At 44.9% G+C, this 108,822-nt stretch overlaps 1 protein-coding gene across 1 annotated transcript; it reads right to left on the minus strand.

Annotated features, from left to right (window-relative positions):
* Positions 1-19,549: 19,549 nt before the first annotated feature.
* MED26 (mediator complex subunit 26) lies at positions 19,550-98,546 on the minus strand. Its single transcript, XM_082269131.1, has 3 exons — positions 98,273-98,546; positions 22,821-22,895; positions 19,550-22,387 (listed from the first exon to the last, which is right to left on the minus strand). The coding sequence occupies exons 1-3, from the start codon at positions 98,342-98,344 to the stop codon at positions 20,711-20,713; spliced, it is 1,824 nt and encodes a 607-aa protein (XP_082125257.1). The 5' UTR covers positions 98,345-98,546; the 3' UTR covers positions 19,550-20,710.
* Between the last annotated feature and the right edge of the window lie 10,276 nt (positions 98,547-108,822).

A 108,822-nucleotide genomic window follows, 5' to 3' on the forward strand; every position in this document is an offset into this window, starting at 1 on the left:
GGACTGCCGACCCCAGACAGAGGCCCCACATAGAATGTACTTACCTGTACCGATGGCGTGGGGTGCCTCATATCAAGCGGGAAACCGCCCGCCCTCAGATGGCAGGGGAGAGCAGTCAGCCAAAAACGCAGGACACTAGGAATGCACGGACAAACCTATGCTGTGTCCAGTGAGGTAGCCACCTCACCTGGCTGCATTCCTGATGGACAGGGATGGGTCGTTTATGAGGCCAGGGCGAACGCATAGCCCGCGAAACGCTCAATGGCGGGCTGGGGTTCCATCTGACCCTCTGTCCTGGAGAACCAGGACGGTCAGTCCGATTCCCAGCTCCGCAACGCCGTCTTCATCCGAAGATCTAACTAGAGCTGACAAAATAAACAGCTAGCAATGTAAAGAAAAATGACATTTCCAGAAAATAAATTATAAAGAAAAAGAGGAAGGCTGAGACTGTAGCCTCAACACAGGGAAGCCTATCCACTCCTAAGCTAGGCAGAAGACAAACTGAGTTGGGATGGCTATTGGACTAGTAGGACAGCCCCCATGGGTGTGACTATGTAGATTTATTGCTCTTTTACAAGTCTTTTGCCTAGAAACTCCTGTGGAGATTAAGTCAATACCCATAAGACTGTGTGAATGGGCGGCAACTGTCGGAGGACGTAAGAGAAATTATATATATATATATATATATATATATATATATATATACACACACACATACACATACACACACACACACACACACACACCAGGAGCCAGGCAGAAAATTCTGACAAACTGATTGCAGCAAATCCGATTCAGTCACTGTTCAGGTATTCTGACAGATGCCAAAGCCATACTTGGTTAACTGCAAAGCAGGGCCATGTGGCACCACAGAAACTTGAGCTTATACACAGCTGTGTGAAATTCATTAATTACTGCAAAAACAGGAGATATACAAAATGGGATTTTTGTCTTACCCGAAAATCCATTTCTCGGATGTTCATTGACGGACACAGCTCCTGATCATCCTAATTATTAGGTTACCATACAGGAGTAGGACACTAGGCAGGAAAAAAAACGAATTTTTGGAAAATCTTACCTGTAAAATTCCTCTCTCTGAGTCCTCCGACAGTCGCCGCCTCCTCTAAGTCATCACTGTTGGGTATCGACTTCCGTTCCGCAGGAACAGCTAGGCATAAAGACTTAGTCAAAAGAACAAAGGCATTTGCATATACACACCCATGGGGGCTGTCCCTCTGGTCAATACCCCCCTGCAGTGACCACTCCCAACTCAGTTTGGTAGCATAGCAGTAGGTAAGAAAACACAACCCCAAAAGAGGGGCGGGGCGGCGACTGTTGGAGGACTCAGAGAAAGGAATTTTACAGGTAAGATTTTACAAAAATTCAGTTTTCTCTTACGTCCCCGACAGTCGTCGCCTCCTCTAAGTCATCACTGTTGGGATGTCCCAAAGCAGTATAGACATGAAGGGTGGGAGACGCAACCGTAGAAAAGGCAACGCAGTACCCACATCAGAGAAAGGAATCTTACATACATCGTAAGAGAACCCACTGGGCAACAGAAAACAATGCTCAACAGGAGCAACAGCCCAGGAATGCAAATACCAACAGCCAGGGACCCCGAAAAATTCAAGGGTCCTTCATGGCACTGCCGCACTGAGAACTCTGCGGCAAAAGCAGCATCAGCTGATGCCAGAACATCTACTTCGTAGAATTTGTAAAAGGTGTGCATAGACAACCATTTCGCAGCCTTGCACACCTGGGCCACCGAGGCCCGAAGCCAATAGGCCCAGGACGCACTCAAAGATCTGGTAGAGTGCGCCTTAACAGGGAAGGGTGGAACCCGTTCCTTCAAAGCATAAGCCCGCTCAAAGGTCTGTCTGATCCGTTTGGCAATAGTTGCTGCAGACGCAGCCATGCCCTTCCGAGATCCCTCAGGAAGGACAAATAGGGAATCAGTCTACCGAAAGGATTCCGTAGACGACAGGGAAACCCTGATCGCCCTGACAACATCCAAGAAATGCAAAGCAATCTCCTCTGGATGCTTAGGCTTCGTACAAAGCGAAGGCAGGACAAAGTCCTCATTAAGGTGGAACTCAGTGATCACCTTGGGAAGAAAGGACGGGGGTGGTCTCAAAACCACCTTATCCTCGCGAATCATCAAGGAAGGGGAGGGGCAAGACAACGCCGCCAGCTCCGACACTCTGCGAGCCGAAGTGATCGCCACTAAAAAGCAACCTTTTTGACAGCAGAGGCAACGATATATCCCTGATGTTTTCAAAGGGAGTTAGCTGTAACACGGACAGAACCAAGTTCAAGTCCCATGGAGGTAAAGGCTCCTTCCTGGGAGGAGCGAAATTTCGCACACCTTGAATGAAGGTGCGAATCAAGGAATGGGACGCCACAGGGCGTTGGAAAAGGATAGCCAGTGTAGACACCTTGCCCTTTATCGTGGCGGTTTTCCTAGACTTGATTGAGTAGGGATAACCTCAGGGAAGAGACCCTTGTCCCTCAAGACCTGGGTCTCAACAGCCAGGCCGTTAAAGCCAGCGACTGTAAAGCAGGATGGAAGATCGGTCTCTGAGACAGTAAACCTTCCCGCATTGGCAGGCACCACTGCCAGGTGAACAACGTCGGCGTACCAGGACCGGCGAGGCCAGTGCGGTGTCACCAGAATCACTAGGTGCGGTTCGGATGTTAACCTGCGGAGGAACCTGGACAGCAACTGAATCAGAGGAAAGGCATACATCAGACGATACTGATGCCAAGGGGCCGCCAGCGGATCGCGCGTTCTAGCCACGAACCTTTCCAGCTTTCGGTTTAGCCGAGATGCGAAAAAATCCACGACCGGGGATCCCCACTTCGCACACAGCATTTGGAAGACCTCCGGGTGTAGGGACCATTCCCCCTGGTCCAGGGTCTGGCGACTCAGATAAGACGGCCTGCCAATTCTCCACACCCGGAATGTGAACTGCTGAGATCGCCGGGACATGAGTCTCGGCCCAAGACAGAATGTCGGTCACCACTCGGGCCGCCCGAGCACTCCTGGTGCCCCCTTGGTGGTTGATGTAAACCACCGCGGTAGCATCGTCAGTCTGTACCCGGACAGGACGACCCCGAAGACGGTCCGACCATTGGAAGAGAGTTTTATTGCTCGCAATTCCAGCACATTCATCGGGAGGGAGGATTCCTCCTCCGACCAAGTGCCCTGGGCAGACAGGTTGCCCAGGACCCCACCCCAGCCCGACGGGCTGGCATCCGTGGTAATCACCGTCCACACCAACGGACGGAAGGACTTGCCCTCCGCCACCGACGGGGGCTGGAGCCATCCCAGAAGAGCCAATCTGGTCTGACGGTTCAATGAGACAGAGGCAGTCTGTCCCACCTGGCCAGGATCTCCGCCTGGAGAGCCCGCGTGTTAAACTGAGCAAAGGGTATCGCCTCGAAAGCCGACACCAATCACCCGCATACAGGTCCTGAGTGACGAGGACGGATTGTCCCTGAGGGACTTGAGCTCGTCCTGCAAGGCCCGGAGCTTTTCCTCCGGCAAAAACACCTGTGCCTGAGCAGAGTCCAGAATCATTCCCAGATAGGGAAGACGAACCGATGGAGACAACTTAGATTGTTGAACATTGATGGTCCATCCGAACTCCTGGAGCGTCTGTACCGTGGTGGACAGATCGCGCACTAGGTCCTGGCTGACACACGATCTTAAAAGAAGATCGTCCAGGTAACCCAAGACCGCAATGCCCTGAGCCCTCAGCAGGCCCAGAACCGGCGCCAACACTTACTGGTGGTGGTCCTCTGCGATAAACCGAAGGTACCGCTGATGACCCTCAAAAATGGGGATGTGCAGGTACGCATCCTTGAGATCTATCGAGGCCAGGGAGTCCCCTGGGTTCAGAGAAGCCACCACCGAGTGGAGAGACTCCATACGGAATTTCCGAACGCGCACAAAGCGGTTCAGCGCTTTCAGGTCCAGAATAGGACGCACTTTGCCCTCCTTTCTGGCACAGTGAACAGATTTGAACAAAACCCCCGAAACCTGTCCCGATGAGACACTGGGACAAGCACCCTCTTAGCAAGACTGTCCTGAACCGCGTGGTGCAGGTCCTGCAGACGCCCCAGAGGCAAATGAAGATCTGAGGGAAAAAATCTGTGCGCCGGCCGGGAAAGGAATTCGATCTTGCATCTTGATCGAATGATTTCCTGAACCCACCTGTCCGAAATTTGGAGCAGCCAAAGTTGGAGGAAACCGTGCAAACGGCCCCCCACTCCAGAAATGGGTGAGGATGCCCCTTCAGGCAGAGGCGGACTGACCCGCCGAGCCGGCATAGCCTGACTTCTGCTTACCCACCCAGAGCTTCTTCTGACTGCCCTGGGCCTTGAAGGGCTTGCCCTAGGATTGGTTCCGAAAGGCACGAAAGGACCTCTGAGTGGATCTAGGCGCAGAACCCCGCTTGCCTCGAAAGGACTTGTTCGTCGGGTTCTGGGGCAGCAAGTGCTCTTGCCCCCTGTGACGCCTGACACCAGGGTATCCAACGCCTCGCCATGAAGGCGAGAGCCAGCATAGGGAAGATCAGCAACTGTTTTTGCGAGGACTGGTCAGCCGACCAGCTTTTCCGCCACATCAGTTCCCGGTGACGCACCGAGACACTAGAAAGGCGAGCCACTAAAGGGGCCTCATTTAAGGCTGCATCCCCTCCTAGGCACCTTAGTCCATTCAGCCACCTGAACCCCAAAACGGACGCGAAAATGGGTCTGAGCAAAGAAACCGCCACCGGATAGGAATGGCGGGCAAGAGCCTCCAACCGCCGGTCCGTGGGATCCCGGAAAACCGGGGTATCCTCAGCAGGAACCAGTGTAGCCTTGTTTAACATGGCCACAGCGTGATCAACCTGTGGAGGCACACACCATCGTGATTCCATAGCCGGAGCAAAGAGATAAAGCAATTTGAACCGACTAGGTACCAGGAATGGACGTTTTAACGTGCGCCACATTTCATTAACCGTGTAATGAAACTCAGCGGGCCAGGAAAAAACCTGTGCCGACTCGCGGGTCCTGTGCGTCCCAAATGAGGACACAACGCCCGGAGGACTGGGCTCATCCTCCAAATGCAGTGTTTCCGTAACAAACAATTAAATCATCCATGGTCGCCCGCTCTGCTGGCGACCTCGGGGAAGAGGTATTAACCCCCTCCACCTCTGCCTCCCCCTCAGACCCCAGCGGGTCCAAGGATGAGCGAGACCCTGAAAAGGGCACGCTCGCAGCAGCAGCCATATCACCATCTGAATCAGAGGAGAGAGACAATCCCAGCCTCTTTTGTAGCAGCACGTTCAGCCATCAGCATTTCCATGATTGACACCAAGGATGCCACTACAGCGTCCAAATCAGGTCTCAGAGGGGCCACAGGAGAATTGGGGACTCCCACCAGATTTGGGGGGGAATATTCTGTCCCGATAATCCATTGCTCAAACGACAAAAAAAGTGCAAAAGAAAAAAATTGTACTGCCCCTTTAAGAGCGCTGCGGAGTGCGCAGCCCACCGCTACAGCGACAAAAGACCCCCAAACAGGAGAAGACAAAAAAAACTGAGCTACAATGACAATACAGAAAAAATTGAGAGCAATAACTTGCAGAGCCCCGCAGAGTGTTGCCACCGATGTCCTAGGCTGAACGTATAGGCTGCACGACTCAGGGAAAATGGCTGCCCCATTGGATTGCATTGAAGGCTCTGCCAAAATGGCCGCCGAACATGCGGTCGGAACGATAGTTCGGCATACCGCAAAATGGCAGCGGATGGCGCCAAAAACAGCATGTAGATAGCCCACAAAGAAGCCCAACATGCCTGCCCATTCTTAAAATGGCGGACCACGCGGTTTTCTCCCGCTGCGGTCGCCGCACACGCAGTCTGTACCCCCCAAACACAGAAGTGACACAGGGACAGGGACCCCCAAAAACACATAGCACCGCAGTGCATGTACAAGCCATCCCCGCAGGGATCGCACCAGGGATTCACACAGGCACAGACATGGGGAACACACAGCAACACAGACTGCCACCCCAGACAGAGGCCCCACACAAGTACTTACCTGTACCAGATGGCGTGGGGAAGCCTCTCAGAACAGAAAGCCGCTGTCCTCATCTGACAGGGAATGCCGTTAGCCAGGGACATTGCACTGCATGCAGGGCAGATGCGTCCATGTGAGGTAGCCACCTCACGGCTGCATCCCTGCTGCGAGCAGGGATGGGTCGTTCATAATGCCAGGGCAAACCATAGCTGAACGCTTGATGGCGGGCTGGGGGTCCATCTGACCCTCTGCCCTGGAGAACCAGGGCGGTCAGTCCGAATCCCAGCTCTGCAGGAATCCATCTTCATCCGAAGAATCGACTAAAAACTAAAGCTGACAAATAAACAGCTAGTAAAGCAAGAGAAAACTGACATTTTAAAAAAAAATCAAATAAAAGAGATCAGATAGGCTGAGACTGTAGCCCCAGCACAGGGAAGCCTAACTGTTCCTGACGCTAGGCAGAAAGAAACTTGAGTTGGGAGTGGTCACTGCAGGGGGGTATTGACCAGAGGGACAGCCCCCATGGGTGTGTATATGCAAATGCCTTTGTTCTTTTGACTAAGTCTTTATGCCTAGCTGTTCCTGCAGAACGGAAGTCAATACCCAACAGTGATGACTTAGAGGAGGCGGCGACTTTCGGAGGACGTAAGAGAAAAGGCTTGACTACGCCTTTGGGCAGTCCCAGGGGGTATAATCCCACTTCCAGCTATAGGCACTCAGCTTTGTTACAAGAAGTGTCAGAAGAAATCAAACTCCACAGAGGGGTGGGCGTTGTGTCCATCAATGAACATCAGATAAATGGATTTTATGGTAAGGCAAAAATCCCATTTTCTCTATCGTTCATTGATGAACACAGCTCCTGATCTTCTTAACCATTGGGACGTCCCAAAGAAGTGTTAAACATGAGGGGTGAGAACAGCAGAAAAAATTCCCAAGGCTAAATCATAGCCAACCAGGAAACATGGAGCTCAACCAAGAACAGTTGGATCTCACCTGAAAAAAAAAAAAAAAACACCCTCAAACAGGACCAGATCCTCTAAACAGCTGCCTGCAAAACCTTGTGGCCAAAGGAAGCATCCGCAGATGCAACACATCTACTTCATAACATTTTGTAAAGGTGTGCACAGAGGACCAGGTAGCCGCCTTGCAAACCTGTATCACCGACACCTGATGGAAGGGCCCAGGAGGCACCAATCGCCCTAGTAGAGTGCACCATACCAGGTAAAGGAGGAACCTGACCCTTAATTGAATAGGCTTGAAACACCGCCTGTGTGATCCATCTGGAAATGGTCACAGCAGAAGCCAACAACCCCTTCTGAGGTCCATCTGTGAGCACAAATAGGGAGTCTGACTTCCTAAAAGACTAGGTAGCTGCCAGGTACACCCTAATTGCCCGAACCACATCCAGGGAATGCAAGGCAATTTCCTTAGGATGTTTGGCCTGGGACACAGGGAAGGCAACACAAGGTCTTCATTCAAATGAAAATCGGAGACAACCTTTGGAAGGAATGACAGACGGGCGAAGAATCACCTTATCTCTGTAAACCATCAAGTAAGGTGAACGACAAGACAACACCCCCAGCTCAGACACCCCGCATGCAGAAGCGGTTGCCACCAAAAAGGCCACCTTCTGGGATAACATAAGCAGGGGAACCTCCTTATGATTTTCAAAAAGAGGTTTCTGGAGGACTGAAAGCACTAAAAATTTGAGGTCCCAAGGCAGCAATGGAGACCACACACCGGAGAAGCCAAGTGTCGAACTCTCCAAATAAAAGTACATACCAAGGAAAGTGTGGCCAATGGTCATTGAAAGAAGACCGTTGATAGTACTTAAGACCAGGCGCTGCTCAAACCCCAGTTGGAGGAAGGTCAAGATCCTAGCCACCAAAAAGGAGCGAAGATAACCTCCAAGAGACTCGCATAACGCAACATACGACTTCCATGTACAATGGTAGATCTGCCTAAAGGTAGATTTTCTAGCTTTTAACAGTGAAGGAATCACTGAATCAGACAAACCTATTTTTCAGCACCTGGCTTTCAACAGCCAAGCCGTTAAAGCCAGCGACTGTAAAGCAGGATGGAAGATTCGCCCTTGGGATAGAAGATCTTCCTTGAGAAAGGTCTCCAAGGAGCATCAACGACCAGCCCTACCAAGACCGGCGAGGCCAGTCTGAAGCCACTAAGATGACCAGAATCCCCTCTGCCTCGATCTTGTGCATTAGTCTTTGCAGAAGTTTGAGAGGGGGAAAGGCGTAAATCAGACGATACTGACCCCACGGGGCCACCAGCACGTCTGTGGCATCCACCAGAGGGTCCCGGGACCGTGCTACAAACCTCTGCATCTTCCTGTTGGGACGATAGGCCAACAGGTCCAGCTCTGGAGTACTCCACCAGAGGCACAACTGATGAAACACCTCCGGATGAAGTGACCAATTCCCCCTGGTCCAACGCATGTCGACTGAGGTAATCTACCTGCCAATTTTCCACCAATGGAATGTGTACAGCAGAGATGGCTGGAACGAAAGGTTCTACCTACTTTAGAATGCCGGCTTTTTCCAGAGCCACCAGGACATTTCCTGTGCCCCCTTGGTGATTGACACAGGCCACAGCATTGTTCGATCGAATTTGCAGCGGACAACCCTGAAGACGATCCAATGATCTAAATTCTGATTGCTCAGTGCCCCAAGTACATTGATCAGCAGTCTGGACTCTTCCAGTGTCCAGACCCCCTGAGCAGAAGGACCCCCCACCAGGTACAGCCCCCTCCAAAAAGCCGGTCAATCAGTTGCCGGCTTTACCTCGCAGGCCAGCCCCCGTCCAGTGGGGCTATGTCGCGGCCAACCTAGCACGTAGCTGAGGCCTGCACGTGCTCGCTGGCCAGACTGGGGTGACCATTGGATTTAAAAAAAATATCCAGCCCGTCGCCCAGTCCAGCAGTTGATTGTAGATTCTTACAGGAAAAATCAATTAAAAAGGAAAAAAAATTGCCAGGATCGAAGATCCCAGCAGTGAACTGGGTCCTTACTCCTGACTAGGCAGAGTCAGGGTGAGTGTGGGTGTATATTCCTTGGGACTGCACATAGTCAAGCTTTTTTTCTGCCTAGTGTCCTACTCCTGTAGGGGGCAGTATTACCCAATGGGTTAGAAGATCAGGAGCTGTGTCCGTCAATTAAAGATAGAGAAATAAAGGTTTAATACTTAAAGTGGCTGTGCCTGAAATTGGGCTTTAAAGTCTAAGGTCAAAGCTATATTTCTACCTGTTAAGTATTCTAGCTCCTTAGGGTACTTTCACACCACTCCAGCAAAAATCTGTTTCAGATGAGTTTCTGGTGAGATTTTGGGTTGCCTGCGCCAGTGCATTTCTTTTTTTTAACAGCAATTTATATTCATTTTAATGGGAAACTAAAGTTTTGGTGCAGTTTTCAAAACCGCAACGATGCAGCATGCAGGACATTTCAAAACGCACTGCAATTGTAACCCAATGGGGTTTAAAGTTCCATAGGATTTAAAGTTAAACATTTTTTCTTGCAAGGAAAAAATGCAGGAAAAAGTGTGAAATGGTCCTAAATCTATAGTATGTATCTTGGCTAACAATTATAGGGACATATACAGGTAGAAAAACATTGCATTGCTGAACCTCCATATGAAAATGCTAGTTGCCTGGCAGTCATGCTAATTCTTTTATATACACAGTGGGGGAGAATTGTTATATTGGTGCATACAGAATCTGGTGCAGCTGCGCATAGTAATCCGCTTCTAACTTCAGCTTGTTCAGTTAAGCTTTGACAATAAAAAACATAGAAGGCGATTGGTCCCCAGATTCTGTACGCATCAGTTTTAGAAAAACCCGCCCCATGTGTCGCTAGCATGTCACAAAACTGCAGCAAGTGAAGGCAGAATGTCTACTGTACATATTGGTTTGAATCAGTGAATCAAGCCAGACAATTATTTTCAGTAAACAGGTCATCAGTAGCAGACATTTCTCATGTAATTAGACACCTAGCATCCAAAACTCAAAAGAATTTTACTTATTGCCTCTTTAAGGGCCCATTCACACTGGGTGAGATAGGACTGTGTTGGGAAGATTTTCAGCACAATCTAACCGCAAGATGAAGCAAAAGGTCTCCTATAAAGGTCACTTTACACCATGTTGCGGTTCAGTGCACTGGAAAGAAGAAAAAAAATAGATGGCATGAAGTACTTTTTTCAGCATGATCGATACAATCCACTGCCTTGCACAGCACCCCATTAAAACTTAGGCTGGCCATACACTATACAATTTTCTTATTCAATTTCCTTTAGATTTACCTTAAACTATGTAGTACAAGGGCCTGCCTGATTGCATACAAATTGAAAGTTTGTAGGCTTGACCCTATATTACATGGTTTTGGTAAATCTAAAGGAATGTTGAACAAGAAAATTGTATAGTGTATGGCCAGCCTTAATCAAATGTCACTTTTCAATAAAGTTTATATTTCAAAAATGAAAAGCAAACCGTGCAATGCACCACAATCGCCATCACTGTCATACAGCACACCAGCTGCTGTGTTCTGGTGCAGCTAATAATGTGAATAGGTCCTTATGTTGACATTATGTACATTGCTGATGGTAGGTTTAGATACTTTAATTTGTTGTGATCAATGACCGTTGAAAGCTGTTAATGTGCAAATTGTTCCAGGCAACTTTACAAATCAGCGTAACAGTTCATTTTACCTTCAAAAATGGATTATTGTACCTGTAAATACCATATTCATGGGTTTTAGGCCACTACCGTCAGGACACAGGCTAAAGCTTTGCTGGGAACTGCCCCTTAGTGTACCCATGTAACCCCGCCCAGTCAGATTCCAGTGTTTACCAAGTAGTAATCACGGATCACAGAGTAGGAGGAGGGACCAGTGTTATGTACTGAACTCAAAATTTCGAATATACAGGTATGCTAAAATTCTCCATAATCTTAAAACATACAGTACACAGTTTATTCTTAGACCATGGGATGTTCCAACAAAAACAACCGAATTGCAGCAACAGTCCCACAGCAGAACAAGAAGGCACAATGGAACTAAAAAGACCGAAGACAGCAGAAGCACTTTGCAGTCAAAGCAGGGATCAGCAGTTTTGAAAGCACAAACAGGCCATCCTTGAGAACGCCAGATGCTAGATGCTGTAAAGAACCCTAATCTAGGGGAATCGGTGGCACAGGTAGTTCAAGGGACTCGTTCCCTGAAGGCAGAATGCCTAAAACAAAAGGTAATATAACCCCCTAGAATTGATGGAAGATGTGGAATGAATTCCAAAGAGGGACCACCACCCTGTAAAAACAAAAGAAAACGTAGAGATGTGACTTGGTAAGGGAATTCATGGCTAGCAGCCATATATGACTGTCCTGCGCCCACCTATATAAGTCAAGCATTCAAAGTAGGTGAAATGGCATTCCCGCAGGTGGTGATAAAGAAATCCAAGGAAAGGAAGATTGGAGTTCCAGGATAACTTAGCCCCGTAAGAAAAATATCCCCCAACCATCAACCCCCCCCCCCCCCCCCCATACGTAGGTCAAAGCAGAACTACAGCTGTTAAGGTTACAAGGCTACAGAAGACCTACTCTTCCCACCCCTCATACCTTGCCTTTTTTTGTCCTGCCTCTGAGTTGCCTCAGTCCCTGTGTCACTATTTTTAAAATGTCCATATTACTGTGCATGTGTGAGATAAAGCGCATGACTTCATGTGTTGTATGACAATGCTGCAAAATTTTGCGAAAACTCACAGTATGGGTTCCCCTGAAGGCAATGACATTGCCTTCTTATGGGGCATCCATCCTCAGTGAAACAAAAAGTACTTAATTTTGACATGCCTGTAATTTCCATATTCTTTACAAAAAGTCCACACGCCCCCTTACGGAGCCGGCTGCTTTACATTGCTTGATGCTGCTTTGGACAATTGCGGGACGCCGCACTGTTCTATGTACCTGTTTTTTACCTTCTCATTGTGAGTAGTATTCTTTTAATAAATTGGATTTTATATGTTACGGAATTACGCTATGGGCTTTTATTCTTTTTATATACTCATGCATATATGATGGAGTGATTATGAAGCATTGGAGCTTGACAACCGCTGGTGACATTGGTATAACATCTTGCTGGGAGAGGCTGTCTCATTAAATTGAGTAGCCAAGGAGTTCTGGTAAGCTGCTTGTGATACTTGTGCACAGAGGTGTCCCCATCCTTCACTTTTCCCTGGGTGTCACTGAAAAGGATTGTTCTCCTCAACACCTTGCATGTGGATTCATTTTCATTTGCATTTCTGTTTTGGGACTTTATTCAGTATTTTGGACCCTATTTTGCTTATATTGTATGTTTTTTTGTGGTTTTCCACTTGCCACATTATTATTCACATTACTTTAGCGCTGCACTTTTTGTAAAGATTTTGGTTATTGATCACTGTTAGTTGATTTTGGTGCTAGCTGCTCACATAATTCATATTGAATACACGGTCATTTATTTAACTTAGCGCAGGAATTTTTCTCTCCCCTTTTATATTGTAATTTCCATATGTTGAAAGTTCAGTATAGGACACAAGTACTTCCACCAGTACATCAGGACTTCCTCAGATTCCCCCAAGTGCTAAAAATTGGGTTCAACGCTGGTGTGAAAAATAGGAAAAGGTTTGATTTCATGGAGAAAAGGTGGTTCCACTTGTAAAATTCCCCTTATAAGGGAGTTCTCCTTTGGAGCAGAATAGGAGAGCTCTGCATTGGCATTAGCACCTACAGGAAGACCCCAGGAGGCACAGAAAGTTGCAATGGTGATGAAGAGGAGATTCTTGCACAAGGCGTGGGAAGCCAAGGTGTTAAGAAAAGTATTTGCAAGGCCTAACCAAGACCTGCTGGTTTCCAAAGCAAGGTGTTTTGAGAGTCCAAACAGAAGAAGTTGCAGGATGGGGGCCCCCATCATGCATCATCACACTAGGTAGTGCCATAGCACATGTAGAGCATATGTCCCCGAAGAGAGGTACCCAACCTAGGAGGAAGAAAAAAAAACTTTCCGGAGGACAAGACCAAACTCGATCTCGTAGCCTGACTGAATAACTTGGTGGACCCACTTGACCTGTACTGGGGAGGTCCATGGATCTGTTAACCAGCGAAGATGTCTCCCCCCCCACCCCAGATACGGGTGAGGGCACCCCTTTATGCAAAGGCAGCCTTGTCTAGAGGTCTGGAAGAGCCTGCTCTTGGCTTGCCAGACCAGGTCCTCTTGGAACTTCTGATGGAGGCCCTGACTTTTGATCCCTTGCCTTGAGACCCAGAGACCCGAAGAGGCCGCTTAGGAGCCAAGGAGAACGGCCCATGTCTATGATGGGGCTCCTTGCCCTTAGTAGCCTGCAAAAGAAGAGTACTCTTCCCCCTTGTGAGACACTTAACGATGTCATTCAAGGAAGCTCCAAACCGGCGATCCCCTACAAGAGGGAGAACAGATAAAGCCTTCTTCAAAGTCTAGTCCGCAGACCAGCATTTCAGCCAGACAATACACCGAAGGACAACTGCTGATACAGACAGCCTAGAAATCAAATGGGCCACATCCACAGGCATCACAGACAAACTGCAGCCCCTGGACCAACTGGTCCGCCAGCGCCTCAAAGAAAGGGGGAAGCTCTTCTCCCTCCAGGTCCCAGTGTAAAAGCTTAGCCCGCTCGGTCAGAGTTTGAAATACCAGGGCAATAGTAATTACCGGCCTAATTGCCGAACCAGCCACAGTGCACATTTGGCAGCCCAGAGCATCAGCCCTCTTATTAGCTGGACCTGTAAAGGTCGGGGACTCAAATGGGATGAAGGTAACCCAACTTGACCTGGAAACTGGTGAGCCCACAAGAGGTGGGGCCGTCCACCTTGAATGCAGTAAATCCTCATAAGGATAGCACAAGCAAAAAAAAAAAACGCCTAGCAACCACTGAATTTTGGACAACCCCACTGTTTTGTGACAAGTTGTCAAGGTAAAGATGAACACCCTCGCCGGTTTGGAGGGCCTGTGGGTGCCAAAAGGAACCAGTGCCTCTGATGCAGCATCAGCTGCAACCTCCATTTTTAAAGTTTAACGCGCACTGACACAAACCGTGCATCCACCAGCACCTATTTAGGCGGCTAGAGCAGAAGAATTATCCTCACTATCTGAGCACTCAGGGTGCGTGGACGCAGACCCAGTAGGGTCGCAATATACTGAGCTCACCCTGAAAACATATCAGGGGAGGCCACGACTGCGATCCCACAAGGGTCCACAAATGGACAACCTATTGACCTGGCTAAAAAACAAGGGGGTCACCCTCTGAGCCCTCCATGCGTGCAGGAAGTGTACTCTTGCTAAAACAAGGCAGGTGCCCCACACAAAAAAATAGTTTTTGTAAGAACTTACCCAAAAACTTTTGAGTCCTCTGACAGTCGCAGCCCGTTCGGTATACCTTCACGAGTGGGGTAATGGCATCTCTGCAGGAGTAAGCTAAGCAGTGAAGGGATAATAAAACTTCACACCGAGACACACCTCTAGGGGGCCGTCCCTCAGCCATTATCCTGACACAGCACCCGCTTACCTGACTGGGTGGGTTCATCATCAAGATTTAAAGTCTCCTTGACGGAGCTAATGAGTGCATCCACTACAGAGTGTTCCGGCGCCGCAGTGGAGGAGGACACCACTTCCTCCACATCTGAGAGGACTGGGACCCCTCAGGGGGGACGTTGTCCGTGGCAAAAAATTCAGGCTCTGAGTCAGAAGACAGAGGGCATTGGCCATTTAAGAGTAGTGCGTTCAGACATCAGCAGATCCACCTTGGATGCCAAAGTCACCAGTGCAGCAGATAAGGAGGCCATGGAAAAGGATACAGGGGTTCCTGAAGCACCGACCAGGTCTGCAGGGAATTTGTTACCCTGGGACTCCAATTTGCAATAAATATTTTGGGACACTGGCCCTTTAAAATAGCCACAGAGAAAGTACAGTTTTGCAGGAAAATGCCCAGACCTCCAGACGCTGCTGCAGTGAAGAGAAATAAAAAAGGAAGTGACCTCAGGTCCTCTTACTCACACTAGAGGCAAATGCATCCTGAGCCACAGTAATATGGTGCCTAATAGAAACAAATGGGAGGAAGCACTCGCAAAATGGCTGCTGCGCAAACAGAGAAGCCAAAACAGCCTGCCCTCACCCAAAATGACGGCTGAGCGATCAGTGCCAAGTTAGTGTAAAACCCAGGGGCTGGCCACCACAGGGAACCTCAAAAATACCCCCAAGAATGCACTAAGCCCCCACACCCCCCTTCCATAGCAGCGTATACCACAGTGCTCCCCCAGCAGGGCAGGGAGGTAGGGGGCCGTAAAAAACAGCCAGAAGGGAGGATACCACAGAGACCACCTTTTTCTGCCATCTCCCAGGAGTGGGCCCACATAACACCCCACAGACAACTGTCCCAGGGACACGGGGGTAACATCACGCAGTATACCATGGACAGCGGGCTCCGCTCCGATACGGAACACCTCCCACCCTGAGCGGGGGTGCCGTCAGCCAGGAAGGGATGCTAGCAACACACAGGTGTTCCGAAGTTGAAACATCCCAGCGAAGATGGATCTTCGCAGGCTCGTCCCCGTCCCCAGGGCACTGTCATTGCGAGGCCAGGGCACACCAATGACCTGCGACGCTCGTTGGCAGGCTGGGACTCCATAAGGATCCAGATTATTCAGTGCGAGGCCCAGCTCTGCTGTCGCTTGTAGTCCTCCAGGGATCCCCCTGACTAACTAGCGATAGTGAGTGAAAGAGACAAAAGACTATTTCGAAAGAAAAAAAAATTGTTTCTAGAAGAAAGAACGGAGACATAGGTCCCAGCTGGGAAGACCTAGACCTACTCCTGACGCTAGGCAGCATGAAACTGGAGAACAGTGCTAACTGTGTCAGGATAATGGCTGAGGGACAGCCCACTAGGTGTGTCTCAGTGTGAGGGGTTTTTATTAACCCTTCACTGCCTAGCTTACTCCTGCAGAGAGCGCCATTACCCCTCTCGTGAAGGTATACCGAACTGGCTGCGACCGTCAGAGGACGCAAGCGAAATGGGGGCAAGATAGTCCTTAAAAGTGAAGCGCCAAAGCACGTCCTGGTTCAAGGGAAGTGCCAAGCTGACCATATAGCCCAGCAGACCGCAAGTTGCAGCCTTCATTTTTGTGGGCGCCCAGCTGCAATTAAACCGAGCCTCAGCCTGGCAGAAACCCAAAGAGTGGGGGGGGGGGGGGCTCCAGCTACACGCACTTGGGCCGCCCCCCAACAGCGGGGTGCCTGACTTGGCTGTATAACCTAGTAGGCCGCAAACTGCGTCCTACATTTGAGGGCACCCAGCTGCCAGGACGCAAACCCCAGCGGAGCCAAAAACCCAGGGGCAGCGGAGGGGAAGGCGGATGCCCAAACAGGAGACAGTGGCTTCAGCCACGCTCACAGGGGAAGCCTCACATAGTTTCCAAATAGTAGGCGGCAAAACCGTGTCCTAAATTTTCGGCTGGATCCAGCCCTGGGAGGCCCATGGATGCTAAACTATCCACTCCCCCCCCCCCCCTAAACAACCACCGCAGGGAGCCCAGAGGGCATCCCTGCCCTAATCACCAACCCCCTGGATGGCAGGGAACCCTGCTCAACCCCCTGTTGTGCAAAAGACCCAAAGTGACTGAAAAATTAAAGGAGGTGGGAAGGGAGGGGAACCCAGGGGTCCTACCATCCCAGGAAGGGGCCCACGTCCACCCCAAAACCCTCCAGGGATAGTGGGGACAGCTACTTACCATACCAGGAACAAGGTGGGCACCGCTCTGGCCAAGGACATTGCTTCACCCTAATGTTGGATGTCGGCCAGGAGGAAACGCTGCGACTCGTATGCAACCTTGTGGAGACATTTAACTCGCAGACCAGCCCCGTCCAGTGGAGCTATGTCGCGGCCGACCTATCGTGCAGCTGTGATCTGCATGCGCTCGCTGGCTGGACTGGGGGGGGGGGGGGGGGGGACTATAAGGATCTATATTATGCAGTTCGTCGCCCAGTCCAGCGTTTGATTGTAGTTCTCACAGGAACAAAATAAAAAGAGGGGAAAAAACGCATTTAAAAATTGCCAGGACCAAAGATCCCAAGAAGGAACTAGGTCCTTACTCCTGACTAGGCAGAAAAAAAACGGAGTGCCTATAGCTGAGAGTGGGTGTATACCCCCTGGGACTGCTCATAGGTGTAGTCAAGCTTTTTCCTGCCTAGTGTCCTACTACCATAGGGGACAGTATAACCCAATGGTTAAGAAGAATCAGGAGCTGTGTCAGTCAAGGAACAAAAGAAATTACAACTTTCAGTTCTAGGTTGAAAAAGTAGACTGATGCCAAGGCTAATTTTTTTGAGGTGGTGAGCAGAAGGAATGTTTAGTTCACGGAAGAGGTAACCAATTGATCCCTACCTTGCTATGGAGAAGGAGGATGTTTTTAAGCCATGGAGACCTGTGTAGCAACAGGGGTTCATGTAAAGAAGCTAGAATCTGCATAGTGAGGAGTATAGTTCTAGTGACCCCCGAAGTGGGGAAACTTGCCACAGACTGTGGTCAAAGATGTGACCATGAGCTTTTTAAAGAAAAAAAGATCTCCAAGGCACCCCAGTATGAGAATTGGGATCCGTTTAGGGGGATAAAAAAAAAAATGTATCACCACAAGGCCTGGGGAGTTCAGCAATGTAAAAAACTGCATTGACATATGGAAAGATGGGGAGTAAAACCCCATTACATTGTGGTCGCTATTAAAGGAGTATCTTACCTCCATAACTTCCACCACTGCCACTAAGTCTGAGAACTGAGTGATCACATGACCGTCGATTGCCAAGTTCGCAACCCATTTGGAGCAGACAGCAGTGACTGAGTGCTATAGGGGCAGAGCAGAGAGCAGTGACAGTCAGCTGGCTCCAGTTCTCATCAATGAAAACAAATTATTTAGGGCAAGAATGGCCAGGTTCACAGTGGGAACAGTATCCGTTCTTAAACTTCCCTTAAGCAAGAGGAGAGATTAACCTCTGAATTGGGCCAATCCTATAAAGCCCACCCAATTTGATTAAAAGTAGGGAAAGGCATTTAGAAATTACGTTGTTTTGTGCTCTGTAAAATACGTGGGGAATGAGCAGCACTGGGAGCATCTATTCAGAGACTAGAACACACTGCTTCAACATAGGAGTCCACAGGAATCAGCATGTGGCGAGAAACTGAACTTCAAAAAAAAACTCTGGCAGTGAAAAATTAACTGCAGCCTTCACGAATACCTATTTTACCATATTCAGGTCACTGGACCCATAAAGATGGGTATACAAACGAAGGGGGTCTTCAAGGTCTGGATGTCAGGAATGGATCACAGCCCTGACATCCTGTATAGTGCCCTGCGCTTAACTCACTTGTTGCACCACATACCAGTGATAGCAGTGAAAGCAGGATCCAGTTTCCCGGAACACAGAGTAGCCCTGCTGTTGCGGGGTCCAGTTCCGAACATGTACATCGAGAATAACCAACCCAGAAAATGCTAGAAATGATAGGACAATGAGCAGCCAGATCTTGATAGAAGTATCAGTTGAGGAAAAACACTGGCTATAAAAAAAAAAAAAAAAACTCAACAGAAGGTGTCTATTACCTAAGGATACTAGCGAAAAGAAACTTGAGCCTCTCCGAGTGGGTGGGGTGATATGGGTACACTTATTTCCCAGCAAAGTTTTTACCAATGTCCATCACCTGAAGTAGCATATAACCCAAGGTCTAAGAGTCAACTCCCGTGTCCAAAACAATTAAGATACACAATTTTCATTTTATCTTGTTTTACATTTTCATTTTGCTCATCTCCACCAGCCTCCTCGAATCTACATCCTGTCTTTATACATAATTGATAAAACATATTTGCCCTTGACCAGTTTCTTGATGGCGACATTGGCAGAATATGCCTGTGCAATGTGCACTAGCACAGCTTCTTGTAGACTCATTGACAAAGTGTGACCATAGCGATACACAATTGGGAGCCAGGGACAGAGTGCTGTCGTCCCATAACAAGAAGGGTCTCAAAAAGGGTAATCATTGTAGGATAACTAATTATTCTATGCTGTAAATAAAAGCTGCAGATATTAACACACTGAAAGGACTTCAAATGACATGGATATGTTAATGCTCTAATGACATTTTAAGGAATAGGTAAAAAATTAATAAATCCAATCAATTCCAAAGCATGTCCATTTTGCAGTTACATACATATGCAAGCCATAAAGTCCCTCTGAATAAACAAACAAAACTATAAAACAATTTGTATTTTTTTTTTTTTATTATGGTTTCCACATTTATATCACAATTTGTCCACCGATAGGACGAAAGTTAGCAAAGTTGCTCTCTTCTGCATATCAGAAATACAGAAGTCTTACTGTACATTCAACTAAGGCTTTGTTTTTTTTTTATGTATTTTTTTTTTTTTTGCAAAAAAAAAAAAAAAGAAAAAAAAAAAAAATCGCGTTTTGATGGAGATCCCATAAGGCAGATTACATCTAAAAGGAATGGTAGCAAGTAGTTTAAGTTTTTTCTTTTTTTCCCAGCATACCAACTGGCCTTATGTGTTCGGCCTCTGGACAAATTTAGAAGCTGGTAGCACCATCCGTCACCTTTAAGTTTTTAAAACTAGGGTAATTTAAAGAAATTTTCTCACTAGGGGTCAAATGAACACCGTTCATTTCTAATGTAGAGATGCTGAAATATTGTTAGAAATCACATGTATGTATGTGTTGGGGCTTGAACGGGTTTCAAACGGTGGAAAGGTAGATTTTATATTGGGCTTATAAAAGGGAAACTAGCAGCAGCTTACAGATCTGAACTGTGTGTGATGGTAGATAGGTACAAAAAAAACTTTAGAGAAAAAAAAAAAAAAATATGATGGGGAGGAAGGAATGATTTTTTTTAAGACACTCCCCTAGTCAACATAAAGGGATCAGCTGTGATGCTTGGAACTGAACACTTATATACTTTGCGCCTCTTTATAGACACTTTACTGTCAAATTTTAAATTGAAATAAAATCTGAAAAAGGAAAAACATTAATTCAAATAAATAATGCATACTCTGTTAAGGTAACTTACTCTCAACTTATTTAAATCCTCTTTCACATAAGATTTAGGTACCTGTCATATATATATTTTTTTTATTCCAGCCCTTTCTCAGGTACCGGAAAAATTCACCTTTTTGCAATCTTAGGGTAGGTTTGAACTTAACACTTATTTTTTTTTTCATATATTTTATAGCTCACTTGCTATAGGAGTTTCAAAACTCCAAGTGGAACCCCCCTTGCACACACCATTCCATTGCATTTCTTGACCCCCTTCTGTAATCCTTTGCCAAGTTATCTGGTAGCAGCATTTAGCACAAAAGAACAGGTGTGGCAGACAGAGGGGGGAGCTCCGACAGGGGAAGAGAATTCCCAGGATGTAGTGGACACAAAGCTTCTCTTCCAGGCTCTCTACAACCCTAACCCATCACATCCCCCAAAAAAAGGGAACTCTCTCAATCAAATCTTCCATTTTGAGCATTGGCCGCAGAGCGACCCATGGTTTACAGTGAAAACCACAGATATGAGAAAGCAGATTTGGGACTGGTGCTCAGTCTAGGCAGACATAAGGCAAGATGTTTAATCTACCATCATCACCATGAGGGTCCAAGGAGATGCACTGCGTCCAATCATACCAGTTGCCTTGTGTATCGTGACAGCCATTGACACCAGGCCAATGTTGATTATGAAGTCTGTCTAAGTCAGTGCTAGTCACTTCCCTGTTTTTTCCAGGCAGCTCACTCGGTAGGGCAAGTGGCACTAAAACATGAGTCTTTCTAGCTTCCCGCTTACTGCATTCCTCCTGTTTTAAATATTCAGACATATAATAATGTGCACTCTGCGTATGTACACCAGAGGAAGACAACAAGCTGCTCTGACGATGGAGATAGGACTGAATGATCTCTATTTGAGACAACTCCTTCCAGTCTGTCTGTTCAAAGGGATTTGGCTGGCCGAGTTTTGGGTCTTGTTTGTCCGTCTCAGTCCTGTGCTGTTCTGAAGGGGCTGAAATCTCTGCCTGGGATGGGTCTTTGTTTATTAAAGGTTTTATTTGCCCAGTCATAAAATCAAATTTCAATTTACGATCCTTTTTTACTCGTGTTTGTTTGCTATTCCCATCTGCTGAGTATCCTTCTTGATCTCCTCGACTACGAGATTTCTTTTTCTTGCGGCTATCTGAACCAGAGGCTGCGTCATCGCTGTCCATTTTTGAGGACTCTGGTGAGTAGCTACTGCGAGGTGTTTGAGGATCGGTGATAGGCTGTCCACTACGATGTCCATGTGGGGTGTGCTGTTGGGTTACCCTAGGTGACTGCTGAAGTTGGTAGTCAGTAGAGACTAACTGCTCTACAGACCTTTGAGGTGAAGAGACGGCATAATCCCTTCTAGGAGACTCTAGTCTTTTTGCTATGGCAGGGGGTGTAGAAGGGTCCACAGGGGATTGGTGAGAGGGAGTATGTGCAGTGTCTACACCAGGCAGCCTTTGAGAGGGGCTGGGCGCAGAACCCTTTGGTGCATATGTGGTGTGCTGCCGTGCCACTAGGTCTGCCCTAGTGCCACGAGGACTGTAGGAGGAACAGCGTGGACTTCGTGGCTGAAGAGAATGGGTTTCTTCTAACCCTACACTGTGCTGTTGTAGGATGGCCACTTTTAGTAAAGAGGAAGTGCTTGAGTGTTTTACAAGTCCAGGGGAGTTGGTGTGCGGCCGGACAGCATTTACTGGGATTTTACCATGTTTTTCATTTTCAGAAGTCTCCAACCGGTTAGTCTGTGAACTGCCATCAAGAGGACTAAGTAGTTTTTCCGGGGGACTACCTCCTATTCCATTGGAGGGGAGTGGTGAAGAATTTTGGATCAGCTCCGGATTCGGTTTACCTGCTTTGCAAGCAAGCCCTTGGGTACCATCTCTATATTCCCCTTTCCTCTTTCGACTAGCCACCTTTTCAGCCTTAGGTGAATGTGCCTTCTGGATATCATTCCTGCCCTTAAGGTCCTGAAGAGGCTTTCCGCTCAACAGTGCAGTTTGATTGGTCTCTCCCTTACAGTTGTGGGTACTACCACCATTGGCTGAACCTTGTGGGTTGGGAGTACCCCTGGCAGCTTGCTCAGCCTGTACTGGCTCTATCAACTTCTGCCAACTACGAAGCAGTTTCTTCGCACGTTTGGCAAGCTCCTCATTACTGGTCTTTTTCCGAACATCATTAATTAGCTTTCCAAGTCGGGTTTCCTATAAAAAACAAAATAAAAATTAGTGACATTTTTTTTCCTCTAAAAGAACATTTTGACTCAGATAGACTTCATATAAAAACACAACCTCCACCCACACTATGCACATTAAACTTGAAAACAAGCCCTTACTCTGCTATCTAGCTGCTTGTGCTGTAAACTATTTTGTTCTAGAAACAAAATACTCGGCTTAGGGTTTGATAGTTTAACAGTTTACAAAATACCTGCAGGTACATTAAAAGGCTGGCGGCCTGCTCTCATAGAAAAGAGCGGAGATTTCTGTAGCTCTGCTTTAAACTATAAAAATGAAATTTCTCCACAAAGTCTATAGCTGCAGAGGTGAATGAAGGCTGTTTAAAAAAAAGCGTTTAATATCTCAATACTTTAGTGGGTATATTCCTGGCAAAGGTACAATTTAAAGATGTCGTACACACCTCAAGTGCCTCTTTGGTAATTGGATACTTCTCCAAACTGGAGATCACTTCCAACACGGCCACCATGTTACGAATCTGGAGAGAAAAGCCAGTTGTAAAACATTTGGGTCAACAGCAATGGTCATTGAAAACACAAAGTAGTTGGACAAAAAAAAAGCAGGGTCAATAGTATGGTTGGTATATCATCATGTTCATCAATTTTAGCAGAGGATACTGGTCTTTAGCTAAATTTGTAAAAGGTTAAGCTTTTAAATAGAGAAAGCATCAATTTTAAAAGCGAAACTTCACCCAATAAAAACAACCTGACTCTGGGCTCCTCTCCCACAACTGGATAAAGAAAAAAAAAAGAAAAAATTCTGACCTGTGCTGCATAGCACTTTGTTATTTCTCACCTGCATGAGAAAGGTGAAGAACCAGTCCCCCCAAATCTCTTGGGATGACCACGGCTCATTGCAGGAGACAGTTTTACTGATGAGTGCATGCGTGTTTTGGGATTCGGGCGCTGGTGGAGATTTTTGGCACATCTGCACACCCACAAGATATTCAAAAATGGTAGCATGAGAGTGGAGGTACAGGGCAAAAACATAAGGGGGCTGAAATTCCTCCAAATTTTGTTATTACAGCCAAACGAAGGCCTCTAAAAAAACATGAGGCTACACTAAATTCACATGTAAGACATTTCAGGAAAGAAAATGGGATTTTTAACTTGCCATAAAACCAATTTATCTGATGTTCATTGACGGACACAGCTCCTGATCTTCGTGACCATTGGATTATACTGCCCCCGACAGGAGTAGGAGTAGGACACGAGGCAGAAAAAGATCTCGACAAGCCTATGGGCAGTCCCAGGCAGTAAACTCCCCCTCTCTGCTATAAGGAAATGTTATGTTACAAGCAGTGTCAGAAGTATTACACCTCCATAGAGGGGTAGGTGCTGTGTCCGTCAATGAACATTAGAGAAATGGATTTTACGGTAAGTCAAAAATCTAATTTTCTCGTTCATTCATTGATTAACACAGCTCCTGATCTTCTTGCCATTGGGACGTCCCAAAGCAGTGTCAAACATGAGGGGTGGGAACAGCAAGAAAAAAAAAATTCCCAAGGCTAAACCGTAGCCAACCAGGTAAAAAGGAGCTCAACCAAAACTGGAGCCCACCTGAAAAACATTACATCCCCAAAGAGGGGAAAAAAGGCCTCTAAACAGCAGCCTGCGGCCAAAAGAGGCATCCACTAATGCCACAACATCCACTTTATAAAATTCTGTGAAAGTGTGCCCCGACGACCAAATAGCCACCTTGCACACCTGCGTTACTGACGCATAATGACAGAGGGCCCAAGAAGCACTGAGCACACGCCTAAAGTGCGCCTTCACAGGGAAAAAAGGAACCTGACCCTTAATCGAACAGGCTTGAATCACAGTCTGCATGATCCATCTAGAAATGGTTGCAGATGAAGCAGATAGTCCTTTTCAAGGCCCATCTATAAGCAAATAGTCTGACTTCCTAAAAGACTCCGTAGCTGCCAGGTACACCCAGGAAGCCCGAACTTCATGCAGGGAATGCAACACAATTTCCTTAAAATGTTTTGACCTGGGACAAAAGGGAAGGCAACACAATGTCCTCATTCAGATGGAAATCAGACAAACTTTGGAAAAAAGGACAGACAGGGGCGAAGAAACCCCTCATCTTTGTGGACCACCAAATAAGGGGAAAGACAAGACCATGCCCCCAATTCAGACACCCTGAGCACAGAGGTGATCGCCACCAAAAAGGCCACCTTCTGGCGCAGTGTAAGTAGGGGAATCTCCTGAATATTCTCAAAGAGGCTTCTGTAGAGCTGAAAGCACCAAGTTGAGATCTCAAGGGAGGTACGTACCAGGGAGTGCGTGGCCGAGGGTCGTTTAAAGAAGACTGCCAAGGCCGACATCTGGCTCTTAATGGTACTCTAGGCCAATTTCTGCTCAACCCCCCATTGAAGGAAGGTCAAGACCCGAACCACCAAAAAAGAGCGAGAGTGAACAACAAGCGATATGTACGCTTTCTATGTACGATGGTTGATCTTCCTAGAAGTAGACTTCCTAGCTTTTAGTATTGTAGGAATCAAAGACCCAGACAAACCTGTATCCTTCAGCACCTGGCTTTCAAACAGCCAAGCTGTCAAAGCCAGCGACTGAAAAGCAGGATGGAAGATTAGCCCTTGGACAGCAGATCATCCCTGAAAGGTAGTCTCCAAGGGGCATCGGCGTACCAAGACCTGCAAGGCCAATTCAGAGCCACTGAAATGACTGGAAAACCTTCCTCCATCCTGTGCAGGAGTCTTGGCAAAAGCTTGAAAACCGGGAAGGGGGCCACCAGCGCGTCTGTGGTGTTCGGTAGCGGATCCCGTGACTGTGCCACAAACCTCCGTACCTTCCTGTTGAGCCAAGACGCCAACAGATGCACCTCAGGGGTGCCCCACTGGAGAGACAGCTGATGAAACCCCTCCGGATGAAGGGACAAGTACCCTTGGTCAAACGCCTGCCGACAAATTAACTGCCAATTTTCCACCCCTGGAATGTGTACGACGGAGAGGGGCTGAATGAAACCTTATGCCCACTGAAAAATGCCAGGTACCAACACACTTCTTGTTCCAGCCTGGTGATTGACATAAGCCACCGCCGTGGTATTGTCTGATTTGATTAGCAGTGGACACCCCTGAAGGCAATCCATCCAGTGATTCACGAACAGCCTGATCTCTCTGAGTTTCAGGTCATTGATCGGGAGTCTGTACTCTTCCAATGTCCAAACTCCCTAAGCAGGGTTCTGACCCAGGACACCTCCCCACCTGGACAGACTGGCATCTGTGGTAACCCCTGTCCAATACAGGGGGAGAAAATATTTGCCACCGTGAAGAGCTGGAGAGCAAAGCCACCAGATCAGAGACCTTCGTTTTTCGGCTCATCCGGATTTGATCGTCCAGAGATTTCTGACACTTGTCCCATTTGGGGAAGATCTCCTTTTGCAGGGACCTTGTATGAACTGTGCAAACATTATCGCCTTGAAGGTAGAAACCATCAGGCTCAGCGCCTTTATGCAAGTCTGGAGGGACGACCACTTGCTGGACAGCAAGAGATGAAATGCAGCATGCAATTTCTGGAGTCTAGAGGAAGAAGCACTCTGGCTAGAGCAGAGTCAGACCCAGATAGTCCAGTTTTGTTGAAGGAACCAGAGCAGACTTCTGAAAATCCAAAAGCCAGCGGCACTCCCTCCATATAGTGATGTCTGTGTTGTCCCTCAGAGCAGTAGGAGACACTGCTTGCAAGAGAAGGTCATCCAGGTAGCCCTGCACTGCGATCCTTCGCTGACTTAACAACGCCAGCAATGGGGCGAACACCTTTGTGAAGACCCGAGGAGCAGAGGCGAGACCATAGGGTAACCCCACAAACTGATAGTGCTCCTCTCCCACGGCAAAGCGCAGCAAGCATTGGTGACAGACACATATTGGAATGTGCAAGTAACCTTCCTTGATGCCGATAAAGGCAAGGAAATCCCCCTAATGCAAAGATGCCACCACCGTGCGAACAGACTCCAATCTGAACTTCTGCACCCGCACAAAGCAGTTTAGGGCCTCAAGATACAGAAATGGACGCACCTTGCCTTCTTTCTTCGGGACTGTGAAAACGTTTGAATAAAACCCCTGAAAACGTTCCGATCTTGGAACAATCAGACCTTGAAGCAACAGGTCTTGCACCGCCCCCAAAGAGGGCTTGCAATCGGTCCAGGGACAGAAGCACATTGGAAAGAACCTCGCCGGAGGGTAAGAACAAAACTCGATCTTGTAGCCGGACTGTATCACTTTGTGGACCCACTTGTCTTGCACCATGGAGGTCCACGGGTCCAGAAACTAGCGAAGACGTCCCCCCAACCCCAAGCATGAGCGAGGGCGCACCTTCATGCAGAAAGAGCCTTGTCCGCTTTGGACTTGCCAGACCAAGGTCGCTTGGATCCTCCAAAAGAGGCCTTTGAACCCTTGTCAGCCGACCCTGCGGAACAAAAAAAAAACAAACAAAAAAACAACTTCCTGTGCGCAGGGGATGGGCCACGTCTGACGAGGTTCATTACCCTTACTAGCTTGCGGAAGAAAGGTGCTCCCCCCCCCCCCCCGTGAGACTTGTAATGATGTCATCCAGGGTAGCTCCAAACAGGTGATCTCCTTGAAAAGGAAGATCAGTCAAGGTTTTTTTTTTTTTTTTTTTTTTTTTTTAGGGGCCTGGTCCGCAGACTAACATTTGAGCCACAAAACATGCCTAAGGACCACTGCTGAAACAGACAGTCTAGAAGTCAGGGGAACTGCATCCAAAGAGGCATCACGGATAGACTGGAGCCCCTGGACCATTTGGTCCGCCAGCTCAGCAAAGGCAGGGGGGAGCTGCTCACCCTCCAGGTCACGGCATACAAGCTTAGCCCACTTGGTCAGAGTTTGTGACACCAGGGCATTGGTGAAGACCAGTCTGAGTGCCGAACCAGCCACAGAGAACATACAGCGGGCCACAGCCTCCACTTTTCTGTCAGCCGGATCCTTAAAGCCAGCAAATCTTCTACCGGAATCATGGTTGCCTTATTCAACCTGGAGGATCCACTACTGGTGGAACAGTCCACTTCTTATGGAGGAACTCTTCAAATGGGTACCTCATTGTCAATCGCATAGGGACCACAAAGGAACGTTCCCACTCTTTTGCGGCAAATCTGTCAAAATAGGAAAGAAAATAAACACCTTCGCCGCTCTAGACAGCTTGTGAGGGCCAAACGGAACCGGTGCCTCTGCAGCAGCTAAATTTTAAGTTTTCAAGATGTAAAGCACATTGTATTAAGAAGTCCAATGAAGATGAATGAACGGTAACAAAAAATACGGTCCTTTTTTTTTTTTTTTTTTCTCTAGCAGGGCAGCAGTAATACACAACTAGTAATTTTGGTGTCCTCTTGAGAAAAATACAGGTTTGGGTTTCTGTTGCTGGCAGCCACAATGAGGTACATTACAGCAACATGCCAGATCAGACAGGTATAAAGAGAGCATTTAGTTCAAGTGATAATTTACATTTTTCTTTTCAGCTTTCCCTCTAACCTTGCAGGGCGATGTGGGTATGTGTGTGAGGTTGGAACTGACCGATGGGGTAGAAAGCCAGCCCCAGCTCTATACAGGCAAATCACATCCTGACAGCAGAATTGACCAGGGATGTGCAGGAATAAGGAGCCACTTTTCATCTCCGAATCAAAAAAGTTTTCACCAATAACCACAGCAGCTACTGATGTGCCAGCGGCATTTCTGCAATGTAGGAGTCCATTTACCAGTAAACAGTGTGTCCCCCCTCAGTAAACAAATTTCTCCAGCACAGGAAAATGGCTAGCATATCAGGAGCTGCTGCCAACTATTTACAGTTGGCTGTGCCAGCTCAGAAACGCGGCTGGTCATTGAGGGCCTTCCCTGGAACCTAGCAGATGGTGGGCCACACAGGGCTCCTGCTTAGAGGAACAGTGAATGTGCTTTATACTGCTCCTGTTATCAGAGGAAGTTCATTTCATGTAGGATTATACAATCCTTAGATGGCTTATCTTGGCAGTCATTCTGCATGAATTAGTACCCATTACACTTTCAGCGATAGCAACTAAAATTACAACATGCACAAAATAAAATACAGTAATCTCCAGCCTGAATGATTTTTGTTAAAAGCTACAGAAAAGATCTGTTGGATGTAAGCATATGCTAAGCTATGCTCCAAAAGAAGCCACAACACTATAATCCATAAAAAGTACCGACGCTAGACAAACAATGTTAAATCATTGGCGTATCTTCAACCTGCTGTCCTAGCTGGGCTCTTCAAGGCAAATTACCTACCCATAAGTGAAGGCTTCCACCAAGCTCATTTTTAAAAATATTCATTGCTATATACAATGTGGGTACTCTTACACATTAGCGCAATCGTGCAAAATCTGCCAGTGTGCTGCATGACATATTTGCAAAACACATGCAACCAATACCCCCAGAAACCAAACAGATTTTGTTTAAAAGGATACCTACAGATAGAAAAATACTGCACAATTCACTGATGTGGCACCACATCCATGAATATATGTAAGGAGCAAATAATAAAGACAAATCAAGACTTTCAGATGTCACCCAACTCCTGAAAAATGAATACTTGACTGATTAAAATCAAAAACCGCTTTTATTCACAACATGATTTATTAAAAAGCGTCTACAGCCATAAAATTGATAGCCCATTTAATAGAGGTCACATGGCACATAAGAAGCTCCCCAAGATGGTGCTCATTCTGCTAGGCCATAACTTATGAATATTCATGCATATTCATAGCGTAGTTCTCTATGTACAACAGATGTGTTAGGACAAACTGCAGAAGAAAAGTAGGCACCAGTGTCTCTGCTTTCCACTGTTTACTGGCTTCCTCAGCTGCCAGAAGGGGCTGTCGAGGCACACTGAGGGACCAGCACATATTTGTTTTGGAACTGTACTGTCTGCCCTCAGGTTGTGAAGCGCCATGCAAACTGTTGGGGCAATATAAATCCTGAATAATATTTTCTGAATTGTTCAAGCATACTTTGCTGCCCAGTATCTGGATTTTGCAGGAAGAGGGTGAACCTATTGAGAGCATTATTTTAAATCAATGTCATGTACCGCCTTTTAGGGGTTTGTCGCTGAAACTCCAATGTGTCTTTTCACATCGTAGAGGACTTAGGCCACTTTTCCATCTAGATGCAGCTCTATACGAGTAAGATCCAGGTTACATTTGTGATCTCCTGAGGAAGCCAGTAAATGGCAAAATGTGTAGAGACAGGATCATAATATTCTTCTGCAGTTTGGCCTAACATCTGCTGTACATTGAGAATTGAGAACTACACTGTGTGTACAAATAGGCAAGTTGTATTTTGAGGATTAATTTCATTATTGAACAACTATTAGTGCTCTCTCTAAGGCCCCGTTCACACTGGGGCGATCCGACTTCCTGGGGCGACCTCACAGGTCGTGGCACGCTGCTCGCACCGCGACCTCGGAGCGGCCGGCACGGACTTCATAACATTGAATGGAAAGAAGAGTGGGATATAACCACAACCCGCGGACTCTATGTATGCCCCAAAGAGACCGTCTGAAAGGAAGTGAAAGGCCTGATGTGGGATTTTAAAGGTGAGGCTTGCCAGGTATATGATAGATAAACAATGAAATCAACAAAGAAGTAAAAATATAAAGATTTATTTATTACAATATCATCATAAAAACAAATCACAATGAGTGATAATAGTAGATCAGTGCATGCCGTGTATCCAAAAGTGGGGTGTAAACCCTGGACAAAAGGTCCAGCCAGGTCTATCCTCCCTGCTTGATAGGAACCGGACCGAGCAATGTCGAATCACAGAGAGATAAAGTATCTATCAGCTGCAGTCGAGTTGGTAACAAAGACAGCGCCACTATTGTCGTGGCCTGAGGCTACACGTGGATACACGGCAGCGGTCCCTGGTATACAGATGCATGTGCCATTTTTTGGATACAATATTTGAACCTGTGTTGAGGTCACCAGCTTGTAATGTCCCAGAGGAAGCCTGCTGGCGAAACATGTCGGACATAAGTGGCCCCACTCACACAACTATGGTTCCTTATATACTGTGTATCTACACGCACTGATCTACTATTATCACTCATTGTGATTTGTTTTTATGATGATATTGTAATAAATAAATCTTTATATTTTTACTTCTTTGTTGATTTCCTTGTTTATCCATCATATACCTGGCAAGCCTCACCTTTAAAATCCCACATCGGGCCTATCACTTCCTTTCAGACGGTCTCTTTGGGGCATACATAGAGTCCGCGGGTTGTGGTTATATCCCACTCTTCTTTCCATTGTTATAATACAGGGATGTGGTGTAGGCTTGCTAGGTCTACTGGCATCCAGGCTTGGCGTTCTTATATATATATTAGTTCATAACATTGAAGTCAATGCAGGTCGCCCCAAAGAAGCTCCGGACCCTTTTTCTAAGTCGGAGCGACTTGTGTAGCTCCTATTAGAACGGGTCCACAGCTTCTCTATGCCAGGCGACCTACGGCGACCTGTCAGGCGACCAGGTCACCTGACAGGTCGCCCCAGTGTGAACGGGATCTCAATCCATAAGGGTAATAAATCTCAAACCTGCGTATTTAAGTAAAAAGTGAGGTTTTGGCTTTCATAGGAGAATATCCATGTGTGCACAAATATTGGGCATCAGTGTGCAGAATTATTATGCATGAAACTTTTTTTTCCCCCATCTCTCGTTTATTTTCATCTGTATATTGAGAATAATAAACAACTCAACATTAAAAAAAAAAAATTTGAGGTTTAACCACTTCTGGACCGGAAAGGTTTTTCCCGTTAATGACCAGGCCATTTTTTGCGATACGGCACTGCATTCCTTTAATTGAAAATTGCATGATAATGTGACGCTGTACCCAAATAAAATGGATATCCTTTTTCCCCCCACAAATAGAGCTCTAGAGCTAGCTTTTGGTATTTGATCACCTGTGCAATTTTTAGTTTTTGCTCTATAAACAAAAAAGCCACAATTCTGAAAAAAAATATATTTTTTACTGTCTGCTTTATAAAACATTCCCAAAAACAAATTTTAGGCCAATTTGTATTCTGCTACATATTTTTGGTAAAAAAAAATCCCAAGCAGCGTATATTGATTGTAGATGCGATAATTTTTGCACAAACCAAACTAGGGTAAAGATTAAATTTTTATTTCTTTATACTAGTAATGGCGGCGATCAGCAATTTTTAGCAGGACTGCGACATTGTGGCAGACAGATCGGACCCCTGACATTTATGGGGGGGGAGCAGTGACATTACTATAGTAATCAGTGCTAAAAATATGGACTGTCACTGTACTAATGACACTAGCAGGGAAGGGGTTAACACAAGGGGCGATCTAAGGGTTAAATGTGTCCCTAGGGGGTGCTTTCTAACTGTGGGGGGGGGGGAGATGGGCTTGCTGCATGAACACAGACTTGTGTTCCTAAATAAGAGGAACACAGGATCCCTGTGTTCATAACCAATGCAAACATGGCAGACCGCTATTCTGCATAGGAATTTCAAAAAACATGACCGCTCAATTCCCCGTATGCGGCCACTGGAAAATGGCTGTGCCGCATGCGATTCCCAGGACACACAGGGATCCCTGAGGTACTGTCGGCAGCAAGGGGACATACAGGGGACCCCCCCAGGACAAATACTACACAAAGTCAAGTGGAGCCACCATCTGCGCGCTCCCCCCCAGCCACACCTCACAAACACCACAGAGAGAAACAATTCAACAGTTTAACACAGTAACATTTCTCACTCATCTCAGAATGGGAGCGGGGGGGGGGATGCTAGTGCAGGGGGGGTTGCATCTGGGTAGGAAGGATCTATGGTGGGCCTACCGACCTGGGGAAGGGCCCGCGTCCTCCCCAAATTCTCCCAGGGGGGGGTACGACGACTACTCAGCCCACCTTTAGAACCGGGCGGGCATCACTCTGGACAGAGCACCTCCCCATCTTGCGGGCCAGAGGTAGGTTGTGACTCAGGCAACGACTAGGTCGAGTGCGTCCTCATGAGGTGTTTCACTTGCAGGCCAACCCCCATCCTGTGGGGCTATGTCGCGGCCGACCTAGCGTGGAGCTGTGGGCTGCACGTGCTCGCTGGCCAGACCGCGGAGATCGTAAGGATCTATAATATTCAGTGTGACACCCAGCCTGGCAGTTAATTGTAGTTCTCACAGGAACAGATTTGATTGAAGAAGAATTGTACAGTTCTTACAGGAACAGACTTGATTGTAGAAGAATTGTACAGTTCTTACAGGAACAGACTTGATTGTAGCAGAAAAAACAAGAAATTGAAAAAAATTCTGTTTAAAACAAAAAGATAAAAAATGCCAGGACCATAGATCCCAGCAAGGAGCTAGGTCCTTACTCCTGATTAGGCAGAAAAAAAAAAACTGAGATCCTATAGCAGGAAGTGAGAGTATACCCCCTGGGACTGCCCTATAGGCATAGTCAAGCTTTAACCCTTTTCTGCCTAGTGTCCTACTCCTAAGAAGAGCAGCATAACCTATCTGCCAATGAAAGAAAGCGAAAATGAGGATTTGGTCAAAACATTTACTTACCTAATAACTGTGCACAAAGTGTATGCATGAATATTCATAAGATATGGCGCTATTTTATGGAGCTTCTTGTATGCAATTTTACACTATATTAAATGGGCTATCAATGCATTTATGGATGTAGAATCAAGCATACATTATTCTGGAGTTGTGTGTGGCCCCTCAAAAGTCCTTTTTATTGTCTTTATTCCTTAAGCTATGTATAGATACATTACGGCTTTTTACCCCCAAACCATATGTACAGCAAGGACACACTCAATGTGCAAGATCATCTCATTCCCCCCCACAAAAATTCCCATTAGTGAAGACCTTCATAATGGCCTTATCAGGATAATGGGGAAACTCAAATAGCCATTTTTAGGGTACCTAGCAGCTGAATTGGAGAAAAAAACAAAAACAAATTTTGAGCTTTTCCAGATATTGCTCTGCAGAGGACATGCTGGCCAGAAAGAAGAAAATCCATAATCCTTAAACACACCATATGCTGCCCTACTGAAGTTTCCAAATGGCATGCAAGTATGCAGCAGTAAATGCAATTTCATTTTTATAACTACAGAGAGCCTGACTTCTGGCTAGCATACTTAGCACATAGTGCCTGCACACTGCACTGTAAAAGCAGAACTAGGTCACACCCACTTTTACTACTACTCTGACATCAACATCTTCCGTATGAGCAATGTGAAACTGAAATCCGACTAGTGTTGCTTAGCTTGAATTTCAGGAAAATAGCACCTGAACAAGTGAATGCTGCAGAGGGAGAAATGACTAACGAACATACTGTCCGTCATTAAAGCAACAACATGTCTTACCTGGCATATTCTCTACACATTCAATGAAGGTGAAAAAAAAAATTGAATCTAATTTTTTTATCATACTACAAATCTCATGCCCGTTACAGTAATGCTAGTATACACAGACCAGCCTCTTCTGTAACCAGGAAGCTGTAGAAGAGATGATTAATGAACACCATGAAAAGGGTTAGTTCGAGGAGTGCTAGCCTGTGTGTTCAGTACTGTCTACTACATTGTATTTTCTGGCTTACGATTTTTAAGACCTTAAAGCGGAGCTCCAGTCTTGTGGAAAAAAGTAAGCAACTATAAAAACTGTAGATGCGGACTTTAAAAAAAAAACAAAAAAACAGCCACTCACAATCCTGTGCTAACCCCAGTTGGTTTCACCCGCTGTCTTCTTTCCTTGGCACCAGCATCTTCACTATGGGCACACGGCATGGCTCACTATGACAGCTTGCGGCTTCTCAGCTGGGTACGTACTACGCATGCGCGAGCAACACTGCACATCGTGAATGGTGGATGCAGTCAGAGCGGTCACGTGTCCCAGAAGACTGTAGGGGGGAGAATTTCCACTCGCATAGGTGGTCGGAGCAAAAGTGTGAGCGAGGACCTGTCAAATCGGGTACCCGCTACCCCCTGCCCCTTAAAAGTGCCAATTGTTTAAGAAGAGTTGTAGATGTAATGGTATCGTGCGTTGGCACTCTAGTTTGTCAGGCCGCCATTTCGTTCAAATGCTGTCGCAAGCATCCATCTTGTGTTGCGAGCTTAGGTGTTGCGAGCTTAGTTGACAGTGTTGGAAATGGTCATTCTTACCAGCCTTTTGGCACTGTAATGACCCCCTGGGTCACTAAATGCCAGGTTCCTGCACAGCTGACATTTTTCACACCTTTACTATACACAGCAGATTGCCCAAGCAGGAGTTGTGTCTTCGAGGACAGCAGGGGGTCAGAGCAGATGTCCAGTGAAGCTGCCTTGTAAATTCCCAAGCCAAATTGTTAAGGTACATCTCACAATCCGTGCTCAAAATCCTATCTTTTTACCCGAACATAACATATTAACAAAAAGTAGATATTTGGGTGCCCCATAAAATACCAATCGAATTAAGACCCAACACGGACACCTTCATGCCTAGGAAAGACAAGTTAGCGATCCAATACCGTACAGGTCAGGGGTTATTCCGAGATAGCCCATGTTTAGTGTCTGTAGAAAGCCAATTCAAAAACGGACCATCAAATATCAGTTTCAAGCATGTAACCGTTACATATCTCCAGATATGAGTGCTTTTATGAATCTGTCAAAGCGGGAGGCCACTTAGCAGTTTATAGACTCAGAGCCATTGGCTGAGTACTTCTGGTGACACCCCCTGGAGGGTCAGAGAAAAACACAGGAATTAACAGCAGTCAGTTCTCATTCTAACATGGAAGCCATAACATCGCCCAAGGGGAACCAATAATACCTGTTCAGCTTCTGAAACTAAGGTAGTACCAGGACCGTTTAATGCAAGTATTTCAATTCTTTACTCTCCTATTTCTGAATTGCTGTATTGGGTCTCTATTTCTTTGTAACCCATTTTTCTGTAAATATTTTTGTTCGCACCAATTTTAACCTTTCTTATAATTAAACCTTATTTTGAAAAGTGTTAACTTTGTCTCTAAGCTCTTAAACGCAACTTGACCCAAACGAACCTGCCTCCTGAAGCACGCTACTGTGTGTTACAGACGGTTATTCTAAAGTCATAATTGATATTTGTACGGTTTAGGCTAACCTATCTGAAACATTCGGGTCTGAGGTGACTGTGTGTTACAGACGGTTATTCTAAAGTCATAATTGATATTTGTAAAGTCACGAGCGTACGCTAGGCTCAAACGTAGCGGTGGTGGCAGAGAAAGGGTTAATCGTTTAACCCGGTGACAATCGCTCTCAGTCTGCTGGCATCTAGAATGTGGTCCCGCAAGCTGGACAATCTGTGTGCTGGGTGCTGCGGAGAGTGGCATTGTTACGCAAGTGACGGCAGGGTGTGAGATTGCTTGGTCTTTGGTCACTAGGTGGATGAGAAGGCCAGGGGTCTGATACCCGCCACCGTCACAGTAGACAAGTCCTTAAAGCGGAACCTACCCTTTTGGGTGGAGCGCCACTTTCAGTGTAGAAACCATGTTCAAAAAAACGGTAAGCATTGCCTGGGGTCTTCCTGTAACTTGTCTTTTCCCCATTACTGACTTACAGTGCCTTTTGCTGTACTGTACCAGCCACTACCGTTCTCTCCTCCAAACGCTAGATCAGCATCTCTAAGAAAATCACAGCTTGAAATAGCAGACCCAAAAAAAAAAAAAAAAAAAAACAATATGCAATATATTCAGTCTTCACTTTTTTTGTGCTGGTTAAAGTAGAACTAAAAGGCACTTTTTTTTTTTAATTTTGGATAGAGTAATGGAGGGTTATAACCCCTGTAAGGTTGATTTTTCCCAAAGGGGAGATTTACTTTCACTTCCTGTCCCATAGCAAAAACAGAAAGTGAGAGGAAATCCCTGCTATTTAAAGAGGCATTAAAAGGCTTTAAACACAACCAAACATGTTATACTTGCCTGCTCTGTGTGATGATTTTTTAACAGAGAAGCCCTGAGAAGCCCTGATCCTCTTCTCAAGTTCCCCGCCGGCGCTCCCTCCCTCCTGCCAAGCATGCAGCTTGCTATGGGGCACCCGAGCAGGCTCACTCCCAAGGCACTGCTCTGCGTTTCCATTCAAGCACAGAGCCGCGGATGCCCCTCTTAACTCCCTGGCTTATTTGCTGTGACAATGGCTCCCGCTGCGGTTTTAGCCAATGAGAAGGGAGAGTCCCGGCAGAGCAACATCGCTGGATTGCGATGGGGCTCAGCTACGTATTGGGGTGGCTGGGGGGACTGCTGCACACAGAAGGTTCTTTATCTTCAGCATAGAATGCATGAAGGTAAAAATAACCTTGAGCCTTTAGAAGCACTTTAAGGGAAAATTCTTGGGAGCATGTTAAGTGCCCAGAAGATATTTAAAAGCTTCATGCAAGCAACACTAAGTATTTGCATACGATAAATACTTTTTTTCGTGTGGTGGAATTTGAGCCCATACAAAATGAATAGACTCAAATTGCACTGCAAAGAATCGCATGTGATTTGAACAGCAATGCGATCCAGTCCAAATCACAGGCAGTTTCCAGGACTGTTCCTGTGTGAACCCAGGCTTGACATACTTCTCAGTACTTAAGGAAAAGAATAGGTACGCTCTCTGGAAAAAAAAAAAATGGTATCGCTGCATCCCTAACACTAGGTTTCACATATACAGGATTTACGGTAATTTGGAATTGGATTCCCTAAGCAGAAGCTGTTCCCTTTCAGGCACACTGGGGATAATTTTAACTAAAGAAATATAGACTACTTGCAAAAGTGAAGGTTTATGGAGCTTAGTAAAGACAACCAATTCATGTGTTCAAAATTATGGAGGAAAAAACAAAAAACCTTTTCTTCACAGAAAAATGTAAAACTTTTAACCCAATAGGAACTAAACTGTTACTGTAACTGCTAGAAATTGGCTTTGTAAGTGTATATAGATTTGCTAGTGCATCGAAAAATTTCCTCCCCTCAGATTGACAATGCTGCTCTTCAAAGGTCTCTCTGTTGCTCCTTAAGAGCCGGTTCACATTTGTGCGGCTGCGGCGTTCGCATGTAATGTCGGAGCGCACTGCTCCTTCATTACATGCGATCGGCTGTGCAGTGCGAGTTTAGCCATACACTTTGTATCGCAGCGTATACAGCGTATCGCATATGGCAGTGTGAACTGCCGGGGGTGCGTTTGCGATGCGGGAACAGGCTGCGGATTCGCAGCCTTCCCGCATCGCATAAGTGTGAACCGGGGCTAAAGGAGGCGAGTTACAGGCCAGATCACCAGGTGTAAACAGAGGGAGGAAAAGCAACACACTGGAAGAGCATCTCTACAGGGTGGTGAAATTAGAGGCTCATCGAATATTGTATTACAGTAAAGGGGCACACCACATCCCAATATTAGGAAAAAGAGTGTGCAGAAAATAGGTTATGATCCACTTTTCCGCAATCTGTTTTGTAGGCTACCAGTTCTCTGGCAGGATGACAGTGGAACTCATGTAGTGTTTACTTCTGCAACTATTCAGGAGTCCATTATCGTTTTATGATTATAAGGGGAGTTCCATTTTATTATTGGGGGAATAAAAACCTGCACTTTGATAGCAATATTATTTCAACTCTTTTAGAATTCTGATTTTGTGAAGAAAAAAACATAATACATGTGTGTTCCTTGGGGTGCCAATAAAGTCCTAATTGTTTTTGGCACAGTATAAAAAAAAAAAAAAAAAAATTATATATATATATATATATATATATATATATATATATATATATATATATATATATATATATATATATATATATATATATATATATATATATATATATATATATTAAAAACACACACACACACACACACACACACACACACAAATGCAGTCAACACATCTAATGATTGGACAGCTGTATTATATTCCGTTTTTGGTTTTGTTTAAAGCGGAGTTCCACCCATTTTTAATAGGTTGGAATACATAGCTGTATGTAATCCCCTTTAAAACGGCTTTTACCAATGGAAACTTTTTTTTTTTTTTTTTGCTAGTAAGTACCTTAATTTCGGCATTATTGCTCCTCTCCTCACTTCCTGGTCCGATCGGCGATGACGTCATTCGGCGATCCGCAGTGTCTGCTGGGATGTATTCAATTCCAGAAATCTCGGAGTAGCTGTATCTGTACTGAGCCGTGCCTGCCCCGCCTCCGCCCCGCCTCCTCTCATTGAGTTGCATTGTATGAATGTATTAAGGCCGTTCTCTGCCCCGCCTCCGCCCCGCCTCCTCTTACAAATCAATGAGAGGAGGCGGGGCAGAGGCGGGGCAGAGAACAGCCTTAATACATTCATACAATGCAACTCAATGAGAGGAGGCGGGGCGGAGGCGGGGCAGAGAACAGCCTTAATACATTCATACAATGCAACTCAATTAGAGGAGGCGAGGCGGAGGCGGGGCAGGCACGGCTCAGTACAGATACAGCTACTGCGAGATTTCTGGAATAGAATACATCCCAGCAGACACTGCGGATCGCCGAATGACGTCATCGCCGATCGGACCAGGAAGTGAGGAGAGGAGCAATAATGCTGAAATTAAAGGTATTTACTAGCAAAAAAAAAAAAAAAAAAGTTTCCATTGGTAAAAGCCGTTTTAAAGGGGATTACATAGATCTAAAGTTCCAAAAATGGGTGGAACTCCACTTTAATAACACTTTGAGGACCCAATAAAGATGTGAAAAGGGGTCCAAACTATCTGCGGATTGGATAAAAGCACAAATATTAAAAAATAGTATAAATTCTCCCATGTCTCTTCTGTGGCTAGTACCCCGCTAATTGCAGTTGACCGGCACAGAAAAAAATAAAAAATAAAAAATATCACACTGTGACAAACACCATTAATAAATCGGACATAGAAGTTCTCATTGATATTATGTATTCATGTAACGAGACACTAGACTAGGGTATTATGGGTTTCCCAGACCACCAAGTTTTGACAGTAAAATAACAAAATATGGCAAAGTTCCCAAAGCGGAACTAAACTGTATCTGAGCATCAAACACTCAAAATGCCATTTCATTTATTTTTAATATTGAAAGCAAATTCATCCACCACCCAAGTCTGCACGACTTATTTTTATTGAGAACCTACTTTGAAAAACATCCCCCTAGCATTTCTAGCTGCTACCATCTTGACTAAGCGCAGATTCATGCAACATTTAAAGCGGAGTTCCACCCAAAAGTTATGCTTCCACTTTAAATACTCCTGTCATTTTGGGGGGGGAAGCAGGTACCTAGATTTGACAGGTACCCGCTCCCACTTCTGCTTGGGCTGCCTAGGCGGCTCGGGCGGAGTTCTCCTCTCCCCCTTCCTCCCTGCAATCTTCTGGGACATGTCAGAGGTCCCAGAAGATTGCCTGCCCATTCATGACGCGCAGCGCGACTCGCACCCAGCTGTGAAGCCGCAAGCTGTCACAGCTGGGTGCCCACACTATAGATGCCGGCGCCGCCAAGAGAAAGGTGAGGAGTGAGGCCTTGGGCGTCCGCATCGCTGGACCGTGGGACAGGTGAGTGTGTGTTTATTAAGTCAGCAGCTACACTTTTTGTAGCTGCTGACTTAACACAAAAACGAGTGGAACTTTGCTTTACACTATTGGAATTCATCTGCCCTTCGCTCAAGAATGCAGGCAGGAGGGTGTGCCAAGCTGAGAAAACCCCTCCTCCAGATAAAAAAAATGGCCACGAAAACTCCTAGGATGTATGAGCTAGGCCAGAAACCAGAAAGAAACAAGAATAAGTTTAAAACAAATATAATCTGCCTTCCTATTTATGAAGGCTAAAGACTTAAAAAAAAAAAAAAAAAAAAAGTTAGAAGTTATTGTAAAGTCTTTTTTTAAAAATAACAAACAGGTTATACTTACTGCCTATGTGCAGTGGATTGCCACAGAGCAGCCTGGTTCCTCCTCTTCTCAGGTCCTTGTTAGCTGCTCCTGGCTCCTCCCTTCTATAGCGTGCTCCTACAGCAAGCAGCTTCAGACACAGAGCTGCCGTTCAGCCCCACCCCCTCTCCCCCATTTGGCTAACTGACTTTGATTGACAGCCGTGGGAGCCAATCAGGAGAGAGAGTGTCCTGGACAGCTGAGGGACTCTTGGACATCGCTGGACAGAGATGTGGGCGCAGGTGAGTATTAGGGGGTGCTGGGGCAGCTGCTACACACAAGGCTTTATATCTTAATGCACAGAATGCATTAAGAAAAATAACTTCTGACTATACAACTCCTTTATTACTGAATGTGTGTGTAAGGTTAAAAAAAACCCTCTGCATTACATGAAAATTACTAACCGCAACAAAAAGTAAACATGCCAGGAAGAGCAATTCCTGATGCCATGGGATTGTAAATACAAAGAATTAGCAAAGCACAGGCTTGAAAATTGCAGAGCTACAGTGACGATATCCAGATGAAGATTCCAAAAACTCCTTCTGAGATAAATCAAACAGGTTTGAATACATCAGTCCTCAACTTACCAGCATCATAAGCTTAAGTGTTTTTCTAAAATCTCAGCATTATCCATGGCAACAAAGTATAGGAGCAATTATGCTAAAGACTGAGCCACGGTAGGGGTTAAACTTTACTGCTCTCAGGACTTTAGGCCGTTTACAGTGCAAGACTCCCATCCCATCATGCACTGGGTCAGTCCTATAAATAATGAGCTAAGCTATTCATAGGACTGCTTGTCAGGACAGTGATCAGGTTATAACTGATTAACACACACCAGTGACAAGGGACACAGCATAGCAGCGTGATGTGCAGCTGAGAAGGGATAAGACAAGAGTACACTGCAAACAGTTTACAATAGCAATATAAAATGGTAGTATTTAGAGCCATACTCTTCACAGTGAATCATTTTTACGCTGGTACTCAAATAAGCCACCGAGAATAAACTAATCAAAGTACAAAAGAGTTGAAGCAGAGAATACATGACATTACATAAACTTAAAATGGCCATATATTTCAGGCTGCCTCTAAATTTATTTTGCTTTTTAGCAACAACCGACAACTTTTCAAATGCACGCGATTTTGAAAAAAATATCTTGTACTAAATAAATGAAAGCTTGAAAGATTCCACTGTTCTCTGACAATAATAAAGATGAACAACTTGCAATTCAAGAGCAAGAACAAAGACATACAACTTGCTTACCCAAGCCTTCTGATGCCTCTACCTAGTTATAATCAATAGCAGTAATCTAGAGAATCAGGTTTACAATACTTGGGGATTGTGTTTTTTAACTGGTTGAAAGCAGTTACACATTTTACCCCTAAAAAGCAGCAAAATTAAAAAGTATAAAAAACAAAAACAAAAAAAAAAAAGCTAGTCTTTTACAAAAACGTAACCACTTGCCGACCACCCACCGTAATATTACTGTGGCAGGGCGGTTTGGCTGCATCCAGTTACGTAGTACTACGTGACTGGAATGCACACGGTTTAGACAGCGGGAGGTGGGCCACGGGAGGAGTGGCGGCGATTGCCGCTGCCCTCCCGCGATCGGAGAAACCGAGAGAAGACCCGCCTGCTTATGTAAACAAAGCAGGCAGATCTTCCATTATGGCACTTTTCCACTGCAAGTACCGGCTCGGCTCTACTCGGCCCTGCTTGGCCCGTTTGGTTTTCCACTGCTGGTACCGTATGGTATGGTGTTGGAACGGTTCTGTACGGTACGGTTTGCTTTTCCACTAAAGTAGTACTAAAGTTAAGTGGGTGGGATTCTCTGACCAATCAGTGGCTAGTAGTGACTGCATGCAAAGGATTGTGGGATATGGTACCTGTTGGAACCACAATCGAGGTGGTACTGTTTTTGAGAGCTGTACCATTCGGTTCCATGCAGTGGAAAAGCGCCGCCGTACCGTACCGAACCGTTCCGACACCATACCATGCGGTACCAGCAGTGGAAAAGCACAAAAGCGAGCCGAACCATTTGGTTCCATGCAGTGGAAAAGCGCCATGACAGGCAGGGAGAGATCAGCAGGTTCAGCTAAGCTGAAACTGCGATCTCTTTGCCTGTCACAGAACCATCCCCCCCACAGTCAGTAAGCACTTTAGGCATACATTTAACCCCTTTGCATACATGTAACCCCTTTGATCACCCCCAATATTGACCCCTTACCTGCCAGTCTCATTTATACAGTAACAGTGCATATTATTTAGCACTGATTACTGTATTAGTGTCACCGGTCCCCAAAAAGTTTCAAAAATGTCAGTTAGGGGTCCGATCTGTCCGCCGCAATGTCGCATGTCCCGCTAAAAATCGCTGATCGCCGCCATTACTAGTAAAAAAAAATAAAAAAGTTCAAAAATCTATCCCGCAGCTTGTAAACGCTAAAACTTTTGCGCAAACCAATAAAAATACGTTATGGGATTTTTTTTTACCAAAAAATATGTAGCAGAAAACAAAAATTGGCCTAAAATGACAAAAGAATTTAATTTTAAATTTTTTTTTTATTGGGAATGTTTTATAGCAGAAAGGAAAAAATATAGCGTTTTTCAAAATTGTCGCTCTTTTTGTTTATAGCGCAAAATATAAAAACCGCAGAGGTGATCAAATACCACCAAAAGAAAGCTATTTGTGGGAAAAAAGGACATCAATTTTATTTGGGTACAGCGTCGCACAACCGTGCGATTTTCCGTTAAAATAACGCAGTGCCAAATCACAAAAAATGGCCTGGTTAATAAGGGGGTAAAACCTTCCGGGGCTGAAGTGGCTAGAGCTCAGCTCCCAGATATTAGCAACCCCCCTCACACCTAACTTCAACTGCTGGTATGAATAAAAAACACAACACACACCCCCAAAACAAAACCCATACATGCCCATTTTATTTAACTGCAGCCATAGACACACGATGATCCTTCTTTGTGTATATTGCGCAGATATTATAGCATCTACAAACAATGGGATATTTTTTTTTACTAGTAATGGTGGCAATCAGCGACTTATAGCGGGACTGTGATATTGTGGCAGACAAATCGAACACCTGACGCTTTTTTGGGGACCAGTGACATTACAGTAATCAGTGCCTATAAAATTTTATGGAAAACAAAAAAAAAAAAAATCTATCAGGGGGGATCAAAATGGTAACTGTGTGCCTTGCAAGTGCTTTACTACTGTGGGGAAGGCACTTTTATCAATGGAAGACAGAAACACAGGATCTAGGTCTTCCGTACTGACAGAATGACAGTGTACCAAACAATCAGCGGGTGCCAGCAGACATTGGGTCTGTGTGACCCACCGATCGGCTCGGGCTCGAGCTGCCGGCAGTGTGCACTCACGTCTAAAACCCAAAGTGCATAATCACCAACAAGACGTTAAGGTCTGACATGTTGGGTATTTTCTTGATGCAACCTAGGGTCATTTATTGCGTTTTTGTACCCCCTAAAAATTTTCTATAAATGGTTTTCTTTTACTGAAGTTTTGTTTTGCAGGAATATCGTGACATAATAAATTGGAACTATCACCATTTTATTCTCTAGGGCAGTGGTCCTCAGGGCCCACTAACAGGCCAGATTTTAAGTATTACCTTGGAAAGATGCAGACTAGAATACTGCAATCACTGAGCAGCAAATATCACCTGGGATGTATTTCAGTTATCTTGCAAACCTGGCCTGTTAGTGGGCCCTGAGGACCAGGGTTGGGTGATCTAGGGTATATGCTTTCAGAAAATATATAATGTTTGGGGGTTTTATGCAATCTTCAGACCTAAAATTATTTTTAAACATCTGCAAAAAAAAAAAAACAAAAAAAAAAAAAACACAAACACGCCTCTGGCTGTAAAAGAGTAAAAAGGATAAGTTCACCTTTAGGAACAGGTTACATGTTCTAACCCTAAGCTTTCTTAAGTTTAAAAAAAAAAAAAACAAAAAAAAACAGTTCCTTACTTTAGCTGGCCCCTAGATTCAAAGCAAACTTGTCAAGCTCACTTGTACCAAACAGGTAAGCTTAATAATAAAGCTTGACTGCAAGTACAAGTAATATGTCCTAAATGTGCACCGTTTAGGAGGTATTTTCTATTTGTGCAGCCAGTAACCTCACCAGCGCATGCGCTATGAGCTCTGTGACACGTCTGACTCCTGCGCAGGAGTGAGGTCATTGCGGCTTTACCATTCAAAATTGCTGGAGCCCACGAACCTGGAAGCCCTGTCAGTGGGGACAGCGTATTTAATGGTGTGCTAGTATGTGATGCATACTAGCACATTATGATATTACTTTGGAAGAAATGTTTTGTTTTTTCCTCTTGTTGAAAATTTTATTTTAACTAGATAATTTAGACCAAGCTGGTCTTAAAGCGTAACCCCACTTTTTTTTTTTTTCTCTCAACAAAAGAACACCCCCCTCTGGGTGATCTCTGTACATTGCAGGGACTTTAACAGACTTTGTTGCAGATTCCTACCTTTTGTTATTCTGAAGAAATCATTGTTTGTTCCTGTGCTGAGTGGGTCTAATGGGAGTGGTTTCAAAATTATCAGCTGTGTCAGCTGCAGGGCTCTAATGAGGAAAGCTGCAGGGCCCACATCCCTTTAGACGTGTTCCTATTGGGATTATCTCACCAAAAATGACATTTTTGTTGCAGGGGATGCCAGAAATCTGACTTGTATCTTAGGCAGACTTCTTGGAAAATTGGTTAGCCAATCACACAAGCAGGAAATTATGTTTCTGGGGTGTGGTCAGTATACATTCTGCGTACAGAACACCTCCAGGTAGCCATATTGCATTGCATTTTCAGAAAATTAAAAGCTGCAGATTGAAAAGGAAAGGTAATTTTTAATATTCAATTACAATATTATTCGTGCCGCAATTGTATACGCTATATTGTTTTTTCTTTGCTATATTTTTCCCACGAAAGTGGAGTTACCCTTTATCTACTTCCTTCACTAAGTGCTGCACTGGCTCCAAGCACTGTATGCAGCTTCATACAGAACACAATGCTGGGTTCCGGCTGTGAGACAAATGCTGATAACGTACTACTCTCCTTAGCCAATCAGAGGCGGCTTTGTATTCATTTACAGAACACGATAAGTATGAATGGCCAAATACTGCTCTGGTCGACTCCTATTTTGTTCCACGTGTGAGATGGGAGGTGTGCGCCTCACAGCCAAAACCCTGGAACCGTGTACTGTAGCTAGTGTACCACTTAGTGAAGAAAATAGTTAATTGAGACGACTTAACCACTTCAATACAGGGCACTTTCACCCCCTTGCTGCCCAGGCCAATTTTCAGCTTTTAGCGCTGTTGCATTTTGAATGACAATTGCGCGGTCATGCAACACTGTACCTAAACCAAATGTTGGTCATTTTCCCCCCAAAAATAGAGCTTTCTTTTGGTGGTATTTGATCACCACAAAGGTTTTTTCTTTTTTGCTAAAAAAAAAAAAAAAAAAAAAAAAAAAGACCCGAAAAGTTTGAAAAAAAAAAAAAAAAAAAAAAGTTTTGTTTATGCTATACAATTTTGTAAATAAATACGTTTTCCTGCACTGATGAGGCTGCACTGACAGGCACTGATGAGGAGGCACTAATGGGGTGGCACTGATAGGCAGAACTGATGGCCACTGATAGGCGGCATTGATGGGCACTAATGGATGGCACTGATTGGCACTGGTGGGCAATAATGGGCACTGGTGGGCAGCACCGATAGATGGCAATAATGGGCACTGGTGGGCAGCACCGATAGATGGCAATGATAGGCACTGGTGGGCAGCACCGATAGATGGCAATGATAGGCACTGGCGGGCAGCACTGATGGGGAGGGCACTGGCGGGCAGCACTGATGGGGAGGGCACTGGCAGGCAGCACTGATGGGGAGGGCACTGGCAGGCAGCACTGATGGGGAGGGCACTGGCAGGCAGCACTGATGGGGAGGGCACTGGCAGGCAGCACTGATGGGGAGGGCACTGGCAGGCAGCACTGATGGGGAGGGCACTGGCAGGCAGCACTGATGGGGAGGGCACTGGCAGGCAGCACTGATGGGGAGGGCACTGGCAGGCAGCACTGATGGGGAGGGCACTGGCAGGCAGCACTGATGGGGAGGGCACTGGCAGGCAGCACTGATGGGGAGGGCACTGGCAGGCAGCACTGAGCCCTGATTGCCATAGTGGGCATCCCTGGGGGTTCTAGTGGCAGCCCCCCCCACCCCCGAACGAGGGTCTGCACTGGTAATCAAGGATCCGATTACCAGTGCAGACCCCCCCCCCCCCCCGTCACAGGAGCCGCAGACTGGCTCTCCTTTACTCTGACAGGCACGTACTGAGGAAAGCCGATCAAAGGCTCTTCCTGTGTACTATGTGACCAGCCGTGATTGGACACAGCTGGACACATGGTAAAGAGCCTACGTCAGTAGGCTCTTTACCGAGATCGGAGATGTGGGGAGTCAGACTGACACGCCGCATCACCGATCGCCGCTCTGCGCGCCCCCGGGGGCGAGCAGAGTGCATTATCCTGCCACAGTCATATGACATCCGGTCAGGATAATGCAACCACATTCCCGCCGTCAATCGCCTATAGGGCGGGCGGGATGTGGTTAAAGTGACAGAAACCACTGATCATCTTTAACCACTTCAACGCCAGAAAGCCCTTCATGTCTAGGCCATTTTTGCAATACGGCACTGCATTAAACTGACAATTGTGTGGTCGTGCAACACTATCCCGAATAGAGCTTTCTTTTTGTGGCATTTGTTAACCTCTGCGGTTTTATTTTTTGCGCTATAAAAAAAAAAAAACAATTTTGAAAAAAAAAACAAAAAACACATACATTTTATATATTATTGCCAGCGGTTGAGACATTAACGGCTATGTTGAGTCATTTTAAGGGGACAGCAAAATGACACCGTTATAAAAAAAAAAAAAAATTATATATACAAAAACACACACACACAAAGCGAACATATTGATTGGTTTGCGCAAATGTTATAGCATCTACAAACTATGGAATAGATTTATGGAATCTTAATTTTTTTATTACACTAGTAATGGCGGCGATCACTGTACTAATGACACTGTCAGGGAAGGGAATAACATAAGAGGGTTCCCTGGGAGTGCTTGCTGTGTGGGGGATGCTTTGACTGGGGCAAGACAGAGATTCATGTTCCTGCTTAGCAGAAACACAGGATCTCCATCTTCCCCTCTGACAGAAGAACGATTTGCCTTGTTTACATAGGCAGACCGCCGTTCTGCCTCTAGGAAATGAGTAGGCCTAAATTTTTGTGGATGCCGAGCCGCATGGGCATGAGCCTCAACTAAACCTAAATTTTGGGCCGGATCCCGCCACGTGAAACACGGACCCGCGGATGCTGAACCATCTGTTCCCCCAACCCAACAACTGCAGCAGGGAACCCAGAGGACATCCCTGCCCTAGTCGCCAAGCCCCAAGGTAGCAGGGGAACCCTGCTCAAACCCACGTTGTGCACCAGATAAAACCTGGTCAGCAGCAACTCCAACAAGCCCCCCCTTAAGAGCATGTGGCAAAAGCCAGCTCATAACCTCACCCAGGGAGGGAGGGGGGCCTTAAGACCCACAGTAACCAACCAAATTTTTAGAGGGCTGGGGAGGGAGGGGAACTTGGGGGTCCCACCGTCCCAGGGAGGGGCCCACGTCCACCCCAAAAACCCTCCAGGTGTAGGGGGGGTGGGGGAAGACAGCTACATAGCATTCCAGAAACAGGGTGGACACCGCTTCGTGCAGACCACTGCTACATCGAGATGTGGGTGGCTGTCGGCCAGGAAGAACGCTGCAACTCAGGCCGAAGCCAGGTCGTTCTCGTCCTCGCCAGATGTTTAACTCACAGGCCAGCCCCCATCTAATAGGGCTATGTCGCGGCCGACCTAGCGCGGAGCTGAGGCCAGCGCGCACTCGCTGGCCAGACTGGGGGGACCCTCTGGATCTAGGTTATCTAGTCCGCCGCCCAGTCCTGCAGCTGATTATTTTGTTCCTGTGAAAATCTACTAAGATGGGAAAAAAATTACCTGGACCAGAGATCCCAGCAAGGAACTAGGTCCTTACTCCTGACTAGGCAGAAAAAAACTGAGTGCCTATAGCTGAGTGAAGGTGTATGCCCCCTGGGACTGCCCAAAGACATAGTCAAGCTTTTTCCTGCCTAGTGTCCTACTCCTGTAGGGGGCAGTATAACCCAATGGTTAAGAAGAATCAGGAGCTGTGTCCGTCAAAGAATGAAATAGAAAATAGCTTTTTACCTGCTTAACTTTAAGGGTTTGTAAAAAAAAACATGTAATTGGCGAATTACGAATCTGAGGCTCTAAAATCTAAATTTGGACACTAAAATTCTCTTTCCTAAAATTACGTTATGGCTACAATTCTTCTCTTTAATCAAGACCTCTCCTCTCCCATCTATATCTCCCATTTGCCACAAGACGTCCTCAGTCTTCCAAGTTAAATAACATCCAGCATGACTCAGAAAACCGAGTACATACTGTGAGTGCAGGACATCATAGCCCTACCAAAAGGAGGTGACACTAGAGCACTCTTTATTCACAGTGTATTAGGGGCAGCGAATATGGCCGATAACCTCAAGTCAATGCTGCTCTTCGCATCAGCAAGGAACTCCAAGCGATGTGAGCCAAAGTTAAAAAGGACCCTGCCCCACCATATGACCAGTCTGAAGACCTCGGAAAATGGTAGTTATTGAAACAAAAAGCATCAAGGGGCTACACAAGTGGGAGGGGTGGATATTGATTTAAAGGGTGGGTAACAAGAGTCCAAAGTAGGGCTGAAAGACTTGGTTTACCTTTGGAACCATATTTAGGGTTTAACTTAAGTCAAACACCAACCACCCCCCCCCCCAAACCCTAATTTACCCAAATCGTGGGGTGCATCTCGCTGTAGCAGTATGCCCAGTTTAAATATGGAGTGGCTTTGCATAGGCAATTCGCTCACAGGATTCTGTGAACGTGAAGACAAGTCCCATTCGTCACTGTGGCAAAGAGAATGGAACACAAGTGTGATAACGTCACCACACTTGTAGTCCATTGTTTATTTCCCCTGCCGCCTAATTGTTGGTAGGTACATACCTCCATACAGAACTGCGTAAACCATGCTGGAGCCTGTGCATTATACCCGTGATGCACTGTTCACAGGTGCAATGCTCTGCAGGCCTGAACACAAAAAAATTAAAACTTAATTTTTTTTTTTTTCCCCCTTTATCATGGTGTGCATTTATTTTTTTTATTCAAAAAAGGTGGACTATACTTTTAATGCATATTTACTGTGAAAAAAACCTGCATAGCATTGCATTAAGAATCAGGATTTGACCTGCTAGAAATATACTGTATTTTAAAATGGGGGGTCGTCTTATAAGCCGAGCATAATATCTCCAAGGTAACCCAAGTATAAGTATTACCGGTAGATGAAAATTAGGGGGGTCGTCTTATACGCCCAGTGGTCTTATACGCCGGAAAATACGGTACATTTCTACAAGCATTACCAAGCTACTTGAAAGCAGCAGGCAGATATGCACCAACACCCAGCTCCATATCTGTAAACAGGTGAGCTATTGAACTGTAAGAACTTCCTCTCACCAATGGAGAATTTACCTACCGTTTCATTCACGTGACTTATTTAGATTGTGAAACCTCATGTGTTCCATACATAAGCAAACAGACTAAGCCTAATCTGTTAATCATCCACAAATTTTGCATGTGCAAATGTATTCCATCTGTATATCACCACACACACAAACCTAAAGGGTATTAAATCAAACCAATATTTGACCCCCTTTGGTCTTTTAAAAATACAATTCAAGGCATTTTGTTATATATGTTCCTAAGTGCAAAAAGATAACTGATGTTCTGCCAGAAATTGGGTCAGAGAATGCTTCTGTGGCACTCAATCACATTGTTCTCAGATATCTTTGACCACTCCCAGCCCAATTTTGGCATTTCTCTAACACATGTAAAAATCATCTTTTTGCTAGAAAATTGCTCAGAATCCCCCAAACATTACGTATGTTTAAGCAGAGGCTCTAGAGGGGGGGTCTCTAAAACTATGGTTCTCCAGTTGTTCAGGAACTACAATTTCTATCATGCCTAGTCACTTTTGTAAATGTCAGAGTTACAATGCCTCATGGGACGTGTAGTTCCGCAACAGCTAGAGGGCCATAGTTTGGAGATCCCTGCTCTAGGGAATAAAATGGTGGGTGTTTCAGTTTTTTTTTAGGCCACACGGAATATCACAAGTAATTTTTTTCAAGCGCATTTTTTTTGGGAAACACGTTTTTTATATATACAATTTTGTTATAGAATAAAAGATGTTACACCAAGTAAATAGATACCCAACACGTCACGCTTTAAAATTGCACACACTTGTGGAATGGCGCCAAACTAAAGTACTCCAAAACCTCCACTGGTAAGCTGTAAAAAATTTTTAGAGGAAATCTAGTGGTAGAATTTTTGCTTTAGCTATCATGTTTGCAGCGATTCTCACAAGTGTGGTGTGAAATATACAGTCGTATGCTTCTGCGTGCAAGTACAAGGGGGACAGGGGCGCTTAAATTCTATTTTTTTTTTTTTTTTACACTGTCACTAATTTTCTTTTGTCACTTTTGTTCCCTTGTGAGAAATAAGGCATGACAAGTCCACTTTATGGAGAGATCTTCAGTCTATAAGACCCCAAATCTCTTCTCTGGAAAGCAGGTTAAAAAAAAAAAAAAAAATTATATATATATATATATATATATATATATATATATATATATATATAAAATAGATCTATCTCTTTTACACACACAGTATCTCACAAGTGGGAATACACCCCTCACATTTTTGTAAATTTTTTACTATATCTTTTCATGTGACAACACTGAAGAAATTACACTTTGCTACAATGTAAAGTAATGAGTGCACAGCTTTTATAAGGCTCGGTTCACACTGGGGCAGCACGACTCTGTACTACTTCGGGGGCGACTTGTGCATTCCCATGCACCATGACTTCGGAGCGACTTGCATGGACTTCACTTAATGGAAGTCTATGCAAGTCGCTCCGAGGTCGCCCCGAAGTAGTACAGGACCCTTTTTCTAAGTCGGAGCGACTTGGGTCGCTCCTATTAGAACGGGTTCTGTAGCAGTCAATGGACCGCGACTTTTCGTTTGACAAGTCGCGCTAGTGTGAATCGAGTCTTACAGTGTAAATTTGCGGTCCCCTCAAAATAACTCAAAACAATCATTAATGTCTGAAACACTGGCAACAAAAGTGAGTACAACCCTAAGTGACATTGTCCAAATTGGGCCCAAAGTGTCAATATTTTGTGTGGCCACCATTATTTTCCAGCACTGCCTAACCATCTTGGGCATGGAGATCACCAGAGCTTCACAGGTTGCCACTGGAGTCCTCTTCCACTCCTCTAGGATGACATCCTTGTGCCCCTCCATCTTCGGTTTGAGGATGCCCCACAGATGCCCAATAGGGTTTAGGTCTGGAGACATGCTTTGCCAATCCCATCACCTTTACCCTCAAGTTTCTTTAGCAAGGCAGTGGTCGTCTGGGAGGTGTGTTTGGGGTCGTTATGTTGGAATACTGCGCTGCGGCCCAGTGTTCAAAGGGAGGGGATCATGCTCTGCTTCAGTATGTCACAGTACATGTTGGCATTCATGGTTCCCTCAATGAACTGTAGCTCCCCAGTGCCGGCAGCACTCATGCAGCCCCAGACTATGACACTCCCACCACCATGCTTCACTGTAGGCAAGACATACTTGTCATTCTACCCCTCATACTTCTCTGAGCATGTGCACTCAACTTCTTTGGTCGACCATGGTGAGGCCTGTTCGGAATGGATCCTGTCCTGTTAAACCGCTGTGTGGTTTTGGCCCCCCGTGCTACAGCTCAGGGTCTTGGCAATCCTTCTTATAGCCTAGGTCATCTTTATTTACAGCAACAATTCCTCAGAATTTTTTGCCATGAGATTCCATGTTGAACTTCCAGTGACCAGTAGGAGAGAGTGAGAGCGATAACACCAAATTTAACACACTTGCTCCCTATTTACACCTGAGACCTTGTAACGCCAACGAGTCACATAACACCGGGGAGGGAAATGGCTAATTGGGCCCAATTTGGGCATTGTCACTTAGGGGTGTACTCACTTTTGTTGCCAGCGGTTTAGACATTAAATGGTTGTGTGCTGAGTTATTTTGAGGGGACAGCAAATTTACACTGTTATACAAGCTGTACACTCACTACTTTACATTGTAGCAAAGTGTCATTTCTTCAGTGTTGTCACATGAAAAGATAAAATATTTACAAAAACATGAGGGGTGTACTCACTTTTGTGAGATACTGTATATACATACACACACAGGCATAATGCAAATAGCTGAAGGCATCATCGCGGTATAACCACCTCAATGCTGGTGAAGATCTGCTTGGATGTCATACAGTTGGGAAATGGTTAAAGGACTGCTGAAAACTTTTCATATCGACACTTCCAAATGTGTTAAGACCTTAAATGGGTTGTAAAGTCAGAAGATGTTTTATCCTAATGCATTCTATGCATTAAAAAAGCCTTCCGAGTGCAGTAGCCCCCTAATACTTACCTAAGCCCATCTCTATCCAGCGATGTTGCAGGAGTGTCTCGGCTGCCCAAGACTCTCCCTCCTGATTGGCTGAGATGGCAGAACGGCGTCATTGGCTCCTGCTGCTGTCAATCCAGTTCAGTAACCCAGCCACGAGAGATAGGGTGCGGTGGGGGCTGCGGCTCCGTGTTTGAATGGACACAGAGCTGCGACTCAGTTCCCCCCATAGCAATCTGCTTGCTGTGGGGGCACTCAACAGGAGGGAGGTGCCAGGAGCGCCAAAGAGGGACCCCAGAAGAGGAGGAGCCCGGCTGCCCTGTGCAAAACCACTGCACAAAGGAGGCAAGTATAACATTATATATATACACACACACATACATTCTAGTTTGTTTTTTTTTTTTAGCCCAGAAAAAAAAAAAAAAACTACTTTATAATTTTAGGTTCTTACAAACCCAGCCAGCTGGTGCTGATAAGAGTTGCAGGCAGTCAGAGCGGACTGAATGACTATATGCAGACAGTGAAATGTACTCGGGAGACTGAGGTTATACTTAATCATGCAGGAGCACCAGCAAGACGGCATTTCCTCTAGCGCACAATTCTTTAGCCTCAACCCTTACAACAGTTAGAACAGTGGGAAATTTAAAAAATGGCACCCAACCGTACTAACAGTGCCACAGAACTTCTGGGTCGCACAGAAAGGCTATTCTCGCCCGATGCTACAAAAAACAAAGCTCCCTCACGTCCATCGGTGGTCTGTTCCCGTCATCCCCACGTCCAGATCCGGTCTATTTCCATCGCACAAAACAGCTAGACTGTGGGGGGCAGGTTCAGGAGTGGCAGGGATTGGTCATGCGCTCGGAGGATTAACAGATTAGGTAAGTTTCTCCCCTCTCCTCCCCCCATGGGAAAACATTTTTTTTCCTGGAATTCTTCTTTAAGTTCCGCTGTAAGAAAGAGCATGCAGGCTTTTACTGCAAAAGAGAAATGCACCATTTCTTCTGCAAAAAAATGCCCCTACATAGTGGTGCACCGAAATGAAATGTTGCATTTTTGATGTGGTTTTTGAGTCACATGAGCTAAATCGCCATAATATCTCAGCAAAATCACTTGTGTTCGGTTGTCATTATTGGCACTTTTTTCTCTATTGGCAAAAACCCCAATAACCCTTTTTTAGGCAGCACATATTTCAGTGCATCTCTACCCCTACACACACCGTCTTCTCCAGTTCCATATGTGCAGCTCAGTTTACAGTGCCAGGCAGGACTGCTGGATGGGTAAGCATTTACCCCTTAAAGAGGAGCTCCAGTCATTGTGTTTATTAAAAGTCAGCAGCTACAAAAACTGTAGCTGCAGACTTTTAATAAACACACACTCATCTGTCCCAGGATCCAAGCCGTCTCTTCTCTCCCCAGCATCTCAACTGTGGGCACCTGGCTGTGACAGATTGCAGCTTCACAGCCGGGTGCCCCTTGCGCTGCTTCTCCGGCAGTCTACTGGGAACTGTGATGTGTCCCAGGGAGGGAGGGGGGAGAGGAGAACTTAGGTGATCAGAGTGGAAGTGGGAGCGGGTACCTGTAAAAACTAGGTAGGAAGGTGGAACTTGTAGTTCATTCATTTACAGATCTCTGTGCAGGAATGACTCGGCTGGGCAGTCCATAATATACAGGTGTAACATGCAATGTGGTGCAAAACGTTTAAGTAAGCCTCAAATGGCTTATTACATACAATGGTTTATTGCAGAAGAGAAATGCACCATCTCTTCTACCCTTTGAGACCATGTTTCATGTTACATCCATATTTAGGGTGCAACATGAAACCAAGTAAAATTCCCCAACCCTCACTACATTAAATCACTGTCACGCAACTCAGCGCCTCCTCTATTCATAAAAAGCAATGAATGCAAGGGGTTCTGTGATTGGAGTAGGGGGAAACTGCAACGTTCATCAGCAACTCCGCGAATCACGCAGCAGTAAAGCTGCACAATTCTGAATAAAATGAGAATCAACATTTTTTGCTTGCTCAGAATAAAGAGCATGATTCTCGGCTTAACATCGTTCACATTATACAAAAGAAATTGGGGACTTTACCATTTATTTATTTCTTTTAGATTAAAGTTTATTTTTTTCCAAAAACAAAAAATTGTGTTATGTGCAAATACGGTGTGACATAAAATATTGCAATGATCGCCATTTTATTCTCTAGGCTCTCTGCTTAAAAAATCTATTAGATATGTTTGGGGGTTCTAAGTAATTTTCGAGATCACGATTTTTATTTGAATGATTAATCCTGCAGATAATATATATATATATATATATATATATATATATATATATATATATATATATATATATATATATATATATCTATCTTAGTATAATTTATACCTCTTTAAAGCGGTTGTAAACCACTGTGCACTTTTTTTTTTTCTTACCAGCAAGGCAGAGGCATAATGTGCTAGTATGCATCGCATACTAGCAGCACATAATGTTAAACTTACCTGAAAACTAAGCATTCCAGCGATGCCATCGCTAAAGGCAGCATCCATCTCTACCCGGTCTTCCTTCCGGAATCGTGGCTCTGGTTCGGTGACTGGCTGGAGCCGCGATGACATCACTCCCACATATGTGCGTGGGAGGAGTCAGTCACGGCACACTGCTCTGAAGAAATGACACGGGTGGCCGTTCCTTCAGAGCGCATGCGCCAGTGACGTAACTGGCTGCTAGCTCAGTAAAGATCTCCTAAACGGGGCATGTTTAGGAGATATTTACACCAATATAAGTAAGCCTTAATATAGGCTTACCTATAGGTAAAACAAAAATGGAAGTTCACTTCCTCTTTAAAATTCAGGTGAGGTTTGTCCTTGCTTATTTTTTCCCCAAATTCCTTCTGAGCTTATACTCCTAATATCGAGAGAAATGGCAGGAATAATAGATTTAATACGGACTAGGAAGAACAAAGAGTTGTGTATATGGTCACTGGGAGGGACCTGTAATATGTTGAAAGAAGCGAGCTTTCCCAAAAGGAAAACCTGTGCTTTGCCCACAAAATGTAGAGGAAAAAAAAAAAAAAAATGTATAAAAACTAACTGCTGCTCTCCACCAATTCATACTCACCTTCCTTTTGCTTCTGCTGCTTTGTTTGGCCTGCGAAGCAAAGAGAAGAAGCAGTGTGAAAAGGTTCAAATAATGACATGGAGCTTACAAAAAAACTGAAGTGTCTTTCCAAGAAGGGGAGCTAAGCTGGCCATACACCTATGTAGTCTGAATGGGGACGGAGCGATCAAAACAGATTCCTCCATCCATATAAATCTTTCTTCCTGGGGGCCGAACAGAGGCAGGGAAGCAATGGAAAGGCACTCGCAAAAGTGCAAGAGAAAAAAAAAAAAAAAAAAAAACTATCCCAACTTGCTAAGCTGCTCTGTATACATGACCTGAAGAAAAAAAGACCAGTCGTCAATACTTTTCCCAGGTTACCGACACATTGTACTGAATGCGCTGAATCAGCACAACGGACAAGCAACTAACCCGTTCAGCAACTAGTTTCATTTGTAACTAGACAAAAGCTAGGGACCTTCAACTGACTGATTTGCCACTACAATGCTAGGATAAAGGAGGAGGGAAGCAATTTGAACTGGTTGCAGAGTTACAGAAAATCGTCCACAAGCTTTGCAAGTTATTGAAACTACCAAAACCACGTGAGGCATAGGTCACATTCATATGCATTAGTGTGACCTGCATGGGGAAAAAATAAAATAAAATTGTGGCACAACTCCCACCTAGTTCATCTTTTAGGATTAACAAGTTGTCACGCAGGCCAATTCTGTCATTTCTCCAATACATGTAAAAATCTGTATTTTTTTGCTACAAAATTACTAAGAACTCCCCAAAAAAAAAAAAAAAAAATTATATATATATATATATATGTATTTTTTTTTTAGCAGAGACCCTAGAGAATAAAAAGGTGGTTGTTGCTTTTTTTTTTTTTTATGTCACATATTATTGCCACAGTGATTTTTAAATGTAAATTTGAAAAAAAAAAAAAAATAGATCCGTTTATGTCACACTACTAATACCAATGGTATGCTCGCCTCAGCTCCCCCCCCCCCCCCCTGCCTCAGCGTCCTTACTGTCACTCTGCTCCTCCGGTGTCCTTCATTCAAAAGACGCGCCTCTGGCCGGCGGGCCCGCCTCCCGGTGATGTCACTACTACTACGATCTGTCCATGAATGAACGGACACACTGGGCGGGAGGGCGGGTGAACGGACACACTGGGCGGGAGGGCGGGTGAGCGGCCGCTAATAGCTATGTGAGCGCTTCACTTTACTGTCAGAGGAGATACCCGCATGACAGGGAAGTGAAGCGCTTACATAGTTATAGCTATTAGCGGCCACTCGCCCGCCCTCCCGCCCCGTGTGTCAGTTCATTCATACACATAGTCGTAGTAGTGACATCACAGGGAGGCGGGCGGCCGGCCAGATGCCCGTCTTTTCAAACCTGCGCTGCGCCCTCCTCCTTCCTCACTGCGGCCATTAATTTTGGCATTTTTAACCCATTTTCGGCCGAAATTTCAGTGCATCCCTATAAAATACGCTCAGGTGTGAACAGGGCTCTAAGGACCCGGCCTATTATCTGACACTTGTTGTTTACAAGTTAAAATCATATTTTTTTGCTAGAAAATTACTTCGAACCCCCAAACAATTTTTTTTTTTAAGCAGAGACCCTAGAGAATAAAATGGAGATCTTTGCAATATTTATCACATCGTATTTGCGCAGCGGTCTTACAAACGCAATTTTAGGAAAAAGCACACTTTTTGAATAAATAAACTAAGAAAACTGTAAAAAGTTAGTCCAATTTTTTACTATAATGTGAAAGATATTGTTACACCAAGTAAATAGATACCAAACAGGTCATGCTTCAAAATTGCGCACGCTCGTGGAATAGCGACAAACATTGGTACTTAGAAATCCCCATAGGCGACACTTAAACATTTCCACAGGTTACCAGTTTAGAGTTAGAGGAGGTTTAGGGCTTCAATTATTGCTCTCGCTCAAATGATCATGGCGATACCTCACATGCGTGGTTTGAACACCGCTTACATATGTGGGCGCAACTTGCGTAAGCGTTCACTTCTGTGCGCTTTAATTTTTTTTTCCTATTTATTTAATCTATTTTTACACTGTCCTTTTAACCACTTTACCACCGGAGGATTTTCCTGCTAAAAGACCAGGGGTTTTTTTGCGATTTTTTACTGCGTGACTTTAACGGACAATCGCGCGGTCGTGCGACGCTGTACCTAAACGAATTTCACGTCCTTTTTTTCCCACAAACAGAGCTTTCTTTTGGTGGTATTTGATCACGCGCTATAAACAAAAAAAGAGCGTAATTTTTGCAAAAACAACAATATTTTTCACTTTTTTTTTATATGAAATTCCCCCCAAAAAAAATGTAAAAATCAAAATTTTTTAAAATTTTCGGCCAATTTGTTTTACGCTACCTATGTTTGGTAAAAAAAAAAAAAAAAAAAAAAAAAAAAAAAAAAAAAAAAAAAAAAAAAAAAAAAATCGCAAAAAGCGTATTTTGATTGGTTTGCGCAAAAGTTATCGCGTTTAATAACAAAGGGAAAGATTTTTGTCATTTTTGGTGTTTTTTTTTTTTTAACGAGTAATGGCGGCGATCTGCGATTTTTTTTGCGGTACTGCGACATTGCGGCGGACAGATCGGACCCTTGACTGACATTTTTGACACTTTTGGGGGTACCAGTGACATTACTGCAGTAATCAGTGCTATATATATGCACTGTTACTGCCAAAATGACACTGGCAGGGAAGGGGTTAACAGTATTGGACAGGGAGGGGTTAAGTGTGTCCTAGGGGCGTGTTTCTAACTGTGCAGGGACAGGTCTACTAGTGTAAAAACAAAGATCAACAGTTCTACATAGTAGAACTGTCTGATCTTCACTTTTACACAGGGAGAACTGACAGGCGGCTTGTTTACATAAGCCGCTCTGTCTTTCTCCCGCTGTACCGGCGATCGTAGTGTGACCGGCGGACATCGGGTCCGTCAGTCACACTCCCGCACTCCTCCGTGAACGAGCCGAGGCGGGCGCCTCAGCGGGCGCGCGCCCGCCCGCTATTGGCTCTGGAAGGAGTGACAGGCGAGCGACGTAGACCTACGTCACTCTGCCTGGCCGGGGCCGACTGCCGCAGTAAATATACTGTGCGCAGTCGGCAAGCGGTTAAAAAAATAAATACATTTTGATTACTTGACATTTTTTTGATGATGAAAAAGAAATGGGCTCTATAAAACTGTTGCTAGGAAGCGACGTATGACATTGCTCTGGTCCTCCAAGGCCATAGAGTCGAGTGAGGGCCATCTTGCCCTTATTCCACTTCCTGCCTGAGAGGACAGCAGACTGGATCGTTTTCCACGCTACCGGTGGGTCCGGTAAGCAGGGAAAACTACCGGGAAGCCGATAAAGGTTATCCCGCGGAGAATCCGCTTCTGGGACCACGCTTAGGTTAAAGCAAACCGCCAGCCGTTTAAAAAAATACCGGGGTTATGACAGCTATCTGCTGTCATAACCCCGGTATTTAACGTCAAAGTACCGATGTAAATACATGGTGGGCGGTCCGTAAGTGGTTAAAGATGTTCACAGGTTACCAGTTTAGAGTTAGGAGGAGGTATAGCGCTAAAATTATTGCTCTCGCTATAATGTTCATGGCAATCTCACATGTGTGCTGCGAACACGGTTTACATATGCGGGCATGACCTATGTATGTGTTCACTTCTGCGTGCAAGCACGAGGGGACAGAGGGACTTTGTAAAAAAAAAAAAAAAAAAGAAAAATTATATATATATATTTTTTTTTTACTTTCCATTTCAATTTTTTCTTATCACTTTTATTCCTATCACAAGAAATGTAAACAACCCTTGTGATAGAAAGAAGGCATGACAGGTCCTTTTCATGGAGATATCTGGGACAGTGTCTATATCTGCCAGAGCCCAAAGTGAGATGGCAGCGGACCATCTTAGTGCTAGTAACCCGGAAGCGATGTCATGACATCACTTTTACTGGAGCCTTAAAGCGGAGTTCCACCCGAAATTTATACTTACCTCCATCTTCTCGCTCCCGGTCACCTGAAAAACAAATGGATAATCGCAATTTTTTTTTTTTTTTCACTTACCTTTTAGAGAAAATATACTCACCTTACTTCCTTCTTCCTCCCCTCGGCGGCCACGGCGATTCGTCACTTCCTGGCTTTTGCAATGATTCCTGGGAGCTGAACGTCATAGCTCCCAGGAATCATTGCGCCTGCACCGGCCCCGACGTCAGTTCCGGGGCGCGCGCGTCATCCCCTTCTAAACAGCTTCTGGGCATGCCCAGAAGCTGTGGAGGGATGACGCGCGCGACCCGGAAGTGACGTCGGGGCCGGTGCAGTGCATCGTGGGACCGAAGAAGGAGGAAGAGGACCGAAGAGGACGCGGAAGAGGATCGTGCTGGCTTCAAGCTGCCCACACCTGAGATGGCAGCGCTGGAGAAGACAATTTCAAGGTAAGTATATCTCCTGAAAGGTAAGTGCAACCCGGGACAGATCAGAGGCTAGCCATTGTGGAATGTGCTAGCCCTGACTGTCCCGGGGGTATTTTTGTAAAGAAATGTATAACCAGGGTGGAACTCCGCTTTAAAGGGGCCAGATTTTTTTAAAAAAATTACAGTATTCAAAAACACCCAAACCTGGGCATTTTAAATGCTCTTATAGACCCCAAAACCCTCTATAAAAAGAGTACCTGTTACTGCTTATTACTGTCACAAGGGATGTTTACATTCCTTGTGACAGCAATAAAAGGGATAAAAAAAAAAAAAAAAAAAGACACACCTTAACCACTTAAGCCCTAGGCCTGTTTTTCACACTCGGTGTTTACAAGTTAAAATCATTTTTTTTTTGCTAGAAAACTACTTAAAACCCCCAACCATTATATTTTTTTTTCAGAGACCCTAGAGAATAAAATGGAGATTATTGCAATATTTTTTATCACACTGCGGTCTTCCAAACGCAATTTTTTGGGGAAAAAAAATCACTTTTTTGAATTAAAAAATAAGAATCCAGTAAAGTTAGCCCAATTTTGTTCCATAATGTGAAAGATAATGTTACGCTGAGTAAATAGATACCCAACATGTCATGCTTCAAAATTGCGCACGCTCACGGAATGGCGACAAACTTTGGTACTTAAAAATCCCATAGGCGACACTTTGTTATTTTTCATTTTTACACCGTTTAAAAAAAAAAAAAAATGTGATAATTTTTACTCCTTTTACAAGGAATGTATTACAAGGAATCCGCTGCTGGGACCACCCTTATCGGAAAGCTGACCGCCTGCAGTTTAAAAAAATACCAGGGTTATGGCAGCTATCTGTGAAGTTTTAAACTGCCGACATAAATAGTCATTGGGCGGTCATTAAGTGGTTAAAATGTGCAGAATATTGGCACCCAATATCGGTTTAAAGGGTGGCCAGAAAATCGACAACGGCCCTATAAAAAAACGATATTGGTCGATTTCTAATCAGCAGATCGATGTAAATATGCATCTTGAGTTAAAAACTACTTTTTATAGTCCAAGGTTGTTTAATGATTTCTGGCCATTCACCAAATATCTTAAAATTTTGGAAAATTCAAAACAGGGTGGATTTAATTTAAATCACTAGTAAAAAGGCTTGATTTAAATCATAATTTTTAAAAGAGCAACTGTCATCTCTGTCCCACAGCGGCTCCTTTAACACCTGCATTGACTCACCAACAGTCCCATTCACTTTAATGGAACAGCTGGTGATGTGACAGTGACACAACAAAGTCAGGGACGTAGCGGCAGCAGTTGAGTTGATGACCACTACCAGGAGCTGCCATGATGGATCTGAAATGACAGATTCTCTTTAAATGTAAGGACTCATTCTTCCTGGTAGTTAGTGTGAATATGTGTGAATGCATCAATGCAGTGCATGTTATCTCAGCTTGGATTCAATGAAAGGTTTAACAAAAAAAATAAATATTGCAGAATTTACAGGCTCATGCTACATAACCAAGCTCCATTTCGTGCTGAATAAACTAAAATCATTAATGTCGCCTAAACATAAAACTATATTTGGATAGATTTTTACTCCAAAAGCTTTTTTTTTTTTTTTTTTTTTTTTTTTTAATAAATTTTATAACAAACTAAATCCAATAAATAAAAAAGAAATGATAAAAAAAATTATATATATTATACATACATACACACACACACATACATATACACACACATATATACATATACACCAGGGCTTGACAAATTTGCCTGAAATCTAGGAGCCAGCTAAAAAAGTTAGGAGCCAGTTTTTTTTTTTTTTTAAACTAACAACCAAGCTTTATTTAATAAAAAACTGATACTAAATTTACACATAAATACGACTAGAACCCCACTCTCCTATATAGCGCAATTGGATGGAAACAGACTGTCTGTCTCTTTCCATCCGATGCCATCTGATCGGATCCACGGGATGGATAGAAAATAGAACCACCATCCGTCTGTTTTTGGCGGGCAGGGTCAGATGGCGGCAGATTACCGCTCCATAGAGGAGACTGAACGGTCCGATCAGGTCTGCCTGAAAAACTGACAGGCGGACCTGATCAGACAGCCCGTGTGAAAGGGGCCTTCGGCTGTGGCACGGCGATGAGGAAAAAAAAAAAAAAAGATATATATATATTTATATATATATATTTTTTTTTTAAATAAGAATTGAAGAAAAAAAAAGAAAACATTTTTTTTTTTTTTTTAATAATTAAAAAAAAAAAAAAAAGAAAAAATTATTATTTTTTTTACATTTAAAAAATAAATTAATAATAATAACCACACTCCCTGTCCACTTACCTTTAAGCAAAGGTAACTGGACAGAGAGATGAAGCCTTAAAAAACTTCCCTCTCTTCTCCTCTTTGGAAGGAGAAGAAAAGGCATTGAGAACATGCATTACTCCCGGCCACCACAAGAGGGCGCCAGTTCCCCTAGCTTCTCATCTCACAGAAGAAGGCCGAAAAGCCGGGGACTAAATTTCTGGACGGCGTGGAAGTCCGTGAACTCGAAGAGGAGGTGGGGGGCGCAAAAGGGACAGGACAGCTCAAGCAGGGCACCCCAGGCGCCAGGTCGCTAATTCTAGTCGCAAATGCGACCTGGCGCCCGGGATTTGTCGAGGCCTGATATACACACACACACAGTACAGACCAAAAGTTTGGACATACCTTCTCATTCAAAGAGTTTTCTTTATTTTCATGACTATGAAAATTGTAGAGTCACACTTCAAGAGGTAGTCACCTGAAATGGTTTTCACTTCACAGGTGTGCCCTGTCAGGTTTAATAAGTGTGATTTCTTGCCTTATAAATGCGGTTGGAACCATCAGTTGTGCTGAAGTCAGGTGGATACACAGCTGATATTCCTTGCCAGAATACAAATTCTAAGTACAGGAAAACGAGTGGCCATCATTGCTTTAAGAAATGAAGGTCAGTCAGTGCGAAAAATTGGGAAAACTTTGAAAGTGTCCCCAAGTGCAGTCACAAAAACCATCAAGCGCTACAAAAGAAACTGTCTCACATGCGGACTGCCCCAGGAAAGGAAGACCAAGAGTCACCTCTGCTGCGGAGGATAAATTCATCCGAGTCACCAGCCTCAGAAATTGCAGGCTAACAGCAGTTCAGATTAGAGACCAGGTCAATGGCACACTGAGTTCTAGCAACAGACATCTCTAGAACAACTGTTAAGAGGAGACTGTGTGAATAAGGCCTTCATAGTAGAATATCTGCTAGGAAACCACTGCTAAAGAAAGGCAACAAGCAGAAGAGACTTGTTTGGGCTAAAGAACACAAGGAATGGACATTAGACCAGTGGAAATCTGTGCTTTGGTCTGAGGAGTCCAAATTTGAGATCTTTGGTTCCAACCACCGTGTCTTTGTGCGACGCAGAAAAGGTGAACGGATGGACTCTACATGCCTGGTTCCCACCGTGAAGCATGGAGGAGGTGTGATGGTGTGGGGGTGCTTTGCTGGTGACACTGTTGGGGATTTATTCAAAATTGAAGGCATACTGAACCAGCATGGCTACCACAGCATCTTGCAGCGGCATGCTATTCCGTCCGGTTTGCGTTTAGTTGGACCATCATTTATTTTTCAACAGGACAATGACCCCAAACACACCTCCAGGCTGTGTAAGGGCTATTTGACCAAGAAGGAGAGTGATGGGGTGCTGCGCCAGATGACCTGGCCTCCACAGTCACCGGACCTGAACCAAATCGAGATGGTTTGGGGTGAGCTGGACCGCAGAGTGAAGGCAAAAGGGCCAAACAAGTGCTAAGCATCTCTGGGAACTCCTTCAAGACTGTTTGAAGACCATTTCAGGTGACTACAATAGTCATGAAAAGAAAAAACTCTTTGAATGAGAAGGTGTGTCCAAACTTTTGGTCTGTACTGTATGTATGTATGTATGTATGTATGTATGTATGTATGTATGTATGTATGTATGTATATACACACACACTTTTTTTTTTTAAAATCGATCTTTATCCACCCGGATTCAAAAGCTTCAATGCAGAGATCTGAATTTACTCTTTTCTTTAGGCGAGAGAAAGACAAATGTTTTGCGCTTTACAGTACTGAGGAACACAAGTAACTACATTCTCTGTGTATTAACAATTGATCTTTAACAACCACCAGAGCACTGCATTCCAGGGCAAAGGTTTCCAGGGAGTCAAACAGCAAAACTAAAATCTTCTGTGGAATACTGGTTGTCTACCACTATACAAACGCATTTCTCTTCTACTGCAATTCAGAAAGCCAATGCAACACAGCAAACTGTGGGCACCTTGTTTGAGCAGCTCAGTTTATACAATTTAAATCCACTTTACACAGAAAAACAATCTGCCCTGACACTTAAAATCTTTATTGTAATAAAAACACCCATTATATCAGGCATGTAAAAAAACAAAACACTGTAGAAGGTTTGGAATACATTTTGGCTAGAATAAGAATTGGTAGCCCCGTCACAGAGAGTAGTAAGGGGAGAATTTATGAAAACAAGGGATATTCCATTTTAGACGATGTCATTGGAACAGGTTTACTCAAAAATAACCCCCCTCACCACCTGTTCTCAGGACACATCAAGAGTGTGAATTTCCCTTCACTTTCTGTACAGAAGACTATAGGCCCCAGGACCAAAAGGGCTGAATCACCCCACAGCAAAATTCCCTCAGAACAACAAAATGTTCCATTTAGAAGATTTTCCGTTACTTCCTGTTCTAATGACCACTCCATTTCAGATTTTCCTCCTTTTCTAGCCAGTTGACCGTCCCAAGGAAAAATAAAGAGAACCTTCTTAACATTTACACAGGCAGAGGGTCTAACCAAGACTAAAAAGGTTTTCGCCTTGAATACACTTTAAGCCCCTTTCACACTTATGCGACCTGAAAGTCACACAACTGATGCAATTTGAAGCAATGCTTGTGTAGTCTTGAGGTCTATGGACCTCAAGTCACATAGATGTCAGACCAAAGTAGTGCAGGGACTGACTTAAAAGTCGCACAGAAATAAAATGGTACTCATTGGAAATCACAGGGTGCAACTTGCCGTGCAACTTTTCAGTCCCAAGTCGCACAAGTGTGAAAGGGGCCTTAGATGTATTGATTATATTTAGATTAACCACTTGAAGACCAGGACTTTTCTGGCGCTTTTTGTTTGAGGTTATAAGTAATTTTCTAGCAAAAAATACTGATTTAAGCTTGTAAACATATTTTTTTTAGCAAAGACCCTAGGGAATAAAATGGCAATCATTCCAATTTTTTATGTCACATGTATTTGCGCTGCAGCTTTTCAAATTGCAATTTTTTTTGGAAAAGATACACTTTACTGAATTAAAAACACACATATATATATATATATATATATATATATATATATATATATATATATATATATATATATATATATATATATATATATATATATATATATACACACACACACACACACACACACACACACACACACACATACATACATACACACACACACCAGTATCTCACAAAAGTGAGTACACCCCTCACATTTTTGTAAATATTTTATCTTTTCATGTGACAACACTGAAGAAATGACACCTTGCTACAATGTAAAGTTGTGAGTGTACAACTTGTATAAGGCCTCTTTCACGTGGGCTTTCTGATCCAGTCCGCCTGTCAGTTTTTCAGGCGGAACGGATCGGATGCTCCATGCAGCCCTGTGGAGCGGCAGATGTCAGAGGAGACATCTCCGCTGACACCCGCTGCTATTCAATAAGATCGGATGAAAATGGACAGGAGGTCCGTTCTCATCCGATCTCCCATAGAGGAGAGCGGGGATCTGACAGCTCCGTCTTTGCACACAGAGCGGAGACGGAACTGTCATCCGCCTTCTGAGCGGCGATCGGTGCATCGATCCCCACTGAGCAAAAACAGACTGTCAGGCGCACTGCCCATGTGAAAGGAGCCTAACTGTGTAAATTTGCTGTCCCCTCAAAATAACAACACACAGCCATTAACGTGTAAAGCGCAGGCAAAAAAAGTGAGTACACCCCTAATTGAAAATGTCCAAATTGGGCCAATTAGCAATTTTCCCTCCCAGGTGTCAAGTGACTCAGTGTTACAAGGTCTCAGGTGTGAATGTGTTAAATTTGGTGTTCAATCGCTCTCACTCTCTCATAGTGGTCACTGGAAGTTCAACATGGCACCTCATGGCAAATATCTGGGGAACAAAAAAAAAAAAAATGATTTGATGCTCTACATAAAGATAACCTAGGCTGTAAGAAGACTGGCAAGGCCCTGAAACTGAGCTGCAGCATGGTGGCCAAGACCATACATTGGTTTACCGGGACAGGTTCCACTCAGAACAGGCCTCCCCATGGTTGACCAAAGAAGTTGAGTGCACCTGCTCAGCGCCATATCCAGAGGTTGTCTTTGGCAGCACTCATAAGTCTATACTTAGGAGTGCTGCCAGCATTCCTGCTGAGGTTGAAGGGGTGGGGGGGCAGTCTGTCAGTGCTCAGACCATACGCCGCACACTGCATCAAATTGGTCTGCATGGCTGTCGTCCCAGAAAGAAGCCTCTTCTAAAGATGATGCACAAGAGAACCCGCAAACAGATTGCTGAAGACAATCAGGCTAAGGACATGAATTACTGGAGCCATGTCCTGTGGTCTGATGAGACCAAGATAAACCTATTTTTTTCAGATGGTGTCAAGCATATGTGGCAGCAACCAGGTGAGGAGTACAAAGACAAGTGTGTCTTGCCTACAGTCAAGCATGGTGGTGGGAGTGTCATGGTCTGGGGCTGCATGAGTGCTGCCGACACTGGGGAGCTACAGTTCATTGAGGGAACCATGAATGCCAACATGTACTGTGACATACCGTAGCAGAGCATGATTCCCTCCCTTTGAAGACTGGGCCATAGCTCAGTATTCCAACATAACGACCCCAAACACACCTCCGAGACAACCACTGCTTTGCTAAAGAAGCTGAGGCTAAACGTAATGGACTGGCCAAGCATGTCTCAAGACCTAAACCCTAATGAGCATCTGTGGGGCATCCTCAAAAAGGTGGAGGAACGCATCCACCAGCTCCGTGATGTCGTCATGAAGGAGTGGAAGACTCCAGTCGCAACCTGTGAATCTCTGGTGAACTCCATGCCCAAGAGGGTTAAGGCGGTGCTGGAAAAAATGGTGGCCACACAAAATCTTGACACTTTGGGCCCAATTTAGACATCTTTACCTAGGGGTATACTTACTTTTGTTACATTTGGTTTTGTTTGTTTAGACATTAATGGCTGTGTGTTGAGTTATTTTGAGGGAACAGCAAATTTGCACTGTTATACAAGCTGTACACTCACTACTTTACATTGTAACAAAGTGTCATTTCTTCAGTGTTGTCACATGAAAAGATATAATAAATGAATTACAAAAATGTGAGGGGTGTACTCACTTTTGTCAGATACTATATTATATATATATTATACACACAATTTTTTTCTAAAATATGAAAGATTAGGACACACCAAGTAGATAGACATCAAACATGTCCCTCTATAAAATTGCACGCGCTCTTGCAATGACGACAAAGTATGGTACTTAATCTCCATAGGCAACATTAAAAAGTTAAAAAGGTATAAAAAAGGTTAACTTTTTACAGGTTATCCTGCTTAGAGTTAGAGGAGGTCCAACGGTAGAATTATTGCTCTCACTAACATTCGCAGCGATAGCTCACACGTGTGGTGCGAACAGCGTTTACATAGGAGTGCGCGAGTTATGCATGGGTTTGCTTCTGCATGAGAGCACGGAGGAATGGGGGCGCTTCAGCTGAACTCCCACGATTTTAAACCAGCATTTCAGTCCGACTTTGGGGGAGATTTGAAAGACATCTATGCGAGTTCATGCACAGATGGCTATTGAAAGCTCCCCAGAAGACGCCAAAAAGTAATGCAGGAACTTCAACTTCGCATCGCCGCACCGATTCAGACTGTCGTCGGCAATAGGGCTCCGATTTGACATGTCAAATCAGCGCAATCTGATGATGCATCCAACATTCCCCTCCCCCCAGATTAACAATGCTGCTGTCCAAAAGTTCCCTCTGTACTCCATCCAGAGTGGGGGCACTAATACTAGAGAGGTGGTACTGGTCAGATAAAAAAAAAAAAAAAAAAAAGCCTTAAAAACAAATAATGAATGCAGCCACCACGTCTAATGATTGGTAAGCTGCAATACATTACAGTGCCTTGCAAAAGTATTCGGCCCCCTTGAACTTTGCGACCTTTTGCCACATTTCAGGCTTCAAACATGAAGATATAAAAACTGTACTTTTTTGTGAAGAAATCAACAACAAGTGGGACACAATCATGAAGTGGAATAAAATTTATTGGGTATTTCAAACTTTAACAAATAAAAAAACTGAAAAATTGGGCGTGCAAAATTATTCAGCCCCTTTACTTTCAGTGCAGCAAACTCTCTCCAGAAGTTCAGTGAGGATCTCTGAATGATCCAATGTTGACCTAAATGACTAATGATGATAAATAGAATCCATCTGTGTGTAATCAAGTCTCCGTATAAATGCACCTGCACTGTGATAGTCTCAGAGGTCTGTTTAAAGCGCAGAGAGCATCATGAAGAACAAGGAACACACCAGGCAGGTCCGAGATACTTTTGTGGAGAAGTTTAAAGCCGGATTTGGATACAAAAAGATTTTCCAAGCTTTAAACATCCCAAGGAGCACTGTGCAAGCGATAATATTGAAATGGAAGGAGTATCAGACCACTGCAAATCTACGAAGAACTGGCCGTCCCTCTAAACTTTCAGCTCATACAAGGAGAAGACTGATCAGAGATGCAGCCAAGAGGCCCATGATCACTCTGGATGAACTGCAGAGATCTACAGCTGAGGTGGGAGACTCTGTCCATAGGACAACAATCAGTAGTATACTGCACAAATCTGGCCTTTATGGAAGAGTGGCAAGAAGAAAGCCATTTCTTAAAGATATCCATAAAAAGTGTTGTTTAAAGTTTGCCACAAGCCACCTGGGAGACACACCAAACATGTGGAAGAAGGTGCCCTGGTCAGATGAAACCAAAATCAAACTTTTTGGCAACAATGCAAAACGTTATGTTTGGCGTAAAAGCAACACAGCTCATCACCCTGAACACACCATCCCCACTGTCAAACATGGCGGTGGCAGCATCATGGTTTGGGCCTGCTTTTCTTCAGCAGGGACAGGGAAGATGGTTAAAATTGATGGGAAGATGGATGGAGCCAAATACAGGACCATTCTGGAAGAAAACCTGGAGTCTGCAAAAGACCTGAGACTGGGACGAGATTTGTCTTCCAACAAGACAATGATCCAAAACATAAAGCAAAATCTACAATGGAATGGTTCACAAACATATCCAGGTGTTAGAATGGTCAAGTCAAACTCCAGACCTCAATCCAATCGAGAATCTGTGGAAAGAACTGAAAACTGCTGTTCACAAACGCTCTCCATCCAACCTCACTGAGCTCGAGCTGTTTTGCACGGAGGAATGGGCAAAAATTTCAGTCTCTCGATGTGCAAAACTGATAGAGACATACTCCAAGCGACTTACAGGTGTAATCGCAGCAAAAGGTGGCGCTACAAAGTATTAACTTAAGGGGGCTGAATAATTTTGCACGCCCAATTTTTCAGTTTTTTATTTGTTAAAAAGTTTGAAATATCCAATAAATTTCGTTCCACTTCATGATTGTGTCCCACTTGTTGTTGATTCTTCACAAAAAAATTACAGTTTTATATCTTTATGTTTGAAGCCTGAAATGTGGCAAAAAGGTCAAAAAGTTCAAGGGGGCCGAATATTTTGCAAGGCACTGTATATTTTTGGTTTTGGGCTTATTACTGCTTTAAATTAATACTGTTTATGCAAACTAAACTTAAAGAAAAAAGAAGGGGGGGGGGGTATACAGTGCCTGTATAACCCCCTTTCAAGGTGATATTCACACCTGTGTGAATCTCATGAACTTTCAATACAGGTGAAAAAATGATCTGCTTCTCAAACTGACTTTAGATAGCCAACTCAAAAGCACTCAAAAGCACAATACTACATTGTACAGTAGATCAGCTTAAGAGAGGTTGTAAACCCATACAAACTTTTTTTTTTTGGTTTCGACCTGAAAGAGAAACACATAATGAGCTAGTATGCATCGCATACTAGCTCATTATGAAATACTTCGCTTAGAACGAGCCCCCGCCGTGCCGTCCGCTTACCTGTATGATGGGCGACATGTCCAGTCGCCTGTCTTCCGGGATCGCAGCATCCGGCCATCTGATTGGCCGGAGCCGCGGTGAAGTCACTCCCACGCACACGCACGGGAGCCGATGGTCACGGCACGGGGCTCTGAAGGAACGGCACCAGCGGCCGTTCCTTCAGAGCGCATGCGCCAGTGACATCACTGGCTGCCTGTAAGGTAAATATCTCCTAAACTGTACATATTTAGGAGATATTTACAGTACCTATAGGCAAAAGTTGCAGAGGAGGGTTTACTTCCTCTTTAAAATAATTCTGCAGAACCCCAAAAAAAAAAATAAAAAAAATATTAAATTTAAAATACAAGCAGTTTTCAAGTGCATGATCCAACAAAAGTTCTTTGCACCAACCAACTCCTTAGGGTCATAATCAAGTCACTGTAACCTCATCCCCTACAGTAAGGTCTAGTAAATACTAGTAGTTTTTTTTTTATTTTTTTCCAGCCCTGCTGGATTGAAAAAAAAAAAAAAAAAAAAAGACAGCTCGGGAGTCGCTGTACTAACTATGCCATGTTAGTACAGCGATCTCCCCTGCTGTTCTTGCGTTCTGACAGGGGGACAGGGATGCCCCGCTAGAACACTCCAGGCAGCGCTCTCAGCTATTGGCCCTTTCAAATGCCGGCTTCGGTCAGACTGACTGTAGTACACGCATGCCAAATGTCGCCTGGTTTCTATTGAACCGGCAGATGACGCCTAAAATTCAGCCCGTGTGTACTAGGCTTAAGTGAATAAGGAAACAATAGGCAGAGAAGCTACTATGAACTGAATCATTCTAAATAAGTATCACTCAATTTGTGTAGTTACTTTTTAAAAAAAAAAGCTAGTTAGGACGTCTTAGCATCTTGTAATTCAAAATTGCCATTTTTAATCCCCATATACGAAAATATATTTTACAGTCCTATTAAAAACTTCAAAATAAAACTAGTATTTAGGCCCTGTTCACACCTGAGCGAATTTCAGCTCACAAAAACGCTAATCTCTGAAGTCTCAAAAACGACCAACAAGCAAAATCCCATTAATTTCAATGGCCCCTGTTCACATCTGGGAGCGTTTTGTCCGCTGAAGCAAAAACGCCTGAAGCTCCAAAAAGTACATGAGCTTCTTTTTTGGCAGATTAGAGGTGTTTTTGTTAGAGGTCAATACCTGCCCCCAAACACCTGCAAAAAACACCTGAAAAAAAAAAAAAAAAACGCCTGAAAACGATACGCTCAGGTGTGAATGGAGCCTCAATCTTTATAAAATACTCCGCATGGCTAAATACCTCAACGAGCAACAGCTATATACGTTTATATCCAAACTGTATTGTAACAGCTGATTCACATTGGTGAGATGTGGGAACCCTGCGAATCCACTGCGGGTACCCGCATCGCACTCAACTTGCAGGCAGTTCACGCCATATGCGAACTGCTGGATTGTCAATACAAAGTTGCCGACACCCCCAGATTAGTTTGCATATCGCAGTGCGAACTGTCAGTTCGGACAGGAATCAAATCGCATGGGTGTGAATATGGTGCGGACCAAAAAGGTCCTGTGCGACTTTAGTTTGAATGCGAAGTGAATTCAGCCATGCAATCTGTATGGGTGAATTTGCATTGCACAGCAGTACGGTGTCTGACATCGCATATGTGTGAATCGGCACTAACTGTACTCTCATCCTTCAATTTTTAAACAGCTGAGCAAACTGTTGGCGCTTGTATATTAATACCAATGTTCCTGACCCACTGCAATTTATAGTGATTGTAAAGGTCTTTTTTTTTTTTCTAAAATAAACATCTAGTTTATAAAATGTTCTTCTGGCAGAGGTCTGAATCTCATGTTTGTGCTATAACATATCGCAGCCCCCATTTCCAACACAATCCCCCCTTCACAGCAGTCTAACAGTGTCCTCCGTTCCCCTTCACACTACAGTGCCCCTTACAGTCATAGCCCCCCTCTCATAATTCAGCCTCCCATGCACAGTCTTACCAGGGCAGAGGAACAGCAGCCTGGGTGTCATCTCGCACGCTCTGGTTTCTCGCCCAGCAGCCATTATGATCCTCAGCATGTGGGGGCAGATGTGCTGCATCTCGGGACAAGGGGAGGGAGCTGTCCAACTTGTTACATTAACAAGTGGGTGATTACTGAGTCCTGAGATGCTGCACATCCTGCCCCCACATGCTAAGTGGCATGGCTGTGGTCCAGACAGGACTGTCGCTTGGTCCAGGTTTGGACCACAGTCTCGTCATTTAGTAAACTCTATATATACACCATAGTTTGTAGGCTATCTTTCCTACAGACTAAATAATATACACTGATTTGGGCCATTTTCACAAAAGAAATGCAGCAGAATACATTTTGGCCTAAACGTATGAAGATGATTTATTTGCAAAATTTTAAAACACAAAAGAAAAAAAAAAAAAAAAAAAAAAATAGTCTGTTTTTGTTTGATGAAAAATAAAAACCTAAGTGGTGATTAAATACCAGCAAAGGAAAGCTTTGTCTAAAATAAAAACGTTAATTTGGGTACAGCATTGTATGGCTAATTAACTGTCACTCAAAAGTGAGACAGTGCTGAAATCTTAAAATTGGCCTGGACAGGAAGGAACAAGCGTCTCAGAGAGAGGGAAGAGGACCTGCAGACAGGCACAGCACAGGATCGATGCAAGACTCAGGGAAGTAGCTACTTACCTCAAATCCCTTCCTGAAGAGTACCTGTCACTGCCTATTACGGTCACAAGGGATGTTTACATTCCTTGTGACAGTAATAAAAGTGATCAGACTTAAAAAAAATGTTTTATTTTTAAGTACCCCCATTCCTGTGAGCTTGTGCCCGAAAATGTCAACGGTGTTTAACCACTTAAGCCCCGGAGGATTTGGCTGCTAAACGACCAGGGAGTATTTTGCGATTCGGCACTGCGTGACTTTAACGGACAATTGCGCGGTCGTGCGCCGCCGTACCTAAACGAATTTGACGTCCTTTTTTCCCCACTAACAGAGCTTTCTTTTGGTGGTATTTGATCACCTGTGCGCTTTTTACTTTTTGCGCTATAAACAAAAAAGAAAAGAAAAAAAAAAGCGTAAATTTTGCAAAAAATACAATATTTTTCACATTTTTTTTATATGAAATTCCCCCCAAAAAAAATGTAAAAATCAAAATTCGGTTAAAAAAAAAAAAAAACGCAAAAAGCGTATTTTTATTGGTTTGCGCAAAAGTTATCGCGTTTACTAACAAAGGGAAAGATTGTTATTTTTGTTGTTTTTTTTAACACGTAATGGCGGTGATCTGCGATTTTTTTTGCGGTACTGCGACATTGCGGCGGACAGATCGGACCCTTGACTGACATTTTTGACACTTTTGGAGTTACCAGTGCTATACATATGCACTGTTACTGTAAAAATACACTGGTAGTGAAGAGGTTAACTTTATTTGGGAGGGAGGGGCTGTGTGTGTCCCTAGGGGCGTGCTTTCTACTGTGATTGGCTGTGGCTTGAGCTGTAAGGACACTGATCAACGGTTCTACATAGTAGATCCGTCTGATCAGTGTTTTTACACCGAGGAGAATGACAGGTGGCTTGTTTACACAAGCCGCCTGACTTTCTCCCTCTCCCCCGACGATCGCCGAGTGACCGGCGGACATCGGGTCCGCCAGTCACACGGGGGGGGGGTCCGTGACCGCGCCTCCGCGGGCGTGCGCTCGCTCCCCAGACCCTCCCAGGCTAGTGACGTTAATTAACGTCACTCTGCCTGGCCAGGGCTGACCGCCGCAGTAAATCTACTTGCGGCGGTCGGCAAGCGGTTAAATCACACGTGAGGTATTGCAGCGATCACCAGAGCGAGATCAATAATTCTAGAAAGACCTCCTCTGTAATGCTGGCCATACACCTGTCAAAAATAGTTCAAAAATCTGTGCCAAGATGGCGTGTGGCCGGCCATCCAGCACGCGTGGTGACGTGCATCCTAGCTTCATATGACGCAATTCAACATGACGTCACCAGGGGTGAGGTGTACTTAACCTATCTGCACTAGGTTACGGCGGCAGAGCTGGGGGGCCACGGACAGAGGAGAATTACACCTAAAAGAGGCATCAGCATAAGGGACATATCATATTGACCCAACTTATGTCCCTTGTGAGGATTCAGTTTTATTTTGTCTGCTTTTAGGCTTTAAAGCACCGTGTGAGCACAGACAAGCGGGGGGGGGGGGGGGGGGAGTGGGGAAAAGTAGTACTCGAGCAATTCTGATCAACCATGCCCAGTATGAGTACACCCTAAAAGGTGGCTAGAGAAGTCAGGGATGACTTGTTTTAAAGCTCTTTAACTGCTTAAGAATTTGTAAACAGCTGGCCAAAGTCTGGGTACATGTGTCACTTTATCTAAAATTCACAGCTAGGGGGTGAGCTCCCACCATGACGTGCAATATGCACAGCACAAAATGGAACATTTACCACCTGGTGGGCCCTCTTCTATTGGAGACAGGTCCAGGCTGCAGTAGTTGCTTTGGCCATCATGATGCTAGCATAACTTATGCCACTAGATGGCCAGGATGTAAACACTACACACACACGTCCCCAGCACTGAACTGTTTGCTTAGGAGGCTAAAAGTAAGCTGGGATGTATACTGTTCGATGCATGTACTATACATGCAAGACGAAAAACTACTAGGAAAGTGGGGAATAGGTTTTTCACAAGAGACATTTTGCATGTCTTGACCAAAAAAAAAAAAACATAAGCTCCAGCAATTTTTCACAGAGGGATGTTTGCTCCACTATATTACAGATTTCTTGGGACTTCATAAGTTCATTCACTGAATTGCCATAACCACAGGAGATCCAGGAGAAATATGCCATGTTATTCACCTCTATGCTAAATGCATAACTGAACTCCCTAAGTCTAAGTTCACACTGAATGTGGCTTTGAAATCGTGAGACTTCGCTTGATATTGCACGATTTCAAAGATGTATGTCAGTGCGACATCAGATGCGACTTAGCTGACATCTGTGTGACTTTATGCACAGATGTCTATGCAAGACGCACCAAAAAAAAAAAAAAAAAAAAAATCGCCAAAAGTAGTGCAGGAACTATTTGAAATCGGTGCAGAACCGCAAAGTCTGCGTTGCACCGATTTGAACAGTTCCATTGTAAACAATAGCATGTGACTTGTCAAATCACATGACAAGTTGCACCAGTGTGAATGGGGGCTGACATTTTAGAGCACACAATACATATATATAGCTGGATGCCAAAACCACTGAAGCCAGCAGACATGCCTGCTTCAGAAAATATTCAATTGTGTGGTACATGATTGAAAGGTTTCTGAGTCATTTGCACTTCCATGTCAACTTGACACTAAAAAAGAGGGGTGCCACATACCAACACTGTACCTGTAAGAGTCACAAAGTCACAGGGCAAATAGAGGTTTCAGAAAAAGAGCTCTACTGTCAGAGTTGCTGGCTCCTAAAATGTATGCAGATTAGAAACAAAATATTACAACCAAAGGGGTGGCACAAGAGCCAAATACCTAACATTTTTAAATAGTAATGCAAATTAGGATTCTGTGTTTAGCTCAACTGAAAGCTTACCTAAAGCCAAAAATAACATTTTTTACAGCATACCAATTCTCATATGTGGCGGCTGCATTCATTTTCCTTATTTTTCCACATTTTCACCTGGCGATCCAACCAGTACATTTTTTTTCCTCCAACTTTAGCACACCAAGCTGTTCAGCAAAAGTGGCAGTTAGAGGGATGAGACACATTAATTAGCATTAATATGGGTGTGGTCAGCTTTTAGGGCTCTGCACTAGAAAAACACAGGTCTCTTCAAGACACATAGAAAACAACTGTTTTCCATGTGTCTTGTTCACATCAAAATGCAGGTGTAATGTCCCATGCGGAGTGATGTGGGATTATGCAGCATTTTTCCTCACAGCTCCACGCTGGACCGCAGGGAAAACTGACAACCCCACGATGCTCTGTGTCTATACTGTCTGCCTACCACTTTCCCCTCATGTCAGCTCCCAGATGGCCTCTCCTGTATGTCTGATGCAAGGAGGAATGTTGCCGGGATCTGATGGCAGAAGACAGAATTGTGGCACAGATGAGAAGGAAACATTGGCAGGGACATTGATAATGGGGAGGACAGAATGGCAACGGGCAGAGGTGGGGAAAAGGACAGAATGGTGGGCAGAAGATGTGATGTCAGTCTGTGCATTTAATAAAAAAATAAAAAGCTCATGGACAACTGATGTCAATGCAATTGAAACTTTTTCCACCAGTTTTTATGCACGTATGGTGTAAATGAGGCCTTTTGCTACAAAATTACTTTGAAATATTATATACACACACACGCCCCTTTATTAGGTACACCTGTTCAATTACTTGGTAACACAATTTGTTGATCAGCCAATCACATGGCAACAACTCAATGCATTAAGCCTGGGTTCACACTAGATGCAGTGTGAAATCACAGCGGAGATTCGGCACCACATCTAAATTGCAACCTGTCCATGGGAACCAGTTGTGGAGTGTATGTTAACCACTTAAGCCACGGTGGATTTTCCTGCTCAAAGACCAGGCCCTATTTTGCGATTCGGTACTGCGTGATTGTAACGGACAATTGCGCGGTCGTGCGACGCTGTACCCAAATGAAATTGACGTCCTTTTTTTCCCCACAAATAGAGCTTTCTTTTGGTGGTATTTGATCACCTGTGCGATTTTATTTTTTTCGCTATAAACAAAAAAAAAAAAAAAAAAAAGCGCATCAATTTTGAAAAAACAACAATATTTTTCAAATTTTTTTTATATGAAACTCCCCAAAAAAAAAAAAAAAGAATCGCAAAAGCGTATTTTGATTGGTTTGCGCAAAGGTTAAATCTAACTGTGGGGGGCGTGGCTTGTGATGTAACCACAGACATACGATCCTACAAAGCAGGATCGTGTAGTCTCTGCAGTTACACCAGGGAGAATGACAGATGGCTGTGTTTACATCAGCCGTCTGCCTTTCTCCCTCTGCATCGGGAGATGGCGAGTGGCCGGCGGCCATCGGAGCCACCGGTCACACACACAAGGGTGGCCGGGAACGAGCCTCCGGCGGCGCGCGGTCCCCCCCCCCTGCAGGCTCCTGGGCGAGCGACGTAGTACTACGTTGCTTTGCCCAGGAGGGGCTACTCTGCCGCAGTAAATATACTGTTGGCGGTCGGCAAGTGGTTAAGGAAATGACAACCCGCAATCTATTTATGAAACATAGCAGGATTTGAACAATTGGATCAAATGGGTGTGAGCACCCATGCGATCCAATTCTGGTGCGGACAAAAAGGGTCCTGCACCAGTTTTGAATCCATGGCTCAAGTCACACCCCAGAGACACCATATGTAATACGCACAATTACATGTGGTCTCGCACTGTGGCAGTGTGAGTCCAGGCTTAGGCATCTAAGCGTGGTGAAGATGACTTGCTGAAGTTCAAACGGGGCATCAGAATGGGGAAGAAAGGAGATTTAAGTGACTTTGAGCATGTCATGGATGTTGGTGCCAGACGGGCTGGTCTGAGTATTTCAAAAACTGCTGATCTACTGGGATTTTCACAGAAAACAATCTCTAGGTTTATAGAGAATAGTCCGAAAAACAAAAAATATCCAGTGGGCGGCAGTTGCGTGGAGGAAAATGCCTTGTTGGTGTCAGGGGAGAATGGGCAGACTGGTTTGAGATGATAGAAAGGCAACATTAATTATAATTAAAAAAAACAAAAACAACCAACAACGCTCATTACAACCAAGGAATGCTGAATACCGTTTCTGAACGCACAACACATCGAACCTTGAAGCAGATGGGCTAAAGCAGCAGAAGAGCACACCGGGTGGCATTTCTGTCAGTCAAGAACAGGAAACTGAGGCTACACTTCACACAGGATCCCCAAAATTGGACAATAGAAAATTGGAAAAACATTGCCTGGTCCGAGGAGTCTCAATTTCAGCTGCGACATTCAGATGGTAGGGTCAGAATTTGGCATGAACAAGATGAAAGCATGGATCCATCCTGCCTTGTATCAACGGTTCAGGCTGGTGGTGGTGTAATGATGTGGGGGTATTTTCTTGGCACACTTTGGGCCCCTTAGTACCAACTGGGCATTGTTTAAATGCTATGGCCTACCTGAGTATTGTTGCTGACCATGTCTATCCCTTTCTGACTACAGTGTACCAATCTTCTGATGGCTACTTCCAGAAGGATAATGCACCATGTCACAAAGCTCAAATCATCTCAAACTGGTTTCTTGAACATGACAATGAGTCCATTGTACTCCAATGACCTCTACAGTCACCAGATCTCAATCCAACAGAGCACCTTTGGGATGTGATGTGAACGGGAGATTCAGATCATGGATGTGCAGCCTACAAATCTTCAACAACTGTGTAATGCGATCATGTAAATATGGCCCAAAATCTCTGAAGAAGGTTTCCAAAACTTTGTTAAACCTATGCTACAAAGAATTAAAGTTTTACTAAACCCATGACCCTGCATTCACTATATCTGGTCTACCAAAGTACACAGAACATGGAAATGTAATTCTTTTAGTAAATATAAACTGCTAAATACCTTCTAATCACCAGCATACAGCAGTCTTGTGAAAGCATGTAAGAGTTTTCATTCTACACTGACTGTCCTATGAGGCAGCATGACCACTGACCCCTGTCTGGAAAACGCTGATTGGCCCTGTGCTAATCACACCTCCTAAGGGGGGGGGGGGGGGGAATGGGGATTTTCACTTGCGGTAAAATCCATTTCTCTGATGTTCATTGACAGACACAGCTCCTGATTTTTATCACCCGTTGGGTTATACTGCCCCCCCTACAGGAGCAAAAAAGCTTGACTACACCTATGGGCAGTCCCAGGGGGTATACACCCACACTCAGTTTTGTTACAAGCAGTGTCAGAAGAAAGCCAACTCACAGAGGAGTGGGTGCTGGGTCCGTCAATGAACATCAGAGAAATGGTAAATCAAAAATCCTATTTTCGCTTTCGTTCATTTGACGCACACAGCTCCTGATTCTTCTTAACCACTGGAACGTCCCAAAGCAGTGTCAAACCTGAAGTATGAGAAAACCGCAGAAAAAAAATTCCCAAGGCTAACCACAGCCAACATGGAGCTCAAACATAACTGGAGCTTACCTGAAAACAATACACCCTCAAAGAGGACCAGGTCCTCTCAAACAGCGGCATGCAAAACCTTGTGGCAAAAAACAGCATCCGCAGATGCCAGTACATGCACATTATAAAATTTTGTGAAAGTGTGCAGACGCCCAGATGGCCGCCTGCAAACCTGCATCACTGATACCCGATGACGGAAGGCCCAGGAGGCACTAAGTGCCAGAGTAGATAGAGTGTGCCCTAACAGGGAAAGGAGGAACCTGACCCCAAATTGAATAGGCCTGAATCCCTGCGTCTGATCCAACTGGAAATGGTCGCAGCAGAAATGGCCAACCCTTTTCGATGTCCAACCATGAGTACAAATAGGGAGTCTGATTTCCTAAAAGACTCCGTAGCTGCCAGGTACACCCTGATTGCCCGAACCATATCCAGGGAATGCAGAGCAATTTCCTTAGGATGGTTAGGACTGGGACATAGGGAAAGCAACACAACGTCTTCATTCAAAAATGGAAATCAGAGACGACCTTTGTAAGAACGGACAGGGACAAAGAACCTCCTTAGCTCTGTAAGCCAACAGGTAAGGTGAGCAACAAGACAACACCGCCAGCTCAGACACCCTGCACGTAGACGTAATAGCCACCAAAAAGGCCACCTTCAGGGGAAAACGTAAGCAGGGGAATCGTGAGATATTGTCGAAGGGAGATTCCTGGATAACTGACAAACACCAATTTGAGAACCCACGGTGGTAATGGAGACCACACTGGTAGAACCAAGTGTCGAGCTCCCTATATAAAGATACACACCAAGAAAAGAAAACTGCCAAGGCCAAAACCTGGCCCTTGACGGTACTCAAAGGTCAGGCACTGCTTAACAGCATATTTTCCCTGAGAGGAAGTCTCCAAGGAGCATCGGCGACCAGCCGTACCAGATCGGCAAACCAAGACTGGCGAGGCCAGTCTGGAGCCACTAGAAAGACCGGAATCCCATGATGCCTCAATCCTGCACAGGAGCCTTGACAGAAGTTTGAGAGGGGGAAAGGTATAAATAAGACGATACTGACAAGAATCACTAATAGGTCTGCGGCGTTGGCCAGAGAATTCCGAGACCATGCCACAAACCTCTGTACCTTCCATGGAATGTGCAGAGAGGGCTGGAACAATTGTTCTGCCCACCTTAGAATGCTGGCTACTTCCCGATCCGTCAGGACACTTTTTGTGCCCCCATGGTGATTGACATAGGCCACGGCCGTGGCATTATCCGATTTAATTTGTACCGGACACTCCTGAAGGCGAATTGTCCAATGATCCAAACAAAGACTAAATTCCAGTACAAGCTGTGCAGAAGACACCTCCCCACCCGAACAGGCTGGCATCCGTGGTGACAACCGCCCAGTACAGGGGGAGAAGGATTTCCCCGTCAAAGTGCCGGAGAACTAAGCCACCTCTAGAGAATGTGAATTCTTGTCCAGTTTTACCAGAATCTCTTTTTGCAGAGATGTTGTGTGGAACTGTGCAAACAGTGACAACAAAAATAAAATATACTGGCGCAAGGCGGATCTGTGCTGACTCCTATAAGTGATGGGACAGGGTGGGTGGCCAAGAGCAATAACAAAATGTCATACATTAAAGTACAATGCTAGGCCTAAAGGAGCGCATGCTCCGCAAACATGTTGCCTTGGCAACCCCCCTGCACCCGGAAGTCGAGCACAGGAGAAGCCGCCGGACTGTCAACAGAGCCGCGGAGAGGCTGACAACTACCAGCCGCATCCTAGGATCGGGCAGCTGCCGAGGCCATCCTGAGGCCTCCCTCCTCCCAGGGGACCCTTATGTTAGGACATGACTTTTTGAGCCAGAAGCACACTCCTTACCCAAGTGTAGAGTACCTACGTTTCTTCTGCCACTAACAAACAAGTTATGCTGCACTCAGATGGCGCTTATGTTTTTCTCTAGAACTGTGCAAACAGAACCGCCTTGAGGCGCCCAGCACATGCATGCCAGCCCAGAGGGATGACCATCTGTTGGACAACAGAAGCTGAATTGCCTCTTGCAACATCTGGAGTTTTTCCATAGGAAGAAACATTCTGGCTGAGGCTGAATCCACCCAGATAGTGCAGTTTTGTGGACGGAACCAGAGCAGACTTCTGAAGGTTCAAAATCCAACTGAACTCCCTCAGAGATCGCAGAGTAATCTCCAAAGCGTCCATCAGAGCAGTCAGACTCTGCTCGCAAAAGATCATCCAGGTACCCCAGTACTGCGATCCCCCACTGACATAACAATGCTAGCACCGGGGCCAACAGTTTGTGAAGACCCGAAGAGCGGAGGCGAGACCAAAAAGGTAAATGCCACAAACTGAAAATGCTCCTCGCCCATGGAAAACAGAGGAAGCACTGGTGACTGACACATATTGGAATGTGAAGGTAGGCATCCTTGATGTCAATAGAAGCAAGAAAATCCCCCAGAAGTAGGGACGCCACTACCGTGCAGATGGATTCCATTTGGAACTTCTGTACCCGCACAAGGCAGCCAAGTGCCTTAAGGTCCCAGATTGGACGTACCTTGCCTTTCTTCCAGGGAACTGTAAACAGGTTTGAGTAAAACCCCTGAAAACATTCCGAATCCGGAACCTTCACCCCATGAAGTAACAAGTCTTGCACTGCCCCAAAATGAGCTCGTAAGCGATCTGGGGACAAGTGCAGGAAGGGAAGAACCATTCCAAAGGAAAAGACCGAAAGTCGATCTTGTAGCCAGACCGAATGACTTTGTGAACCCATCCGACTTGTACCAGAGGTCCACGGATCCGTAAATCAGAGAAGACGTCGCCCCCGCCCCAGATAAGGGTGAGGGCGCCCCTTCATACAGAGGAAGCCTTGTCTGCAGGTCTGGAAGAGCCCCTCGTGATTTGTCAGACCAGGTCCTCTTGGAACCTCCAGGGGAGGCCCTGAAGGACTTTTATCCCTTGAGGGATGAAAAAAAGCCTCTTATGAGAAGAATGGCCCATGTCTACTAATGATGTCAACCAAGGAAGCTCCAAACAGGCGATCCCCCACAAAAGGGGAGATCAGATAAGGCCTTCTTAGAAGTCTGGTCCGCAGACCAGCATTGTCAGCAAGATAAGATGCCAAAGGCCTACTGCTCATACAGACAGCCTAAAATCAAATGAGCTGCATCCAAAGAGGCATCACAGATAAACTGAAGCCCCTGGATCAACTGAGGCTGAGGGGGGTGGGGGGGGGGGGGGGTCAGCGGTTTCCCCTTCAGGTCCCAGGGAAAAAGTTTAGCCCACTCGGTCAGAGTTTGCGACACCAGGGCAATAGTATATTATACTGGCCTAAGCCAAACGAGCCATAGTGAAACATATGGTGGGCCAAAGCCTCGGTTTGCCTATCAACCAGGTCTTTAAATGCCAGGGACTTTTTAAGCGAGGAATCCTTAGGAGGATACCGCATAGCAAAAGGCTTAGAGTGCGTTTTGGACAGCCCCACTGTTAAGTGACAAAATGTTGTCAAAGTAAGCGGGAAAAGGGAACACCCCCGCCACTGTGGAGGAGCTGTGGTGCCAAAAGGGACCAATACCTCCGACACAGCATTTCCGCCATGTTTAAGATTTTTCACTCCGACACAATCAGTACATCCACCAGCTCCATTTAATGCATGGCTAAAGGAGCAGAGGAAACATCCTCACTGTCTGAGCACTAAGGATGCGTGGACGCAGACCCAGTAGGGTGACTCACGTCCGCGGCGGCAGAAACAGATTCAGGATCTGATGGACAGATGAGGTCACCCATAAAAACAATCAGGAAAGGGCCGTCGACTAGGATCCCGCAAGGGGAATGCCAACAAAGGGTCCACGAATGGACCACCTACTGGTCGCCCTCCGAGCCCTTCCATAGGAGGACCACACAATAGGAAATAGCCCCCTTAAAAGGGGGCAGCTCTCCGTGACGCGGACACAGAGTATCCTGATGGTCCCGCAGCCCTAAAAGGGTAGGCTGCGGCCTAAATGTGTTTTGAGGCCAAGCCGCAAGTGCACTTATCCCAGCAAGGCTCACTAGGGCTGCCCCCCTAACGGAGGCTGACTCAGCCGCATCGACTAGTAGGCCACAAGCCACAGCCTAAATCTTTGCAGATGTCCAGCCGCCTGGACGCGAGCCTGAGCAGAGCCGACCACCCAGGGGCAGCGGAGAGGAGGACGGATGCCCAAACGGAGGGTAGTGACTTCAGCGATGCACACTAGGGCTGCCCCACATAGCTCCCGACCAGTAGGCCGCAAAGCAGCAGCCTAAATTTGGGGCCGGGTGCGGCCGCCTGAGGCGCAGACCTGCGGATGCCAAACCATCCGCTCCCCTAGCCAAACAACTGCAGCAGGGAGCCCAAAGGACATCCCTGCCCTAGTCCATAACCCCCAGGGTAGCATGGGAACCATACTCAACCCACCCTTTGTGCACCTGGAAAAACCCAGTCAGCAGTAACGCCAAAAAAGCCCCCCTTAGGAGCATGGAGCAAAAGCCAGCTCATAAACTCATCCAGGGAGGGGCCTGAAGACCCACAGTGACCACTGAATTTTTAGAGGACTGGGGGGGGGGGGGGGGGGAACTCGGGGGTCCCACGTCCACCTAAAAACCCTCCAGGAGGTAGAGGGGGGAGCGCTGCTTACCATACCAGGAACAGGGTGGGCACCGCTCCTGACAGACCACCACTCCATCAGGACGTGGGTGGCTGTCGGCCAGGAGGAACGCTGCAACTCAGGCCAAGGCCAGATCCTATGCGCAATTGCAAGACATTTAACTTGCAGGCCAGCCGCGTTCAATGGGGCTATGTCGCAGCTGACCTATCGCAGGAGCTGAGGCCTGTACGCTCGCTGGCCAGATTGGGGGGACCCTCTGGATGTAGATTATCCAGTCTGATGCAGTCCGGCAGTGAATAGTAGATTCTCACAGAAACAAAATAAAATATAGGAAAAAAAAATCAATTTAAAAAAGGAAAAAAATGGCCAGGACAAGAGATCCCAGCAAGGAACTAGGTACTTACTCCTGACTAGGCAGAAAAAAAAAACGGAATGCCTATAACTGAGTGTGGTTGTATACCCACCGGAACTGCCCATAGGCATAGTCTAGCTCAGGGCTTGACAAATTAATCTAGGAGCCAGCTAAAAAAGTTGGGAGCAAGTTTTTTTTTTTTTTTTTTTTTTTTTTTAAACAAACCACCAAGCTTTATTTCCAAAAAAATAACATACTAAATTTACACATAAAGACTAGAACCCCACTCTCCTCTATAGCGCAATCGGATGGAAACAGACTGTCTGTTTCCATCCGATGCCATCTGATCCGATCCACGGGATGGATAGAAAATAGAACCACCATCTGTCTGTTTTTGGCGGACAGGATCAGATGGCGGCAGATTACCGCTCCATAAAGGAGACTGAAGGGTCCGATCAGGTTTGCCTGAAAAACTGAAAGGCGGACCTGATCAGACAGCCCGTGTGAAAGGGGCCTTCTGTTGTGTGGCTGTGGCATGGCGCTGAGGAAAAAAGAACGATGGCACACAAGAGGGCGCCAGTTCCCCATTATCTCACTGAAGAAGGCCGAAAAGCCGCAGCCTCAATTATCGGATGGCCCGGTAGTGCGAGCACTCGGGGAATAAGTGTGTGTGGGGGGGCACAAAAGGGACAGGACACCTCCTGCAGTGCACCCCAGGCGCTAGGTCGCTAATTCTAGTCGCCAATGCGACCTGGCGCCCGGGGTTTGTCGAGCCCTGGTCTAGCTTTTTCATGCCTAGTGTCCTACTCCTCCAGGGGGCAGTATAACCCAAAGGTAAAGAAGAATCAGGAGCTGTGTCCGTCAATGAATGAAAGAAAAAAAAAAAAAAAAAGAAGAAGCGGCCACGAAGGGCACTTTCCCACTACAGTTTGATTAGCAGCGCACTGCACCCAGTTTTAATGTATGTTACCCACACTCTCATACTTGTATAAGATAGGGAGGTTATAAACTTCTGACCTAATGCAAGTCTATGGCAAAGCATGGGTACCTCACATGAAAACCGTGGGTACACTGTTCTGTACCTGCGATGTGGTCAAATCACAGTGCAGCGGTATGAAAGCACCCTTAAACTGAACTAAAGTTAAAGCGAGAACTAAACCCTGCTATTCTTTACTGCCAAAGAAGCTGCCATCTTGGACTTTGATCTGCAGTTGCCACTGTGCTGCACATGATCAGTTATGACACCAGCCATTTGATGGGTTGACAGTTGCCAGTTAATGGCTAGGGAGTTTAGCTGACAATAGAAGCAACTATGACAGTTATCGATTACGACATGCCCCGAACGTAACTGTTTTAGGAAACATTTAAAATCTGTGATTTTAAGTCCACTTAAGGCCATTTTAATCTGCTAGGGCAGACTCCCCAACACTCCCCTCTTCCCAGACTGACAATCCTGCTCTCCAGGTGTGTTACTAGACAAATCACCAGCTAAAAAGAAAGAAAAAGATTTAACTAGTTTGAACTATTTTTAATGAAAGCAAAAATAAAAAAAATAATGTATTTGGGTAAAATATAAAAGATGAGGTTGTGTTGAATAAAAACATAACAAAACATGTCAAATCTTAACCGGTGTGCGCCCGCGATATCGCAAAAACCTATTGTGCCCAAAAATCTTCATAGACGACACTTGAAAAGCTCATCAGTTTAGAGTTTACCAAGGGTTCCTGTGCTAGAATTATTGCTCTCACTGACATTCGATGCAATACATCGCACATTTTGCGATCACGGTTTAAATGTGTGCTTTCTAGATACCCAACTTTCAGTCTCAGAGTCAGTCATTTGGACAAACCTGACAAAAGGTTCTACCCCCTATTTATTATTTCCAGGCCAATCTATAATTGGGAAAAAAGTTCTGGCCGGTGAAAAACTTTAAAGGGGTTGTAAAAGGTCCATCTTTTTTAAAATAAAAACAACAAACATGTTACACAAGATTTTGCACAGAGCAGCCTGATCCTCCTCTTCTGGGGTGCCCCAGCGGCAATCCTGGCTCCTCCTCTTCATCGGGTGCCCCCACAGAAAGCCTGTGCGGGTGCATTTCCTCCAAGTCCTGCGGCTGGGCCCATTGACAGACAGCGGGACTCTGCCCCGCACCTGTGTCACTGGATTTGAATGACAGCAGCTATCAATCTGTCCAATGAGATTAGATCCAGCAGCTGCTACTAGTGGGCTCAGGTAAGAAGAAGAAAAAAAAAAAAAAAAAAAAAAAAAAGAGAAGAAGAAGGGGGGGTGGAATACAACAACATTTTTCACCCCAACGCATTCTTTAAAACGATGAGACCTTACAATCCCTTTAAGGCTCAGTTCAGATATATGAGGGAAGCTGTGGATATCACTTGGATTGCCAGCACGTTTGCAGAATTCACAGGGAAACTGCATTAATTTCCCTACAGGCCTTGTTTTGAAAAAAAGGTGCATGCCCTTCTTTTTGCGGGAAACGCAGGCACAGCAGGCCATTCAAACGCATACGTGTGAACTGAGCCTTAGGCCCCATGCATACTGGATGTAAGTGGGAAAATTCCGCTTTTAAGGGCATTTGACTTTCTCTCCGCCTCTATACTCCCCTTCATGTTAGCTTACGTATCTATGCACACACAGGCTCATTAGAAGAGGAGCATTTAGAGGCACATAAAAAATAAATCCATCACTTAAATGTTCAAGAGGAGTGTTTTAGCAGAAGATACCTGGCATGCCTAAATTTGAGGAGCGTTTAGAGCTTTAGCATTCACATTCATTTCAATGGCCAGAATAAATTAATATTCTGGCCAATGAAATGAAAATGCCTAAGCCACATTTTCAAAACGTGGCTTTAGACGCATTTATGCTGCTTTTCTCCTGCCAGAACAAAAAGGCGTTCACAAGAGCTGTAAAAAAAAAAGCCCAGTGTGCATGAGGCGTAAAGTACAGATGTACCAGGAAAAACATGTTTTCTGCCATTACAGAACTTTATGAAAATGCTAGTTATCCACATATATCTGATTTCAGTAACAAGCATGTAATGTGTGAAGCTCGGTTTTTGGGACGCAAAGAACTGGGTCATATTTTAAAGCAGCAAGTAGTGTTTTTTTTTTTTAGAAAGAAGTCAAGAATGGCAACCTACGTGTCCCTCCATTACAGCTTTACTTCAGAGTAACTAGACAAAGGGTGAACAGAAATCATTTGTCAATGTACTTTGGCGTTTAAGAGGGGAAAGAGCCATCCACTGCAGTAAACAAAAATATCCAATGAATGGTGTTACCTGCCACAGGGTTTTAAATTAATCCAAGCCACTTGATTCATACACGTGTCAAAACGGCACAGCCAGGAGCGCACCACCAAAAAAACAAAAACACAGACGCACACACAACTACCTTTACCTTTCTTGAGTGATCCAATTTGCCTTTTGTGCATCACATGCTCCACCTCCCAGACACTGCAGCTCAAAAAGAGGGGGGGGGGATTCAGCAACAGACCCAGTGCTGCCAATCCAATTCAGAAAGCAGTGGGCAGGACTGGGTGTAACAAGGTGCTGAGTGACAAGCTGACAGATATTGAAACAGCAGTGACACTGCTGATAGCTACACCCTCTGCAACATTTTTCATCTCACTGTAGCACAACTGCTGGATTTAGGAACAGTACAGCATCATTACCACCCCCTTACAGCAGGCTATTTATTTTTGTTTATTTATACTGAATGAAGAAACAATAGAGACACCTTACAACAGCAGCATTGTCAGTCTAGGGGGAGGGTAGTATTAGATGAACTAGCAGATTTAGATCAATATACAAACTGAAATCAACCTTCATCTATGCTTTTACAGCAACAGCTTCTTTTGGGATAAAAGTTTTATATCAATGAATAAAAGAGGACAATTGTAAACCCCCAGATGTAGCAGTTAGGTTTGTCTCCACCCCCTAACTTCTACATCTGCAGAACAGCTTGTTCTTGTAAAACACAACAGACTTACTAGCAGGATCTCCAAAAAAAAAAAAGCTTTAAAAGAAAATAAAACTTAGCCTCCTGTAATGGGGTGGCAATGATGCTGTACTGTTCCTAAATCCAGCAGTTGTGCTACAGTGAGATGAGATGTTGCAGAGGGTGTAGCTATCAGCATTGTAATACAGCCATCACATTTACAGCCCATTCAGACTAGCGCGATTTGTCAGGCGACTTGTCAGCCTGACAAGTCGCTGTCGGTCGCGGTCCATTGAGTAGTACAGGACCCGTTATAATAGGAGCGACACAAGGTGCTCCGACTTAGAAAAAGGCTCCTGTACTACTTTGGGGCGACCTGGGAGCGACTTGTATTGACTTCCATTATGTGAAGTCTCTGCAAGTCGTGCTGAAGTCGCGGTGCACACGACTTCACAGGTCACCCCCCAAAGGCGGATCGCCACAGTGTGAACCGGCTCTTAAGAACTGGCAAGCTGCAATAAAATAAATATTTGCTTTTAGGTTTAAAGTGGTATTTAACCCAAAAAGGTTATATATTGCAGCTTACCCAACCATTTGATGTGGTGGCTGCATTCATTTTTTTTTTTTTTTTTATTTATTTATTTTTTAGGCTCCCCCTTAGGTTTTTAACTGGTACTCTGACCAGTAAAACACATGTTGTATTGGGGTGCCAACACACACCCACATTATTCATTCACAGATTCTGTGAATGAATGAACTACACCATTAGCCTCCGCAGCCACACTGAGGGCGCTGATGAGCATTCCTAAAGTTATTGGATTCTTCCTGCCATCCAGTAACTGTGCGCCTGTATGAGTTCTGTACTGAGTCAGGAGCCTGGCATTGCACCCACAATGCCTTATAGTTCCATTTACTTCACTAAACAGAAGCAGCAGCTGTATATAGCCTCAACCACATACAGTACGGAGTTCTGGAAGCGAGATAAGAACTTCCTGTCCTGCTTCTGGAACAATCCCATTGGGCTGAGTGCTGCCCAGAAATTCACAGGGAGCTAAATGACTACAAAGCTTCCTCTGATTGGCTGAGGCAGAGAGGTGGGCAAGGGATGCCACAAACTCCACCTCAGCCAGAGGAAGCCTTGTATTAATTCATAAAATAACAAAGCTTCCTCTGAATGGCTGAGTGGCGCTTAGCCCCTCAATTTTGTTCCTGGAAGTTCTTGACCCATTGCTAAAGCAAATGTTGGACTTGCTTATTAGACTGATCTGAGGGGAAATTGATGCTGCTGTGCTGAATCACGCCACCACCCCTGCAAACCACTGGAAAACCCCTTTAATCAATAGCTCCATGATCGCAATATAGAAGAAACACCCTTTACTACCAACACACGTTCTATCAGCTAATACTTGCAATTCATAGGCGACTCTGTATTTCTGGGACAAACACTGGTTAAAGGGTATATATGGCCAAAACTTCTTAAAACACCTGTCAGGTTATTTTGCCATCTGTGTCACACTAAAAAAAATTCCATTCACTTAAATATGTGACAAGAAATGAAGGGAAATCTCCCCACAGTGACAATGGGGGAATTCCAATCTTCGGAAAATATAACCAGAACATCAGTACCTATTGAAGAATTCTCCCTTACCCCTTGCTCTAATGTCAACTTCTAAAACATTGTTTTTTTGATGAACTTTGTTGCTATCAAAAGGGATGAACATCTCTTGTGATAGCATGGGCTGTGACAGGTCCTCTTTATGGAGATATCTGGGGGGTCTATTGGAACCAAAAACTCTCCTCGGACCGCCAAAGAATCTTACCAAAGCAGATTGTTTAATCAGATACTGGTACAAAACATTTATGGCTTGTCTACAAACAAACCAAAACCGGAAGTGAGGAAATCTTTGTCACTTCCAGTTTCTGATGTCACAGAAGAGGGGAGGGAACTTCTTTTTCTGCCATTCTTCTTAGTGAAAATGACCAAGGTGGCTGCATCAGTACCAGGCTCAGCAATCAGACAGAAGAGCCTGGTAAAAGCAGTGGCAGGGGGTTTTGGGTTGGAGACACCCCCCTTCCATAGCCTGTAAAAATGATCCAGTTGCTGTAAAACCACTGGGATAACGTTTTTCTGATAGGGAATTGGTAGCTGAAAAAAATACTGGGATCACGGTTGTAACCGTAGCTGCGGTGGTGTGCCTTGAAAAAGTATGACATTCACAACTTTTTTCATTGCAGTGTGGCAGGACGTGATGCATGGTACTGCAGCCAACAGACCTGAATGAAATGTCACTTTGAGTCATTTCAAGGTTTAAAAAAGCGACAGTGAAATGCTGCATAAGTGCATGAGCACCGCTGCTTTCACATTGCATACCAGTGGCCATGCGTTAGTGCCCGAACTTGGTACGAACAAAGCCGCTAGTCCCCTTTCACACGGGGCTGAATACATCCAAGCAGATTCGCCTGATCAGCGGGGGAATCTCTCCGCTGAGCAAGCAGATGACAGGTCATTGTCCACTCCACAGAGCAGAGCAGACACAGCCCACTGTTCTCTATGGGACGATCGGATGGAAACAGACTGCATGTCTGTTTCCATCTGATCTGCCGGACGGATAGCGAGCATATCCCTATTCGTCTGTATTTAGCGGATCGAATGCCGCTGGGTGGCAGTGGACACATGTCCACTGACATCCGCACCCGATCAGTTCACTGGTGTAAAAAGGGGCCTTAAAGTTTCTAGAGATGTCTGGCTGGGAGGAAAAACGAATGCTTAATGCATATAACCGTACAATGTGCAGGACCTACATAATAATTTTCCCGGGACACAGTTACTGTATACAGCTACCCATTGTGATGAATTAGAAGATATGGCTGGGGATTGCGTAAAGCACCTGCACCAATGTACTCTCCAAGTGCACACTGTCTGCATTTATTCCATGCAACTCCTGGTACATACCTGTGTACAGCCAAATTTTCTAATTCATCTGAATGTGTGTCTGTATGTGGCAGCTGCGGGTCCCAGGTGAGCGATTGTGAATTACTGTGCGTGAAAGCAGAACTAAGGGCAAAACTTTTTTTCTTGATTCTAGATAGAACAAGGGAGAGTTTTAACCCCTTTTAGCAGTAACCCTCCCTTACTGCTAAAAGGGCTTATAACCCCGGTTATTAATAAAAACCTGTGTCCTGTTGGGAGAGATTTACCTTAACTTCCTGCCCCATAGCCAAAACAGGTAGTGAGTGGAAATACCACCAAAGTGGGGGAATTCCGGGTAGAGTCATGAGAACTAATATCCTCATTGAGGATTTCCCCTCTATTTTTGTTCTGGGGACAACCCAAATTTTGTTTTTTTACTTAAAAAATAAAAACCTGCCAAAGTGTTATTATCCAAGAAAAAAAAAAATGTTAAACTTGAACCTATAAAATCTTTAGATTTACCATCAACTATATAGTACAAGGGCCTTTGACAAGATACAAACATAATGGATCATTGTTTGGGACTGTCACCATACCACAAAGGAGACTGCACAGTGTATAATAAGGGCCATACACTAATCTACAAAGTAGTGCAAGGTCCTGACTAGATACTAATTGAATAGATTGTTTAGGTTTGCCCTCATATTACATAGTTTAATAAATCTAAGAGAGTGTACAATCAAATTGTATGGTTGGTGTACAATTGACCTTAAACTGTACAATCTCTTTGAGGTCTACCATCAATTATGTACAAGTAGCCTGTCTGACTAGATATGAAAATTGATGGATTGTGTAGGTGTCCCCTCATATTACATTTATGATAGTAGATCTAAAGGAGGCTGTCTAAATCAAATGGTATAGTACAGCCTCTCTCAACCACGGTTCCTCGCACTGTAGCCAACTGACCTTAAATCTGATGGTGCCTGCATTGTTCCAGGTCCATCAGCACTTAGCAGAGAAAGTAGAAAGACACCAATGATCTTTAAAATGGAACTAAACCCTCCAATAGTTTTCAGCCAAGAAAGCTGCCATCTTAGCCTCTCTTTGAACTGCAACTGCCATAGCGCTGCACATGTGATCGGTTATGACAGCAGCCATTTAAAGTTTGACAGTTTGGTTGAGGACACAAGCAAATGTGAGTTAGCAATCCCAGCATTCTAGAAATTTAACTTCTTTTAACTTATATTGATTAAAGCTAAAATAAAACACTTTACCCATAATAACTTATAAGGTGGAACTAAACATTAATTTAACGATTTCCAAAAACCGTTACATTGCTGGAATGCCGGGATTGCTAATTGTCACATTTGCTTGTGTCCTTAAAGCGGAGTTCCACCCAAAAGTGGAACTTCCGCTTTAGGGAGTCCTGACCCCCTGACATGCCACATTTGGCATGTCATTTTTTTTGGGGGGGAGCGGGTACCGAGTTTTGAGAGGTACCTGCTCCCACTTCCGCTCGGAGCGCCGCGGCGCCCTGAACGGAAGTTCTCCTCTCCCCCTCCCTCCCTGCAATCTTCTGGGACACGTCAGAGGTCCCAGAAGATTGCCGGCCAATCACGGCGCGCAGCGCGACTCGTGAATGCGCAGTGGGTACCCGGCTGTGAAGCCACAAACTGTGACAGCCGGGTGCCCACAGCAGTGATGCCGGCGCCGAGGGAGAGGATCGAGGCTTCGGGCGGCCGCATCGCTGGACCGTTGGACAGGTGAGTAAATGGCTGGAACTCCGCTTTAACCAAACTGTCAAACCATCAAATGGCTGGTGTCACATGTGTAGCACAATGGCAGTTGCAATTTAAACAGAAGCAGCTTCCTTGGCTGTAAAGGGTATAGGAAGGTTTAATTCCGCTTTAAAGAGTGTGTAAACCCTCCTCTACAACTTGTACCTATAGGTAAACCTATGATAAGGCTTACCTATAGGTACTGTAAATATCTCCTAAACATGTACAGTTTAGGAGATATTTACCTTAGATGCATCCAGTGACGTCACTGGCGCAGGCGCTCTGAAGGAACGGCCGCTCGTGCCGTTCCTTCAGAGACCCGTGACTGTCGGCTCCCACGCGCGTGCGCGGGAGTGACGTCACCACGGCTCCGGCCAATCAGATGGCCGGATGCCACGATCCCGGAAGACGGGCGACTGGACGTGTCGCCCGTCATAGAGGTGAGGAAGCAGCACGGCGGGGGCTCGTTCTGAGGTAAGTATTGCATAATGAGCTAGTATGCGATGCATACAAGCTCATTGTGTCTTTCTCTTACAGGTTGCAAAAAAAAAAAAATGGTACGGGTTTACAACCTCTTTAAGGCTGTCAGTAGATCAGCCTCTACAAACTCAGCAGTGCCTTAAAGCGGAGTTCCACCCAAAAGTGGTACCTAGTTTTGACAGGTACACGCTCCCACTTCCGCTCGGAGCGCCGCGGCGCCCTGAGCGGAAGTTCTCCTCTCCCCCTCCCTCCCTGCAATCTTCTGGGACACGTCAGAGGTCCCAGAAGATTGCCAGCCAATCACGGCGCGCAGCGTGACTCGCGCATGCGCAGTGGGTACCCGGCTGTGAAGCCGCAAACTGTAACAGCCGGGTGCCCACAGCAGTGATGCCGGCGCCGAGGGAGAGGATCGAGGCTTCCGGCGGCCGCATCGCTGGACAGGTGAGTAAATGGCTGGAACTCCGCTTTAAAGCGGAGTTCCAGCCATTTACTCACCTGTCCAACGGTCCAGCGATGCGGCCGCCGGAAGCCTCGATCCTCTCCCTCGGCGCCGGCATCACTGCTGTGGGCACCCGGCTGTTACAGTTTGCGGCTTCACAGCCGGGTACCCACTGCGCATGCGCGAGTCGCGCCGTGATTGGCCGGCAATCTTCTGGGACCTCTGACGTGTCCCAGAAGATTGCAGGGAGGGAGGGGGAGAGGAGAACTTCCGCTCAGGGCGCCGCGGCGCTCCGAGCGGAAGTGGGAGCGGGTACCTGTCATAACTAGGTACCCGCTCCCCCCCCAAAAAAATGACATGCCAAATGTGGCATGTCGGGGGGTCAGGACTCCCTAAAGCGGAAGTTCCACTTTTGGGTGGAACTCCGCTTTAAATGGCAAAGTAACTGAGCATGTGCAGAGCAGGGTGAAACTAAGTTACTGGATTTTAAACGGAATAGACACTTATTTTAAAATGTTTTACATAGCTATACCTGCAAAACAGACAAGCCTGAAGTGATCTAGCAGGACTTCATTTTCTTGACTCAGGGTCCATTCACACTAGCGCGACTTGTCAGCCTGACAAGTCGCGGTCGGTCGTTCGCCATTGAATAGTACAGGAGCCGTTCTAATAGGAGCGACACAAGTCGCTCCGACTTAGAAAAAGGGTCCTGTACTACTTTGGGGCGACCTGGAGGCAACTTGCATTGACTTCAATTATATGAAGTCCGTGCAAGTCGCGCCGAGGTCGCGGTGCGTGCTGTGCACCGCGACTTCACAGGTCGCCCCACAAAATCCTGTCGCGGCAGTGTGAATGGGCTGTAAAGTTCCACTTTAAAGCAAAAAGGTAAACTCAATGATTTCAGTGTTTCAAAAAACAAGTTATATTCCTGGCCAAAATTGCAGCTGCCTTGGCTGAAAACGATAGGAGAGTTTAGTTCCACTTTAAGGCTGAGTCCACATATATGCAATGCAAGTGCAGGACATCACTTGCGAGTCAGATAGGAATTGCTCTGCATTCCTATTCAAATCACATGCGATGTCTGTGCGGTGCAATTTGAGCCATTCATTTGTATGGCTCAAATCATGCCAAAACTGCACAAAAAAAAAAAAAAAAAAAGTGCAGGACCCCTTTTTTCCCCTCACTGGAATCATACCATGGGCGTTCACACACCAATGCGATCTGATTCTATCATCGCACTGCGTTTTGCGAACCGTTTAGGATGCTGTTAACATTGCCCCCCTGGTTTGCAAGAATGCTGTGCAATTTCAATGCGGTGGGGGAAACGCAAAGGATATTCTGCGTTTCAAGCAACACATATGTGAACCGAGCCTATAAAGTTCTACTGTAACAAAACTGCAAGCAGGCAGGCTTTTATTGCAGACAAGACATGCACTGCATCTTCTGAAATAAAATGCCCCTACCTGCCAACTGCTACAGAAATGTAAATTGCGCTGCGCAGCCTACAGTGCCCGGCCAGTCTCCGAGTCCTGGGATAATAACAGGACATCACCCCCCACCGGCTAATGAAGAGGCCTGAAGACTGGCACTCAGAAGATGATGCCAGCGCCGGACAGAGAAGTATGAAGACTTTAGTTCTGCTTGATACAGTGAATGCAGGGTCCTGGGTTTAGTATCTGGTCTCCCACAGTACATGATAATGCAATAGTTTTAGTAAATATAAACTGCTAAATATCTTTTTTCATGAGCAGTATATAGCAGTCTTGTGACTTCTATTAGTGTCTGCTTAAAGCTCGTTTGGCTGTACTTGTTCTGTGGATCACAGGAGTGCATTTTGATCCCATTTTCAGCAGAGAGCAGGCTGAAGCCTGTTGTCAGCTGATGTCACAGGGCCGGTTCAGGCTTGGGATCCACCCACACACCTTGACCAGCACCCGGCTCAGCGAGATTCTGAGAGCCCGATCCGGCCACTCTCACCACCTTCCACAGCCCAGCGCTTGAGGGGGGGGGGGGCAGCACAAACTGACAGTCACCAGCTCTCTGCTCTGGGAGCTGTGAGAACCAAGTACTTAGCAGTGTTTGATTGCCAAACTGAGCGGCCTGTCCCCTGGCTCAGTATTATCAGGAAATATATTGGTGACAGTGGAAGGAGAGGATCAGAGAAGACTAGTTCATTCTCTTTTCTTTTCAATAAACTTTGATTGTGAAAAAAAGACAACTAGTTCAAACAGCCATTTTACACAATGCAGAGGATTAACCCCTTAGGGTTCCAGAGTGAGCATAACAAGCATGCTTTACTGCATAGACATACTGATTTTTACAGTTGTGGGTTTAGTAATACTTTAAGGCCCCTTTCACAGTTGTGCAACTTGTCCTGCGACTTGGGACTGCCAAGTTGTACCCCATGATTTCTAATGAGTGCCGTTCACATCTGTGCAACTTCAAAGCAGTCCCTGCACTACGTTGGTCCAACTGATGCAACTTGAGGTCCGAAGACGTCAAGATCACACAGGCGTTGCGCGACTTTCAGGTGCTGCAAGTGTGAAAGGGGCCTCAAACTGCTTGTAATGGCGCTTTTCCACTGCATGGAACCGAACGGTTCGGCTCGCTTTTGTGCTTTTCCGCTGCCGGTACCGCATGGTATGGTGTAGGAGCAGTTCGATACGGCGGTGCTTTTCCACTGCATGGAACTGAACGGTACGGCTCTCAAAAACCGTACCACCTTGATTGTGGTTCCAAGAGGTACCATACCCGGTACCATATCCCACAATCCTTTGCATGCAGTCACTACTAGCCACTGATTGGTCAGAGAATCATTGTTATCCCACCCACTTAACTTTACTACTACTTTAGTGGAAAAGCAAACCATACCGTATCAACACCGTACCATGCGGTACCAGCAGTGGAAAATCAAACCGGGCCAAGCAGGGCCGAGCCGGTACTTGCAGTGGAACAGTGCCGTAAGTGTGGCATTCATCCAACAGACCACCAAAACGGTCATTTTCCTAATGATCCCCTGTGTGGCTTCATCAAGCAGACCACCAAAACAAAAAGGTCATTTACCTAATGATCCCAAGTGGACTTATCTTACCAGGGGTTTCCTGAAACGTGAAAAGGATTTCAGGGGTTCCTCTGGGAGGTTGAGAAACCTGCTATAGCTTATGGGCAATCTGGGTCGGTGTTGCCTTGACAGAACTATAAAGGAAGTGACAACATGGCCGGACGGGCCACTCCAAGGAGACGAAGCAGCAATCGGATGCCAGTAGCTGAACCTGGCCCTCCAATATAGATGCAGGGGTCTGGAGATGAAGAGATAACTTTCATGGTGTCCTGAATGATACAATATAAAGACATTGATGCTGTAGAGATCTATTGGAGTTTTATTGTGCTGAGAGATAAAGGATCCAATGTGAGAGTGTAGGGGTGACAGATGGCCTTGTGGAAGGTGAAGGCCTGGGTTGCAGTGAGTGAGACATGAGAGGACAGTGGCTGGAGTACATAGTGTGTGTGAGGGGACATGGCAAGGCCTGCTCCCTCACCTCACAGCCCCAGCCACGTTCCCCTCACACACACACTGACACCTGGCCGGCAACAAGTGTCCAGGCCGGCAGCCTCTGTCACCAAGCCGTGTCCCTCACAAGTCCCGGGCACACAGGTGTCCTCTAAGTCCTGAGGCCTGTGTCAGCCTACCGGCTTCTGAGGGCTCAGCTCTATCACCTTACTAGCATGCCTTACCGGCTCTGCTCAGTCACCATTCCACCCCCATCACACACACACACACCAAAACTCCCTCCCCACGGCCCCGGCACTCACATTGCTGTGCGGATCGATGGCCTGCAGCAGCCTCTCCCTGATCTCCCGCGGGGATACCGGAGCCGCTGTCATTGCCTCTGTCCGGGGATCACTGCGGAGGGCGGCGCGGCATGTTCCCGGGTAGGGAGGGACACAGTGACCCGGGCACCGGGAGCGCTCGACACCGGAGACTCCCAGGCGCGTCTCTCCAGCTGGAGCCGAGCGACCGGGAGCCCCGAGGCAGGACGGGAAATCCGCCGCCGCACGCTTTGTGACGCCACTGGGGCAGCGTCCTTGCGTCACTATTCCTCTGGGCAGCACGCACGTCACGTTGAGCGTCGGCACGTACTATTCCCCTCCCCCCCTCCGCACCGCTACTCACAGGAAGTGTCAGAGGCAGCGTGGGGCTGTCTGTCAGCTGTGTCATGCTTGTGGCATGCGCTGCAGGGCGGCCAACAAGTTGTTAGGCTAGGGGGGAAAAAAAACTGCAAGCTACGTGTTCGTTACATACAAAGGGGGGCCTGATTAAAAATGTGGAAATGCCAAACTAAGAAAAATAAATGAATACTTTTTAGTGAGAAATCTCGTAGTTTGCCACATAAAACTGTTATATTTTATTTATTAAAAAATAAATTCAAAGACATCTTTGAAGTATATTCAACCCATCCACAGGTCCCTTAAAACAAAAAAAAAAAAAAGTTTTTTCAGTCATTTAAAAAAAAATATATATATATATATATATATTAAAAAAAAAATACTTTACTATAGCTGCTGACTTTTTTTTTTTAATTAAAAGGACACTTACCTGTTGGGCTCCCTTCTCAGCTAGGAATCCCAGATCACAGCAAATCACAGGATGCCCTTGCAATTCCTGTCACTTCCAATGGCAACCCAATTCCAATGCATTTTTTGCTGTGATTGTTGCCCGAATTGATCCTCAATTGGGTTGTCAATGGAAGTGACAGGGATCGCCTACCCATGATTTGGGATAGCGAGCAGAATTGCGGCAGTTCTGCCCACGATCTGGGATGTCTAGTTGTGAACGGAGCCTTATGCCTCGTACACACGCATCGATTATTGGCCGGGAATTTTCTGCCAACGTCCGATCGGCCGATTTTCGGCTTGTTAGTATGATGCTTTCGACAACCGACTCTGACTTTTTGGCCGAAAAAAATCTGGTGTGCAGGCTATAAAATTTTTGTTGGCCGTCAACACAACGGCCAATTTTCGTCTCATTAGTACAGATTTCAGCAGACAAAAATCTGATGAGCAAGACTGGGCATGCTCAGGGAAGAAAAAACACACGGAAAATAAACCAGCACATGGCATCACTTCTGAAGTAGATTTTTGTTGGCTGAGAAAATTTGTGTGCAGTCTAGGCACATTCCAACCAACAAAACACCACTCTGGACAAAAGACGGACGACCGGTCGGCCGATAATCGTTGCGTGTGTACGCGGCATTAGGGACCCAGCACCATCCTCACCCATGCATAGTGCTTTACCGGTCTTCAGGGCCTTGGCTCCACTACGTTTACTTTGGGAAGGTGGTTGTGACTCCTAGCAACTTCACAGCCACCTTCCCACTGCACCATGTGAATGGTCCTTCAGCCTTCTGGGACCGGTGACGTGTCCCAGGAGGTGAACTTGCACTCAGACCTGAACTGAATTGGGAGCAGGTACCTGTCAAATCTAGGTAGCCATACGGTTGCCACCTCATCCCTTTAAACCAGGACACACAAAAGTCCACAGGTTCAGCGGCTGATTAACTTGGTAATTAAACTCACTAAAGGGCTATACACACTATAAGATTTTCTGAAGACCTTTTCCTTCAGATTTACCTTTTCTATGTAGTGCAGATTGCATACAAATTGAAAGTGTTTAGGTTCGACCTCATATTATATGGTTTTGGTAAATCTAAAGGAAAAAGTCTTCAGAAAATCTTAGTGTGTATGGCCCATAAGTCTTATGTGCATGATTTTAGCCTCAGAACCTGTGTAATTAATATGTGTTCTGGTTTAGAGAGATTAGGTGACAACCCTAGGTAGCCCTCCTCCAAAAAAGACCAGCGGCGTTTGATGGTCAGAAATAGAAACAGCAGAACTTCCCTTTTTAATGGAAGTTCTAGTTTAAAGCGAAACTTTCCGCTTGTTTGCATCCTCCCGCCTTCACTGCCACTAGACGGGTATTCGGGAGCAGGTACATGATTTTGATGAGTACCTGCTGCGGCGATCTGTGCTGATGTTCAACACCAACAGCCTTCTGGGACACATCACAGGTCCCAGAAGATTGCACAGTGCAGCTCACGCGTGCATAGTAACAAAACTGACTGAAGCCGGAGGGCTTCTCGGCCGGTTTCCCGTACCTAAAATGCCAACGTCTGCACCCAAAGCTGTCTGAAGAATCACCTCAGATGAGGACATCCCTGGACAGGTTAGTGCCCTGATATTACAAGTCAGCAGCTACAATATTTGTAGCTACTGACTTTTAAATCTTTGGGGGGGAGACTGGAGCTCCTCTTTAAAGCGGAGCTTCACCCAAATGAAAAGCTCCGCTTGCTCACACCGTCCACTGCCACATTTGGCACTTTTTTGGGGGAGCGGGTACCTGTCAAAACCAATTCAAGGTAAGCTCAGTCTACATTTTCAGCCCCTCCTCCTTCCCTCCGCTGCTTCCTGGGACACACAGGTCTGAGAAGACAGCAGAAACATCCAGAAATCGCAGTGCAACTTGCGCATGCGCAGAAGGAAACCTGCTGTGACGCCTGAAGGCTTCACACTGTTACCCTTACAATGCCGGCGCTTGAACCAAAGCCAATCGAGGAATCAGCTCAGGGTGCCAACATCGTGGGATTTCTGCATTGCCCTTATATTAAAAGTCAGCAGTTTACAGTATTTGTATCTGCTGACTTTTCATTTGTTTTCCCCAGACTGGAGCTCCTCTAACTTTAATCTGCTTATATTCCTTCCTACCAAAACAACATTTTAATATACATTACCTACCTTATTTTATACCCAGTGACATCATGACTGTGTCTCTGTACTTCTCTGTGCAATGCAGGCAGATCGGGACTGGTAGAAGAGGCCAGCAGGGTGCTGTACAAAGCTTCCTGAAAGCATCACAGGCCCAGATCTCAGTATTCCACTCAAGAACTTTCAGCCTTGATACAAATGGTAGGCTGGCTGTTGGGAGGAGTTATGCTAATTTAAAAATGCATTGATGGGTGGATGTCAGGCTGGAGTGGGCTAGCTAGTCAGGTTGCATTAGCATACAGATTGAACAGCACACCAAATGATCATCTCAAAAGTCTATATATCCTTACCATGAGAGTGTAGAACCAGTAGAAACACAGTAGTCAATGCATTTTAGGAGCCAAAGAATCCCTCTTCATCAGAGCATGGGTTAGATTGCTAGACTTCGTACATGCTCTAGGTCTAGGGGTAAACATCCTCATGTGATACTGAGCCTTCATAATTGAAATCCAATGAATGAAAGAGATGGGCCTGGGAAAATTCAGCTGTGGAGGAAAGAAGTAGCTGATGCTGTATGTCCGCCAACTAAGAAATGAGGTGGCCTCTCTCTGCCTTGAAAGAATAAGATATTTCATACATGATAGGCGAAAAGTAGGAATTCAAACCCGTATTGGTAAACCTTGCCTACCAAACAACCCCCTCCCATAATGGAGGAGATGTTCTTTAGTCCAGCAGGGAACTAAGCTGAAATTACAACACTGCTTGGGAGATTTCTGTGGAGCAGAGGGACCATTGTCAATTAAAGTGTTACTAAACCCACAACAGTAAAATCAGTGTGTATATGCAGTAAAGCATGCTTGTTACACTCACTGTGGAACCTAAGGGGTTAATCCTCTGCATTGTGTAAAATGGCAGTCTGATCCATTCTTCTCCTCCTTCCACTGTCCCCAATATATTTCCTGATAATACAGAGCCAGGGGACAGGCTGCCCGTGCTGTTTGGTGTACTGCTAGAGAGGTTTTTTTTTTTTTTTTTTTTTCTTGGGAGGGTGCATGTGATCAGCACAGGGCCAATCAGCGCTGTCCAGATAGAGGGTCAGGAGTCCTGCATCATGATAGGACAGTCAGTGCAGAAAGAAAACTCCTCCTACAAGCTTTAACCAGACACTGATAGAAGTCACAAGACTGCTCTATACTGCTCATGAAAAGAGGTATTTAGTAGTTTATATTTACTAAAATAATTGCATTTTCTATGTGCACTGATATAGTGAATGCAGGGTCCTGGGTTTAGTAAGACGTAAGTGAATTTCTGGCAGGATCCAGTAGTATTTTCTATTCTTGTAGCAAGACACACCATGAGCAAAGATAATAACTTTCTCTCCTGGTAACACAAATGGAAGAGGAAACCTCTGCAAAGTGGTACACAATTCCAGGTTTTAACAGTTGTTAGTAAAATATGTGTCTCAATAAGATTACCCTTCTACTCCTTTTTGGCAGCAGCCTATTTTTTTTCTTTTAGATTTAAATAAATATAATAATTTCGATTTTGGCATCTGACCAGAAAGTGAGAGTGCCAAAGTCATAGATTGTATTTATAGCATGGCAACATGAATGAAGTTTCAGCAAAAATAAAATAGCATGCTAATTAGCCTCCCTACAATTAGTAATAGTATGTGTTTGGCTGATAAATTAATCTATATTGCCAGAGTAAAATATCCACTAGGTAACCTAAAGAAAAACTCTGGGATAGGCAAAAAAAAAAAAAAAAAACACCCATTAGTACACCACCCGATACAAAGCAGTAAACACAGTTAATACAATTTTTGAAAATCCTTACCTTTGGTGGAGAAAAGTCTAACTGAATTTTCATAACCTCATCTCTGCAATTCAAAATATGACAGCATCTGCTTTGCCAAGGAGGTGTAACAGCAGGGATTATATCATTTCCTCTCCTCACTCTCTGCAGTAAAAGGAAACTACAGTTCCCATAAACCACAGGTAATTGTAGTGAATGTAGGCAGATACAGTAGGCCTGAACATGTTAAATGCATCTGAGTTCCAGTCAGTCCACCACAGCAAGTGAAACGGAATTACATCACTGGATCCTGCGGGAAGTATTACAGATGGGATGTGCCAAGACCAGTGCCTGGTGGGAAAAGGAGGCATAGCAGGCACTGGTCTTCCAAACAGGAAACCAAAGAGAATTAACTATTTGATTTGAAAATGAATATGCCATTTCATAGTAACTACTGAGCAAACCAGAAGATGGATGAACTATTCAGTGAAGGTAGGAAATCAGCAACAAGGACGAGTAAATACGTTTTTGCCTGCAGTTCTGCTTTAAAGAGGTTCTATGGTCACAGCATACACTTTAATTTATTAACATCAGCATTGTAATAACAATACAAAACAATAGTTCTACAGTATTTCACAATCCAACATGGGCTTACTTGGAAAATCTTTTTTTTTTTTTTTTTTTCTTGTGAGTGTTACCGGTTTCCAGGCCAGAAAGTTACACAGCAATAACCTGAAAAATGGTGCTAACCCTTTACCATTTCGCAGGAAAAATAAGTATGTCTCCCATCATCCCTAGCACAACAGTACCTAAGGAATAACTATAGAAAAATATATATTTTTTTTTTTCCATTTTGGATAAAGTAAGGAAGTGTTGTAACCCCTCTCAGATATTTTTTTTTCCGCCATCTGTGCTCCATTGGGGAGATTTACCTTCACTTTCTGTCCTATAGCCAAACAGGAAACTCCTGAAAATTACCAGCTTAGCGGCTGCCACACGTACATTTACTGCAGCAGGGTGGCCTCAATCAAACAGGAAATGTTTCCAAATGTCTGCAAATTAAGGGAATTCTTTGGGGACCCCCAGGTCACCAGGACTAGTGATCCCATTGTAAGATTTACCCTCTATTACTATCCCAGGAACAACCCAAAATTGTGGATTTTCTTTTACTTTCACTTTCAATATTGGCAAACAGGACAAATAGAGAAAGTAAATCTCATTAATAGACAGAACACAATAAAAACCTGACTCTAACCAAAAATACGTTTTGCCTTTAGTTCTACTCTAAAGCCTCATACACAAGGAGAATATCGGACGAACGATTGTCCGTTTTTTGTTTTTTTTTTTACATCTTGGTCTCCATTTAAAAAAAGAAAACATTTTAAAATATAAAAATGGTAATACAACAGAGTAAAAATTCGGAAGTGATGTATCTGTATTGTAGTTTAGGACGAAAACGGTACCTGGTATCGTACGAAAATTTTTTTTGTGTTTGTCACCGGATAAATTCAGGCGAAAGTGGTGTACTAAAAAAAAAATCAGATTATCGTGTGATCGCTTCGAAAGCAGTATTTTTCGTCTGATTTTCTGATCGTGTGTACAGGCCTTAAGACTGGTAGAGAGAAGAGCAGCACCAGGGGTAATCATGTAAATGTTATAGAAAAATGTGCGCTGCTATGGTATAATGAACGTCATCAGTTATAAAAATATTGTGTGATGTGTATTGCTACTCCCACTGTGTTTAAGTACTCATAACTTGAGATAATCAGTAATATGTAAATATAATAGTGGTGTGCTATTCATATGTGAGTTCTATGTGAAATAATTGTCTTCAAATAAAAAATAATTTCAAATCATTTTTTATCTTTATTTTAAGACAATTATTTCACATAGCACTCACATATGAATAGGACACCACTATTTTATTTACATATTACCAGGGGTATTTAGACGCTGCTGTTTGCACATGTGCTGACTGTATTTGAGAGAAGAGTTAATGACTTTTTAGTGTGTTGCTGCACCTTTGTGCTCCAATAAGCAGTTGGGTGCTAATGAAGTGACACCACTGTATTCCTTAACTATAATAGAGAAATAGCCGTCATCCTCCTAGCTTTGCAGTTTAATAGGAGGTGTAAAAAAAAATTACAAATCTGTTAGCAGATGAGACAATTTACTTCTGTATTAAGCTATTTACCTAGAGGACAGCTTTAAAAATTGAACTGTAAATTACAAAAATACCTAATGAACCTGACATTGTAAGAGGTTAGGTGCAATGATCTCTATAGAGTTTCTTGCAGGGATCGAGGTGGTAGAGAATAGATGCAGAACTTTCATCAGCACAAGTGTACCCAGAGAAAAGGAGGAATAATGATCAGAATTCAGTATTATAACAGCAAATTCAAACAGCCACTGGATTTAGTCATGTCTGTCTGGACTGCCACCATTTTAACAGTGAACAAGTACATGATAACGTAGGGTAAGAGGACTCATCTCAGTAACAAGCTATGTAATCCTGAGCTTCCATTGCTGTAGTTGGGAAAGGAAGGAGTTGACAAAAGGTATTTCAGCTAGTGAAGAACTGGGCTTGGATCCAAAAAAGGCAATAGGAGGAGGGCAGCCAGAAGGAGGGAGAAGTGTGTCAGCTAAATGGGAGCACCAGGAGGGTTCATGAGTAATGCCCCATACACACGTGCAGATTGTCTGCAGACTTACCTTTTCTATGTAGTGCAAGGGCCTGCTGGATTGCATACAAATTGAAAGTGTTTAAGTTTGACCTCATATTATATGGTTTTGGTAAGTCTGCAGACAAAAGTCTGCAGATAATCTGCACGTGTGTATGGGGCATAATCTCCAATGAGAACAAAACAAACAGGAGATCTCTCTCTCCTAAAGAAGGCCTACCCATACTATAAAAATACTTAGGCTGCTGCAATACAATGCAGTTCCTTTGCATATATGACCTCTCTAGTGTAGGTGCGACCCCAAATCAAGGTTAAGAGGTAGGACCAGTCAGGAAATATGCATATCTGAGCACCTGTTGATTAAAGTGTTTGTAAACCTCAAAATAAAAAACCCTTGCACTGTCTTTAATGCTTTTGTTCTTCAGTTCTCATATTACTTTTAATCTAGTGCTTACTGTTCTTCTGTATTACCTGGTTGATCCTAGCTGTGCCACTCCTCCTGATAGTAAACTGACCACGCTAAACCTGGCAATTGATCCATGCTAGAATTGTCAGTTTACATCCTCCATCATCCCGCACTTACTAAATAACACATTGTGCCTGTATCTTTTGAGGTCAGTGTAAACACTGCCCTCCAGCCTTGACTGACTTTGGCTTGCCCTACAGCCACTCTCCTCCTCTCCAGTTTGGGAAGCGGCCTCCCAGACATGTCTGCCCCGCTCTATACAAACGCACCAGCTGGTCACGTGATCGCAGGTGATTCCCGAGTGATTCACAGACCTGCTGGTGGGCGTGTATAGAGTGGGGCAGACACATCTGACATCACAGACAGGAGAGGAGGAGCAGCTTCATATGCCTATCAGCAGGTCCATGAATCACTCCAGAATCAGTAGTCATCACGTGACCTACACTTTAGGAGACAAAAAAAATGCACTAAAAGGCAAATTGTCTACAAAATCTGAACATCAATTGATTAAAGATTTACAGTATACTTAGAAATTTAAAAAAGGTTTTATTCTCATTTACATATACAACTGTTTCAAGAAAATCATTTTCTTAAAAATTAGGGAGGTTAAGGTATCTCCTATGAACATAAATTGGGTACTTGTTTTCCACTTCCTGTTGATGGTCAAGCGTAAACCTAACAACACATTTTGGCATTAAAATTCTAACTTTGTTAGAGTTTAAGAAGTTTTGATGCACCATGCATAATATACAGTGCATCCGGAAAGTATTCACAGCACTTCACTTTTTCCACATTTTTTTTGTTACAGCCTTATTCCAAAATGGATTCATATTATTTTACTCAAAATTCTACAAACAATACCCCATAATGACAACCTGGAAGAAGTTTGTTTGAAATCCTTACAAATGTATTCAAAATAAAAACAAATCCCATGTACATAAGTATTTACAGCCTTTGCTCAATACTTTGTTGAAGCACCTTTGGCACTATTTACAGCCTCAAGTCTTTTTGAGTATGATGCTACAAACTTGGCTCACCTATTTTTGGACAGTTTATCCCTTTCTTCTTTGCAGGACCTCTCAAGCTCCATCAGGTTGGATGGGGAGCATTGGTGCACAGCAATTTTCAGATCTCTCCAGAGATGTTCAATCAGGTTTAAGTCTGGGCTCTGACAGAGTTGTCCCGTAGCCACTCCTTTGTTATCGTGGCTGTATGCTAAGGGCCATTGTCCTGTTGGAAGATGAACCTTCGCCCCAGTCTGAGGTCCAAAGCGCTCTGGAGCATGTTTTAATCAAGGATGTCTCTGTACATTGCTGCAGTCATCTTTCCCTTGATCCTGACTAGTCTCACAGTTTCTGCCACTGAAAAACATCCCAAGACATATTTCCTCCAGACATGACGCTTACCATTCAGGCCAAAGAGTTCAATCTTTGTTTCATCAGCCCAGATAATTTTGTTTCTCATGGCCTGAGAGTCCTTCAGTTGCCTTCTGGCAAACTCCAGGCAGGCTGTCATGTGCCTTTTACTGAGGAGTGGCTTCCGCCTGGCCACTCTACTATACAAACCTGGATTGGTCGAGTGCTGCAAAGATGGCGTTTCTTTTGGAAGGTTCTCCGCTCTTCACAGAGAAATGCTGGAGCCCTGTGAGAGTGAACATCGGGTTCTTTGTCACCTCCCTGACTAAGGCCCTTCTCCCCTGATTGTTTAGTTTGGCTGGGCGGTCCACTCTAGGAAGAGTCCTAGTGGTTCCAAACTACTTCCATCTATGGATGATAGAGGCCGCTGTGCTCATTGGGACCTTCAATGTTGCAGATATTTTTCTGTACCCTTCCCCAGATCTGTGCCTTGATACAATCCTGTCTCAGAGGTCTACAGACAATTCCTTGGACTTCATGGCTTTGTGTGTTCTCTGACATGCACTGTTAACTGTGGGACCTTATATAGACAGGTGTGTGCCTTTCCAAACCATGTCCAATCAACTGAATTTAGTTGTAGAGACATCTCAAGGATGATCAGTGGAAATAGGATGCACCTGGGCTCAATTTTGAGTGTCAGGGCAAAGGCTGTGAATACTTATGTTCATGTGATTTTTCCATTTTTTATTTTTAATAAAGTTGCAAAGATTTTAAACAAAACATCTTTCATGTTATCATTATGGGGTATTGTTTGTAGAATTTTGAGGAAAACAATGAATTTAATCCATATTGGAAAAAGGCTAACATAAAATGTGGAAAAAAGTAAAGCGCTGTCAAGACTTTCTGGATGCACTGCAGTTAACAGCATATAATAGTTAATATAGAGGTTCAGGTTCATGTCAAATCTTGTATTTCTCTCCCTCAGGTTAGGTTCTCAAAATGTAACTTTCTGCATTTACATGCAGTCGTCTTCAAGGTGAAAAAAACTGGATTTCTGTAAGAACTTACCATAAAATCCTTTTCTCTGAAGTTCATCGACAGACACAGCTCTGCCTAATCATAGACTATAGGGTTATGCTCCTCCCACTAGGGATAAGCATTAGGCGGGAAAAAAGGCTTGTCCACGCCTCTACGTGCTGTCTTAGCAAGCATAACACCTCAGGCTCTGCTATACTAAAACAGTTGTGTTGCAAGCAGTGACAGAAAAAGACCCCATAACTCAAAAGTAGAGGGGCGGATGCTACA

The sequence above is a fragment of the Pelophylax lessonae genome, assembly GCF_965119305.1.
Source record: "Pelophylax lessonae genome assembly, chromosome: 1".
Classification (NCBI taxonomy): Eukaryota; Metazoa; Chordata; class Amphibia; order Anura; family Ranidae; genus Pelophylax; species Pelophylax lessonae.

What these genes read in the sequence shown, in the direction of transcription:
- MED26 (XM_082269131.1), bottom strand. Translation starts at nt 98,344, where the DNA reads ATGACAGCGGCTCCGGTATCCCCGCGGGAGATCAGGGAGAGGCTGCTG. An exon ending in CCATCGATCCGCACAGCAAT is followed by an intron (nt 22,896 to 98,272) that starts GTGAGTGCCGGG and finishes TTTTCTCTCCAG; the next exon opens with ATTCGTAACATGGTGGCCGT. An exon ending in TTACCAAAGAGGCACTTGAG is followed by an intron (nt 22,388 to 22,820) that starts GTGTGTACGACA and finishes TGTTTTTTATAG; the next exon opens with GAAACCCGACTTGGAAAGCT.